The 144,179-nt window shown below is 35.5% G+C and overlaps 3 protein-coding genes and 3 non-coding genes across 6 annotated transcripts in view; 4 read left to right on the top strand and 2 right to left on the bottom strand.

Annotated features, from left to right (window-relative positions):
• The window catches only part of LOC126977958 (peroxisomal leader peptide-processing protease-like), a 50,228-nt gene extending 4,740 nt beyond the window's left edge, over nucleotides 1-45,488 (bottom strand). The window contains exons 1-8 of the mRNA XM_050826667.1: nucleotides 45,265-45,488; nucleotides 21,159-21,513; nucleotides 20,294-20,457; nucleotides 11,880-11,983; nucleotides 9,885-10,012; nucleotides 8,358-8,524; nucleotides 7,059-7,165; nucleotides 1,689-1,857 (exon numbers count right to left, since the gene is read on the bottom strand). Coding sequence (XP_050682624.1) covers nucleotides 1,689-1,857; nucleotides 7,059-7,165; nucleotides 8,358-8,524; nucleotides 9,885-10,012; nucleotides 11,880-11,983; nucleotides 20,294-20,457; nucleotides 21,159-21,508 — 1,189 coding nt within the window. The 5' untranslated portion in view covers nucleotides 21,509-21,513; nucleotides 45,265-45,488. The remainder of the gene's footprint in view (nucleotides 1-1,688; nucleotides 1,858-7,058; nucleotides 7,166-8,357; nucleotides 8,525-9,884; nucleotides 10,013-11,879; nucleotides 11,984-20,293; nucleotides 20,458-21,158; nucleotides 21,514-45,264) is intronic.
• Nucleotides 12,432-17,907, top strand: LOC126978018 (NADH dehydrogenase [ubiquinone] 1 alpha subcomplex subunit 11-like). The gene is made up of 5 exons (XM_050826753.1): nucleotides 12,432-12,573; nucleotides 13,022-13,125; nucleotides 14,158-14,267; nucleotides 15,926-16,132; nucleotides 17,086-17,907. The coding sequence occupies exons 1-5, from the start codon at nucleotides 12,469-12,471 to the stop codon at nucleotides 17,115-17,117; spliced, it is 558 nt and encodes a 185-aa protein (XP_050682710.1). The 5' UTR covers nucleotides 12,432-12,468; the 3' UTR covers nucleotides 17,118-17,907.
• On the top strand, nucleotides 14,774-14,847 carry Trnaa-ggc (transfer RNA alanine (anticodon GGC)). Its single transcript has one exon. It is a non-coding gene; the product is annotated as a tRNA-Ala (tRNA).
• Nucleotides 24,545-24,617, top strand: Trnav-cac (transfer RNA valine (anticodon CAC)). The gene has a single exon. It is a non-coding gene; the product is annotated as a tRNA-Val (tRNA).
• Nucleotides 25,939-26,031, bottom strand: Trnay-gua (transfer RNA tyrosine (anticodon GUA)). Its single transcript has 2 exons — nucleotides 25,995-26,031; nucleotides 25,939-25,974 (listed from the first exon to the last, which is right to left on the bottom strand). It is a non-coding gene; the product is annotated as a tRNA-Tyr (tRNA).
• A 41,823-nt stretch (nucleotides 45,489-87,311) lies between the features above and the next one.
• LOC126978028 (CHH-like protein) lies at nucleotides 87,312-132,674 on the top strand. Its single transcript, XM_050826764.1, has 4 exons — nucleotides 87,312-87,394; nucleotides 127,120-127,239; nucleotides 127,825-127,919; nucleotides 130,119-132,674. The coding sequence occupies exons 2-4, from the start codon at nucleotides 127,120-127,122 to the stop codon at nucleotides 130,225-130,227; spliced, it is 324 nt and encodes a 107-aa protein (XP_050682721.1). The 5' UTR covers nucleotides 87,312-87,394; the 3' UTR covers nucleotides 130,228-132,674.
• Nucleotides 132,675-144,179: the final 11,505 nt, after the last annotated feature.

Here is a 144,179-nt window from a genome sequence, read left to right as displayed (position 1 = left end):
AGAAACTAGGCATCAACTTGATTACCCATAGACGCCTAATACGGAGCGAACACTTTCAAAGAACTATATTTTTCAACTAATAAAATTAATCAATAATAATGAAAAAAAAATGAATAGCATAACACTAAATTATTATCCTTTTTACATTTATAAATAGATTTGATTTATTGTAATCCATATTATTACTGCTACGACAGAACATGTATGCATTCCCTATGAAACACCTTTTGATGGGCTTCAATTTTCCGAATATTTACCATGGTAATTTATATTTTTTTTCCACTATCAGAAAGTAGAGATTTTGACGCACAGAAAAAAGGCAATTTTTTTTAAAAAAGCTGATATTTTCGATTGAAAAATAAGGGTTTCTTTTTCGATATTTGGGTCAAAATGAGGTGAAACATAAATATTTCAATTCTACTAAATTACAGAGTATTTGGGACACAAAAAGGCAAATTTTCACCAAATTTCGTGAAAAAAAATTAGTTTGGAAAAGATAAAAATAAAAAACCAAAACCTTTTTCATTTCATTTTTGTTATATTCTAAATCGTTTCCAATGGGTTTCATCCTACTATTATTTTTTTCACTTTTATAGTTTTCAAAGGCTTCAGCACTGGTCAATAGAGCAGTAATAACTGGAATTCGAAATTTCGAGCGGTTACCAATTTTGCGGTTACCAATTTTGCGGTGCACATTCTTGCGTTCTTTAAGGCGTACATCTATCCACATATGGCGTATTGCCATCATCTTTGGCCTGGTGCTCCTCAGTGTCAGCTCAAATCATATGACGTATCATGTGCCATGTAGGACAAATATTGCTGAAGTGTTTGAGCTCCAGTCCATGAGATTTCTGGCTTCTTGCTCTCATCTGTGTCATACTCTAAGACTCTGACAGCCTACATAACGTTAGTATTTTTGCTGGTTGAATTAGATTGGAGAAGTAGAGCGGGTCGAGTAAGTAAGTAAGATTAAAACGAGGTTGAGCTGAAAAGAGTTTTTATGAGACTGATTTTATTTACAATCTAAGAATATTAATGATTTTTCGTAGAATCGTTATTACTTCCTTTTAAATTAAAGTCCGACATGCTCCTCATAACATAAGCTATCCACCAGAGAAAGTGGCAGCTGTTTTTGAGAATTGCCAGAAAAATGAGATAAAAATTGGACGTAGTTCCTGAAAAACGTTCCAAGCCACAAATATCACATTTTAAGGAGTTCGTGTTTAAAGGTTAATAAATATTAGGTATTCCATACATGTGGGTTGGGCTGCTAAGTCATGATGTCATATAAATACTGACAGTAGGGCTGCCAATTTTTGCCAGTCCGTTTTTAATGTGACCAGTTTTGTATTCTTAACCCAATTTCGACATGATTGTGGTTTGGAACGTTTTTCTGGAATTGACACACACACTTTTTACACAAATCATCTTGCCCCAAGTTAAGCATAGATAGCCTGTGTTATGGGTTACAAGACAATGATATATTTAATACAATATATTTACTTAAACATACATAAATACATTTAAACATCCATGACTCGGAAACAAACATCCATATTCATCATATAAATGCTTGCACCTACCGGGAATCGAACCCGGGACCTCTATCTTAGTAGGTAGGATCGCTAACCACTCGGCTATACAGGAATTACGTCCAATTATGTGAAATGTTTTCCGGAGAATCTCACCTTTCTCAGCGGGGTCATCGGAGAAGTCTGCCGGCAGGAGGTGTGACCAGCACTGCGGGTTGGTGAACAAGAGAGCGAGGTCGTAAGCGATGTCATCCTTGCTCTTGTACCGGACTATCGCGGTCTCCATCCCGCTTTGGCAGTACACCGACACTTTGTTTGAGGCGTGCTTTGAAATTTAAACATAATATTATGCTTCCTAGCTCAGTATATTCTAATCATTGAAATATTATAGTAATGGTATCATGTATAAGTGTGGAAGAATAGTGACGTTTCATCAGCGCTTGCCTTTCCAGGAGGTATACTAATGAGACGCGTAGATAGTAGTAGGTACTTTGTCCAATAATTTCATTTCAGGGCTCGATTTTAGGACCTTTTCTATTCCTTATTTATATAAATGAGTTTCTTGCGCCCATTCTTCTCAGGTCTAAGGCAGTCTCTTTTGAATGGGTGGTAGATTTTGACGTTCAATAAGTGATTTTAAATCTTATTTTGAATAAAAATATTTGAATTTGAATTTGATCTCCCTTATTGCAAAGGATAAATATCAAATTGTGTTGTTTGCTGATGATACATCTCTCATGTTTAAAATACACCGTTGCTTACCAAATTTTGATGTTGTTATCAATGCTTTAACTAAAGTTTTACATTAGTTTGAAGCTAATAACTTGTTACTTAATGGTTATAAAACGAAATGCATTAAATTTACTTTACCAAATGTTAAGCAAGTGTCAATCGATAAACAGCTTAAAAACGAGAAATAAGATATAGTTGATACCGCTGTTTTTCTTGGAAAGTCCAATGGGGCCCTCATATAGAAAACTTATCAAGTAGACTAAGTTCTGCTGCATACGCAGTAAAAAAGATTCGTTCCTTAACAGACATTGAAACTGCAAGATTGGTTTATTTTAGTTACTTTCACAGCATTATGTCATATGGTATATTATTGTACTGTACCTACAATATTTCTACCAGCTGAACGTATTACAATGCCGAATATACAACGCACACCCAACAAAGAGACAAACAAATGTTATGGGTCAGACTCAAGTATATCGGGAAAACAGGATAAGCAAGTTTCTATGGCTAAATGGGTAAATATGAGACAGCCCAAAAAGAAGCGAAGTAAGGAAGATACGGATTCAGACTCGAGTACCGTATCAGCCGATCCGATAAGGTATAAAAGCTGTCATCCAACCGATGCTCTAAGTGAAACTTTAAAAATGATCAAAGATGAAATGAAAAGCATGAACAGCATGCTGGCCTCAATGAAAGAAGAACAAGACACTCGTTTTTTAAGACTACAGTCAGAAATGGCTGACATAAAAAGCCTAATAAGTGAATTTAAAAATACGAACGTCAAAATTGAAAAATCCTTGGAGAACCTGCATTCTAAAACTGAGGAAACTGGAAACTTTCAATGTGCCGAAGTGACAAAAAAATGTGAGAGTAGAATGAAAGATATTATACAAAAAAATATTCACCTCGAGAAATGTAATAACGTGATGGAAGAACGGCTTGGAGCTCTTGAGCAAAAGGAACTAAAACTGAATTTAGAAATAGTGAATTTGAAAAAAATGAGTGATGAAAGTGTAATGCAGCAAACTATAAAAATTGCACAGAATCTGAAACTCGGCACAAGTGACATTGAAAATGCCTGGAGAGTGCGTGGCGAAAAAAACTTACGATCGAAAATAATAATTAGATTTAAAACAACAGCTGGCCGTAGTGAATGGTTAAAATGCCGTAAAACACCAATAACTATGCACACTTTGTACAACAATAATGACAACACACGAATCTATATTAATGAGCATCTGACCTATAATAATAATAATATATGTCATTTATTTCAGGCATTTTAAACCCATTACAGTTAATTGAATAAGATGTACTTAAAAATAAAATTGTATACACCACAGTACTTAATAATTAAATAACTTAAAACTAAGATTGCCCCAAAGGGGGGTTCGTACAAAAAGTAATGTACTGATAATACTATTTCCGGTTAATGTCACGATGCACCGAAAGCCAGTAATGGAGTATAGGATTCTCTGGGTGCTCAGAGCATACACTGAGAATTTCAGATTCGCGAATGCGAGACCAAAAAGCAGCAACTCGTGATCTTATCACTGCGAAATAATCGGGGACTCTGGCGTCGGCAAACATGCCCGACGCACTGCAATATTTGGGCAGTCTCATCAGAATACGGTATGCATTATTATACTGCACTCTGATGCTGCTTCGTGCAGTTTTAGTGCAGTTGACCCAAAGCTGACACGTGTGGAAGCATTGACAATATGCTCTAAATAGTGTCAGCGTCGCCTCAGGACTGCACCGTGCAAACCGGCGTGCGAGCATATTGCATCGAACAGCCAGAGCCCTCCGCTCGCGTTCTATATCTTCGCTATCACACAAATTCTCAGTTAGGATATGCCCCAAGTACCTGAATCGGTCCACTCTATCTATGGATACACCGTCTAAAAAGACCATCGGAATTCTCTCCAGACCTTTCTTAGCCGGAAACACCATCATTTGTGTTTTTTTACATTATATTTTAGGCTTAAAAGCACCATATCGTCAGCGTAGCTGAAGTTATTCACGCACGTTTTCCCTATATGACAGCCAACTCCGGCATTCCTAAGTTTCACAATCAGATCATTGACATAAAGGCTAAAGAGGTCCGGAGAGGTTAGCCCTCCTTGACGCACGCCGCACTCTAATCTAAAGTCATTAGAGATGGCGTCGCCCCATTTTAAATAATTTGTTTGGTTTTCGTACCAGTATCTCAACAGATCTACAGTTTTTTGCGGTACATTCGACCAGGTCAGTTTTGGCCATAGTAATTGGTAGTTTACCAGATCAAAAGCTCGGCTCAGATCTAAGAAGCATGCGTATACAGCGGTGTCCCTAGCTAACTGTCGATTTGAGAGCAAATATAGCAGAATCCGTTGAGAGACCGGGACGAAACCAAACTGCGCATCATCAATCAATAATATTAATAAATGGGCACATGACAATGGAATTATTATTAATATGGAAAAGACAAAATGTATGCCTATATTCTCACCATATAGTCAATATAAAGATATTAAAATTAAAATAATAGGACATAGTTACTCTTGCTTGCATAGTTCCTCACAAATATGTCAATGTAGTCTGTTGGAACAGGTGACGTCGTATAAATATCTAGGGCTCATTGTTGATAAAAATTTCTCATGGAATGCACATGTTAACTCAGTATGTTCGAAACTCCGCACAGTATTTGGTAAAATTTATCACTTAAAGTCATCGGTGAGTAAAAATATTTTGTACACCCTGTATCACTCTTTGGTCGAGGCAACAATTAGTTACGGATTGAGTAGCTATGGACTAACTTTTACTACGAATAAAAATAAAATCAAAACTTTGCAAATAAGAACATTAAAGCTCTTAGTGAACAGAAATACAAAAAACAAACTTAACGGGAACTATGAACGCTTGTTTAAAATATGTAATATTATTCCAATTGATAAAAAACATAACATTGACAAAAACATAATATTGATTTGATAATTTGCGAAACACGAGAATTACTGCCGACAAACTGCTGCGCAGTTTGGCAGAATAATATGTATACATCGCTTTGTTGTATCAGAAATAAATGGTTTAAAAAAAACTGTGAAAACGAGTCGTAGCAGGCAGATGTGCATTTGTTCCCAAATGGTAACTCAGACCTTTTTACCTGCCTACATTCTCGAAATGTACCCACACTCGTCTTAGAAATTACTATAAAAAACAATAATTTAGTAATAAGTTCTATAGAAAGGAAAACAGTGAGGAATGAATGAGCAAAATTGTAAGGACTTAACATTTTTTTTTAAAGAATGTATATACAATAGAAAAAACGATCATAAACATAAATTAAACATTTCGTTTTGACCGGATTCTCATGAGCATTGACGAACCAAGTATGGAGCACTGTAACATCGCTTTAAATGAATGAATTTAAAAAAAATCCTCAAAAGACTATCTACAAGATTGGTCTGAGGTATTTTTTTTGTAAAATGTATAAAAAAAAGTTGTAGAGCAAAAAAGAAATTTATCATAGAAATTTTCACACTTTTTTCCTTATAACTTCTTTAGTTTTAAACTAATTGTAAACTATGTATTTGTGTTCAATTAATAATAAATTTTCGTACAATTTTTATCTAGATTAAATGATAAGCATGGCTCCAACTGTTAATGTTACGGGTATTATGTTGTTTCATGCTCGCTTAAATGTCACTGCTTGTGGCGGCGACATGGGACGTGTCGTCCCCTTCCCTAAAATATGGTTGAGGGAGGCGATGGCTGGCTCATGCGTCATACTCGTAAACGGGCGCTGCTTAGGGTGGCAGGAGGATCCTGTTGCCGGAGACTCGGTTTCATATTCTTAAAAGTTATTGTGTATATATATATGTATGGATATATATATTTATTTATAATCGCTTATAAAATGCTCACAGAATACCTTTATTTATTTACGGTGTGTGTGGATGATGCAGCTACTGTATTCAATAACTTTCGTATTAATTTACATTTACTTTTTTGACTTACTCGTGTAAGACATTGACTATTTGACGTTTGAGTATGTTTGTTGCATCATTTTACATATTATATTGTAATTGAAATGATTTGTAAATGGATGTTAATGTAAATCTTGATATAAAAGAGTGCCAATGAGTTTCTTGCTACTTCTTCTCATTAGCTTCAACCCTCTACGAGGTAGCGGTAGTTCAATAAGATTTTTTTTTACATTCATAAGTGTCATTTCTATGACTAACTGATTTGATATGATTTGATTGACCCACGGGTAAATTTATTTTATTCCAATTAAACATTACATAATTTCTTTCTCGTGTTTCTGTCTTTAAATGCTATCAATCATAAGATACCAACATAATAGCTTTAATGGTAACAGCACTTTTATAATAAATTCCCAACCACTGTTCAAGCAATATCTATAAATAAATTTAATTATTTTATAAAATATGTCTCTGTCGTAAATTCTACTACTCCACAGCTGAATATTTAAGTGATTGGACAGCCTGGGACTAGATTATGATTATTTTGTTGCAATAACAATGACAGTACAATATTGTATATTGTTAAATGAGCGCAAAAAAGAATGCTGGGAGAGTTTCTTCCGCCGCTTCTTCTCTCTCAGAACTCCATTTGTTTCCGAAGCATTGGTAGTAGAATACATTTTGAGAAAATAAATGCCTTTTAATCATATTTAAACAGGTTTTTGACAAAACCTTAAGATATTTAGAAAAACAGGACGTGTAGACTTCACATTCTGAAATTTAATTGTGGTTTCTTGATACAGTAACAGTAATTACAACTTACGTTTTTAACGACGTGTGCACACGTGACCACGTACCCTCCGCCGAGGTAGACGCCTGCACCCCACGCAGAGCCGCACCGCACTAGCATGGTGACACGGTCGATACGATCTGCACACATCAACACAGATATTAATTTAACTCAGGACGGTGGAGTAGACGGAGAAATATAGACGAACTTGAAATTTAAAGACGAAGAGATCTAGAAAAAAAAGAAGGACGATAAGAAGATAACTGTGTTAATGTTGGGTGTCAACAATTTATTGAAGTAGATCCAAATGTTTTGAGTTTTCTTTAGTGTTAATTCTGCTAATATTTGTCTTTAAACAATTCGACACGTGTTTCGCCTCTACACGAAGCGTCCTCAGGAGATGTTGACTCGTCAAACTCTGGCACGAGACAACAACAAACAAACAACAAAAAAGAGTCTGGTCAAAACATTTAGATACAGTATTTTTTAACCTATACGACACTTGTAGCTATGAGTTTACTCTGACCTCAAAGTCCTCTCTCGAAATTGAAAGGCAAGATATAACAAAATACAAAAAACGTGATAATTAAAACAGACATAATTTTGATAAAGAGAAGTGGCAGAAGTTACGAACGCCATTCAACAAAGAGTTGACCCAAACATTCGATTGGCCTTTTCTAACTGCGGTGGGCAACCTAACGCTACAGGGTACCACAGATAGCAATATTCTGAGTGAGAATATTAAAAAGGATATCAATAACAATGTGAGAAATTTATTATTAATTACGTTCCACATCTAACCCTCAAAATTCTGACACGGTGCCAGGCCTTCACGTATCACAGAATCACAGCCTACACCACTTACAAAGATAATCAAAGCCAATCGGCTACGTGCTTCTCTTTACGAGACCGAAAAGGTCGCCAAACGGGGATATCAACCGTTGAACGCAACGGTAAAGGAAATATTCGATTGTTTACTACTAGAATATACGAACATAGCCCTAATCTTTTTAGGGAAAATCAAAATAAGTCAAGTATAGTCTCAAACTTTTACCGTCCATCTTGATGATACCATCACATCGGGACAGATGATTTACGGCCGTTTTCAATAACGCATCTCTAGTTACGGATACATTGCTGTCACCGTTTAATGACAAGATCTTATCTGTATATAGTTATCTCCAATATTAGTTATAGTCCAATGCTATCTGTCGTAAGGTTATTGAAATGTAAGTAAGCGTAAAAGGATAAATTTGTCTACCTCTAGTAAGTTAAACTAAGGATGGATAGGTTATTGAAAACTGTCGTTAAAATCCTTTAATTTCTACTTACCAAGTATAGCAGCGTGCAGCGGCGAGGGTAGTGCGCGCGCAGCGGCCTCAGGGGACACCCGCAACTTGGCAGCCAGCACGGAGCGTAGTGGCGCCGCCAGAGTGAGGCCCACCCACTCGCCGCGACACCAGGACAGGCTGCATACCACCGCACCCACTAGCTGTCTCCTGCCATCACATCACACTATATTACATCATTTTTTATGGGCTAGGGCTATAGACACTGCTATACTATCGGATGTGTTGCATTCTTTGCCCATCTCAGGTTGTGGCTTCATCTATAGGTTCTACTTTACAGTTGATAACCTGCTCAATTGCATATTCTGAGAGTTTAACAAAGCATACAAGATTTTATGACGATATCTCACTCGAACGGTTAGCTCAGTTGGTTATAGCACCGGCACGGAACGCCGGAGGTCGTGGGTTCAAGTCCCGCATCGCTCATAAAATTTTGTTTTTCAAATTTTATTTGTGTATTAATCCTAGAAGTGAGGGTTATCACCTTAAAAACAACAAATTGTTTAGACTTATAAGAGCGACATCTCTAGTCAATTTCCAAACATTGGGGTTGAGCAGGTTATCAACTGTAAAGTAGATCCTGTAGATGAAGCCACAACCTGAGAGTTGAACAAAGCATACAAGATTTTATGACGATACGTCACTCGAACGGTTAGCTCAGTTGTTTAGAGCACCGGCGCGGAACGCTGGAGGTTCGAGTTCCGCATCGTTCATAACATTTTGTTTTCCAAATTTTATTTGTGTATTAATCCTAGAAGTGAGGGTTATCACTTTAAAAACATAACAAATTATCAATAAAAATGCTGGAAAATTCATCTCAGCGTACATTACCCAATCAATCTGAATTGTATTGAAAAGAGGACAGGTTATTGTTAGAGGGTACAACATTCGAAGTATAAGAATTTTCATGAAAGGGTTTATTTGAATAGAATCAAAGTAGTAAGATTGGAGGAATTTGAACTGTACGTAATACGCAAGCATGTGAAGCAAGAAATGTAATAATTCATTTCATCATCAGCCGGAAGATGTTCCAGTGCTGGACAGAGGCCTCCCCCAAAGATCTCGATGACGATGAATCCTGCGCTACCCACATCCATTGTATTCCGTCAATAATTAATAATAATTCATTTATCCCTACAAAACTCACAGGTACGTCTATTGAGAAATTACTTTAGAATTAATGTGGTAAACTGTTAGCTTAAAGATTCTCTCATGAAGCTAAGAAGGCGGAAAACCGAGTAGTGCGTGTATGAGTATGAAGGAATGTATAAACAATATCCAGCCAATGAGGCATTTAGTACATCAGCTGGTGATACTATGGCAGCCTGTTTCCCATACACTTGTAGAGCAATTTCGGAGATACTTTTTCAGCGGTAGATATAAGAACCTAGAGAATGAATAAAAAAAAATTAAGTCATAGAAGCGACAAATGTTTCATAAATACCAATTTACCACATCAAATTAACTTTTAACCCTCAGTCTTATTCTTAGGACAGTAAGGTAAACATACGTTGGTCCCTCTGTGAAGACAGGTCCACCTTCGGAGCCTAGGGCTGTTGCCGCATCAGTGAGGAGCAGCGACGGTCTTTTGCCAACAAGGCCACAAACCGTACCGGTGGTGACGGCATTTAAAAATACCTGGAATATGATCAAAGTTAAGCAATATAATATTATGATATAGGTTATACCAGTGGGAGGCTCCTTTGCACAGGATGCCGGCTAGATTATGGATACCACAACGGCGTCTATTTCTGCCGTGAAGCAGTAAAGTGTAAACATCACTGTGTTTCGTACTGAAGGGCGCCGTAGCTAGTGAAATTACTGGGCAAATGAGACTTAACATCTTATGTCTCAAGGTGACGAGCGCAATTGTAGTGCCGCTCAGAATTTTTGGGTTTTTCAATAATCCTGAGCGGCACTGTATTGTAATGGGTAGAGCGTATCAATTACCATTAGCTGAACGTTCTTCTCGTCTCGTCCCTTATTGTCATAAAAAAAAAGCAACAGTCAGTAAACAAAGAGCAAAATAACAATAAATACGTGGTTTTAATTAATTTATAAGTACCTATATTGTATTGCCTTTATGGATATCTTTTATTTATTTAATCAATATACAAGACATCATTACAGGACAACATAATGCGATCCTTATAAACAGAATAAGTGCTTCCAGAGTGCAGAAGTGTGAATGAACACAAATCCTCCGATCTCCAACAACTCTTCCGGATGCCTGTAGCAATTTGAAATGGCGCCTGATTTCTGGGATGGTCTGGCCTGGTTGGGGTAAGAAGACGAACGGACACGCATAATGGCCCAGTCAACAGGCTAAGCTGGCTGCGTAACAGCCCAGTAAAACTAACTAAGTAATTTGTCCAGTGGCGTAGCGTGCCTTTGCAGGGCCCCGTATAAAAGTTTACCTGGAGGCCCTTGTGAAGGATAAAATGTCTCACAAAAGAAAAAAGTTTTTGCTTAAAATTAAAAGAAATATTTGTTCATCATAACCTGTCAGTTTTTCCAAAATTTGAACAAACAAACCAAATCCTTGCCTTTTTTCGGCAAGCAGCAAAACTTTTTATTCATTTTTGCTTACGCACGTCGGGGGCCTGGTTTTGTACGGTTTTTTAATTGGTACGGCAGATACGGTGGTAGCTACGTCCCTGACATTGTCCTATAAGAGTTTGTCACAAATGAAGGGCTTGTCCCTTTAATTTAATTTGCGGGGATTATGATATGCACTTTTGTATCATAGTTCTTACAGCTCCAGAATCAAACCGTCAACGTTTTTGCGACTCCACTGGTGTTGTTGCAAGAGAAATTGTTAATTTTTGTTGCTTACCGTATTATTTGTCCTCTTTTCCATGAAGATGAAATTAACCTGTAATCTGTATTACGGTACAATATCCTTTGTGTGTAAGTCTGACTTTCACTGTATTGGTAATTTTATGATGCGTTGTGACTCATATCATCATATTGTCCGAGATTAAAATATGAGTCGTTCCATCTGCTCGTATTATACTTAATTCCCATAAAAAATGCACAGAATACATTTTTTTATTCCAACGAAATAATCTTATAACTATATTTACAATACTTTGATTACATTAAATTTAAACAAGGGTTACGGGGAAGTGTACCAATAATTTTCAAGAATTATCAAGCAATTCAGTTGGATAGCTAGGCCATTGACCAAAACAGCTGCCAGCGCTTGGGTTTCCAGTAGCCTTATTGAGGCGCGAAGAAAGTACTTTGTACATTCTCCGCACTTCTTGGCCCCACGGACAAGGTGTCTTGACACTAATCGACACAAAGATGTAATATTTGCGACGTTTGCTGTCTTCGGCAGTCGAAGCAGCAGCCCCAGCACCAAGGGAAGTGACTTGGACATGAGAAGGAGCCAGTGTGTCAACGCTAGTCGCGTCCTCCACCAGCCTGCATCCTTCCACGTCCTCAAGCCACCAAGGCCATTCATTTAGTTGGTCGGTCGGCTCACTCACATAACACTTACCTCACATCCAAAGGGCGTGGAGTGAACGTGGATGTTGGCGCCTCGCTCGGGGGGTGCGCGGACCATGTCGAACAGCTCCGACAGAGGGCGTAGAGTCTTCAGACCTGGAACAAAATATCAGAGATTAACATGGGACGCCTACTCAGGACCATACTGTGTTATTTTCTATATTTTTAGTATACATAGTTAACAATTTACATTACTGCTTAGATCATTTATACAACTAGATAGACTATAACAGATGTGAAAATCGAAAAAAATTGAGTTTTGAAGTAACCTCTATTTTGAGCAATTCACTCATGACTCACATTAACACAAAGTGTCATACAAATAGCAATTGTAAGACGGAGTTTGTCACGCACACTTAAAAGTTCAAAAAGTGATTTTGAATAATATATATATATATATATTTGAATTTGAATTAGGTTTTCTTTCCTATCTTGCTGTATGCCCATATAATATATTTAACACATAATAAGTATATGTGTCAGATACGAAAACTTTTTCATGTAGCCTCGTGAGTTTGACTTAGACATTAACGTCACGTCATAAATATTGCCATTAGGTACTTGAGGAATATGTTTCCGTGATGTCGTGTGATTGTAAAGAGGAACAGAAAAAAGGGAGGGAAGGAATATCACGCACCTATTATGGATACTACGACACGCCTGAAGGGTGTAATATTGACAAAAAGGTACGCGATTCTGATGCTGGATCCATCCCCACGAAAATATGTAGTCGCTTTTATGGAGGGGAAAACTTTAGTCATGTAGAATCATTGATGGAAGTAGAATACACAAATTTAGTCTGGTGTAGATCATGACAAACCAAATCATAAAATCAACCTCCCTCCAAATATATTGAGTTATCAAGTCTTGGATTTCTATTTTTGCCACAAGAATTAGTAATAGAAACTACCACCACGGCGCTTCCAGCAGATGGTTAATTTGATTTCGATAATGATAAAGATTACTTTGACTTGTGAGGTTAGATATACCAGCTGTACGTCGATCAAGCGCCGGATAAGATTTCATAATCCCATATAAAAGACCATTATGAGTTTGTTCTTTTCGCATCGCACGATAGTCTTCTATTCCAGCTGATCTGCTGATTTTATTGATGTTTCAATGATAATGTTTCAGATGATGAGCCTGGCTCGATACGGGGCTGCCATCGGAGCCATCATTTCAACGTACGATGTTCTGATGTACTCTAGAGCTGTCGGTTTTATACCTATGCTTAAACGGTGACAGTTTATTTTTATTAGTTATTTAATAATTTAATGTAATCTGTAAAAAACTTTGTTGATTGCTAGAAATGTCTGAGAAATGTTCTAGCTGTGTTTGGGTTGCCAGGTTGGTTCGTATATTTTTTAGATGGGTGCTGATGGTTCGTGGATATCTTCGCAAGCCTGCTTAAACGGATAAACTTGTATACCTAACTAGCTGACCCAGCAAACGTTGTATTGCCAATTAAAGTAATAAACAAAAAATCAATAATTAAAATTTTTGGAGTATAAAAATAGTTGGACGACCGATTCTCAGACCTACCAAATATTATATCGTACATAAAATTTATCGTACTACAATTATTGTATTCGATTGCCATCTTGCAACCCTATTGCCGATCTGTGGATGGAACAGAATAATATAAAAATCGCGATTGAAAAACCGTGAAAATTTGAAGTTGTATTTATTTTTCAATGCTGAATCGTAATAAAATAAAATAAAAAAATTGTCAAAAAAAAGTATTTAGGGGTGGGGTCAACCTTATCATTTAGGGGTATGAAAAATGATGTTGGTCGATCAGACCTATCCGATATGCACCCATAATTTCATGTAAATCGGCTTAGCCGTTTCGGAGGAGTTTGGTAACAAACACCGCGACACGAAAATTTTATATGTATATTAGATTAAAAAAAAACAAATAACCAAAAACTATTGCTTGCTTAATGATTTTCCAACATTCTGAGGATAAGGCTACATAAAATTATAAAACAAAATAATGGTTACAAAAAATACAAGATAACCGTCTCTATAATATCCTTTTTCCAGTTTAGTTTCTATCCAAACCCGATTGTCGACAGGTTCGTTCTACTGCTTAGCACGTTTATTCACTTTCACGACAATATCATACAGGTAATTTTGTTAATCGGATGTACACTTTTGACGATAACCTCCACACAAACTATAGCTAAATTAGTATAGATAAATTAGAACACCGCTTGGCCATTCAACGCTATGAGGACTGTCAGGGTTATGGTGTGAATTGTTGACAGATACATGTTTCACTCGGGGTCGCTGATGCTGATGGGAGCCACATTCGCTGCAGTGGCGAACGGAGCGCTGCTGTTCAGGAAGAAGGACGACCATCTCAACTATTTCCTAGGTGTGTATTTAAATGAAAGTAGTGAATGTTTTTTTTATATGATAGGGGGCAAACGGGCAAGAGGGGGGATGGGGAGAGGTGAGGCAACCGCCCATGGTCATCCGCAACAAAATTTCTTGCTTTTTTCTTGAAGGTCCCTAAGTCGTATCTGTTCGGGAAGACCGCAGCTGGTAGTTGATTTTATAACGAGGCGGTACTCAAACGGTTAGCTCAGTAGATTAGAGCACCGGCACGGAACGCCGGAGGTCGGGGGTTCGAATCCCGCAGCGTTCATAAAATTTTGCTTTTCAAATTTTATTTGTATATTAGAAGGAAGAAGTGAGGGTTATCACTTTAAAAAAACATAACATATTGTTTATATTGACAAGAGCGACATCTCAAGTCAATTTCCTAATATGCAAATATTGCGTTTGAGCAGGTTATGAACTGTAAAGTAGATCCTGTAAATGAAGCCACAACCTGAGTGTTGAACAAAGCAAACAGAATTTTATAACGAGGCGGTACTCGAACGGTTAGCTCAGTTGGTTAGAGCACCGGCACGGCACGCCGGAGGTCGTGGGATCGAATCCCGCATCGTTCATAAAATTTTGTTTTTCAAAATTTATTTGTGTATTAATCCCTGATACTTGTCCTGAAAACCATAAACATTTCTTTTCAAACTTTCCCTCTTTACGCACATCCGTGATGTGCGCCATCTGGCGATGTGTCAGAAAAAACTCTTAATGGCCGCGTGCGTAACCGCATCGTCGCTTGTGAAAAATATAGAACACTAAGGTCTTAGATCGATCAATCGCCCGGAATATTGTGTACGTACAAGTTATAGTGCCGGATTTACCAGAAATTATATAGGTTCTCCAAAACATTAACCCCCTTATTCATAATGGTCCGCTAACTTAAAACAGCCGCTAAGGAGTGTTTTTTCTCATTCTGACTTAGGTCAATAGAAGAAGACGGAGTGAGAATTAGCAATGCTTTAAGTTAGCAGACTATTATGAATAAGGGGGTTAGTGTACATCTGAATTTTTAAAAGAAGTGTACTCCTGTCTGGTGAGTATTCCTTTCAAAACTTCCAGTTTTGTCGCCACTACATTTATTCTTATTTGAAGCCAACTAGGTTTTGATATTCGTTGTTTCGGTGACTTACTTAGGTAATCCCTACTAATATTATAAACGAGAATGTAAGTTTGTTTGTTACGCTTTCACCACCGAACCGATTTTGATAAAATTTAGTACGGAGATAGACTAGAGCTAGGAAAAGAACATGGCTACCTTTTATTGCAAAAAAATAAATGGAGGGGTTGAAATAGGGGATGGCAGTTTGGTCATTCGTCATTATCGAAGACAAAACAATGAAACTTTGTATTTAGGCACTTGATAAGAAATAATTTAAAAGCATTTGTTCGAGCATTTTTTAAACTTTGACCTACGTGGGGATGAAATAGGAGATTAAAGTTCACAGGGAAATACTATTAAAGACAAGGGATATGCGCTGTGTCATAGAAGAGCTCTGTCAGCAGCGGAAAGAGCAGTTTGTATGTGTATTATTTGAAACCCATCCAAAAAAAAATAAAAATTGCCCAAAGTAATTATTCAACGCCGACGAAGTCGCGGGTAAAATCTAGTCTTCATGTATCAACATTGATTGTATCCTGTGGTAGGTGGGTTCGCGTGTGGGCCCATCATGGCGTATTACTTCGGCACCAACCACATGTACGTGGTGGGGGGTCTGTTCGCCGGAGCCGTCGCGGCCGTCCAGAAGGAGGCCCTGGTACATGGACACCAGCTGGTGCCGCATGTACAAGGTCACATGGGGCTTGTCAACAGCTGGAGAAACGACTTCACCTTGTTAGCGGATCCAAGAGACGGTTAGTCCTAACGCCACAAGAATTACAAAAGCCGGGCTTTTTATGACAAGCATGTCGCATCCGCTATGAAACACCTTGAAGAAACTACTTGAAACTCCACTGAGACGATTAAGTAATACTTATTTACTAAATAATTGTGTTGGTGGTAGATGTGTTTAAGTAATAAATTCCGGCGTACATTGAGAAACAACCAGCACTCAAAATATTGTCTATAGCATGTTACAAAATATATATAATACTTGCTGACTCAGCAAACTTTGCATTGCCATATAAAGTAATTAAAAAAAAGTTCAATAATTAAAATTTATGGAGTAGGTATAAAAAATAGATGACGAACGATTCTTAGACCGACCAAATATATCGTAGGTACATAAAATTTGTCGTACTACAATTTTATTATTGTATTCGATTGTCATCTTGCAACCCTATTGCGGATCTGTGGATGGAACAGAATAATTTTAAAATCGCGATACAAAAATAGATGTTGATCGTAGACAGAACAAAATTTTAAGTTGTTTGTATTTTTTAATGCTGAATCATAATAAAATAAAAATAAAAAAAATGTCTTTGGGGCGGGTCACCCATATCATTTAGAGGTATGAAAAATAGATGTGTGCACCTTTCCGATATGCACACACAATTTCATTCAAATCGGTTATGCCGTTTCGGAGGAGTTTGATAACAAACACTGGGACACGTGAATTTTATATATTAGATAACACTATGAAGGTATACAGACTATAATAAGAGATACGACTTTAATATATATATAAGTTCGGATACAGGGTATGTCCGGATGATTCAAAGTTTAACTTTTTATTTGTTTACTGTCAACGCAGAAGGGCCAGAACAAGATGACATTTCGCGCTGTGTTTAGAAGTTATTTAAATTATCCGGACTTACCCTGTGTCAGAAGTACCCTGTAGCACCTTATAAGTTTTTATTATTTTCAGAAATGCAACACACGTGCGACAAGAAGAATTAACTTTAACAATTAAGAGTGTATTAATGTCACTTTTTTTCTTCTATTTATTCATTCTGTCATAATCTCAATAGAAGGAGATTTCATAACAATACTTTTTATTTAACACGGTAAGCATGTGGCCACCTCATGTAAAGTAATACTAGTGACAACATGAACTGAATCGTACCGCAAACACCTATATAGTATCGTACCTCGAAGATATATCAACATCGCAAACAACACTGCGTCTCATGGGTTCATATGAGTCAGTGGATGTCTTGAACTACACCGGAACCCACAGGCGTGTCACTCGGCACTTTAGAGCGAAATCATTACTACCGGCGATTGGGATCCTCGATGCAGGCTCTCGGTCGGTTCACTAATGGCTATTCCCAATATTCAGTCTATCTCCGGTTGTGGCCTACGTGAGATAAAAAATTGTAACTATCGTTGACTTTTCTGTCCCAATAAACTTATCGAAGGTAACTCATCTTATCCGTACACGCTGTCTATCAATGGGACGACGTATAGCTTACCAGGGATACAAGTTTGTTTGGAAATTGCAACAGTGAACTGGCGATAAGAATGACTTATCGGGTATATTGGGGCAGCTACAGATTATTGACAGCTGATTACTAACAGTAGAAGGTAGTAATTTATCTCTATCTGTAGATAGTATATTGGGAACGGCCGTGAGTAACAATTAGTCGGAAAAAGTCTTCTCGCATAAAGTCTGTATACACTTGTAATAAAATCTCTTTGACTGACCTGTTTGTATCTGCCAGGTTTTGATAATATTAAAAAGGTTACATTTAAAACAAACCAGCAATTTTTATTGAAGAAAGGAACAAAACAACGCAAGCCGCGAAAAAATTACATTGACCCAATGCAGTTTTACTAAGAGTAGCACAAAGTTCGATGCCATCTTTGAAAAAGCAGAGCAAAATCGGCATATCAATGGTTACGAAATAACTGAAGATCTAAGAATTGACCAAAAACAGTTTTGCCCCATTTGAAATACATAAAACAGCTCGATATTCGGGTTTCACACTAGCTCAATGAAATAACCCTAATGTACCGTGCACCCTTTTTCGATTCTTTTTCCCCAATATTCTATCGGAGTAAATCTCTTCTCAAACTTGGAGAAGTGTGAAAAATTGGCGTGGGCCCACACTTCATACACCTCTTCTTGTTCTGAGTGCGTGATTCTGAGAAATAATGGTAATTACTGCGTTGCGATTTAGTGCTACTCGAGTTATTTCGTCTTATCCCTTATTTTTTTTATGGAATAGGAGGACAAACGAGCGTACGGGTCACCTGGTGTTAAGTGATCACCGCCGCCCACATTCTCTTGCAACACCAGAGGAATCACAAGAGCGTTGCCGGCCTTTAAGGAAGGTGTACGCGCTTTTTTTGAAGGTACCCATGTCGTATCGTCCCGGAAATACCGCACAAGGAGGCTCATTCCACAGCTTTGTAGTACGAGGGAGAAAGCTTCATGAAAACCGCACTGTGGAGGACCGCCACACATCCAGATGGTGGGGATGATATCCTAACTTGTGGCGTGTCGTGCGAAGGTGAAATTCGGCGGCAGGAATCAGGTTAAACAGCTCTTCGGAACACTCCCCGTGATAAATGCGGTAGAAGACACACAATGAAGCGACGTCTCTACGCAACGCCAAGTGATCCAGCCGTTTACAGAGCGCTGAGTCCCCGACAATTCGAGCTGCTCTACGTTGCACGCGGTCAAATGGATCGAGCAGATACTGGGGTGCACCAGACCAGAGATGACAGCAATACTCCATGTGTGGCCGGACCTGCGCTTTGTAGAGCGCTAGAATGTGGGCCGGCTTGAAGTATTGCCGTGCTCTATTGATGACACCCAGCTTCTTCGAAGCCAATTTGGCTTTGCCCTCCAGATGGCCACGGAATTGGCAATCGCTCGAGATTTCGAGACCCAGTATTCCGATACTAGGCGCGGTTTTAAGAGAAGTGTTCTCGAAGAGCGGTGATACGACAAATGGGGTTTTTTTAGTGGTAAACGCGCAAACTTGAGTCTTCTGGGGATTAAATTGGACAAGGTTCAATTTACCCCATTCCGCGACCTTCTCGAGAGAGGACTCGATAGAAGACACAAGTTTCTCCCGGCACTGGTCGACGATTTCCCGAGAGAGACCTGCATGGCCCGTGTATACGGCATCACCAGTGCTATGCATGTTGGAGGTGTCCAACATATCATTGATATGCAGAAGAAACAGCGTAGGAGATAGCACACAGCCTTGGGGCACTCCAGCATTCACGGGCTTCGGGTTCGAGCAATATCCGTCGACAACGACCTGTATGCTACGCCCAGTGAGGAAGCTGGAGGTCCACTTGCACAAGCTCTGGGGAAGCCCAAATGATGGAAGTTTTGAGAGGAGCGCCCTGTGCCATATAAGATCAAAGGCCTTCGCTATATCCAGGCTAACTGCCAGGCCTTCCCCCTTGCTTTCAATAGCCGCCGCCCATCTATGTGTTAGGTATACCAGAAGATCACCTGCCGACCGTCCATGGCGAAACCCGTACTGTCGGTCGTTGATCAACTGGTGACCCTCTAGGTATACTAAAAGCTGGCGGCTAATTATGCTCTCCATGATTTTGGAGAACAGGGAGGTGATAGCAATAGGCCTGTAGTTCGCCGGATCCGTCCTGTCCTTATTGTCCTTAGGGACAAGTCCTGTTACTTTATTAACTAGATAGATACGAGCTTAACGTTGGAAGATCTACCAATTATTTTCAGTTCTCAAGTGTGACATGTCTTGTGTCCAAGAATTGTGATTTCTACCATAATATACGGAAAAATCACAATTCTTGGTCACAGAACAAGTCACACTTGAGAACTGAAAATAATTGGTAGATGTATTGCTGGGGATTGTTTAATATCAGGGCGATCGAAACGGTAATGAAATCATCAATTAAACAGCACCCAAATATTTTCATTTAATACGTGTGTTCATTTCACGTGGACGTTTTTAGACCATTATTTTGGCCTAGAGTTTTCATAGATTATAGAAATATCAATGAGCTGATTTGCTGCAAAATATATATGAGGTGATTGGACAAACTACACAAAATACTGTCAATTAAAGATCATATAGGTATTGTTCAATTAGGTCCACTGCATGTTCAGCTCGGTGGTAATGCTACTGTTGTGATACCTGGTGTTTCGCTCTCCAAGTCCACGAGCACGAACACGGAGAGTAGGGCCTTCCCCAGGTTGCTCTGCTTGTCCACATCAACGTCTCGGTAGCCCACAGTCCAGCTGTATAGCACATCGTCTACACACCGCTCCAGCACCGGACACTGCCACACGTGGACTATTCTGGAGAATGCGGCTTGGATCAGTAAGGTCACGTGGGTGGTCTTGATATAGTGACGTCACTGGATAACATACTATAGTGATGACGTAACAATTTTATTGAATAACTAATATAAAAATTCAAATACACGCGTTATGACCATTTAAAAAGTATTTTATTATAATGTGTGAGAAAATTGTAACTGCACATTACAGAAAATATCAACAGCTATCATTACCTAGGAGTACAGTATCTATGTGTATTGAGGTTTAAGGTGAGGTTTAAGTATACATTATACATTATACATCATAAATATAAGATTCGTGAAATTTATTACAATAATTAATGTTGATAAAATAGGTATAGCCCGAGTGAACAGAGAAAATATTGTAAAGAAGTGTTGGTTTTCATTCAGTGTCACTCACACTCATTTGGTAGAGTGTACCTAGTCAGTAGGTACTCACACACGGCTGTAATGTGTGTAAAAATATCAGACCTAAAATAATAACACAACATAATCTCCGATCGGAATGCAGAATATCACTAAATGCATTATCCTTTGAAAACTATGAAATCTAAGAGTTTGTGTAAAAATATTTGTTTATTTGGCTGTCAATGCTCCGACAAGCTGAAAACAAAAGACTTCCATTTAAAAAAAAACAAAAGATATTCTTTTATTTAAGTAAAAGCTAGTCGTCAGTTAAGTACACATGATGGCACGTACCGCCCCGTCAACACTCGGACCTGGTAGCTGCTGTGATCGAAGTCAATATTACTGTCCAAACTCCTTTCTCTGCTGATTTTCTCCACCTCGCGGTATACCGGCTCTACTGTCTGCTTCTTCTCACACGTGACATAGATCTCGGGCAGCTGGTTATAGAACTCCTCGTTGATGATGGCCTTCCCTCTGGCATCCGCTATGACCTTCGCCTGCTTGAGCGGTGAGAGGATGGAGCCATGTGTGAGGACCCAGCGCTTGGAGAATTTGATGCCTGATGCTGCGACGGTCAGGATGTTGGCGAGCTCACCGTCATCCGAGTAGTTGTAAGACACCATCACGCCTTCCACATCCATCGTTCCTGAAATACAGCTCGTGTTAACGCCGAAACAAATAGGACACTAAGAGCGCTTTCGCATTACGTCCGATCCGAATCCGATCCGTATCCGTGAAAACACAGTCCGAAGTAGTCGTTGAACTATTTCTATGAATACGTACTAGATCCGGCTTCCGTCATCCGATTTCTCTCCGTTAACCGTAGAAATAGTTCTACGACTACACCGGACCGTATTTCCACGGTGGTTGCGCCAATTAGCTTCATTGCGTAGAATGAAAGGGCTAATTTGAATCGCGACGTCATTCGCGAAGCGACCGTGAAGAGTGTACGTCGACCCCCGCATCTCAATCCGTGCGTTCGATGCGAACTTTTTATTAAATCTTTTGAGCTCTTCATAATTTATATCAATTTGAAAAGAAGCTGTGTCTGTGGTGTAAATAAAGCGAAGGACGTCCTGGCGGGGCCTGCAGAAGATATATTCCGGTTAGTCATTGGAATTTTTCTGCATTGAGCTAATGGGTATTAAAAGGTGACGAACCCTGCGACCTTTTTTCCATACAGTCCACTCAAAATAATCTTTTAGATTACCCATCGCGACCACACGGGTACGGATCGGTATCGGATCGGACGTAGTGCGAAAGCGCTCTTAGTAATAAAATTACTGACAAATTACATCTAATATGTCTCTATGTGACAAGCCCAACAGCGGTCACGGCAAAGTAGTTTGAGCGTGGTGCCTCGATTAAGTACAACGTCTTCCCTACTAGCATTATGTCTAAACTATTATAATTTACTTAAAAACTTAAGAAGTTCTAACCCCCACTGCTCTACGCACCACCAAAGGTCTTCTACCCCAGTCGCCACCACACCGCCCTCGTCCCACTTTGTCGCCAATTTACCGCAAAGATAATCTATTTATAGATTTAAACAATATGTTTTAAAGTGATAACCCTCACTTCTAGGATTAATACACAAATAAAATTTGAAAAACAAAATTTTATGAACGATGCGGGATTCGAACCCACGACCTCCAGCGTTCCGTGCCGTTTAGATTTACAAGAGCGACATCTCAAGTCAATTTCCTAATATGCAAATATTGGGTTTGAGCAGGTTATCAACTGTAAAGTAGATCCTGTAGATGAAGCCACAACCTTAGAGTTGATTTGTTCAACAGAATTTTATAACGAGGCGGTACTCGAACGGTCGAATTTTTGATTTTCAAAAAACAAAGGAAGTCCTAACAACTTATCATCAATTGAAGGTTTTGATCGTCTCATAACTCCTTTACCTACATAAAAACATGCAGTTACACTGCCGATAAAAGTGCAAACTTTTAAAATGCATATTATACACACAGAAGACCGATGATATTAATATCCTTTGTAGAAATTAATATTACACAGGTTTTTTTTTTATAAATATTCAATGTAACAAGAGTATTATAAAGAGGTTTATTTTTAGAAATATAATCATACAGTGACGTTTTAGGTCTCCTTGAGGTTTCTCGTAATTTCAAGGTTTGCGCCAATTTACAATACATTGCAGGCTTTTATGAAACATTTCCAATAGACCTTCGAATACTTACAGCAATGAAAACGCTCTATTGCGTCTCGTATTATCATTACGCTTCTGTGAATTGAGAATTAGATGGCCATAACCGCACCTCACAAGATGAAATGTAATGAGCACCATTCAGCGGGGCGCCAATAACATTGTAATTTTGCCTGGTATAAATACACCGGCAAATGTGCCAGAGTGAGAGTTTGCTCTGCGCCACCATAAGGGGCTATAACTATTCCGCGGTCCATTTGTTCGAGTACCTAACATTGTGTCGCTTTTGTGCTTGTTTCCTGGCATCGCTACGGTAAGTATTATTTTACAATTGTTTTATAATGATAGCTGTCATTGCTACAGCCTACCCCGTGGAAAATTTCAAATGATTTAATTAGTATGAAATAATAGGTACTTAGCATAGGTCTACTGCAATTTTTTTAATGTACACCTTATCTTTAGCTGATACTGAACTGGTAAGTGTCGCTGCAGTAGGGCCGTTTGTTGTACATAAGCCTTTTTACAACATAATATAGTAGGTACCTATATTTCGATACAAGTGCGGAATATTGTCAAGGCGCGGGGCCTTCGACCTACAAACCCGTGAAAACGATTAGAAATATCATATTATATATTTATATCATAGATCAACAAACAGACGATTAGAAATGACAAAATTTCTGCACGTGCACCGTACGACGATGTATTTGACGATGTTTGCGGAAAAAATGATATTCATCGCAGTCATTATCATTAATAGAAGTTTATTTCCAAACTGTAGGTACCTACCTAGCTACTGATTAAGTAGAAAGAATTTTTTTCTTTAGAGGATAGAAATAGCAGGGTAACGGTTAGTATTTTTATGTTATTTTGATCATTATATGACGTGTCATATATCATATTGTGAATAACCATTTTTTATTAAGACTCAAAATAATTTCAATTTATTTATTAAAACTATAGGTAACTACTTATATATTAGAAAAAAAAAATATTAATCATTAATCATTACTATTGCATTTAATATTTACTCTGTAAAAAGTACTTACTACAAAATTTTATCTAAAAAAACATTATACGGAATAATTTTGATTAAAAACCTCCTTCCTAATTCCATAATTATAAAATAATCGATATTATGTACCCCATATGAATACATTATTATTTCTATATTTTGTTTATCTTCTGGAACTTAAGGAATTCCGGAAACAGGATTATTTCTTTTTATTTATAAGCTCTTTGACCATTGATCGGTAAAAAAATACCTAATATAATACCTCCTTCGTGGCGCATCCAAATAACTCGACATGCTATTAGATAGACGTAGATAGATGAAGTCTTCTCACTGAGTGAGTAAAAGTACTTTTCCTCACTGATTTTACAATAAAGCACTATCTTTCAGCTACACAGGTGAAAAATAATAGTGCTTAGAATGTCTAGGAAAGTTTTAATGCTAACCTCTAATCTACTGTATAAGAACAGAAGTTTCAACATCAAATTTCAAGTTTCCGTAGTGTAGTGGTTATCACGTGTGCTTCACACGCACAAGGCCCCCGGTTCGATCCCGGGCGGAAACAGTACCATTTTTTTACGAATACTGTTTAAATGATTTTTTTACAATATTCCTGTCACTCCATATCTGACACAGTATTAATAAAAAACGTTCAATATTTTTCGTAGAAATACAACCATTTATAAGTTTGACAGAATATGAATCATTCATATTAATTACTATTATTGGTTATTTTATTAGTAATAAACCCTTTAAAAATATTCTGTGAAGTAATGATTTAACATTAAAAATAATAGTTTAAAACAAATAAAAAAACACGCTTTATATAAAATTCAACAAAAAAAAAATAGAAAATAAATTTTAATAAATTTAATTTTAAAATAGTGTTCAAAAAAATATATGGCGTGGGGTGTAGAAGAATTATTATTTTAATAATATCTTTAAAAGCACCCCACGCTTTTTTTTATAATGAAATATATATATTTTTCACTATTATCAATTTAAATTTATTTTCTATCTTTTAGTTGAATTTTTTTAAAGCGTGCTTTTTAGTTTATACTATTATTTATTTTTCATTTAAGTAATGGTTAAATTTTTTAGATTGAATGAAGGGATTTTAATATTTGCGAATAACAAAATTTTAGTTATATTGAAAGATCACTAAATTCAGCTAGCCGGAGATCACCGAACTTATATCGTTCAATATAATAAATAGCTAAGTTTAATCACGCATTAATAATTACTTACTTAAACAGCACCATCTTTTCGTAAATACAAACATTACTTCATTATTACAGAATCATTTGTATACACGTACGTTTCATGATCATTTCATAATTACCTTAAGAGTTTATTAAAATGCTGCTAGATGGCGCGAAATACAAATTCACCGCCATCTATTCGCTTCTAAACGAATTAGATACTATAATTTTGTGGAACTGTTTTGACATGTCGCGTTGGTTCCTTTGTAGTTTAAAATAAATAACTAGATGGCGCTTATTAGTGATTAATTTATTTAAAAATTATATAAATTGGCAAAAATCTTATTTTGCAAATTGAATAATGGAATAATCTTATCAAATTAGTGTATTGTCATCGGTCCTCGATACATCTACAAAGAAAAATCTTCAATGAAATCTGGCCGTTTAAAGTGGGTCAAAATCACGTCTAAAGGAGTCAGTTATACATACAAACAAACATACAAGTGAAGCTAATATAAAGCGTGCAAAAAGAAATCTTAATCGCACGTGCACAAAAAAAATTGCGCGGCAACATTTTATTATCTATAACATTTTTTTTTAAATATAATTTTATAACAAAATAAAAAGCAATTTTATAATATTTTTCATTTCTAAAATACGAAAAAAAAAATTACATAAAAAATTTCCTTCGAGCCGGATTTGAACCAGCGACCTATGGATAACTTTGATATTTGATAACACTACAGTCCACCGCTCTACCAACTGAGCTATCGAAGGTTGTGAAGGCAAGTTCGAAATTATAAATAACGCTATGGTGACTTCGATAATGTTACAAGAACAATAATTGTACATAGATATACTTTAAACTTCATAAAAGCTTTTATTTGTCTTCTTTTTTTTTTATTTTGTGTATTGTTAGCACTAATGACATGATTGTTTCGGATTTTGGAGATGTGAGAGTTACGAAAATCAAGTTATTGCTGAAATTCAGTCAGCACATAATGTGACCAGGACGCTCCTGGTGAAACTGGTAGGCGGTAAGGATACAAGTTTAAATATATATCAATGTTGAGTTGTTATGTCCGTCACCCGTGTCCATATCTTTAAGTTATCGTAGTTGAAATTCGCTTTCAAATAATATTTCGAACCACCTGCTGCCTGGCGGTAAGTGATACACCCGGCGCAACACATTGAAAGAAAGAAAGAAACAACATTTATTTCAACACACACACAAAAAACAAAATGAAGCAACTTAAAAATATACAAATATTAAAACGTGTGGTCTAAAAAGGAGCATTGCAGCGCTCAGATTCTTAAAAATTCTGGCCGACTATTGGTATAGTTATAGCTCATCTAAGTGAATTCAGTTGTAGTGAAACTTTGTAAAAATAAAATTAATATAATTAAATGAATTTAAAGATATTTTAATAATATAAAACTAAATTAACTTTAATCTTTAACCTATTATTGTATAAAATCATATCTTATATTACTATAACTTTTATTATTTTCATACTAAATAAATATATTATTGTCAACGCACAATCAACAACAGCGGACACAATTTTGTAATAACGATGAATGCAAGGAAACATCTGTTTCTAACTGCGAATGCGTACCGGTTTGTGGTTAACATGTATTGAAATTTGAAAGGCATAAGTAGTATGTCTCCCATAGTGATCAACGCAAGACCTATGTTACATTATACAATTTTATATCAAATCTTCTAATCTTAATTTTTTGTGTGTTTAATAGTGTCTAATAGTAATCCTGTCAATTCTTCTGTGTGTGCTTAGTATAATAAATTCTATTTTGAAAGTAAAGTCGTTTAAAATCGTCAAACCGGCTAAACAGTTTTTCACAACTCCCGCGAGAACCGTGGATTTTTCTGGAATAAAATGTATGTCCTTTGTCCTTGTCCAAGCTCTAGTCTATCGCTGTAACAAATTTCATCAAAATCGGTTCTGTAGCTTCGGCGTGAAAGCGTAACGAACAAACTTACATTAATATTTATAGTATTAAGTAGGGATGATTTAGACCGCGTTTAGACGACAGATAGTGACATTGTTGCATCATCCCAGCTTAGAGCCAGTGGTATCTGGTTTATTACAATATATTAATGATCAGCTGTTATCAGACGGCAGTGAACGTCTTGATACAATAAGGTTACCAGTTCATTAGACCACGTGCCCAGAGTACGCCTATACTTAGCAATTAAAATAATCTTTCGGCGATTCATAAAATTATAATTTCAAATCAAAATCAGTTTATCCACGTAGTTCAAAGAAATGACTTTTATGAAAGTCAAAAAAAAAATTTATTTTCTTATTGAATCTACCGCTACTTCGTAAAGGGTTGAGCTAATGAGAAGAAGTAGCAAGAAACTCATTGCCACTCTTTTATATCAAGATTTACATTTAAGTACATCGATTTACAAATAATTTCAAATTACAATATAATATGTAAAATGATGCAACAGACACACTCAAACGTCAAATAGTCAATGTCTTACACGAGTAAGTCGAAAAAGTAATCAATGTAAACTAATACAAAAGTTATTGAGTACAGTAGCTGCATCATCCACATACACCATAAATAAATAAAGGTATTCTGTGAGCATTTTATAAGCGATTATAAATAAATATATATATACACACACACAATAACTTTTAAGAATCTGAAACCGAGTCTCTGGCATCAGGATCAACCTGCCACTACAAGCAGCGCCCGTTCACGAGCATGACGCATGAGCCAGCCATCGCCTCCCTCAACCATATATTAGGGAAGGGGACGACCCGTCCCATGTCGCCGCCACAAGCAGTGACATTTAAGCGAGCAAATTTCATTCAGATGTTCATGTTATAATTAAATAGAGCAGACTTTTGATAAAAAAATTAATTTTTTCTTTACATTTCTTTTTAGATAACAGATTAATTTTTATAGACATAGCGAAAAAAAATTACCAAAATACCCCTAATTTTTATAGTTGTTTTAACCATACTAATTTTATTCAAACTAGATAAAAATTGTACGAATTAATTGTACACGAATACTATTTAGGATGACATAGTTTTGTAACGAAAATTGTATTATGTTTGTAATAAATTAAAAATGCTTTTAATTCTATAACGTTAAAACTATGGCGATCTTCTCCGAGAGGTAACCTAGTTTCGCTCGATTCCTCAAGGTTATCGGCTCGGTCACCAGCCTTAAAGAGTGACAGAAGTCTTAAATATTTTTGTCAAGGGACGAGGCGAGCAGGACGTTCAGCTGATTGTAATTGATACGCCCTGCCCATTACAATGCATGCATTGAAAAGCCTAAAAATTCTGAGTGGCTCTACAACTGCGCTCGTCACCTTGGTACATAAGTGGTCAAGTCTCGTTTTCCCTTTATTCTAGCTACGGCGCCCTTCAGACCGAAACACAGTAATGCTTACACACTACTCCTTCATGGCAGAAATAGCCGCCGATGCAATCCCCATAATCTAGCCGGCATCCTGTGCAAAGGAGCATCCCACTATTTAGTGTTAATATGTTTCATAGAGCTAATGTTCGCGAAGCTACAAATTAAAGAAGGTCAATCGAATGTTCGTTGATGCGATATCAATATTCCTACACGCGTCTCGCGCTAAATATGCGTGAATTAGATAATATATACGTTTAAAATAGGCTAGCTTTATTACTATAGTGTGCGTGACAAGCTACGTCTCACACTCGCGATTTGTAGTTAGTGTACGTGCATAACTCAAAATAGAGGTTAACTGTCAACCTCAATTTTTTTTTCGACGTTTTCACAGCTGTCAAAGTCTATCAAGACATATACATGATCTAAGGTATCAACATTAAACTATACTAGGAACCATATTTTACTTTAACAGGGCCACGTGCTCGAAGTACTTTGGTATTGGGACGAAAGCACGGTGAAAGGTATTAATTACCACGCGATAAAGCCACGCCCATGTAGATCTAATCTATTTTGAATGTTTGCCCTTAAGTTGACATGTGACGTTAATACAAGTGGGCGTAATTCGCAGAAAAGCAGAAAACACGCAAAAATGGTGTATTTAGACAAGTTTTGTGGTGAAAGTATAGCATTTCGAGCTATGAACACTACTTAATCCTGTTACACATATCCATAAGTCTTATTTGTAGGTTGCTAATGCTTGCTGTTGGTTATAGATAACACTGCCGAGCCTTTTTGAACTACCACTTTTCTTTGAAGATAAACAAGATTTTTAGCATGGCATGACGCATTTTTTTGGTACTTCCCTCAGCCCAATTATTCTTATAGCTTGTACTTTTTTGTGTAGGTTCATTTATTCAGATTAGTAGTGAATAACGAGGATTGTAAGCATATAAACTGTTTTCCACGCAAGAATTTTGAAAATATTGACTTTGTTACATAGATGGCGGGCCGGCCGTGAACTCATATCGCTCAAGGTCGCTGGCATTTAGTGTCGCCTTAATTGTTGTTAATTTATGTTGATTGTAACACTGTTAGCAGATCAAGTAGTTTCAATACCGGCCATTTCATTACTTGTTATTTATTTTTATTATTAATTCATTCATTGCATTATTTGCTTTATTGGTTTTTATTTTTCACTCTTAGGACTGATAGATAAAGGAAAAATATATTAACGGCCTTACAAATAAAATTGACATAAAGTTATAACTAAGCATAAACCAAGAATAATATGTAAAATGTTAACAAATACACATTTTGCTTACGAATGGTTTGTACGGATGTATAACGTTTCCCGCGTTTATTTGCGAGGCAGCTTGTCATTCAGAAAACTTCATAATTATCATTGTATTGACAGTGTTGTCAACGATATTGTAAACATTTTGTATTTTATATGTTTATCATCAGTTACAACTTTATACCAAGTTTATTTGTAAGGTCGTATATGTTTAGGCATATAAAACTAGTTTTTACTCGCGACTTCGTCGGATGCAATAATTGCTATGTGCAGCATTTTAATTTTTTAGGATACTTTGCAAATTATTCATACATATACAATCTGCTTTCGCCGCTGCTGGCAGCGCTCTTCTATGATATAGCGGATATCCCTTGTCATTGTAGACAGTCTCTTTAATACAATTTCTCTAGGAACTTTAATATCATATTTTATCCCCATGTAGGATGTTTTGATCAAAGTTTCAAAAGTGCTCGAACAAATGTTTATAAATTAGTACAAAATTGCTTATTATCTCCAATACTACTAAATTCGAAAATGACAAATTCCCATACAAACTTCCATTCTCTATTTCAACCCTTCCACTTATTTTTTCGCAATTAAAGGTAAGCATATGTCCTTTTCCAAGCTCTAGTCTATCTCTATATAAAATTACATCAAAATCGGTTCAGTGACTTAGGCGTGAAAGTGTAACAAACTTACATTCACATTTATAATATTAGGGCAGGTAGTAAGTAAGCCAGTATTACATTATCAGAAATAAATTATTGTCAAGTGACTTCTAAGCTTCATCGTAGTCTCTTCTTCTTTTTAGGCTTTCCCTCTTATAATAATAATAAAATAATTAACCAGTTCACCCCATTAGCCATTTAAAATCATATTTCAAAGTTCGTACGTCGTTCGTAAGTACTTCTTCTCCCAAAATTGCACCTGTAGCCTGTCTTAACTGTCTTGCACCAGTGACCAGACACTCCTTTTCCACGACGTATCCAGCCCATTGCGCCTTGATATAATTTTGACAGCATTCTACGTATTACTGAGTTGAAATTCAAATTCAAATATTTGTATTCAAAATCACTTATTGAACGTCAAAAACTAACCCATTCAAAATAGACTCCCATGAGGACCAAAAATATGGATTACAATGTAACATCGTACAATAACAATTATAATTTAAGAGCCCTAGGGTGTTCGCTTCATTCCCAGTTTGTGGTATTATTAAGAAAATCGTTTATGTTATAGTAACCTTTCCCACACAAACGTTTTTTAACAATTCTTTAAAATTTCGTAACACATTTGTTTTGTACATTTTCTGGGATTGTAAAAGTATATACATACAATATAATCCAGTACCGGTTCTGCAGGCCCTATCACTTCACCGCGTGAATGGTATTTTCTGCCTATTGTAGTGACATGTAATTAGCAACAAACAATATAAAAGTTATTTATGCAACTGTTATGTATTAACACTCATGTGATTCTATTATCACAAGAGGCGATGCCGAAACCCACATTCGTGTTTTAATACCTAATTACCAATAGCATACAAGACTTTATCTACACCCATAATATGAATCCTCTAAAAGATTCTGAAACAGATAGCTTACTGCTAACATTAAAACAGCCAGTCCTTGTAGTAAAACCTAATATCATCCGTTACTGATTATATACAAATAAACTAAGTATTAATGAAATAATTATTTATTTTTGTAGTATCTAATTTAAATTACAGCGTTTAAAATATCTGGCTTTGTGCTGTCAAAACTTGAATCACTCATTTTTTGTAAACAAAACAATTAAAAAATCGAAGAAAAATGGCGGGGATTCGAATACCATTCTTTTTTTACGGCGCGCGACGTTCTGGTAGTGGGGAACGCGCGTAACCCAAAATGTTCTTTTTTTGAAATTCATACGGATCGCATCGAGCAATAAGAATGTGGCTGTCTGTTGAAACTCTTTGCGCATGAAGGGATGATGTAATGGTTATTAGGCCATTGGGTGTTTTAATGTTGGCAATAAGCTAACTGTTTCAGAATCTTTAATAGAGGATTTAAAGCATGGGTATAGATATAAAAATTACTGTATCATGAGCAACCGCTAAAGAGCGTTATCAATTTTGAAAACGGTACAAAATTAAAAAACTGTGACGAGCTAACAAGACCGGATCTTAGTCGGATTAGTCACGCTCAGCTTGTTTGTTCAATTGGTCACTACTTACTGCTAGGGATGTCACGGACAACTTAAATTGAAGTCAAGTTTTTTTTAAATAAGAGGAACAAACGGGTAACTGTTGTATATAAACACTGATCATTACCGTTAAGACTGGAATGCTCTTCAACACCGTACCTTTACTCATTACTTGGCAGCCTACCTCAACCTGACATTGGCTCAGTCGTGGCGACCTTTCCACAAAAGCCACAATATAAAGAATAGAATATAATAGGAGTTTAACCTGATCATTACATTTGGCGAACCTCCGCTCGAGCATGTTGCACCGTCCTGGTCGCCTTTTAAATTATCGGTGAGTATGTGCCCCAGGTATTTAAAGGACCCTACAACTCGTACTGGCGTGTCATCTAAACAAACTTCAGGTACCCTCTCCGGGCCTCTTTTGCATTTAAATATCACTATTTCTGTCTTCTTGGCGTTGTATTTAAGACCATGTGATTCATATTATTTATATCCCCGATATGACATCCGACTCCGGCTCACTCGATGGAACGTGATGAAGCAACCGTCTATGGACATCCACAACACTAGGGCTCTAGAGATGCGTTGCCAGCCTCTAAGTTAGGAGTATGCTGGAAAAAGTGCAGCCGGTAATCGATTCCACAAAGTGGTTGAGTGATTCGGTATAATTTACGGTTGTTGAATACCAGAAGTCAATATCGTATTTTGACGTAATTTTCGGTGGTGGAATTTGCCTGCTGGCAATAACTCGAACAGCTCCTCTGAGCACTCCCTGTGCTGTAAATGCGGTAGAAGATGCAGAGAGAACCCACATCTCGACGCAACGCATGAAACCGATCAGAGATGACATGATGATTCAAATTTCAAACCTCTTCGTTGTATATGTCGTGCGGGCAAATGAACTGTTTGAAAGTAGAAAATATGTATGGGGTCTATAAATAAAGGGTTTTTCTTTTAAGTTCAGAATAAGATTTAACGATTCATAATTTGTTATGTTTTTAAAGTAATAGCCCCCACTTCTGGGATTAATACACAAAGCATACAATATTTTATGATGATACGTCACTCGAACGGTTAGCTCAGTTGGAAGGCTCATCGTTCATAAAATTTTATTTGTGTATCAACGATTCAGCTATGAATTATTAAAACTTTCGTGAGTAACTATTAAATTATTTATTAATACGGCTTTACTCACGTTTTTGGCGATGCCGGTACCGACTAGTTTCGGACCATTCGAAAGTCCTTCATTAGGGTGAGTGTGGTGGGTTCGCAATAACGTCCCACCTCTCCGTTCGTCCGTCACAACTAGTCGGTAGCGACACCGACAAAAACGTGAGTTAAGCCGTAATAATAAATAAAATAAAATAGATTCATCTATGGTTCAGTGATATCTATTTTTAAAAACTCAACTAAGATTTCGCTTGTCATCTTGAGTAATAATTTATGTTATAATAATATATAACATTGACACACTTTTTACACAAATTATCTTGCCCCAAGTTAAGCATATATAGCCTGTGTTAAGGGTTACAAGACAATGATATATTTAATACAATATACTTACTTAAACATACATACGTCTGAGTAAGGTAGTGATTTCAATAGATTTGGCTCCCAAATAAAACATAAATAATTATTGCATATTACTGCACTATTTTCTTTTGTAATAAGTAGAGACCGGATTATATGCAAATGCATATTGCATATGCTTTTGCATATTTAGTACCTTTTCAGCGGTAGTTGCATATTTTAGAAAATAATAATAATTATGCATATTTACGTTCTATCTCGCTCATCGTTCGATGCTTTTCATAGTAAGCCCAAACATTGCACCCAAATTTAAATTCTGCCCAGTAACCTCAGTAGACGTAGAACGCTCCTTTTCCGCTTACAAAAGTTTACTAAGCGATCGTAGACACACTCTGGAACCATTAGAGCTAAAGACTTGAAATTTGGTAGGAAAATTCTTTTCACCGAGTGGAGGTCAGCTTAGAACGGATTTTACGAAATTCCACCCGCAAGAGGTTTTTTTATTATGAACAGAACAACCTCTGTCGGGTCAGCTAGTAGGCTATATTACATTTTCAAAAAATTAGGGATCCCTACTAAAAGTCTAGTAATGTAACCCAAGGTGTAAAAATACGTACGCGAACGACGTCGTGGGGTATCAGCTAGTATCTTTACAATATACTAGCTCACCCAGCAAACGTATTAAAAAATCCATTATTAGTATTTTTGGGGCATAAAAAATAGATGACGACCGATTCTCAGACCTATCAAATATATTTTACAATAATTATTTTATTCGATTGCCATCTTGCAACCCTATTGCGGATCTGTGGATGGAACAGAATAATATAAAAATCGTGATACAAAAATAGTTACTAATCGTAGAGAGGAGAAAATTTTAAGTTGTATGTATTTTTTAATGCTGACTCATAATCAAACAAATTTAAAAAAAATATATATCTAGAGGTGGGTCACCCTTATCATATAGATGGGTGTTGGCCGATTCTCAAACCGACCCGATATGTTCACAAAGTTTCATACAAATCGGTTCAGCCTTTCCAAAGAGTTTGTTGACAAACACCGCGACACGAGAATTTTATACATATACTGGCTGACCCAGCAAACGTTGTATTGCCGATATTAAAATCGCAATAAAAAAGGAACTGTTGATCGTAGATGGGTGAAAATTTAAAGTTGTATGTATTTTTTAATGCTGACTTATAATCAAATTTAAAAAAAAATGTCAAAAAAAATTCGTGTGCGACCACCCTTAACATTTAGGCGGATGAAAAATAGATGTTGTCCGATTCTCAGACCTACCCGATATGTTCACAAAGTTTCATACAAATCGGTTCAGCCGTTTCCAAGGAGTTTGATAACAAACACCGCGACACGAGAATTTTATACATATATATTAGATAGATAATATCTTAAATTTTTTCGTTCACCTGACAACCCTAATGCTCGATAAGTGTCTCGAGTCGGTCATTTCCGCCGCTAGTTCACACAGGAACCAAGGGAATACATGGGAAGGGAACATTATACATACCTACTTAGCATTAACTGTTGTTCAACTGTAACGCATGAAACAACATCTTAAAGTCAAAGTTAAATAGGCTTTACCAAGCGATTTATTTGACTGAATTTACCATATTTCCAAAAAGAAGAGCTCGCGAGAAGAATATACAAGAAACTATAAAGAATTCATCAGTGGGAGGATTCTTTGCACCGGATGCCGGCTAGATTATGAGTACCACAACCTATTTCTGCCGTGAAGCAGTAATGTGTACGCATTGTGTTTCAGTCTGAATAGCGCTGTAGCTAGTGAAATTACTGGACAAATGAGACTTAACATCTTAACACACAGACATCCTGATTGTATAATATTTTTCTTTTGTTACATTTTATTTGTAGACTTCATTTGTGATCCCTAGTTTTTGGTAATGTTAATTTTAATTGATATAGAAGAGCGTGGCCTTCTGGCACAGGTGTTCCTGACTTAATACAAGGTCACATCACTATTATGTTTGCTCTTAATAGTGATTTTCATTATTATAACACTAGAAATAAGGGATTGCTTGTAACTAATTCTAGTAGGCTTCATAAGATACATAAGAGCTTTAAGGGTAAATGTATACACTTCTAAAATTAAGTCCCAGCCACTGTTCAGGCATTATCTATAAATAAATTTAAATGTTTTATAAAAAAAATGGCTCTGTCGTAGATCCTATTACTCCACTGCTGAATATCTAAATGATCGGACAGCCTGGGACTAGATTGTGATTATTTTATAGTGATAGAAATGTATATTAATATTGTATATTTTTATTGAAAAGAGCGCAAAAAAAGGATGCTGGGAGAGTATCTTGCGCCGCTTCTTCTCTCTCAGAGCGCTATTTGTTTCCGAAGCGGTATTAGGTAGTAGTTATTAGAAATGACATCAAAAAGAATTCTAGAGGAATCAATTTTGAGAAAATAAATGCCTTTTACCATTTTTGTTACTGAAATAAATATTTTTCATTTTCATGTCTCTAGGAGACGAGCGCAAAGAAAACTCAACGGCCACTCTTTTAGACCAATGAGTGTTTTCACATTGTACTTGTAGTCTTGTTAAGTCTTATTTCGAAGGCATTGTTCAAGAGCTGAAAGTATTGATAATCAATCTGTGATACAGCTCACGTGTACAATTTTTTTTAATTATACCAGTCCTTTGCGAGCCACCGCCCCCGTACTATTTTATTGTAAAGAATTTTATTTGAAAATTGAAGGGTCGCTGTTTTTCTTTCCCCTCTTATTCTCTAGTCTGTGGTTTGACGTTCAATAACTGTGATTTAAAACCGTATTTTGATTAAGAATTATATAATTTTGAATACTTATTTGTAATTTGAAACTTTGAAAATCCTCATTAGCCCTCTATTATGCTGATATTCAAAAAATTTTTAAGTATCTAGTATATTCAAAGAATATGTAATAGTACAAGTGGTATAGGCGTGGCTCAGTAACCACGTATTATAATCTCTTTCTCTCCAATACCACATCTACATAAATGCTTCAAACACTTTTTCAGTTTGTGATTAAATATAAAACTCTTATTACAAAATTCTTATTATACAAAAACAAATGAAGTTCAACTTCTCTTATTTAACGACTTTTCTTTATATCCATGGTGTAATGAACCTAGTACTTGTTTTATGTTTCTATATTACGTACAAGTATTCCTGTCAGCGGAGGTACTATTAAAGAATAATTATGAAGATAATAATACATATAAATAAATAAATTATAAGTACTTACAATACGGAACAAAACGGCCAAACTAAATTTTGCCATAGTTTCCGGGACGATACAACATGGTACTTTCAAAACAAGCGCGTTAAGGCGCTATAGTCAATGATATTTAAAAGCAATACTATAAGATCATTGGCTATAAGTAACTAACAGTCCTAAAAAGTAAGCTTTTTGAAAATCTACTTAAAATACTTCTACAAATACTACGGTTCCAATTTTTCGACATGTTTATATTCATTTCTTTATCTAAATTATTGCAGTTTCGAAAACACGATTACGAAAAAAAACTCGATAGATTTTTTTTTGAAACAATTGGCTTATTTATATGACTTGTTTTATATCATAGTTTTATACTATGATGGCTATAAACACAAAACTTATTTTATTCGATAGTTTATTAGTATCGGCAACGCTCCTGTGATTCTTTTGGTGTTGCAAGAGAATGTGGGCGGCGGTGATCACTTAACACCAGGTGACACGTACGCTCGTTTGTCCTAAAAGCGTCAATGATTACTCTCGTGCTTTTTTCTATCGATAAAATTGGCTTTGATCGCGTATCGGGGCTTGTAATATTTTGAATAATATAGTTAAGAATAATATACTTAGTAGAAAATCAGACCTTTTGGAAAACCATATAATGAGAAATAAAAAAAACTGTAATTTTTGAAGGCAGACCCTTAACAGCGCGGCTCTACTTTGGCAATATTCATTTAATGTAAGTACATAATCATAATATATATCAAGTCATAACACGCGGGTAGAGCTACTTAAACGTAATTAAATATAAAAAAACTAGTAAATTACTAATAAAAGTAAATTATTTAATTAATAATTGGTAACTTTTACGCAAAAATCTAATGTAAAAACGCTTACAATTACACGCGTTTTAATCCTTTAAAAGTGTTTCATTTAAATGTGTTACACTCGCGTTAATCAAAGAAAATACAAAACTGAAATAATTTAAATTTTCAAATAAAAAAAACTACCTTTAAAAAAACCGAATTCAAAAACTGAAAAGTATCAAATAACTAAAAATTTAATTTAATACACCTCTTATGCAAACCTTTACCTTCAATATTAATAAAATACTATTACTTATATGTGCTACCTATTGATAGGCTTTAAGTTAGTGCCAAGCCCTAAACAAAATAAAACTTAATATTATAAACAGCTTACTTACTGTATTTATTTAGGTTGTCTGGCCAAGCGTTTCTGTCCGCTTGGGTTGTTTTGTTCTAGACGAAGCTATCCCGCTCAAAGTCACGCGTGGCGAGTGTAGGTACCTTTATTACATTTGGCTTGTCACCAACTGGAATGAGCTTCCTTGTGCGGTGTTTCCGGGACGATACGACATGGGTACCTTCAAGAAAAGCGCGTACACCTTCCTTAAAGGCCGGCAACGCTCTTGTGATTCCTCTGGTGTTGCAAGAGAATATGGTTATCACTTACACCAGGTGACCCGTACGCTCGTTTGTCCTCCTATTCCATAAAAAAAAACTTCAAAGTTTCTTCAAACTTCAAATTTCTTGCTTCAAACAAAGTAAATCGGATCATAAATCTCAGAGTAATCGGTGTACATACATAAAAAAAATACCGATCGAATTGATAACCTCCTCCTTTTTGAAGTCGGTTAAAAAGAAAATACATATAATATTAAGGAAACAAATTTGAAATAACCACTAACTGATCGCTCAAGATGGCACGAAGGAGACGGAGATTCTAGATTACTTCTAGGTTGTTCCGAAATGCTATGAAGGATCGTTAGGTACCTACCCTGACCATGAAAACGACTCGGTAATCTGGTAAAAACTGCAATAAAATCGTTCCAATTACCAGGCGGGTGTCGAATTACGGATGGTTTCTTAACAAGGATAACCGCATTAATTTTACAAATACAGTACCTAATAGCCTTTTGTCTTCATTAACCAATCACTCTTAGCTATTTCCTTTACGCATCATACTCACCAGAAACCACGGCTCATACTTACTAATACGCATATTTTTATTTTAAATAGTTTAAATCGCTATTTTAAAAAAAGGATTGTGTGGTTTTATGAAACCACGGTACAAGTGAAACTTTTTTTCACATTATAGACATTTAACTAAAAATAATAAAAGTAGACTAAGTCTCCAACTAATATTTTTATTGAACTCTGTGTCTTAGCCCTGGTTAAAAACATTGAATAAAAGTTTGACTTTAATAAATAACAACATTTACATTAAACACTGACAAAAACAAACAAAATAGCGTGGAGCACTGGCACAAATGAGTAATAGTCTAAACACCACACGATCAGCTGCCGCCCGACCGCCACGCGACATGCAACACACAGACGGAAAAGTTTGAGACGATGTAGGAAAAAGTTTCTCTTTAAAATATTAAACACACAAAAAGCAATAATAATTAAAAAAAAATACGGGTTGCACTCCGGGAGTGCCGAATATTTTGGAATGGTTAGGGAATAATTTGAATCGCACGAATTGCAATTAAAATATTTTCATTTATCGTTACATCGTAAGTACACAAAAATGACAGTAAATATTACATAAAAAAAATTACACTGCAGAACTAGGTATAAAGGTTTGGGGGAGGGCCTTTGTCCAGCAGTGGACGTCTTCCGGCTGATGATAATATTAATGAAAATTACATATTGGGCTAATGCGACTTAACATCTTATGTCTCGATGAGCGCAATTATGTGGCCGCTTAGATCTTTGGGTTCAATCAAGAATCCTGATAGGCACTGCATTGTAATGAGCAGGGCGAATCACTTACCATCAGGCCTTACTCATCTGGTCCTTATTACTCATAAAAAATATATAAATGTATTCGAAAATCTACGAACGTGTCATAATTAAAAACTCCTTTTATAGACTTTATTTTATTTTTTCTTTTAAAACTTTGATTTTAGCCTTTACAGTACCCAACTATGCATGCTTTCCCGTGCTGTGATATCTACCCGCGTCGCATGTAGAAGGCAATCGATCGAATTTGGTCCCAGTTTTTGAAGTTATATAATTATTTAGGCGCGTTATGAAAAAAAAATGAGCGAGAAATGATCTTAATATTTTAAGATGCGCGCGCATTACTGTAACGTAAAAGGAACAGGGTGACGTTGGCTCCTAAATTTTTCTGACGTTTGCGACATTCGATATTTTTTTTTTGGTTTCTTCATCCATTATAAGGGTAGGCAAAGGGTTCAATCCCCTACAGCCGTATTCGTCATTTAATAATTAATAAACCTAGAATTTCACGAGGAATAAATAATTTTAAAGATTTTTGCTTTGTTAGGAGATAGAAGTATTTACTCACGCTTTTTTTTCATGTACTGATAACTGGAAGACAATTGTCTAAGCATTTGCTATCCAACCACACAAACAGTGACTGCGACAATGGCGGGCATGCGATAAGCCCACGACAATTCAATAATGGCCAGTTTGTAATGGGCTACATCCTGCAAACAGCCGCCATGTCCAGTACGCGATCCAAATCTTTCGGTTCTACACGGCTGCACCGACAGACCTTTGCCCTGTCCGCAAAAGAACTTTCATATTTCGAACGAGGAATTCGATTTCCCGCCAAAATTTCTAATTCATGGTAGACTATAAAAATAACATTATGTCTAAATAATTTTATTATAGAAAACCAAAGAATGACGATATAAAAACTTTTTCAAACGTATAACTTTTATTATTCGTTTTGATGGATAACTAATAATTATTATAATCATTATTTAAAGCAACGATTTAACGAAGTTCTGTGCGCTCGCGACATTTTGAAGTGGACAGTGGATGCAGTGTTTGTGATATTCTGTTTTGCACAAAATATGCCTGCAGTTCGACTGGCGAGTGTCAAGAAAAAACAGTTGTTGATGTCAACCGAGGGTCATTGTAACGGTTCAATATTTTTAATGCGATAACAGTATAGGTGAGTGCCTTTAGCGGTGTACTGAACTTGATCTCAATAGCATATTTTGTTATCGCTGTGGAGTTCGTGAAATTAGTTCAACCATATTATAAAGTTAGAAGAAATGTATATTTTTTTTTTATGAAAATAAGGAACTAGACGATCAGTACGTTCAGCTGATGGTAATTGATACGCCCTGCCCATTACAATGCAGTGCCGCTCAGGGTTCCTGAAAAACCCACAAATTCCGAGCGGCACTACAATTGCGCTCATCACCTTGAGACAAGATGTTAAGTCTCATTTGCCCAGTAATTTCACTAGCTACGGGACCCTACAGACCGAAACACAATAATGCTTACACACTACTGTTTCACGGCAGAAATAAAGGCCCCTCCCATTTTTACCATCTTACCTTTTACTATTACCATCTTTTATAGTATTTCAATATGTATGTTTGAAATTAGTTATTGCTTTGGATAAAATATGTATTTATATCTTAAATAATCGTTAAAAATACTAACTTCCAACTACCCTCTTTGTGAGATCTTGAATGTACTAAAAGGGGCATGTCAAAGGTAATAAGAATAATTACCTGTGTCAGCCACTTTATAAAATATGGTCTTTGTTACAAGTTTTCACAATAATACTAAGGTACTTTGATGAACTAGGCCTACCAGTGGGAGGCTCCTTTGCACAGGATACCGGCTAGATTATGGGCACCACAACGGCGCCTATTATTACCGTGAAGCAGTAATGTGTAAACATTACTGTGTTTCGCTCTGAAGGGCGCCGTAGCTAGTGAAATTACTTGGCAAATGAGACTTGAAATCTTATGTCTCAAGGTGACGAGCTAAATTGTAGTGCCGCTCAGAATTTTGGATTATTCAAGAATCCTGAGCGGCACTGCATTGTAATGTGCAAAACGTATCAGTTACCATCAGCTGAACGTCTTGATCGTCTCGTCCCTTATTTTCATTAAAAAAAAGAAGACTTTGTTTAAGCCATCGACACTGTTAACTATTTAATTATAATATAATGTATATACAATCATTAGAAGTTTCATAATAATTATGTTAATTGGTAGATTACTATAGATACGATAGGCCTTCGTAATCTGGTAGTAGCCAGTTCATGCACTTGTGATATAAGAGTATTAATATCATGTAAGTTTAACATTAACTGGTACATACTGGTTCTCTTCATTATTTTGATAATCATTGACCTATTACAACAGTTATGCTTAGATCATTAATACGTCTAGCGGCCGTTTTCAATAAATTCAAATTCAAATATTTTTATTCAACATAGGATTTAAAATCACTTATTGAACGTCAAAAACTACCACCCATTCAAAAGAGACTGCCTCAGACCTGAGAAGAATGGGCGCAAGAAGCTCAGCGGGCTTTTTTTTAATATAAAATATGGATTACAATGTGACATCGTACAATAAACATTTATAATTAAAGAGCCTGAGGGTGTTCGCTTTATTCCCAGTCCGTGGTGTCACTAAGAAAATCGTTTATGCTATAATAACCTTTCCCACACAAACGTTTTTTAACAATTCTTTTAAATTTCGTAACACATTTATTTTGTACATTTTCTGGGATCAAATTGTAGAAGCATAATATACATCGCCCAACAAAAGACTTACTAACTCGACCCAACCGAGTAGTAGGCATAACAAGTTTATGTTTGTTCCTCGTGTTAACATTATGAATGTCACAGTTTCTAGAAAATTCCTCAATGTGCTTATGAACATACAAAACATTATCAAAAATGTATTGAGAAGCAACAGTCAAAATGTTTATTTCTTTAAATTTTTCTCTTAATGATTCTTTAGGACCTAGGTTATAAATCGCGCGAATAGCCCTCTTCTGCAGCACAAAGATCGTATTAATATCGGCCGCACTGCCCCATAACAATATAACAATAACCTATCTATCCTTAGTTTAACTTACTAGACGCAGACAAATCTATCCTTTTACGCTTACTTATATTTCAAAAACCTATTGACAGATAGCATTGGACTATAACTATATTGGACATAACTATGGATAGATAAGATCTTGTCATTAAACGGTGACAGCAATGTATCCGTAAGTTAAACTTAGGATAGCTGGGTTATTGAAAACGGCCGTAGATAGACTATGGTAGTTGTGAAAACGTTGAAAAAAATAGAATTTAGAACTTACCTCTATTTTGAGCATTTCACGCACACTAACACAAAGTGTCATACAAATCGCGAGTGTAAGACATAGCTTGACACGGACACTAAACTAATATTCCTGGCCTGTTTTTATCGGTTGTCTAACAGCAAGAAACTATCTAGAGTCTAGACGTATAAATTATATAAGCAGCAATATTATACCACTGAGTAGGGATGGATACTTATATTATACTAAGTAGGAACTTATAATATGAATTAAATAAAATCAAATCAAAAATAATTTTATTTTATTGATCAATCATACCTATAACACTTTAATTATGGCACTTTTTTATACAGCAAATTCGGAAGGCAGATTTACTCAGAGAAGAATGAGAAAGAAACTCTAAGGTTGCTCTTTTCAAAACAGATTAGGTGTTGTATAAGTTCTTATTTTTAATGCAATTTACAAATTATTTCAATTACAATATATGCAAAGTGACGCAACAAAAATACTAAAACGTCAAAAACGAAAAGGCTTACACGAGTAAGTAAAAAAAAGGTAAATTATTAATTATAAACACGAGTTATTGAGTACAGTAGATGTATCAATCCACACATGCCGTAAATAAATAGAGGAATAATGCGAGCATTTTATTAAATAAAATATACAATTTCTTTAATTTTAAGATAATTAAATAAAGGAAATAAAAAAAAAACATGAACAACCCTCCCGCTAACAAGATCATCCTGCCACCACGAATAGCGCTCTTTTATTTTTAAGAACATAGATAACCATAAAGTTTCCTTACAAGTCTAATTTACAGAGTTGATAAAATATTTAAGAATTTTGAAGTGAATTAACAAGCGAAACCTTAACAATGTAAATTGTCAAATATCAATATCCGACATAAAATCAATAATAGTAACGTTCCTTTCCTACATAGTTAATTGCATAAGTTACGAATTATAAACAATATACCTACCCCAAAACTTGATAATAAACTACTGCACTTTATGTTAATTAAAATATACAATTATGGTTATTTTTTTTGGTACAAAACGTGATTTGAATAGGTTCAGAGAGATCTATGGTAGGTACCTACCTACCTAAGCAAACTACGGATACATCGTAGGTAGGTACCTAGTAGTAGTAAAGAAATATCTAATAATGTTGTAAAACGCGGAAATAACGCGGTAGGTATTTGGTAGGCCGACTATCGTTCGTAGTATTGAATCTTTTTATAGTTAGGAACTAGGTACCTACCTATGACACTCCGTTTATTATGTTTATGTCAATTTCTCCGAGTCATGGATGTTTATATGAATTTATGTATGTTTAAGTAAGTATATTGTATTAAATATATCGTTGTGTTGTAACCCCTTCCCTTCCTCCGGCAGGCTTGGAGGGGATAGGGATTTTGCTGCGCGACCGAACTGAAAAAAATGTGATAGTAAAACCGTAAGAAAAAATCCGTGGAAAAAAGTGCGTGGAATAAAACCGTTAAATGAGACGTGCGCAGGCGCGACAGTCGCATACACAAGCGAGTAGTGTATATATTATCAATATTATTATATTAATATATGATAACGATTATAGCAATATTAGAACGATTTTTTTTGCAATTTGTGTCGATTCTACATTAGCCGAAGGAACTTCGTTCCTACCTGGTGTCCCGCGACACCACATCTTTTTTTTTCATGGGTAGGTATATGAACTATATTTAATGTTTTATATCCAAACTAGGCAATATTTAAGACAAACTTACATTAATAAAATTTATAAAAAAAAAAAATAATCATCTGAAGCACATGAGTATAACTGTTTAGTTACTCATGTGTCTGAAATGGGCAATCCAGCTTACTAACCTAACCGGCGCGATGACCCTACCTACCTAGGTATAGGTACCTATGGGCAAGAAAATCTATGAGTATGTGTCGCAAACTCGCAAGTCGCATCTTCAATACCGCGAAATTATATTTATTTGTTTTTTAATGGTGGTAACCACTTTTTGGGGTCATAATATATTATGGTTGGACAGAAAATAGGTTAACATAGATCACAGCATCAAACTTGCTGCTAACAATATCGAAAATATTACGAAATATAAATTGATTTTTGACCTCTCACCTTTGTCCTATTGTACCGACGGATACTTGGCCAATTTTTGGATAAATTAAATATGTAAATTACTTTATAATGGCCTAGATGTAACCTTGTAATAATATACTGCACTTTTTAAATCATTTTATATATTATCATCGGTCTTACCTTGGAGGTTATGAACTTATGAATAACTCTTTATCAACAACACTCACGAGTTATAAACATAAAACAACACTGTGATATGAACTGACACGTGCACCATTCACTTCATCGAGTACTTATATAAACTAAAATGTATTTTAAATAACAGTTTATTTACGCTTTATCCGCATTATCAACTAACTTAGTTGCAACTTGTGCTAGCAAATAGCAATAAGCAAACCCAACGGGCATTAGCCCACTGCTCGTGGATCAGTCAACAGTCAACAAGCAAACCATTACCAGCTGATAATGTGTTGATTTTGATACCTGACATCTGTGAGCTGTACTTTGTACTACAGCTGAAGTTCAATCACATTCAGAGCTTCTTTCATTATGAACGTTTTAATTAGTTTGTCTATGTATCAATAGATGGCGTGATAATACAAATTATATTTCCAACTAAAGTTCATAATCCTTACAGCTATATATAAAACAAATTTGAGTTGTTTTTTCCTTGTTACGCTATCAAGTCCTCAACCGATCATTATACAATTTTGCATAATCAATGATTTCAAAGCTATCAATATGTAGCATATACAAATAATATAATGTTATTATTATTGAAAGTAAAGGTTTTCATAAGAGGTGTATTATATTACATTTTTAGTTATGTGATACTTTTCAGTTTTTGAATCCAGTTTAAAACATAGTTTTTTTATTTTTTACTTTTTAGTGTCAGTTTATAATAATAATATATCATGAACCTAAATGAAAACTCGTAAAAAAGCCATACACAAAAAACAATTATATCATCCAGATAGACAAAAAATTTCATAGAAAATTTTCATAAAATGAAAACTACGGGGCCAAACTAAAAATAACCTAAAATAAAATAATAAACTAAATTTTTTATGGGACCAAATGGCGAATTTAAGAATTACGTAAATCGGATCATAAATCTGCGTGCATACATAAAAAATACCGATCGAATTGACAACCTCCTCCTTCCTTTGAAGTCGGTTAAAAAGTTTTACCGTACTGATAGACTTTATTGCCCTTATTATTGTGGTTCGGTTTAAAGGGCGCCGTAGCTAAAACTACTGAGCTATCGAGACTTAACATCTCATCTGATGAGGTTCAATCTAGAATCAAGTTAGTATTTTGTGGGGCAAATAATATTAGTTCAGCTAATTTCAAACGAATGTTATTTCATAAGATAAGTATGTTTTTCGGGTTTTTTTGTGACATTTATCTATGTAGAAGGTCAAACGAACGTACGGGTCAGCTGATCTTAAATGATCACCTTCACACCAGAGGAATCGCAGAAGCGAAGCCTTTAAGAAAATATGTGTTAATGTTTACGAGGTTTTTTCTGAAGGCATCTATCAAAGTAAGGTGAAACACTCCCTGATAAAAGTGATACGAGGTATGATCCTTATTTTCGTGATCAGAACGTCCTTCATCCAAATTCTCAGTTACTTAAATCATTAGTAACTTAATAATTATTTTGTGAATTTCCGCCCAAAATATGTTGAGACTCTATTTAAGGAACTCGTTTCTATGACTCAAAAGCCTAATTTTATCACTGTATTGAAGAAAAATATTAATATCTTAGATAATTTATACGTCTAGATAATAATAGATATTTATAATAATAACTAGCTGACCCGACAGACATTGTTCTATATTTACTAATTTGTCAATAATATTTCATAACATTAAGAATTATTTCGTAAAATATGCTCCCTGTTATGTTGTTATAATGAAATTGTTTCACAGCAAAACTGTCGAACTGTGCGTCAATAAATTCTCTCATAGAAAATATGTCCATACAAAATAAATATTGGAAATAAAAATAATTATGGGTCCCAAATCGAAATAAAAACTATCCTATCTCTCATGTTGGACCAAATTGCACTCCATGAAGTAATCCCCATTAAAATTCGTTCATTATTATTTATTTATCCGTTTTAATCAAAATAAATAAAATTAGTTTAGGAGACCATCGCGGACAAACAACGTGTCACGTTATTTATGTATTATACTAGCTGACTCGACAGACGTTGTTCTGTAGATAATAAAAATAAATACTGTTGTATAGGAATTTGCCACTAATATTTCAAAACATCAAACAATATTTCGTAAAAAATGCTCCCTGTTGTTATAATGAAATTGTTTCACAGTGGAACTGTTAAACCGTGCGTCACTAAATTCTCTCATAGAAAATATGTCTATACAAAACAAATATTGAAAATAAAAATAAAAACTGCACTCCATGAAGTAATCCCCATTAAAATCCTTTCATTAGTTTAGGAGTCCATCGCGGACAAACAACGTGTCACGTAATTTATATATATTAAGATTAAATTTATTATAAAAATCTACACAGACTCAAAGTTTTAAAACTATACTTTGGAGATAATATCCAAGTATAGTTTTTTGTTTCGTTTTGATCTGATAACTGGATCTGATAAATCCTAAACAGCTTAATTTTTTTGAAGTTGTATAAAAATTCGTTTTAGGTAGCTATTAAATATTTCCTACCTGAGCTATAAACAAACAGACAGTTTTAAAAATCCTTGTTATTAGCCTGAATAAATAATAATTATTTATATATTTTACTAGCTGACCCGGCAAACGTTGTTTTGCCATATAAATTAATTTTAGAGTTAAACCGTTTCTTGGACATTGCAATATTAATTTATTCTTCTAAAATAAAACAAGTTTTCTATAATAAACGTAGCCTAAGTTACTCCTTATTACATCAGCTACCTGCGAATAAAAATCCTGTCAAAATCGGCCCAGCCATTTCAGAGATTAGCCGGAACAAACAGACAGACAGACAAAAATTGTAAGAAATGTTATTTTGGTTATAGGGTTCGTCAAATTAGCTTTTTACGTTCATATGTGACACAAAAATATAATACACCGAACAAAATAAACTTCACGTCTCAAATATTATTTTGTGAAATGTTTCGTTGCCTGGTCGGCATTAAAATACAGTCCATTTGAATTAATTAGTACTGAAATATTATTATAAAGAATCGACCTATATAAATATATATATTTTATGAAAATATAAGACAAGCAGGACGTTCAGCTGATGGTAATTGATACACCCTGCCCATTACAATGCAGAGCTACCCAGGAATCTTGAAAGACCCAAAAATCCTGAGCGGTACTACAACTGCGTTCGTCACCTTGGGACATAACTTCATAAGTTGTCAAGCCTCATTTGCCCAGTAATTATACAAGCTACGGCGCCCTTCAGACCGAAACACAGTAATGCTTACATATTATTGCTTCACGGTAAAAATAGGTGGTGTGGTACCTAACCTAGCCAGCACCCTGTGCAATGGAGCCTCCCACTGGTAGAAAAAATATATGCTTTGTCATTAGAATACAATAAGTTTTAATATTCTACAAGTTTATCATCTATATTTATACAAGAGATTTCCACGTATATATATGTAGTCACTCATTACGATATCTCTGGAACCATAAGGCGTAGAGACTTGAAATTTGGTAGGAATATTCCTTTCGCCGAGTAGAGATCCCCTCCGCAAGAGTTTTTTTTATAACAGAACAACGTCTGTCGGGTCCGCTAGTTATATTATATTTGACTGTATTGTGATTGTCAATGAATCGCCACACTAGTTGGAGACTGTATCGTAGGATTAAATAAATCTATTATTAATAATAATCCTTTTAACTCGCCAATCTTAATAGCAATTACTATGGCCAATTTAGAAGAGACACTAAAAATATATTGATTTGTTTTTTTCCTGTCTTATTGGAATTGTTATGTTCATTCTTCGCTTACGGCGCCACCATTATTGTAACTTGGTCTATGCGTCATTTCTTCCACTATTAGTATTCAGTGACTATAGGAAGATTTCTATCTATACAGTTATTTACTGTTAAAGTTGAAATTAAAACGCCTCACCAACTTCGTAAAAACTTTAAGGAAAATAGGCAAAGTGGTCTACCTACTCAACACTAATGAAACCTATATCAGTCAAAAGCTTTTTTTTAAGTACTTAATTTCGTTACATAGAATCACTGTAAGTCCTGGTGTTCAAGAGATATCCGTGAATTACAAAAAGCAGTCCCTACCTTATTTTTAAGTGTTTTACGATCGACATTTAAATAACGGTCTTAGTTTAAAGAAGTATACAGAGAGTTTGACTTAAATGAGTTGAATGGTTTTGGCATAGAAGAAGTTAATAATGGGTCTCTTTTGACCTACAATATTATACCTACCTATATATGAGTAAACAGAAATGTAGAAGGAAGAGATGCGTTATTGTACTGTCTAAAGGGGCTAGATACCAGGACGGTTTCGTACCACCAGCTGCTGCAAACCTCAATTTATCTAACAATGTAATTGTTGATGCAAATATTTATTAAAATTGATTAAAAACTAATATAACATAAAGATATACTGGATTTTTTGAACATTTTTTTAAGAACAACTCCCGTGCATTTAAACTTAAACGATAACCGTAATTTGATTATGGATTTAGCTTCTTATTTTTACAGAGGGCGTTACTGTTGGATAGGTAGAGCAACGTTCATAGATTTATGCCCATTCTCCTTTCCTTAATTGGTTTGTAACTGCATTGCCAAACGTGAATGATATAATATGTCTTGCGCCAGATTTAAGGACGCGTTCTCAAAACAGAGAGGTATCGAATCGCACCACTACACTGACACCGCTCAAACACATATACGTACTTAAAGTTAATTGCGGGAATCAAATGAATTTCATACTTTAGCAAGTTTGACTTTTGTTTTTTTAGTAACTGCCTATGTATTTTTGATAATTGGTTGATGTATTCGTTTAGTAGTTAAATATTAGAACTTCAGATGGCAATTCTGTCGCATAACGTCGTGTGCAGTAAACGCAGTTTTATTTAAATCCAAGATGGCTGCCGCGCAAAACTATGATTTCAACAATATGGATATCGTATTCGAGGTTCTCGAGGACGCAGATAAGAAATTTGGGATCATTTTTTAAATACAAATTGGCTGCCGCGCAAAACTATGATTTCAACAATATGGATATCGTATTCGAGGTTCTCAAGGGCGCAGATAAGGAATTTGGGATAATTTTTGAAGTAAAACTTCTTTGCCCGCATGAGTATTTTTAGTTTTGTTAGATTTAGTTTCATTTCATCACAAATTCTACCGAAAAATATCTTATTTTTGTCGGATTCGTAAACGCGTCCTTAAATAGTCGAAATCGCGTTCTTGAAGACACTTAACCGCTCGAGTGGTGTTCTCGAGCTATTCTGTGACGTCACGATGATAAAGCATCGCTGATCGCTCTGCATTGAGTCACATATTAACGGCAGCGACCAGAGTGTGTTTCTTAGAAGTTAGTTTTTTTAACTGGGAGCCGACGTGATGCTAATCACATATGTCTGCCGCCAATCACTAATTATTGTTTTATCGCAAAAGTTTTCCTCCACTTTGTACTGTGTCTGTAAGGCAGATGAATTAACATGTATGATATCATTTTTATTGTTTTCACCCATGGTAATCAAATAGCCTCATCCAGAATAAATTATGATCTACAAAAGAAAAATCTAATCACAGATTTTCACACTTAGGTACGATTCATATTTCTTTTCAAAATTTTCATATGAGTAACTACATAGACGATATGTATATACTCTTTATCTTTATATTTATTTCTTGTGTGCGTGTGTATGTCACTGAACTCCTCCTAGACGGATGGACCGATTTTGATGATATTTTTGTGTGTTCCAGTGAATTTGAGATTGGTGTGTGTCTTCAGGTGGATTCGAGAATAGTTTAGATTCACAATTAAACTACCTCCTAAACGGCTGGACCGATTTTGATGATTTTTTTTGTTTGTTTCAGTGAATTTGAGATTTGTTTAGATTCTCAATTCCGTCCATATAATATAATTCTCCTGCTCATGTGTATGTTAGTGAACTCCTCCTAACGGCTGGACCAATTTTTCAAATTTGAGACGTGTGTACAGGACACCGTCTGTTGGGTCCACTAGTATTATATAATATACAATTAACTGCCAACTAACAAATAAGAGGGTCCGAATCAACATAGTGAATATTTATTAATGCAAATTATACCTTACCGGCCAGGACATAAGGTATCTGTCTGATCTTCTTAAATTGTTAATAACAGTTGCATTTTATGTGCTATTAGTACCTTAGAATATAAGGCTAATACATACTTTTGATACATTTTTCTGCACGTCATTCTGAAACGAATAAGTCATCGCTCATATTTTTAGGAGCATTTACACATTTTTGAACTTGTTGACTAGGTAGCCTAAAAGTAGCTATTAATAGATACTTAAAGTTATCATATGTTTGAAATTTTATTTGCAAGGACATCTCTACAGGCCTCCTCCAACTATTGCCAGTCTTCTCTGGATTGAGCTAGCTGGAACTGGTAGTGACTGCTAAGAGCCGTCTGAATATCTAATTTTACCTTTGAAAACCGTTTGAGCACCTCTCCATGCGGTCACCTTTTTCACCCATATTAGGTCTTGTAGAGTGCCACTTTTCTCACCCATTTCCACTTCAAGGATTGCGCGTATACCAGGGCATTCGTTTATTTCGTGTAGTTTTGATTTGTTTTATGACGTATTTTTTATTTTATTATTGAGAAATGTGAATATGGGCTTAGAATCTCGATAGAGACATTAATATACTTGATCACAGTCTACACATATGAGACGCCCTCTGTAAGGCGGACCTAATAAAACTTCCACAGCTCAACACATAATTTTTCCATCAAGGATTTTCCACACTTATTTATAATGAGCATGTTTACGTGTTTACCAATAGCTCGATCTATTCCTGGAATGATAGAATAATTGTATTCCACTTGTTATTGCATAACTTGGCAATTAATTCGCTACAGAAATAGGGTATCTAATTAGGAAATGTTAAGAATATCAGCTTAACATAGCCCAAACCATTGCGAAACTGAAGTGGCAGTGGGCAGGGTACACAGTTCGACGGACAGATGGCCGTTGGGGCAGTAAGGTCCTCGAATGGCGACCACGTACCGGAAGGCCTAGTGTTAGTAGGCCCCCCACAAGATGGACCGACGATCTGGTCAAGATCGCCGGAATACGTTGGATGAGGGCAGCGCAGAACCGATCGTCGTGGAAATCTTTGGGGAAGGCCTTTGTCCAGCAGTTTATGAATCTGGAAAAAAGTTAATGCGTGTTCTTTATTTAACTACAATATTACATTAAAGTGTTCGAAAGTTTTTTTTAGGTATATTTGGTGATCCTAACTATACAAGTGTACAATTATGATACTATGTATAACATTTCTTTGATATTTGATGATTGTCTTGCTGTCTACCGTAGGCATCCGTCTAACCTCTCTCTCTCGATTGTATAATACTCTGAGCCACAGCAGTTCCGCAGTCAATTTGATGTCGTCATGCCATCTATAAATAGGTCTTCTTAATGCTTAGCCTTCCCTTATATACCGCATATCATATCCTTAGCCCATTTGTCCTTTTCACATCTACAAGCCAATTTCCATTTAAGTTTTCTAACGCTGTAGCCTATATCAGCTATTCCTTCAGCCTGATGTTAAGTATTCTTCATTTTATTTTCCATTTAGTTTCCTGTTTGTTGGTGGTTTCTTGTTGAAAAGTTTCCTGGACTGCCTATTTAGGATACAAAGCCAATAAAAATATTCTGAACCAGACATTTTTGAAGATGGTGAAAATCGCCTTATAAGGCGAAAATACAGGCAAAGCTGCGTATTTATACAGAGAAACTGTGTGGTGCTAAGTGGTGCTTTATTGTCTGGAATTAATTCAATGTAAGCAATGACGTCTAGAACATACTGGCGTGAAGAACTCAAATATCATGGCAAATAATTGGACTGAGTCATAAAGGTGTTTAGATGTACATGACGTGTTTTTGTTACCATATTGTTGCATAATATTTCACGGAACTGAGAAGTATAATGAATTACTTTTAGACACACGTGTATTGTATATGAATTTTCGAAGAATATGTCTGAGAGCGCCGAATCAATAGCATAAAGTTGCACAATAGAAAAGGTTTTAATAGATAGAAATTTATTTATTTATTTAAGGAAAATCCAACAGCGAATACAAATGTACTCAATAAAGATCGATCCAAAATCAGGAGGCCTACTCCTAAAATCGATATTCGATAAATCGTCGCATTAGTCGTGTCGAATCCTACTCTTAGTTACATCGTAATCAACGTCGAAACGATGATTGAACGAACGAAACATAATTCGATAATATCGGTCCTAACCCTACTCTTAGTTGAAAATGTCAGAGACGAATATTCGAATTTCACAAATAATCAAACGTCACTTTTACGATAATCTAAACGACACCTTCTAGGCTGTCGATGCTATTATCGTTTCAAGTTGTATAGATATATTTGCCATACAATATACATACTTAACAAATATTATTGAAATAATTATATGCGAGTTACTATTCAACAGGATTTTTTACTACTAAGTCATTTAAGTAATTTTGTTGATCGTTTATGCGTAGAAATAATGCAAATGGCCGCCTGGGAAATTGGAAGTCGACGAGAAGGGTTGAGTTACTTTTCTCTTACATTTTATTATCCGCAAGTTTTGTATTATTTATTCAATTTTAAATGGTCATATTATATTCATGACATATTTTTTTAACATTTACATTATGTGTAAATGATCCCAAATTGGTGGTGCAGAGTCTGGCATGGTCCTTAGCGCCTAAACTACGTTTTGAATTTTGACACTTAACAGCGACATAGCACAGATAATGTTTAGGTTTGAACATATTTCATTCACACTAACATCGTAAAAAACTGAAAATATTCGTCTATGGTAACGATAAACGATAAGAAATTCGAACATTTGTTAGAGTAGGATAGTTGCGATATATTCGGAGTATTATCGTATCGTTCCGAATGTATCGTTGTCGATTTGCGAGTAGACCTACTGAGCCTGAAGGGAGACACACTGCTTTCGGAATAGGCTAACGGCCGTTCCCAAAATTCAGTCTATCTCTTACTTGAGATAAAAATCATACTTATCGTTGACTTTTCTGTCCCAATAAACTTATAGACGGTAAATCACCTTATCCGTACACGCTGTCTGTCAATGGGACGACGTATAGCTTACCAGCGATAGAAGTTTGTATAGAAATTGCAATTCACGCGTCCCAATATAAGGCTGTAAGAATGACTTATCGGGTATATTGGGACAGCTTCAGATTATTGACAGTTAATTACTGACAGCAGAAGGTAGTAATTTATCTTTATCTGTAGATAGTTTATAGGGAAAGGACGTAAGAGATTAAGGTAAGGTATCTCTCACTCATCATTTGCTTCTCTAATACTGGAGATTAGCCATGATCAGCAAAGAAAACTTAGCTTCATCCATCACTTTATTTGCCTTCTGTTTACCATCTTCAGATGTTATTCAAAGGTCGTATCTCTCATGTCGTAAATCTTGACCCAGTTAGTTTACTTTTCTTAAATCGGTCCGCTGCAATTCCCGTTTTCTGCCCAAGTGCTGGTTGGTGTACCTCACTATACAAAACTTTCTGAGTCCTGATACAATGCATTCTTCGTTAGTACCATTTTACGAAAGCTTCTATAAAAATCTGTGTAGTTTCATTCAAGTCTGGGCATCGCTACTATATACAACAGCTTAATCCAACCAGCAGACATAACGTTAAATTCTGAAATTCCATCCGCATCATGTTAACATTGGTTGCAGGAGAAGTAGGAGGCGGTGATAACTTAACATCAGGTGATAAATGAAAAGCGTGTAAAAATGTGCGGATACGTTCTCGTCAGTAATGTTTACCATTAGGTGAAGGACGGCAACCAAATTCATTTTACTGATAACTATTTTAATGTAAGAATGATTTGACGATTATTCAACAAAACAAATACCTAATTATGTAGTAGTTCTATTTGACTATATATATGGTTTAATTGATTCCGTAAGAACCATATTATTATCTATACATATTACTAATAAAATTGGAGTGTCTGTTTATAATATTGAAATAACAATTTTTTACTACATGTATATGAAAATATATAATGAAATGAATATATACGGTACATACACCAAAATAACACATTTTAACATTTTTATCTGTCTGTCTGTTTGTTCCTGCTAATATCTGAAATGGCTGGACCGATTTTGACGGGACTTTTATTGGCAGGTAGCTGATGTAATAAGGAATAACTTAGGCTACGTTTATTTTAGAAAAAATATTTTATTTTAGAACAATAAAGTAATGGTACAATGCCTAAGAAACGGTCTAACTCTTAAAATTATTTATATAGCAAAATAACGTTTGCCGGGTCAGCTAGTACAATGATATAGCAGTAAATACATTACGAAGTATATGATCAATACAAAGCCGGTAGCAAATAATTTTTTATCGGGTCAAGGTTGAAGGATCCATTGATATAATTTAGGCAGGCCATTTGTGTGATACACAGCTACTATACTATATAATGACCTCATTGTTATCAATCCCGATTTCGCTTCAATTATTAAAATAAAATATGGCCTGTTATTATTACTAATAGGTTTCGAATCTCGCGCCCAATAACAGTTTGTATAGGTGCAGGGATATTTAAATAAAAAATAAATAAAATTCATTTAATTCAGACCATTATAAATACACATATTGTTAGTAGAGTTAAAAACTATGTTAGTAAAATTAAAAATTAGCAAAATTATAAAAACATTTGAACATTAGTTTTGATTTAAATTAATTCATAAATCTGCGTTGTTTTTAGACACCAGGTACATGGGTGTGTATATGAACACAGTGTCTCAGAACAGGACATTCGGCATCATTACCTATAACCATCATATTGTCAGTACTCGCACGAATCCTACGCATCAGTGAGGCTGTCCGTTTGCGGATGATTGATGAAAAGTCATCCACGTGTGCATCCCCAAACATACCTGATGCGCTACAGTACCGCGGGAGCCCGAACAACATCCTTAAAGCATTATTATATTGCGTTCGTCTTGTCTAGTTTGATCTATTTACAACTCTCAAATTTTCGATTATATAGTTAAATTTGGGTTTCACAACTGCAATATTCATAGGAACGCTAATTTAAAAACAAAATTCAGCATGGAATTCACTATTTTTTTAATGTTCGAGGAGGACAAACTATAACCCCCGCCCACAGTCTCCTGCAAATCCTTACATCCAGATGGTGTGAATTTCGTGCAAAGGTGGAATTCGCTGGGACCCGAGCCAACGGCCTTGAGGAATCGAGCAGAGCTAAGTAAGCTCTCTCAAAATCGCCATAGTTTTAATTCGAGATTAGAAGCACTTTTAATTTATTACAAACATAATAAAATTTTCTTTACAAAACTGTGTCATGTTAAATAGTATTGGTGTACAATTAAATTAATTTATCTAGATTGAAAGATTAGCATGGCTCTAACTGTAAAAGGTAGGGGTATTATGGTGTTTTTTTTTTCGCACTGTCTATAAAAAATTGAAATGTAATGAAAAAATGAATGTTCTTCTCATATTCTACAGAATATCTACATATATATACTTAAATATTTTATGTTAAAATATTAGCTTTATATAAACTGTCAAGAAATGGTTTCAACTATGCGCTATTTTGACGATATCTTGGTTTAAGCCTTAAACAGCTCTTCGGAACACTCCCCGTCGTAGATGCGGTAGAAGACTCACAATGAAGCGACGTCTATGAAGATATATTCATTCATAATAATTACTTTTTATTCGCAAATATAAGAAGCTAGACGCATAGCAACACAGAATAGTGTTTTGACACGTGCTGTATAGACTGACACACAATTAATGATAAAATATATAACAGTTACAAAATTTGCGGGATCCATTACGGGACTTGTTACCAATTGTCAAGTGCGTCTCGTATGTCACGAGAGATGTAACTGTTGTATGTTGCAGACAGTGTTACAGTTTTCGACAAAGTTGGGATCAGCCGGCTTAGAAGCGAACTAGGCTTAAGTTTTTACTGAAATTGCTGAATTGTAATAAATGCAATGTATTCGGCTTTTTTTGTTGCCTTAATATTGAGTGGTGTCATTGAAGGAACCTATATAGTTTCACAAGGGAAGATCATATAGTCGGTGATTGTCACCTAATGCAATATCGCTCACCGCCCAAATTCCGTACTACAATGTAAGCTATATAATATATGGTTAATCTTTTATACCGATCGAATTTCATTTTTTTTTTCAGTAAAAATGTTCACCTCTGTCATATTTTACTTTCATTATTTGCTAAAACTTAAGTATTATCTAGCTTTAGTATTATAAAGCTGAAGTTTATGATAAATTCATGAGGAATAGCATAGACTCTCTGGCACTGGACTACACTTCTCAAATAGCGTTTCATATTCATTTTTGTATAAGACTGCTCTCTCATCGTGAGTGATAGTAACAGATATGTAAATACAATTTTTCCTTAGTAAATCTAAAATACGGTTAGGATACCATATACATAACTATTATATTTCTTTACATAAGTTATTTTTTAAATTTATAAATAAGCTTTAACCAGTAGGAGGCTCCTGTGCACAGGATGCCGGCTAGTTTATGGGTACCACAACGGCGCCTATTTCTGCCGTGAAGCAGTAATGTGTATGCATTACTGTGTTTCGGCCTGAAGGACGCCGTAGTAGAAGTAGAAATTACTGGGCAAATAAGACTTAACATCTTATGTCTCAAGGTGACGAGCGCAGTTGTAGTGCCACTCAGAAATTTTTGGGTTTTCAAGATTCCTGAGCGGCTATGCATTGTAATGGGCAGGGCGTATCAATTACCATCAGCTGAACGTCCTGCTCACCTCGTTTCTTATTTTCATTAAAAAACACAAACTTTTAACTTTTATCACTATTCTCTTACTTATTTTTTTATTTTTCTGGGTTAAGTACCCAGTTTGTATTTGAACCTGCCGTGACCAAAATGTATCTGCTAGAAATATTAGCTGTAATACTTATTAAGGTTTTTTAATCAAACATCTAAATCACTCAATGAATTTAAAACAAAATAAATATTGCAATGAATGTCGAGAACGCGTATAAAAAATGTCTCATGTATATTTTGCACTAAATACAAGTTTAACCGTAGCATATTAGGTATTATGTGTAACTACAAGATATATAACGGTTTATCGACTGTGACTTTTAACCTAATAAATCTAATAAGTAGGTTGATTTATAATATCAAAAATTAAATATGATTAGCTCGGCCCCAAAACAGGTTTGCATCAAACAACGAATGATTTGACACAAACGCAAAAAAATTTAACTGGAACAAAAATGATGACTTTTAAACTTCAATATATAAATATATATTCAACAAAAAATATGATGTTCAAAATATTAAATTGGGTCAGGCGTGAGATAAAAACAATAATACAATTGTAAATTAGTAAACTATTTTTTTTAGTTGTATTTAATCAAAACATCGAATTCAATAACAAGTTTAGTAAGCTCAAAAAAAAAAACATTCTGTAGTGTTTCTGATATTTTTCTATTGCCGAACGAACGAGCATACATCATGTTCACAATTATTGTTGCCGGGAGGTCTGTTTGATGTTTTTTTATTATTATTATTTCCTTTGTTTAGTTATCTTAAAGTTAAAGGTATTATATATTATTTTATTTTATGAAATGCTCACATAATGCCTCTATTTATTTACGGTATGTATGGATTGATGCATCCATTGTACTCAATAACTCTTGTGTGTATAAGTATTAATTTTCTTTTTTTTTCTTTTTTGACTTACTCGTATAAGCCTATCAGTTTTTGACATTTGAGTATTTTTGTTGCGTCACTTTGCATATATTGTAATTGAACTGATTTGTAAAACAATGAAAATGTAAGTCTTGATTTAAAAGAGTGACAATGAGTTCCTTGCTACTTCTTCTCATTAGCTCAACCCTTTACGAAGTAGCGGGAAAAAAAGCGGCCACGCTCTTGCAAATCAATAAATTTTAACAGTTACAAAAAATCTTGGGCTTATAATTAAAATCGTATAGAGATGATTTTTTTTTATGAAAATAAGGGACGAGACGAGCAGGACGTTCAGTTGATGGTAACTGTTACGCCCTGCCCATTGCCGCACAATGCAGTGCAGCTCAGGTTTCTTGAAAAACCCAAAAGTTCTGAGTGGTACTACGTTAGTTACCACCAATGTTTTGTTTGACTACAAATGCGCTCATCACTTTGAGACATAAGATGTTGTCTTTTTTTGCCCAGTAATTTCACTAGCTACGGAGCTCTTCAGACCGAAACACAGTAATGTTTACACATTACTGCTTCACTGCATAAATAGGTGCCATTGTGGTGTGATGTGTGCTGATATGAATAATTGATATATAAGTACTATGTTTACTTCGATATGTGTATGCTATAACATGGCTCATCATGCCCACTAAAAGGGCGTTGTTGCGGTAAATGAGACTTAACATCTTATGTCTCAAGGTGACAAGCACAGTTGTAGTGCCACTCAGAATTTTTGGGTTTTTCGAGAATCCTGAGCGGCACTGCATTGTAATGGGTAGAGCATATTAATTACAATCAACTGAACGTCCTGTCCGAATATAATATTTACAATAAAGATTCAAAAGCGCTTAGTATATTAGTAAGCCTTACAGTCTATAAATTCTAAGTTTCATATGACTTTGACTGTGAAGAGCAGCTCAAATCATTGACGATCTAGTGATCTCAGATCGGCTCGACACTTTGGCGTTTCGTAGAGATGTGGATTCTCTCTCCATCTTCTACCGCATTTATCTCGGGTGTGCACTTCATGTTGATAACATGATGCAGTGGAATTTGTATTTGCATTGCATATGTTGAGGAAATACTGTATGTTTATATGCAATAAATAAATGAATAGATATAAATCACTAAATTTGAAATCAATTCCTGAATTTGGTAGCGACTGACAAAAACAGCACTTTAAGGATAATTTTAACAATGTTATTGTGAAGCTATAAAAGCAATTTAGCTTTATCGAGATAAATTGGTAAATATTAATAAAAAACGTAACTAATAGACAGATAGACAGACAAAAAACAGGCGCCAGCATAAAGCACTCGTGGCATTAATAATTTTCTGCAAATAACAAAACATGTCTTTTGAATGTTGAGATTGTTAAAACGAATGATTTCAAGTAAAGTTGTTTATAATAAATAATAATATTCATCGCTGATGCCGCGCCGTGCACGGGTGAATACTCCAGTTAATAAAACTATAAATATGCTGTCAAAAGTATTCATGGACGGAAAAGGATGCCGGCTAGATTATGGGTACCACAACGACGCCTATTTCTGCCGTGAAGCAGGTCCGGTCCGAAGGGCGCCGTAGCTAGTGAAGTTACTGGGCAAACGAGACTTGACTTCTTATGTCTCAAGGGTCACGCTCGTCAGAGCGCAATTGTGGTGGTGCCGCTCAGAATTGTTGGGTTTTTCAATAATCTTGAGCGGCACTGCATTGTAATGGGCAGGGCGTATCAATTACCATCAGCTGAAGCCGCCTCATCCCTTGTTTTCATAAAGAAAAATCAATTTGTACTTTAATATTTGCATTACAAGTCTGAGATTTGCAGGCTTACCTAGCTTGCCTTACAAACATGACCGCAGTACAAACATTTGAATGAAATTTGGATGAATCTCTTGAAATTCTAGAGTAACACATATATGTATCGTCCAAGAGGAAATGCCATACATAAATATATCATACAATGATATTTTAACTTCTCATGTCCGACGCATATTTTATGGAATGGGTGGTAGGTTTGACAGTTCATAAGTAATAAAAACATGCAACATTGACGAAAATATGTAATTTTTGGAGATGGTCGGCTTATGCTTGTATTGAGGCCAACTTCCAGGTCTTAGGTACTTCCAACAGCCATCACCCATCGATGAGTCAGGTACACCAGATGATAACCAGTCAATAAGTCATTAGAGATGATCAACTGGCGGCCGCTTGTAGGCAAGACCTGGTGGCTTATAATGCTCTCCATAATTTAGAAGAACAGGGAAGTTATGACAATGTGCCTGTGGTAAGCCGGTTAAGGTAAACATTTTTTGAGATTGGAACCACAAGGACTTATTCCAAAGAGTCGGGACTGCGGTTCGAACGTAGGTTTTTGCGGATGTCCATGGGCGTTTGCCTCACCACTCCCCATCCTGTGCTGCACAAGTCCCTCAATATCCGGTGCGTTGCAAGAAAACGTAGTAATGTATCGTACCTATATGAAGGCGATAAACGTCCCGCAATGAATAAGCACTTATACCATCTCTATTACCTTGTTATTTACATTGAAATGATTATATCAAAGGAATAAAATGATTGTTACGACTTCATAAAAGATTTACTTATTGTGTGTGTAGTATGTAACTTTCGTGCTGTTTACAAACTAGATATTCAACTATAAAACTTCGCACGTCAAAGATTATAATAATAAACAGAGCCGGCACTAAATTTAATGTGTTGAATTCCTCAATAGGCACCGTTGTGTACGTCAAATAAACTTTATTACTTACTCTATTTTCCGCTAACTTCCGCCCACAGATTGTGCACAGCGGATCATTACGTCAAGCATTCTTTTCATTTTAGGGCTGTCACCCGTAATCAAGTCTGTTGTTGTCTATTTCATAATCATCAGTGCGATAAGCACAGGACAACTGCAGCTCCCACTAAAAATCGTGAGTAAAAAACTCAAGAAATCAGGGTTTCGTTCTCGGCAATGTCCTCCACCAAAATTTTACTAATTTTAACAAAATTTCTGAAACTGAATGGTCTGCAAATATTCTGTGTCAGAATTTTTTAATTAATCCGCGTATTGTAGTCGGATTTGTATACTAGGCCTCTGTTTGTGGCCTATATAATTAAACTGAGTTTAATACTTAATTACTATTTATGACAAGAATATCAAAAAAAGAAAATAATTCTATTCTCTAAATAGGTCTAGAGCTAAAAACTAAGCAAAAAAGAGTCGTTTGTATGGCTATGACCACTGATGTTAAAACTTAATGGCCACAGCGGCCTCCTCACTAATCGCTAGCATTGTAACCACACCACATAGTCATGATGTAGGTACGATTGTACAGCGATAAATATAAATTAAATCGCAAACCTGCCAACCCTACCTCAGAGCTCAAGGCCAAAGCAGAATAAAAAGGAATATATTATTCTGATGCAATTGTGTATATTAAGAAACTTCCGGTCGATTCTCCACTGTTAGGGTTGTGGCAATTCAGAGTTTCAGCCTGATATAATTTTGCTATATTTATCATCTTTCAGTATCATAGGCCTTTTCTTCTCCTTCTTCTTCGGTGTAACACTCTTGTCAGAGTGGTCGTGCCTCGAGGTCGTCACGTGGAGGTTAGTGGCCTGTTTCACAATTGTACGCCACTCGTCGCGAACTGCCGCTCTTCTCGTGCATTCATGCAGAGTACCGTTGACAGCTTGCCTCACTTGGTTCGTCCACCTCATCGAGGATCTGCCTCTTGGTCTAGTGCCTTCGACTTTACCCTGCACTAATAAGCGTACAGTGGAGTCGCTTCCACGTTGCGATACATGCCCGTAGAAAGTGCTAAAGGCCTTTTCAGCGGTGTTGATAAGAGCTATTATGACAAGCGTATGGGACCTCAATAAGGTCTCTTTACACCTGTTTTCCCGTTACAGTAACATTTATTGATTGCCTACGGGGCCAAAGCCAAATTAGCTTTGAAGCATATTGCTCTCATTGCCAGTCTGTTGCAATCCAGTAACAGTTTGAACCATTAAACCGCCTGCAACGCAGAGCTGATCGAATCGCTGAGGACCCAGGGCTGTGAACAAGTAGTTGTACACTTGGTGTTGCGTAGAGACGTCGCTCGCTTCATTGTTATCTTCCACCGCATCTATAACGAGAAATTTTATGAAGAGCTGTTTGACCTGCCGTAGAATAATTCGCACGCGCTACAAATATCCATCCTCACCATACTCATCATTCCTTCACAGTGCGATTTTCGAGGAACTTTCTTCTACGTACAACTAAACTGTGAAATCAGCTTCCCTGTACGGCATTCCAGAACAATTCGACATGAGTGCCTTCAAAAAAGCGCATCCACCTTCCTAATAGGCAACGCAGCGATTCCTCTGTTTTTTTAAGAGAATGTGATCGTTTGACATTACGTGACCCGTAAACAAAATTTTCGTGTTCTTCCATAAATAATACTGATTCAAATACAATTTAAAAGCTTATATTAGCTGCTTTTGATGAAATATAGACAAATGATTTTAAATTAATGGAGATTTAAATGTGCAATAAATTTGTTGTATGGTTATTTAGGAATACGCGAATAGACAATTGTATAGTGCACCATCTAGTCTCTGCTGTTGGAGTTGTTTCTTTGGAAGAAATTTATTCAATAACTTACTAATTATAAATGCAAATATGAATTTGTTCCCGTATAAAGTCGCGGTTGAAAGTATGTATATTATAATTTAAAATAATTGTGAAATTAATTTAGTCTGTCTTAGGAAGCACAAATATTGGAGGAGTTCATAACGTTGTTTTTACTCCCTCAGAGCGGAGTTTTGTATTGAAACAGTATGATTTAAGCAAAGTTCATAATAATTATGAAGGATTCAACTTTGAGAAGAAAACAAATGTCATTAATGACTTCGTTTTATTTTATATCTGTTATTCCTTCATGACTCAGCATAGTTATGCGACCAATATTGATGAAATTTATTGTAGCCACAATCTGAGGCAAGGCAATGAATATGGGATAGATTTAATAAAGATTCTTTTAATCCGTATAAAGTTAAGCTTCACTTCGACATTAATAAATAAAATCCGATAAATTAAGGTAGGTCCATAAATATAACATTACCAGTGACGATACGTTTGTCCCTCGCGTGTCTTCTGCCATTGTTGGCACCTTCTTCTTATACATTTCCAACGATATGTTATGGGGGTTGTTGAGAAATAAAATTTCCAACATCGCCTTTGTGCTTCCATATATATTGATGTAGGTACCTAAATGCTTAGGTAATACAATGGCGAATAAAGGGGCAGTGTACCCGCGGTCGGCTACCTACACGCTGGACTGATCTGAATACAAATGTCACTGCAGATAGTCTCAAGGAGGAGTGCTCTCGCATTCCAACTGAGAGAAGAGACGCAGCAGAAAGAACAACCCCATGGCCATGAACACCCTGGCAAGAAAGAACGTCAAAACGAGAAGACTACAATTTAGTGAAACCTCCCAGTGCTCTTCTTAAGATATTTTCCCAGTGGGAGGCTCCTTTCACAGGATGCCGGTTAGATTGCTGCTATTTCTGCCGTGAAGCAGTTATGTGTCAACATTACTGTGATTCGGTCCGAAGGGAATTCGCCGCAGCTAGTGAAATTACTGGGCAAATGAGACTTAACATCTTATGTCTCAAGGTGACGAGCGCAATTGTGGTGCCGCTCAGAATTTTTGCGGTTTTTCAAGAATCCTGAGTGGCATTGCATTGTAATGGGCAAGGCGTTTCAATTATTATCAACTCAACGTCCTGCTCGTCTTGTCTCTTATTTTCATAAAAAAAACATAGATTGAGTTACAGTTTCGTACTGGATTAAGTATCCGGCTTAGCAACTGGTGTTACAGGGACGGTGCACGATTCTATCTCGTTAGCAGAATTAGCACGGCCCAGTGAGCTGGCATCCTGTGGAATCTGCAATACATGCAGCCATTGTGTCGCACTGTTTGTATTTTTAACACAATGCTGTCGGAGTGTCGGCTCTGTTACCATAACGTTATTGCACGCATTATTGTAAGGGCGTCGACGAACGATCATGAGTGGTGACTATGTGCCAACACTATTAAATACTATGCGGTTTTCAAGGAACTTTCTCCCACGTACAACCAAGCTGAGGAATTGAGCTGCCTTGTTCGGTGTTTCCTGGACGATACGACATATCAGGGTATATTCAAAGCAATGTTTCTGTGATTCCTGTGGTGTTGCAAGAGAATGTGAGCGGCGGTGATCACTTAATATCAGGTGACCCGTACGCTCGTTTGTCCTCCTTTTCGATAAAAAAAATCCGAACCTGTGAGAATGGATGTCCAAAATTCCAGATTTAACATAATACTGTAATTAGTTTGACTTTTAATAGAATTATTGTGGGATTATTTATAAAGATTAGCGATTACAAGCTCTTTTACCTAAAAAAAAGCATATTCATAGAAATCTATACAAGAAGGTAATACAAATACTCCGGATATTGAGGGACTAGTGCAGTATTCTTCAAAATGAATGCAATAAGAATAATTAAGAATGTCATAGCGAAAAATAAACATAATATATTTTACTATAAATAAAACAACAGTTTAGATAAAAAGGCTGAACGATGAAATGCAATATTTTGATTGGTTTACTTGCAGGTTGAGGAAGACATATACATAGACACATGTAAATGCGGCTACATCAATACTAGTACCTTTATATTTAGATTTACATGATACTATTTAAGTCATGATTGTACTTTAAATTGTAGGTATAAGAAAAAGTAGTGTGTAAGTGATCAGCAAATATCAACACGTAAGCCGCGAAACTGGTGGAAATCCGAAGGTGCAAGATCAGGGCGGATTTTATTACTATTTTATACACACTATTGTATTCGAAAATACTTTTTTCCTGATCTATAACAATGTATTATGTAGATATATTTCGTTTGGGTATTATAAAATTAAAACCATGTCGTTAAAAAAGTTGCATGTTAGACTGAGCAGACTCTTTCTAGAAGGCAAGTAAATCATCTCTTGAATTTTATCGTCTTCATAAAATCCTTTATTCCCTCATCAGGGTCGTAACGCTATCTACATAAATTTCCACCACTCCCTGTTTTATGCCAATATCTCCTTTTCATGCCAAACATTCATTCCGAGGCTCTGGCCTTCCATTCTTCGGAACGGCATCATTATGTATTGTGATGAACATTTTCCGGTCACCTAGTGGCTCCACTTATAAAGTAATTATAAGTTAATGACTTATTTTCTAATGAACCTGGTGTTTAGTGAAACTAAAACAGTGTGTAGGAGCCCTAAATATATGCAAACTCGTCCAATGTCGCTCGCTACTTTTCATAGCCTCGGCGTATTAGACACATTCCTACTGTACGTAATCCACTGCGCAGGCATAACTAGTACACCAATTTAATGAGCATATAGAAGCGAACATGAAACTGTAAATGTAATAGAGTCGTAAAGGTCGCGTCTGGGAGCTGCAGACAGCGTGACGGCGCTCGATCTTATCCGATGTATTTTGTCACGAAACTTTCCACTTTTAGTCCAATTTGTTTGTTTTAGTACTGAAGCTACTGAGAAGTTCTTATCGGAGCTGATTGCAATACTATTGAAGACTATGACATAGATAAAAGATAAACATAATATAAAAAACATTAATCAAACTTATTTATTGTTTGAGAATTGTTTGTTCTTAAAGCAATTTTTAAACATTAGAACTGCTTTAATTTTGAAAACTATTGTGAAAAAGAGAACAAAAATAGGCAACACAGCAATATGAAGACCTGAACCCAGATCTGAACCGTTCTAAAGATTATAAAATATGTTCAGTTTTTAAAGACATGACCTGCTCTAAACAACACGCAGATATCGAGTCGCTTAAGATATCTCTTGCACAAGCAGTGACTTAATTTCCTTTGGAAACATTGTGTAAATCCACAGATCCGTGGTCAGACAGATTAAAAGCCTAAATTAAATCCAAAGATAGTTATTTCGAATAGAATTCTCTTTTATTTATTGCTGAGGTTTCAGAAAAACAATAGAACTTCACTCGCACTTCGCATTTATTCGTGTGACAGCAACAAATTTTCCATCTTGTATTTTTTATTAGTCTGAGGTAAAAGTTCTTTTTTTAAATATTCTATTGTCATCGTTTCTTGATCCGCTTATAAGAAAAAGTCAAGTTAAGTAAAGCGTTTAAAATTGTTGTTTTTATAATAAAATATTTTGACAATCTGATATTATAACTATTGTTGTCGATCAGATAGAAATCGAAGTTACTGGTAACAGTAGGCACATACCAATCGCAATTAGCACCAATGAAAGTGTACTACAAAAATAGCCATGTGTTTACATTGTCTGCTCGACCTTACTGTCGTCTCTCGTCACCTATCGTGAGTGTTACATCAGATTTAACGTCAGCTTTTCTGTGTAATGGTTTTATTTTAATACTGCGACTTTACTCGCCTAGATTTCGGCGCATTAATGATTTAAGTTTTGATTTAATTATTAATTAAGAATAAATTTCAATAGCTTCTTCTCTTCTCTAAAATTCAAAATTTTTTTATAAAATGTTTAGTACATTCACTATTAAGTGGTATACAAAAGGAAAAGTGTTGTTTACGCTTATTGTTTGCAAATTCGAATTCAAAATCACTTTATTCATGTAGGTCACGGAAATGACACTTATGAATGTCAAAAAATAAAAAATATTTTTTCTTATTGAATTTACCGCTACTTCGTAAAGGGTTGAGCTAATAAGAAGAAGTAGCAAGAAACTCATTGCCACTCTTTTATATCAAGACTAACATTTTCATTGTTTTACAAATCATTTCAAGTAGGTACAATATATGCAAAATGACGCAAAAAAATTCTCAAATATCAAAAACTGAAAGGCTTACACGAGTAAGTCAAAAAAGAAAAAAAAAGTAAATGAATACTATTAAACACAAGAGTTATTGAGTATAGGAGATGCATTAATCCACACATACCGTAAATAAATAGAGGCATTGTGTAAGCATTTCATAAAATAAAATATATAATAACTTTAACTTTAAGATAGCTAAATAAAGGAAATAATAATAAATAAAAAACACATCAAGCAGACCTCCCGGTAACAAGATGTACAACCACGAGTAGCGCCCGTTCACAAGCATGACGCATGGACCAGCCATCGCCTCCCTGCATTTAACGGACCTATAGATAGTTTCTCTTTATTACACATTTTAGTGATGAGAGACATCTTGCTCAAGGGTTTATGAATATCTAATATATTGTATCCTTTACTTTATTTCTAAACTGTAACTATGTAAACCATAACCCCCTTATTTACAATAGTCTGCTAACTTAAAGCATTGCTAATTCTCACTCTGTCTTCTTCTATTGACCTAAGTCAGAATGAGAAAAAACACTCCTAAGCGGCTGTTTAAAGTTAGTGGACCATTATGAATAAGGGGGTAAATCTACAATTCGAAAACTTTTTTAAATATTAAAACTAAGTAGTGGTAATTTAATTGTGATCTAACTTTCTTGAAGACATTCTTTAATTTTGCTGTTGCGGTTTTTTTGTAGAATAGCCCTACAGGGCCACTATCAACAGGTCGACGTAGTACATCCTGATGGGTTATAATAATAATAATTATAATTATAATAATAATAATAATGACACACTTTTTACACAAATTATCTTGCTCCAAGTTAAGTATATATAGCCTGTGTTATGGGTTACAAGACAATGATATATTTAATACAATATACTTACTTAAACATACATAAATACATTTAAACATCCATGACTCGGAAACAAACATCCATATTCATCATATAAATGCTTGCACCTACCTAAATCTATCCTAATTATCCTAATCTAAATTTGAAATTTTCTGCGTAGGGTCCATTTATTTACATTGGGGCATATCTACTACAAGTAAACTATGGAATGAGCTTCCTCGCACGGTGTTTTTAATAAAATAAGGGACATGACGAGCAGGACCTTCAGCTGATGGTAATTGACACGCCCTTCCCATTTCAATGCATTTAACCAGTAATTTCACTAGTTACACAGTAATGCTTACACATTACTGCTTCAGGGCAAAAATAGGCGCCATTGGGTACCCATAATCTAGCCGGCATCCTGTGTAAAGGAGCCTCCCACTGTTAAACTGATTTGGTAAAGGTATTTCGTCATGGGTATCTTCAAATAAAGTGCGTAAGCGTTTCTAAAAGGCTGGCAACGATCCTGTGATTCCTTCTTGTGACCATCGGTGATCGGGTGACCCTCACGTTCGATTGTCCTCCCCTGTTATTAACAGCTGTTAAACTTACTAAGTAATTGATTGATATTGTTGTAATTGGGTGAGTTATTATTTGACAGGAGACAATTAAGATTTTCCTCAGATAATGAAACATGCTAAAGTAGTTCCACTACTTAAGTCAGGTAGTACCAATGAGTCTACTAACTATTTTAGCCGTGATACAGTATGTGTGTTGTATTTGTGGTCTGAAGGGCGCCGTAGCTAGTGAAATCACTGGGCAAATGAGACTTCACATCTTACGTCTCAAGGTGACAAGCGCAATTGTGGTGCCACCCAGATTTTTGGGTTATTCAAGAATCCTGAGCGGCACTGCGTAATAATGGGCAGAGTGTATCAATTACACCATCACTTGAACGTCCGGCTCGCTCGTCCCTTATTTTCATAAAAAAACTAACTATACCATGGTGACCGTAAACTCCACTGTATTAGAATTAGTTGTATGTTATTGCACTTTTATAAACCTGTGGCCTGTAGTGCTATGCTAGAATACGTTATATTTAATTAAATTCGTCATCATCATCAGCTGGAGGACGTCCACTGCTGGACAAAGGGCTCCCCCAATGATCTCCACGACGATCGGTCCTACGTTGTCCAACGTATTCCTGCGATCTTGATCAGATCGTCAGCCCATCTTTTTGGGGGCCTACCAACGCGTGGTCTCCATTCGAGGACCAACGGCCATCTGTCCGTCAAACTATGTGCCCTGCCCACTACCACTTCGGTTTCACAATCATCTGGGCTATGTCAGTGACTTTGATTCTTTTGCTAGACAAATAAAATTATATAATTAAAATCGGTTTTAAAACTTTCTATTTAAACGTTTATTATTGAGAAACCACATAGTTTAAAGCAAAACCAATAATTTGTTTTTCTTTAACGTCCCGCCTACGCCATTTTATCAAATTATCCAAAGCGAAACGGTTATTAAAAGTATAATAAACCTAATTAAGAAAGACTAAGACTTAATAAGAGTCACTTTTGTGGCTTTCATGAAGGTGACTCACGGGGACTTCCAGTGACGTCACATTGTCGGGGTTAATTGATTTTATAACGATTTTGCAAAAAATATGTTTTGTTTTGTTCTTACTTTTTAGTTGGGCTTTCCCAGTGTTTAGTCCAGTTACATTTATAATGAATGTTACCCAATCTTTTATTAATTTACCTCTTAACTTAATCACCAAGTATAATTTTATAACGTCCAATTATATTAATATAACTCACTGACCCGACAGACGTTGTTCTGTACATAACAGAAAAAAATACTGTTTTTAATGAAGTTGTCAATAATATTTCATAACATCAAGAATTATTTCGTAAAATATGCTCCCTGTTGTTATAATGAAATTATTTTACAGCAGAACTGTCAAACCGTGCGTCAATAAATCTCTTAATAATAATAATAATAATAAATAATAATAATGTTAACACCAGGAACAAACAAACTTATTTTGCCTACTAAGTCGTAGGCTTTTCCAACATGATCCCAGAAAATGCTCAAAATAATACAAAAAGAATTGTTAAAAAACGTTTGTGTTGTAAAGGTTACTATAACATAAATGACTTTCTTGATGATACATTGCTACGACCTCTGACAGTGCTCCGGGTATTGAAACTAGGTCATTTTTTTTCAATTATAATCAATATCATCATTATCTTTGCCGCTCCATTTGGCTTTTTTTATATTTTTGTGTTTGTATGTGTCAGACTTCTCCAAACAATGTTTAAAACTGCCTTATCACCGTATAGACCGGAAGTAGAAGCTAATCCGACATTAATAAGCGGAAAAATAAAAACAGTCCGACGATGAATATTTCCTGACATATTTTAACATTTAAGTATTATTGTTTTGACTTTTTTATAATTACATAAGTTATGATGAGTGAATAACTGTTACACATAGTATTTTCTTTGATTAACGCGAGTGTTATACCTAAATTTAAATAAAACACTTTTAAAGGATTAAAACCCGTGCAATCGTAATTAATTGTTTTAAAAAACGAGATCTGGAAAGGTCTTGCAACGTCCGGTTAACTAAAATATATAATAAAAATGTAACTTTTACACAAAAATCGAATGTAAAAACATCGTAGAGCAGCTCGAATTGTTGGTGTGCTCTGTGAACGGCTGGATCACTTGCCGTTGCGTAGAGATGTCGCTTTATTGTGTGTCTTCTACCGCATTTATCACGGGGCGTGTTCCGAAGAGCTGTTTAACCTGATTCCTGCCGCCGAATTCCACCTTCGCACAACACGCCACAAGTTAGGATATCATCCCCACCATCAGGATGTCTGATGGCGGTCTTCCACAGTGCGGTTTTCAAGGAGCTTTTTTCCACGTACTACAAGGCTGTGGAATGAACTTCCTTGTGCGGTGTTTCCGGGACCATACGACCTTCCTTAAAGGCCGGCAACGCTCCTGTGATTCCTCTGGTGTTGCAAGAGATTGTGGGCGGCGTGGATCACTTAACAACAGGTGAACCGTACGCTCGTTTGTCCTCCTATTCCATAAAAAAAAAACAGTTACAGCTTACACGCGTTTTTGATCCTCTAAAATTGTTTTATTGAAATAGTGAATAATTGAGAGGATTAAATTATCGAAAACGAAACACTGATGTGGGAGTTTTTTAAATGTTGTTTTAGAATTCTAAGCTGATGTTTATCATTTAAACAGACAGACACTGTTATCTTTTTTCTTAATAATTTAATTACAAGTGTACGGCGCTGAACATTTTTTTGTTATGTGAGCGTATAAGATAAATTATATCTTTCTTATTTTAAAGGGCATAAAAAACATATTTTTTTTTCTCAAAATTGATTCGAATACTTTGTGATGTCGATTAAAGCACGCCATTTTAAATATTATGAAGCCTTCTACAATTTAGTTGTAAGTAGTTCCTTATAGCATATAATATGCCTCTCTTACACAGAAACACATAGTGCAGACCCATGGTAAATACCATACCAACATTATTATAGATGTTATATATAAATAGACTTCACTTAATCTATGTATATAGGGTATTATGATCATAGCATATGATATTATGTTGACAGTCTTGGTGTATGTGATAAACTTTACGAGATGAGAGAGACAGGAAGTTAAGTATCGTGGAAGTTTTTTTTCAAGGTTAGCGACCAAACTGCACTTGGAAATCCCCGCTAAGAAACCCCCAAAACCTTCAAAGACTTTTTGCTTTCAGATGATCTTTATAAAAGGTTGCAATAATATATTTCACCTTTTATATTTCTTATAAACAAATACATTCACTGATAGTATTTATGCCATATTTTATAAAATACTTGATGTTTTTAATTTTGATACATATTATCGGTTGTTATTGTATAAAGCAGTTCTTATATTTATTTATACATACTTCAACATAAAAAAGTTATATGATACATGTATTTATTTATTTTTATTTTATTTTAGTACTATATTTGGTTGAAAAACAGAACACTAAAACTATGTAAACAATTGTTACTAACAGAAGACTTTTTCATTCATTCATTCATCATCAGCCGCAAGACTTCCACTGCTGGACAAAGATTTCCACGACGATCGGTCCTGCGCTGCCCTCATCCAACGTATTCCGGCGATCTAGACCAGATGGTCGGTCCATCTTGTGGGTGGCCTACCAACAATGCGCCTTCCGGTACGTGGTCGCCATTCGAGGACTTTTCTGTCCCAACGGCCATCTGTCCATCGAATATTGTGCCCTGCCCACTGCCACTTCAGTTTCGCAATCATTTGGACTATGTCGGTAGCTTTGGTTCTCCTACGGTTCTCCTCATTTTTGATTCGATCTCGCAGGAAAACTGCGAGCAAAGCCCTCTCAATTGCCCCCTGAGCGACCATGAGGTTTCTCATGAAGCACATAGTAAGACTATTTACATGTCCCAAATTTCGACAGTATTTGAGTCCTAGAAGTGAGACACTAACGCGTCCACACGTTGGCAACTTACAATATACTATACTAGCGTATCTAGACGATCTGACAGCCCGCTAACAAGTGACCAATTTTGATTTGTCAATGTGTGCTTTAGCGAGTGATTTAAATATTCAAAATAGTAAGGAGGGACAATGACAACAGGAACAGTACCTACCAATAGATTCATTTTCCTTTTCTATCATGCTGTATCTTCGAGATGTTCTTCTCTCTTGCACTTTTTTTTTTTGAAAATAAGGGACGAGACGAGATGTACGTTCAGCTGATGTTAATTGATACCGCCCTGCCCATTACAATGCAGTGCCACTTAGGGTTCTTGAAAAACCCAACAATTCTGAGAGGCACTACAATTGCGCTCGTCACCTTGAGACATAAGATGTTAAGTCTCATTTGCCCAGTAATTTCATGGCAGAAATAGGCGCCGTTGTGGTACCCATAATCTAACCGGCTGGGTAACCAACTAAACTGGATTTGTTAGTCTATACGCTAGTGGTCGTTAGCCTGGTTTCAATGATTTGTGGACTGTGGGTTGCGGGTGATTTAAGGCGTGAACAAACGGACTTATCAAAGGAGCAAGTGCATTAACCTGGAATATCAAAGGGGATGCAGGTGGTATGCTCGTACGCAGATAAAATCTCAATCTTCTCTTGTCCGGGAACTGTGGGTTTCCTTCATACACTACAATAGGTACCTATATATTAGTCGAACCACTTCTACTATAATCTCATACTATTACTTGTAAATGCGGTGATTTTATCCGAACGATCGAGGATCCACGCTGTCGGTCATGAGTTGATTTGCGGTGCGGTCGGCGAGCGGTGCCGTGCGTTTCACTTGCGTATATCACCCTACCTTCGATCAGTGCGAGTTACATCGATATAAATCGATATATTTATAATAGTGCACTTGAAGGGGGAAACGAGGGAAAATGAGAATGAATACCGAATATTAGTTATAATAATAATAATATCGACACACTTTTTACACAAATTATTGCCCCAAGTTAAGCATATATATCCTGTGTTATGTGTTACAAGACAATGATATATTTAATACAATATACTTACTTAAACATACATAAATTCATATAAACATATATAAATACATTTAAACATCCATGATTCGGAAACAAACATCCACATTCATCATATAAATGCTTGCACCTGCCGGGATTCGAACCCGGGACCTCTAGCTTATTAGGTAGGATCACTAACCACTCGGCTATACAGGTCGTCAGTTATACACTAGTATATTGTAAGTCTATATCATCCAGAGTCCAGACCTATCTAGCCGGCATCCTGTGCGAAGAAACCTCCCACTACTATCTTTAACTAGCAGATGTTAATATTTAATCGAAGCTATAAACTCTATAGTATGTATACCAAAAAATATTCATTACAGTTTCTTTACTTGGTTCGTTATCACCGACTGTAATAATTAGACAAATAACGGTTTCACGTGACCTTCTTGACGTAGCCGAGCAGTCAAATACCTGATTGTGAACAATAATAATTAGTCACATGACAATAGTTATACCTGAGCCTTTGATCGCGTCACTACTCTGCGGCAGTTTTAAATATTATCTTCTACATTCAATGCTTTATATTATAAACTTATCTTTAGAATACAAATGTAATAGTTACCTCACTGATTATAACATGACACAATACGACCAGTGGGAGGCTCCTTTGTACAGGAAGCCGGCTAGATTATGGGTACCACAAAGACGCCTATTTCTGCATTTAAGCAGTAATATGTAAAAATTACTGTGTTTCGGTCTGAAGGGCGCCATAGCTAGTGAAATTACTGGGCAAATGAGACTTAACATCTTATGTCTCAAGGTGACGAGCGAAGTTGTAGTGCCGCTCAGAAATTTTGGGGTTTTTCAAGAATCCTGAGCGGAACTGCATTGTAATATCCTGCTTGTCTCATCCCTTATTAACATAAAAAAATCTTAAGAATACAAATCTTAACTGACACAGATGTATTCTTTGATAAATTGTCGACCTTAAAAAATTGTTTCAAATAGATTTTTTCTTGTTTTGTTAATTTAATGGTTGTTCTAATCTATTTGTATCTTTTTAATATTCTCTATCTCTTTATATATTACATTTAAGTATATTTAATTTTTATGTCGAATATTGCATTTTGTTTAAAAATTATCATGTCGCGCAAATCTTATTTATTAGGTTTAAAAATAAAGGAAACTATAGGTTTTAAATAATGTTAAGTATGAATTGTTAAAAGGAGTTGTATAATCGTTTGTTTCTCAATTAAATAAATAAAAAAAAGTAATGCTTACCTCACTGATTACAACACAAAACAACACGATCAAGAATCATATCATAAAGTCACGGAAGACGTAGTGTTGGTAGCCCTCACAAGATAGACAGACGATCTGGTCAAGATCGCCGGAATACGTTGGATGGGGGCAGCGCAAGACCGATCGTCAAGGCGTTCTTTGGGGGATGCCTATGTCCAGGAGTGGACGTCTTCCGACTGAAATGAATGGATGTCACCTACAAATAATAATGTCTCTTTATTAAAATAATTAACAATCACATGCGCACTCTTACATAATCTTCTGTAAATGCAAAAATGAAGCGACTAAAATTTTGTAAAACCTCAGTTATGAAGCGACTGAGACACTTGTTTCTGTTATCTAATCAACATAAGTTAATTGGACATTTACAAGATAATTTTATAAAGTGGTATTTATATGCTTTGAACGTAAATCAGGTATATTATTTATGCTACAGTACTGAACACTAATACTATCAAAATTAAGCAAAAAATATATAAATAACTCCACTAATATAGCTTCAAATTGTATTTGTAACATTTGCTTTTGTCCCGCTGCAGTATAACTTATTATATTTGTTTAAATCACTTCAAAACCATGTCTTAACGTTAAATATATATATATGTAGAAATTAATGGAATTTTAGGCCTGTGTGTTTTATTATTACATTATTGGAAGCTGAATTTATATAAGACTGTTTAATTGCTAAATAAGCAATTAATGAAAAATAATGATATTATTTTCTCGGTTGTGTTCTTCATTGCTGAAGGTCAGAGTGGACACTCTGGTCAAGGAGTCACGGTTTTAAGTAGATTTCTCCACTTCTTCGCTTTCCTCAGGGTCATTAACAAACCAAAACCTATGGATGATGCGGGATTAAAACCCACGCTTCTCAGGATACGCCTCAGCGGTTTGACCTCTTACCCAACCGTCCAAATGACGCAATAACTATATATGGTATGCCTGTTCAACGGAACGAGTTGCCTCTAACAACTGGGTTACTCTGTAATGGATCAAGGGACACAGCGGTTCGTTGGGGAATGATGCAGAGGATGAACTTTCAAAGCGGTGATTATAACTCAAGTGGCTGGTACATTGCCAACCTTATCGCTGCCCTTCAGCTATATGCGTTGTTGGATACGGTCACAACACCCGATGGATAAATGTCTCAAGGTGTAGAAAATCGAATGAAACTATTCCTGTAGTATGGCCCACACTGACACGTCAACTTATCAGCTTAAACTGACATGACATCCGAACCATAGTGGACACCCTAACGGGTCACACATTGCTAACTAAACACTTTTTCACAATCGGCGTAACAGACAGTCCTAACTACAGAGATTGTGTGGTCGAGGACGAAACGGTTACTGATGTTATCCTGGAATGTATAGGGGTGGCCAACCAACGGGCAAAAACCTTAGTGAATACATGGTGCTCTGAGAAGTCTGCGAACACCCCAGGAGTGTTATGAACTTCTGGAAGGACCTGGGCTGGTTGGACTGACTGGCTAACACCGCACGCAAAATGGACTCAACTGAGTGATTTAATTGTCGAAACAACCTTTAGCGCCTTTACCAATAATGTCTATTAACATCTTGAGTTGTGGCGCCATCAACAGGGTCTAAATCATCATCACTTTAATTTTTTGTACGTTAAAGTTTTAGGTAGCTAAAATACTCTTCGGAAGATGGTTAAGGACCTTTTTACCATTTTTAACACATAACATTAGCGTTATTATGATGAAGCACCGATCTACATCGTGGCAGTCATAAGCGAGTTCTATCTCTGTATTCTAATTTGGAGTAGCTCTTTGCTGCTTTGAAAAGTTTAACGTGTTTTTAGAAGAAGTACTTATCTCTGATATATAAAGGCTAGTAAGCGTTAAGGGTTATTCAAAAAGTAGTATCTTCGTCTAGAGGACATTGTGTAGAGCCCTTAAACACTTTGTTTAGTGCTAGTAATACTTTTGGAATACTTTTTGAATTTCTGATTATCTGATTATTTGGATAACAAACAGCCTGGGGAACAATTCAACTCAAATTTAGTTTTCCTAAAAATAAGTTGTTTAAAAATTATATGCTGACTGTGTAGTATAGTAAATTACGCACCTAGGAAGAAAAGTAGGTCATTCTCACCCGCGAAATATTGACTATGTCCTACTTATCTCACGTGGTGCGTATCCGATTTTTTTCCGCACCTGGATGGAAAGCTCGCTTTTAGTCCTTGGTACGAGAGACAAAAGTCGGCGTTGGAGAATCGGCAACCCGGAAAAAAATATTTTGTATTTTATTATAAATTTATAAACCAATTAATTAAGTTATCTTCATTTACGTTGCCATATAACATTGGTATGTTGTAAGATAGTGTAGCAACAAATTTCTAAATGCATCATTTAAATATATTTTTTTTATTTGAAGTTATATGCTCGATAGGTGCACTTCTCCATACTATGTAGTCGGGCCTACGCCGGACCTGTCAAAAGCGCGCCATTACCAATATCGTCCGACTATTGCATCATGGCTTCTTGCAACTATCACTCCCTACCACCACTACGTCCGAAAATGACGCATTGATGTATCGCTGTTACCTCAGCCGGCCAGACACACAGACAACACCTACACCTTGACATAGTTCTGTTTGTATTATCTTATCTTATTCTAACGTCGACTGCAATCTTATATTTTAGATCGATGCCCCGTGTAACGTGTAATATATGAAAACTAAAAAATATATAAAAACTATCTTACCCGACAGATTATGCTAGAAAGAAAAATTATGCTCCCTGTCGTTATAATGAAATTGTTTCACAGCAGAACTGTCAAACCATGCGTCAATAAATTCTCTCATAGAAAATATGTTTATACAAAACAAATATTGGAAATAAAAATAATCATGGGTTCCAAATCGAAAATAAATAACTATCCTCTCTCGAGTTGGACTAAACTGCACTCCATGAAGTAATCCCCATTAAAATCCGTTCATTAGTTTAGAAGTTCACTCGAAACAAACATCAGGACATTTTTAATTAAAGAACCGTATAAAAGCGAGGTACATCTATTTAATTAAATATTTTTTTTTATAAGTTTTACATTTTTATAATTATAATATGGAGCTTGAATAAGTCAAACCAGTTGTTGAAAATATCTAATTTGCTTAAAATATCTGTATATATATGCCAATGAAAAAATAGGACTTCTCTTCAATTTCATCCTATCAAGAAAAAATATTTAAATGGCTTAAATTTGTATTTTTAAGCACATTTCCCTACTTCTGAATGAAATATCCAAATCACAATATGCCGATTCAAGTACCATAATAATGTTCATAAATTACGACTCAAATAAAATAATAAAAAACGCATCGGTGCATAATCAGAAGAAATATAAATATAAAATAAACCCTTATTAAAAAGTCATTAATAAGCGAAAAAATAAACACGGACTAACGTCACTAACGTGTCTGGCAAATCTGTAACTTGAGATTAAACCTTTTTCAATAACAAAGACCGTAATGGAAAAAATTTATGCAAAAATCAGCAAAACCCAGGTGTTAATGCATAAAAAATAAGAAATGAATTCACCCAACCCACGTCATTCCTCACATTTAGATAGTGAGATTAATTTATAAACCAATTACGGAATAAATATTTATTTATGTGGGAAATTTAACGGAATATTACATAGTAATGACAAGGAAAAATATTCGGTAAAACTGTAATGGCTGCACGAAGATAGGTTGTCAGTTAAGTTATTAATGTTGCTTTATGTATTTTTGATCGATAGATGTTAATATAGATATATTTGCTGTATATAAGAGAAGATAATATATGTTAGCAATCCAATCAGCAGATATTTCCGGCAAGAATACCTGGTCGAGTAAAGCGATGGCTGTCCCATGGTGGAAGATCCTGCCTACTTACTAAATACTTGGAATTTTTTTAAATGATCGCATAATGTAGGTACAAGGTCGCATGTAGGTTAAAAAACTAACACTTTCTGCAATTAAAACAACCAAAAATAATCGTTAAATAGTATATAATCAATATGTTCTAAGGAAAAAAATTAAAACCACTTTCAGGAAGTAGGAAAACTAGATTGCGAGGAAATGAATGTATATCTATGTAAATAATGTCCTATGGAATATTATGCCCTTGCCAGCCCTTTTGCGATTTATCAGATGATTATGTAATAATAAATATTTGAATTGTGTATAAAGACAGTGTGTGCTTAAGACTTCACCTCGAGCCGAGTTTACCCGAATGAGAGTTTCATAGCCGAGCGTGACCGGACTCAACAAAATAAAGTGAAAACCAACTTCCATCATAATTTAACCTAGATTATTATATTAGTTACAATAAGGCACAAGTATCTGGTTTGCCACTTGTCGACGATTTCCCGAAAGAGTCTTGCATGGCCGGTGTATACGACATCTCCAATACATTCATCGGCATACCAATGTATTGTGGAGGCTTTTAATATATCATTGATTCTCAAGATACTGGTGGAATGAATTCATCTGGCGTTGAGATGCAAATTATATATCATACGATGTCATAAGACTTACGGCAATACTTCAGGTTCGGCCACATTATATGGAGTTTTGTTTTTATCTCTGTTCTGGCGCAACCCAGTATCAGCTCGAATCATATGACCGCGTGCAACGCAGAGCTGCTCGAATGATGAGGGGCCAAATGCTTTATGGATGTCTAGATCACTTGGCGTTGCATTTGCATTGCCACAAACTTTGGTATCTTCCCTTCCATCTGGATGTCTGACATTATAGTGCGGTTTTCAACGAACATTCTTACACGCACAACGAAACTAGGAATAGGGCTTCCTTGTGCGGTGTTTCCAGGACGATACGACTTGAGTACATTCACAAAGCCCGTACAGTAACCCGTACGCTGGTTCATCCTCTCCCATAAAAAGTCTAGGGTAGGTTTTTGGAATAACACGGTTTTAATTTACAATTTCGAGATGTTCTTCAATTAGGTAAATGGCAGCATAAAAACTTCGAGCGAGCGACCGGTACCAGTGGAATGGTAAGAGATTCGCCCTGCCCAATACAACGTAGTGCCGCTCAGGATTCTAGAAACATCCTAATTCTGAGCGACATCGCAATTACTGCGCTCGTCACTTTCAGACATAAGATGTTAAGTCTAATAAGACCAGCAATTTCTATTATCTCTAGCTACGGTGCCATTTAAATCGAAATACAAATAGATCTTGCAATTACTGCTTGAAGGCCGAGAAAGGCGATGTTGTATTACAAATACAGCCAGCGCATCCGCAAAGAACCCTTCCGCTGGTAAACTTCTTGAAGAATAGGCTTTTGATCAAACTTTATATTTCATTTCATAACCCATCAAACGACCACTACACTTGTAGTTTTCCAGTTCTAATGCAATATAATGCTCAATTTAATAAAGTCATTTAAAATGCCAATAAACTACAAAAGCAACAATTCCAAAGTTTTTGCCTTACTCATACTGAAAAGACAGATTATTGTATATATGATATCACGAGCTGTATCTCATTATCTATGTCTGATTCAGTAACAAGTTGCTGATAAGGTTTTGTTTAATAAACAAATATTTAGTTCTACGTCTCCTAGTCCAGCTTAGTTTTATATCTCGACTAATTCAGCACAATCTTCATGGCGCCTATCAAAAATGTTAGGCCGAAAAAATATTTTGTGGACTTTGATACTAGCAAAATAGAAGTTACATACAAACCATGTGTTATTAACCTTTATTTTAATGGCTGTTAAAAAGACTTCCTATATCTCTTTGTTCATTACATACAATTTATACTTGCAAATCTTAAAGTAATATGGTTAGCTGCACCTACGAAGAAAGGATTATGTATCACTTAGGCAAAAACACAATTCCTATGCTCGGGTATATTAAGGCCCTTCTCTTTTTCTCGAGCGTACAAATTGCACCCTCGTCAGATATATCTCACTGTCTCCCATTGGTGAACAATATTTTAAATTTATTTATTTACAATTTACGGAACACATTTGTTAATGTTATTTGATCCCTCTGTTCAGCAAAGCCCTACCTCTATTACTTCCAAAGGTTTTTGTCAACTGTTGAATGGGTTCAGAGTAGGTCCCTTCAAAGGCAAAAGCTTCTTTAGCATCCCTCATCCTTCATCCCTCATTCATTTCACACTTTTCGTTACTCTTGCTACATCTTGCAATGTAGTTGTTTGCCTTATATCTTGATTTGATATCTCATCTATAAACCTAATCTTTTAAAAATTAAGTTTGATATTTTACTGTGCTTTTTTTATTTTCATAGTATGTCTTCTATTCAAGACCTATAGTTAGCATGGGGTTGATACAGCTCACGAAATACTATGTTACCAAGATAATAGGTCTACCTTTGTCTTTAATTTTCAGCACAGTTTCACTGATTTTTTTTTATTTCTACATTTTGCCAATTATTTAATGATATTGTATGACCTCTATATTTATTCTGTGCACCATTGTGCATTTGCATCTTGCTTGCAATTAATTATTTTCAGAATGATAGTTTCTTGAGCAATCCCCATTAACTTGGTCTTGTTCATGTTTATTGAAAGCCCTTCCTTTTGTAATTCTGTACCTTTGTTTGAGATTGTTATAGTAAATAACACTTATCATCAGCAAATCTTCAATGTGTTAGTTTTACCATTTATCATTATATCTATATTTTTCTTATCTGGTGTTCTCTCATATCGTATTGGTATGTTAAGTACGTTAGAGTATCTTTCATACATTTATTATATCATAGCTATCTTTTAAAATACTAAACCTTCTAAAGAATATAATAAATTCGAGTGTGAGACTTTTTAGTTCTTTGCATATTTAATAAGTGGGAGGATTCTTAGCACAGGATGCCCAATAGGTTGGTTGGTCACAGAGGCGCATTTTCCTTCCATCACACAGTAATGTACAAACATTATTGTGTTTTGATTTAAAGGTGCCCTTGCTATTGAAATTATTGGGCTAAAGAGATCTAACAACTAATGTCGCAGGGTGGCAAGCGCACTTATTATGATGTCGCTCAAAATTTTGGATTCAATCAAAAATCATGAGCGACACACCAATGTAATGGACAGGGTGTATCACTGTCAGTTTTTCTCATAATATTATTATAACAAAAGACAGCAAGCGTCGCAAATCTTATATCTGTCTCAGTGAGTTATACATTTTTGTGCCGTTTGGTGTTGAGACACTTGGCCCGTGGGCCCCAAAGGGCGTGGACAATTTAAAAAGTACTCTCTTCGCGCCTCAATAAAAGGCTACCTGGAAACCCAAGCGCTGGCAACTATTTCAACGGATCAGCCTAGCTATCCAAGGCGGAAATGCTGCCAGTATTCTTGGTACGCTTTCCCGTAATGAAAGTTTTAATTTTATGTAATCATAGTATTGTAAACACAGTTAGAAGTTAATGTCAAATCAAATGCTCTCAAATATCTTTTAAATTTTCCATCATTACAGGTACCTAATATGAACTTCATTGAAATATCTACAAGTAATAATAAATTCTTGGTACCGCACAGTGCGTCAGATATTATACAAAAAGGTTAGATATAATTATAGTCACTGTGACTGAGTGATTGATTGCAAACTATTTATCCTTGTAATTTGAAATGCGGCCTAATTCAACTCTCTGCAGCTATTACTCGAAATAATAAAACTTGATCAGGTTTCTGCTAACGTGCTTTATTACTGGCAAAGCAATAATAATAATAATAATAAAGCGATGAAAGACAAAGTTATATTGAGGCCAGAAACTAGCAACGAAGAGAATCGAGGATGAGGATATCTGAACAGCACGGGCGTAACAAACTCATCCGGATTCTATTTACATACGCATTAGTAAAATTTTGCCTTATGGCGAGCGCACAAGGATTTTAAACAATTCTTTTGAATTTTACAACACGTCATATCGTTTGCATGTTTTCTGGTATTCTCTTGTAGAACCATATACCTACTTCGCCTAACATTGAGTTTGTAATCTGATTAAGCAGAGTAATAGGCATATTAAGTTTATATTTTTTATGACGTGACGAGATGAGCAAGAAGTGATACGGCCTGCCCATTACAATGCAGCGCCGCTTGGTATTATTGATTGAACACAAAATTCTGAGAGCTGAGATTCTCATGGCACCCCCACTCTCAACTAATCATAGGATTTCAGAATGTTGCTTGCTTGCTGCTTAAATGTCTCCTGAGCTGCAGGAAACATCAGTCTTTCTCGTTTTTAACCGATTTCAAAAAAGGAGGAGATTCTCAATTCGTCGGTATTTTATATCTAATTCTAGTAACGATTATTGATTACGATTAGTAACGATTACGATTTTTGGAGTCGGTGTCAATCAATGTAGGTTTGTAACTACATAGTTATAGGTGAGATGTGCTTGTGTCGCACGTGAGATGTGACGAGGCGAGAGGAGAGAGCGGGGCCGCAGCGGGAGGTCACCGATTCAAAAAATAACAATAATCGTTACTTGAAATTAGACTAATTAATTAGATTGTATAAAAATGCGCAATTATTTTTATAATTTTAGTGCATATTACATGTATTGTTTTCGATTAGTGTTTTTGAAGTCGGTTGTTTTTTGTTAATTTTTTTTATCACTATTTAACATAAAAAAAAATAATTTGAACTATTTTACCTTGATGAGTTATTCCAGCTGATACTGGAATGCCCTACTCGGAGATGAGAGCAATACTCCATGTGTGGCCGGTGGACTTACAGCAGAGATCTGTGGGCGGGAGTGAATTATTACCTCACTTTTGATAACAGGTTTCGCTAGGGCAAATATGCCCTTGTCTCTCAGATGACTGGGGCAGGGTATTCTCGAAATTTTGCTTTTCTGATAGAGGTATTTAGAGAAATATTGCTAAAATATATACTCTACCAAATTGCGCGGCCCCGATTGAGGAGAACATCATCTCTACTAGTGTTGATTGACGCAGGTTTAGCGCGAGACGCGTGTAGGGAATGACATCGCATATACGAACAAACCAGAGAACAAATTTTTTACGTAAACTTCTGTGACTTTTTATATCCATTTAATTAAAAAGTCATTTAACTATTTAATTTTTAATATGAATAGTGAGATTTAAAATACATTTGACTTACCTATTTCAAAATAGTTTATAATTAGTTAATCGATCGATTGGAACAAATTTGTTTTATACGTAATTATTATTATTTAATAACTAAGAAGTAATTACCCCGACTCCTCTGTCCGCACTCACGTAGTGATCGCCAATAAGCGTCCTCCTCCCCCTATCGTAACGGCTCTTCCGCCTGTTTATCGCGGAGATGTTCTTCTTATATAAATTGAATTTGTAACTAAAATTTATAAACGATGCAAGACTCGAACCCGCTACCTCTCGGGTTCCGTCCGAGCGCTCTTTCCAACTGAGCCAACCGTTTGAGTACGCATGGGTCGTAAATTTTGGTAAATCTTGTTCAACTCTCAGTCAAGGTCCTAGTATGCAATTATTACGATTGAGCAGGTTATCGTTACAGGTTAAATGTAAAGTAGAACCTGTTGATGGAGCCACAACCTGAATTGAACAAGATATACCAAAGTTTACGACCCAAGCGAACGGTTGGCTTAGTCGGAAAGAGCGCTCAGACGGAACCCGAGAGGTCGTGGGTTCAAGTCCCGCATCGTTCATAAATTTTGGTTACAAATTTAATTTGTATAATTTATCCCAGAAGTGAGGGTTATCACTTTAAAATAAATTGTTCTTCTTATAATTTCTTTCCTTATTATGACTCTACTATTAATTTAACTAACGGCAACTAAGCACAACTGAAAATATGAACAAGAAAACATTTTCAAAATATCTATAAACCACCGCGGTCTCGTTTCATTTTAAAAGTAAGTAGGTACATTATTTATACAATCTCGTAAGTGTGCAACAAAGATTAAATGTGTAACACATTATTAACAGCTAAAACGCAGTTTAATAAAATGATTTCGCAAAAGACAAGTAAGAACGCTTACGAAATTACCTCCTGCAAAACTGCCTTATGTATGTTAACAAGTAGTACTTAAATTGTAGAGTCACTTGTTACGTATTCCTCAAATACTTAAACATGCTAACTTATTTAACTTTAGTTACGAATTTTATAAAAATTTCGAATAATGATTCGAAATTTTTATTATTTTTATTACTATTTTGCTTAATAAAGCACAAGGGCATTTATTGTCATTCAGAAGTTTGCAATAAATTAGGTTTTGGGTCATCTGATGGTTTTATTACGACCCATAGGGACCAGTTGTTACTGACGCGGACAATTTAGCTTAAGGTCCCAGGTTCGAATACCAGTAGATCCAAATATTTGTATGATAAACACGGATGTTTGTTTCCAAGTCAATATTTCATCATCATCATCATCATCAGCCGGAAGACGTCCACTGCTGGACAAAGGCCTCCCCTAAAGATTTCCACGACGAACGGTCCTGCGCTGCCCTCATCTAACGTATTCCGGCGTTCTTGACCAGATATTCGGTCCATCTTGTCTACCAACACTGCGTCTTCCGGTACGCGGTCGCCATTCGAGGATTTTACTGCTCCAACGGCCATCTGTCATAAAAACAAGAATCGCGACATATTATATCTGACTTATAAAGAAGCTCTATGTATTAAAATGGATATCTGTTTACATGGAGAGCAACGAAAATGACTTACACTTGTTGCACTAATATTAGGTTGCACTTTTATATATGGGAAAGGTTTGACCCCTTGATGGTGTTGGTTTTAACTTTTTATCTACTTCCATGCTTTAAACTCTCTATTAAAAATTCTAAAACATTTAGCTTATTGCCAACATTAAAACACCCAATGTTAAATCATCCCAACGAGCGTTGTAATTAAATTCAGTAGAACATTATATCATCCGTTTTCATAATAACACTCCTTTGGATGATATTATGGTTAGTAGGACTGGCTTTTTTAATGTTAGAAGAAAGCTAGCTGTTTCAGAATCTTTAATAGAGGATTCATATTATAGGTGTAGATAAAGTCTTGTATGCAACTGTTCATAATTAAAACACTCATGTGATACTATTATCACACTCACTATTATTAACCCACATTCGTCTTTCAATACCTTTTATTACACAACCGTTGCATAAATAACTTTTACCTTATTTTTAATTTGAATAAGCTTGACCTAACCTGAAATATTAACACTCTCTACAAAGTTATTTATTAGTTTTTATCCTTCGTCTCTACATGACGAGATCACCACAACGAATACGTTAAAATACTTTCTAATGAAGAAATAATCAACTTGAAAACATAATTTCCTTGTAAAACAATAGTCAACAAAGTAACAGAACAATAATCGATTGTAAATAAATGGAAAACTTAGTACTTCCCATACAGAACTAAAACAAATGTCTGTTGGGTCGTTATATCCCCAGGTAACATAAAACGCAATCTAACAGTTACACGATTAGTTTTAAAGACTGCAAAAAAATCGCAGCCCCCGCGCGGTCGTAAAACTTTTTTTTTTGCCATAAAAAAGTACGACAGGCTTTCAAGCGTGACGTAGAGCGGGCGCGGCGCTGTCCACCAATCAGAACACTTGCCGCCCCGTATATACTAACACGCTCGACCGGTCCACTCAAACTTTGAACGAGCGCAACTCTGTACGGACGTACACCTCGCGAGTGAAACTGTGCGAACGTTCTATTTTGTGTACAACAACCAACTTGGAATCCACCGTGAGTATCCGTGAGTTTTTTTATCTGTAGCATATCTAGTCTGTGGCGCAAAGAGTTTCCCGCCACATTTCATACTGACGTGTTAATTACGATTGTAACTGTTTATTTACCCTAATGATAAGATCATGTTGCAAGGGATCGTATAGATTTTTCGTAATGCAGTATTTGTCCAACGCTGAAGATTAAACTCTATGTATATGACGCCATATGTTTGCATTTTGCTTACACATCTACCGTAAGCATAAAACAATAAGGTGCATGCAAAATGTCACGCACTCAAGACAATCTATTCCCACGTTTTTTCTTTGAACTTATTGCATACTTTTTGATATTACATGTTGAAATACGCCATCTGAACATTTATGTATCTGACTGTTAATCTTTTTTATCTGTGACGTGAAAAACTGGCGCCATTTTTGACATTTGAAGTAGATAATATATAGAAAGACTGCCATCTGACGTTTAAATTACATAATTAAAAAATAAAAAAGTAGGCAAGTATTGCTATCAAAGTATCTTCACTAAAATGTGAATAAACCTGAATTTGTATGAAAAATATTAAAACTTAAATGAAATATTTTGTCTTTATTTATTTTTTTATAAAAAACAGCTTATCAGCAACAGTTGAAAACTGACAATAAGCTTAATATTAAAAAAATATATAAATCAATATTCATCAATTAGTTTTTACCTCAAACCTTTCAATTGTGAAAGCCTTTTACGAGAAATATTTTCTATCTATCTATAATTATCATACCTACATACTAATATAAACATACCTATAATTATGATGTATAGATTCATACCTATTAAACTGGAATTTTACATTTTGTTACCAGATTGAACAAACCTGGCGTCTTGTTAGGAAAATAAATTATAAAACAGTGACAGAGTTCATGAACTTTAACTTGACATAACTTATGGTACTTGCAATTTTTCGTAAGTCGGTTGATGACTCACCGTACCGGTAAACTGATTTGAAAAGGTGAATAATGATATATCATTTTAGTTCAGGGTTCAGACGTGTCCATCGAATGAATGATGGGCTCTGTTAATTAAAAACATATTTTATCTTTATATATGTAACCTCCTTCGATATTTAATATTTTCTTTATAACACGCAACATGGCATATAAGAACATACCTATTATAGTCTATTTATGCATTGTTTGAAAACTCAACTAGAATTAATTATGTAGTTAAAGGAACTCTACCAAAGTAACCAAAGCATTAAGACTTATGTTTCTCTGTCTATCGAAGGTAAATTCTCAGTTTAAACTAACAAGAATTGACGATCCGTTCTTCTAGTGGTTTCTATTTGTCTATCACAACAGCCTAGCGATAATCTTATAAAAACGGAGATAGCCGAAATCCACTATGTTGTAAGCAACTGTTCGCGCAACTCAGCCGAATTATATACATCGTCGCCAATCGCCATACTGTAATTTCTACTATTTCAAACTTATTTAAAATCACTGTACGTTTCATACTTAACCAAATTTCAATATTTACTTAGGCAGTCCCGTCTCTTATTACGTAGTAGTTACATCCTCTTTGTATCACAAATACAATGAGGCAATGCACTAAAGCAGCGGAAACAGGAGAGAAACACTAACAAAAAAAAATATTCATACATACTTACTGAATTTTCTAGAAATTGTAATTACCAGGAACGAATATAATTTTGCCTTATAAATAAAAACTGCTTTCTTCTCGGCTAGGTAAATTACCTCAATCCTTTGTATGCCAAAGAGTAATATAATAGGATCCCAGAAAATGTACATGTATAGAGTAATATAAAAAAATAAAATAAAAATATTTTGCCATGTGATGGTAACTGTTACATAATTGACTCTATAAATGATAATAAACCTTGGAAATGTAGCGACCGCCCCAGGCAATTAAATGAAATAGATTTGAATTATTTAATTGAACTACAATTTTAATATGATTAAAAGAAAAAGTACGACTGAGTTGCTTGCATCCATTTATATTTGTGGGTTTATGTATTTTTTTCGAATAATTCCTCAGTGTTTGTAATTTTTCATAAATAATATTAGACGGGGCAATCACCCAGCACCAATAGACCCTCGAAGTAACGAAGGTAATAACCCATACTTGTTCTTCACTAGTGACTGTTGTAAAAACCCACCCAACACGTCGGTTGATGACAAAAAATAATGCGCTAAAATAAAATAGCCGCTTTATAAAGTCAATCAAATCAAACGTCAACATTATACTAATAGTGACAAATACTTGTCATACGGTTGGCTAACTTGACAATGCTAATGTTATATATCAAGATTCGATCAAGATTAGCGGTAAATTCAAATATATTTTAACATTGAGAATGTCTCACACATGGATCTTTTCAGTCATGACATCACAATTGTCGCTTTATTGTGTATCTTGTAACATATTTATCAGATTCAAATATTTTTTTTCAAAATAGGATTGAAAATCACTTATTGAACGTAAAAAACTACCATCCATTCAAAATAGATCGCCTCAGACCTTTGAAGAACGGGCAACAGCGGGCTGTTTTTGTTTAAAAACATGGATTACAATGTAATATCGTACACCAAACATTTATAATCATGGGGAGTATTCCGAAGAGCTATTTCACCTGATTCCTGCCGCCGAATTCTGTATGTGCGGCGGTCCTCCACATTGCGGTTTTCAAAGAACTTTATTTCACGTACTACAAAGCTGTGGAATGAGCTTCCTTGTGCGGTGTTTTCGGTACGATACGACATGGCTATCTTCAAAAAAAAAGCGCGTACACCTTCCTTAAAAGCCGGCAACGCTCCTGTGATTTCTCTGGTGTTGTAAGAGAATGTGGGTGGCGGTAATCACTTAACACCCAAACGCTCGTTTGTCCTTCTTTTCCATAAAGAATGAATGAATTCAACAAAAAATCTTATCAATATCAAAAAAGAATTGATCTACAATGAACTCACTGGTCGAACGGTAGCTGGTCGCAGGGATCCCTGTTAAACTTATTGTTTAAGAATATATTTGTATATGTATATGTAAATCTAAGATTATTCACCACTAAAAAAACAATTAATTTTTTCCAATCAAAAGTTAGTTTGTAGAGTTGTACCAAAAGTCTTGTACCAGACCACATTCTTATTTAGCAGATATATTATACTGTCACAAATTTAATAAACGCTGTAATTCGGTAAGAATTTGGCACTTACGTCGATAACTTCATAAAGTTTTTGCGTACTTAGCACTTTTTAGTTATACCTTATAGCGCTTTTATTAAATATGCTCTTTTAGAAGTACAGTAGCAAGAAAATTTACGTAAATTAAGAGTAAAATATTAAGTAAGAAAAAGGGATCTTTAAGTTTAGGTGAAACACATAATAACATTTAAATAAAGTAAATTTTATAAATTGAAATAATTAAATAGAATATTGTAAGCAGTTTTTAATCATTTTAACAAAATATCTCGATTTAGTATTTTCTTTGATGAACGTGAGTGTTACACATTTAAATAATACACTTTTTAAAGGATTAAAACTCTTGTAATTGTTTCTTTGTTTTTACATTAGATTTTTGCGTAAAAGTTACATTTTGAATATTATTTTAGTTAACATGATGATTCAAGAACTTTCCAGATCTCGTTTTCAAGAATCAAGGGGACTGAAGGTGAAATGATCTCTCGATTTGATGAAAATTTGATATTTCATGTAAAAGACATCAACGCGGTACTACTTTGAAAATGTTACAATAAAGAAAAATAAAATAAATTATATTATGAGAAGTACTTTACTTTATACTGTTATTTTATTGCAGTATTTTTATTTTATTGTAATAACCGGAACGACATTCACTGAAACTCGATAAGAGTCTTTTTTTTTCATTAGACAAGGAAAGTGCATTAATGTTTTGAAAATGTTCGCTTAGTACGTTTATTAATTTATAATGTGTGTGAATTGATTTACGTACTGTACTCAACAAATCTTGATATATTTTTATAATTTACTTATTTTTTAAATTTTCAATTGTCTAAGCTGAAACGGTTGAATGATGATACGGTAAATAGTGGTTTAAAAAGTGACTATGACTGCCTTTCTGCATTTCTCATTTAAATCATTTTTTTTCTAATTGGTGGTAATTATTAAGATGTATAGCTTTGATCTTAGATTATTTATAATACTCATTACGGCGAGAGTAAATTTAAAATCTTCATGTGTGAAAGTTATACAGATGTGTTAGTGAATTAGTGAAGTGTGTAGTATTTTACTTTTGGTCAATCTCTATGACAAAATATATTTATAAACGGCGTCATATTCACGTATATAATGTTTAATTATGTAACACATATTTTATATAGTGTTCACTCCGTATATAAAATGCAATATATACCCCCTTATTCATAATGGTCCGCTAACTTTAAACAGCCGCTTAGGAGTGTATTTTCTCATTCTGACTTAGGTCAATAGAAGAAGACAGAGTGAGAATTAGCAATGCTTTAAGTTAGCAGACTGGAATGAATAAGGGGGTTAGTATTTTAGTGGATATGTTCTACGTAAATAGCCGGCTCCTTTGCACTCCAGTGCAAAGGAGCCGGCATCCATGCCGGCTAGATTATGGGTACAAAAACGGCGTCTATTTCTGTCGTGAAGCATGTGATATGTAAGCATTATTGTGTCGGTCTGAAGGGAGCTAGTGAAATTACTGGGCAAATGAGACTTAACATCTTATATCTCAAGGTGACGAGCGCAATTGTTGTGTCGTTAAGAATTTTTCGGTTTATCAAGAATCCTGTGCGGCGCTGCATCGTTATGGGCAGGGCGTATCAATTGCCATCAGCTGAACGTCCTGCACGTCTCGTTCCTTACTCTCATAAAAAAATTGAATATGATTTATATCCTAGCGTCATCTACCAGGACTTCATAATATGTAGTATATAGTTCAGCTACGTATGCCAAGATTTATAGAAAGTACCACTTCAGTAACACCATTCCAAGCATACTTAGAATATTAATTTGAAATAAATTACCAGTACGAGATATGATATTTTTCTAGAATGTTCATATGATCATTTCGATGGACTCCCAAATAAATAATTCATAAAGTCTACCAAACATCATCAAATGTAACAATATCCAACAAGTCTGTCACCGGACCGATGCGTTCGCCATTACCGTATATCTCGTATAATACTGTGGACTGTCAAACATTTTTCATTAAAAAATAATATTCTTCGAACACCTGTGCGTAACTCGACACCTCATATTACATTATTGATCGTTTGATTTTATTAATTGCCACCATTATCCTTTATGACCCTGTTTTTACGTCTCCGTTGCCGCTATATATTTTGGAAGTATTTTAAATTAAATAATAAGAAAAATCTATAATCTTTACGTTACTGCAAAGATCTGCATATTATTATATTTTATCTGAGGGAGTTGACGTCATGAATTCATATACGATGAAAAGGAAGGAACTCTAAGATAGTTAACTTCAGACCTAAGGTATCTTAACAGTTTTTTAGATGCCAACTTGGTCTTAGCTGGAGACCACCAATGAACGGCAATCAATATATTCACTTACACTTAATTGTTATTAATAAATTAAGCGTAAGTGAGTCTTACATCTTTGTGTCGTTTGGTGTTGAGACACTTGGCCCGTAAGGCCCAGAGGCGCGGAGAATATACAAAGTACTATCTTCTCGATGTAGCTACCGGAAACCCAAGCGCTGGCAGCTATTTCAGTCAACGGATCAGCCTTGCTATCCAAAGCGGAAACGCTGCCAGTATTCTTGGTACGCTTCCACGTAATGATAGTTTTAATTTAACGTAATAATAGTATTGTAAAAATAATCATAAGATTTGGTTAATGTAAGACTATTTTAACTGAGTTGCATCTCATTTTGCTTCAATATCTATCAAGCTGTGTTGTAAAACGATTCTTCCAAGTGTTGAGAAAATATCGCTAAAGGGGAGAGTGTAGTGTGCTCTTGAAGTATCTAAATTAATTCTACATTTATTTTATCTTTAGGATGATGATAAATTTTTTTTATGAAATTAGTTACTAAGAGCGCTTTCGCACTACGTCCGATCCGAATCCGATCCGTATCCGTTTTATCAAAATAGGCGCAAGACACTATGTCATGTCGTGAAATCGATGCATACATTGTAAAACTTGGCGTTTACACTTGAAATTTTTGATGAAATTTATGTCACGGAAATACTTTCATACCATTACTTTCGTAGTGTAAATTCGGCTTCCAATAAATTGACATTTAATTTACGGCTTAAAATACCTAGCCGGCATCCTGTGCAGAGAAGCCTCCCATTGATGTCAGATGATGGAATATTATTTCCAGTTCTATCGTGGTTGCGGGACACATATTTTCCATAAGTTTTAAGCAGATACGCAATTCCTTATCTATTGATAAAAACTCTTAATCAAGTCCCACCGCATCCGTTAATGCCACATTGTATGTGCAGATGGCGCGCGTCGATACCGTTCGCGGAAATGTCACTCATATCTTGAGGTGATAAAAAATAATTTCGCCTGAGATAATCTGACACATATCTATGTCTCTGCAACATTACCAAATGTGACTGATTGACACATGCTACTTTGTCAATCTTATAAACACAGAGAATGCACTAAGTGATGCCCGCAAAAAAATTACTACTCTCTAAAAAGAGACCACACTATGCTGCCATTATCTAGGAATATAGGAATATATTTAGTATAAATTAGGATATCATCCCCACTATCTGGATTTGCGGCGGTCCTCGTCCACAGTGCGGTTTTCAAGGAGCTTTCTTCCATGTACTACAAAGCTGTGGAATGAGCTTCCTTGTGCGGTGTTTCCGGGACGATACGACATGGGTACCTTCAAAAAAACCGCGTGCACTTTCCTTAAAGGCCGGCAACGCTCCTGTAATTCTTTTGGTGTTGCAAGATAATTTGGGCTGGCTTTCCATAAAAAAAATTTGTAATAAAAGTGGACGATATGATATGTAAAAATACATAATATTTTAGTATTATTGATATATAGTGTACATATGACTAATTTCGACGAAAATTCATTTAATTTATTGAATTTGTTTTCACCTTAGGGTTCTTATAGTTATTAATGTATATTGTCTTGTTAAAATAATTGTTAAAACTCAAGACATCGTTGTACTGACGGATGATAAGGATTGCTCCATGGTGTTCATAATCCATCGTCCATGGCACAACAGAGGAACCGTTGTAGCGATTGACTTTCTGAAGGAAAAATAACAGCAGCTTCATTTTATTTTTTTTTTATTAAAACACGTTTGTGTGGGAGAGGTTACTATAGCATAAACGATTTTCTTCATGATACCACAGACTGGGAATGAAGGGAACACCCTCAGGTCCTTTAATTATAAATGTATATTGTACGATATTACATTTTAATCCATATTTTTATAAAAAAAATAGCCCTTGGGCCCGTTCTTCTTCGGTCTGAGGCAGTCTCATATAGTTGTCGTTATAACTATGGATACCTATCAAGAATCGCCGTCGACTTTAATAAAGACATTTCAATAAAAGAAACAATTACTTAGAATTATTTTCATTACTAAGTGTTTAAAATTCCTGCCAGTAATGCAGGCTGATTGTTTGACCAAAGAGTTTATACGTTTAAAGAGTTTTGTATGGACGCTGCGCGTGTGTGCGCGCTCATAATAGAGTTTGTTTGGGTGTCCGAGTGTAAACGACACCGTTCTTGGAAGTGTCCACTGGTGACACATGACCTATCCCACATGATAATTGTTCTTGTATACTTTATATTCACGTACCAGGAGACGATCGTTAGGCCGGGTTCACATGATACAAACTACGGTGAAAGACAACGAACGATAGGGATAGAGTATGGGTAGCGAGTCGAGAAAAATGTTTTACGGTAGAAATAGGCGTCGTTGTGGTACCCATAACCTAGGCGGCATCCTGTGCAAAGGAGCCTCCCACTGGTAGACACAGCCAATAGGAAAGGAATGCGAATCTATTGTGGCTGTAACCGATTTTGATTGACAAGTCATAAACACTCACTACATGGTTCATCAACACCTACACCTTAAGAGGTAAGGTAGGAGACAAACCGGCGCTGATAATCGTTACTCCTATATCGGTGTTAATGCCGGTCTCGCTGCTAAACCAGTCTTTACTTGAGATTATGAAAATCACCGGTTTATATTGGCCGCAAGTCGCCGCACTCACGCCAGAGAATGGACAATAATTCTTAATGAAATGTCTCACGTCAGTGCATCTATATACTGCGCTCGTGCAGGAACAGTTTGACATTTTTATGTTTGACAGATGACAGCAGATAGTGAGGTGCTGACGCCATTATAAAGTATACTGACACAAAATATAAATCAAAATAGAATTTCGCCTTCCATTCGAATTCCATTTCGTGTTATCAAAAAATATACATGACTTATTTTATATATATCGAATTAATTTACTGTTGAAATTAATAATATTATATGTTGTAGGTTACTAGGGCGCCATAAAACTGATACAGTTAACTTTTATAACGCACGTACATGCGTATCAAAACTCATCTCATCGATATTAATACTCTTGCAAACTCTTAATTATATAATTATAGATAATTAACAAGTTCCATTTCACATTGCTTAGTTACAACATCTGTAGATGTTAGGTGGTGTGTACTTCAATGTTAGCTTGGGTATCCTAGATGTAGTGCCTTTTCTAGAGCTTCTAATCTCGCAACATTTATATATCCATCTCTCTCTTAGCCAAACTTAACCGGGCTGGTGTAGATCTCCTTCAGATTGCGCCATTTATCCCGTTTTCACGCTACCTCCATTCAGTTCATCCTTACAGTTTTCTTTATTTTTCCGGACTCTGTGTCCTACTCACTGTCATTTCAGACTTGCAAATCTTTAGTAGCATCTATGATCTTACTTTTCTCTCTAAGACAGGTGTTTGTATCGTGGTCTATTAATCATTGGATTAAGACATTAGGCATTTGCCTATATTACTAATTTCTAGTTTCCTCTGGACAACTTGTATTTTGTGAATACTTTCCTTTATCAGGACTCATGTTTCTGCTGCATAGTTAATAAATATATTGAGTATTTTCAGTAACATCTTCGAATACCAACTCAATTCTCTAACGCGTACAAAAATCACAATGTGTAAACTGATATCATAACAAGTGTCTTAATTCTAGTACCAATAACTATAAGTCTCTACTTTGGAGAGCGTTAGAATAACTGTTACAAAAAACCCAATTAACATCGAAAAGGCTGTTCTTGTTTGGGGAAATAAAACGTACCTACTAAATGTTACTATACATCGGTGTATTTTTTTTATTTATCAATTATAAATTGTATTATTTTAATTAAGCATGGCAGGCTTACAATTTGATCATACGTATGGATTTATATTCTTGTTTGCTATAACTTACAAAATATATAAGTGTTACCAGTCAGTAAAATATTTTCCAAGCGTCTTTCTTTAAGAATTATTTTGTTTCAAGGCCTTTTGAAGTCTGATTTTATAATAATACTAGCTAACTCAGCATACGTTGTATTTTCGTATAAAAAAAAAGAATTTCAATATTTAAATTTTTTGGGGTTTAAAAATAGATGACGACCGAATCTCAGACTTATCAAATATATGGTACATAAAATTTATCGTACTACAATAAACTTTATATTCGATTGCCATCTTGCAAGCCTATTGCGGATCTGGAACAAAATAAGATAAAAATCGTTATACAAAAATAGGTGTTGATCGAAGATGGGTTAAAATTTGAAGTTTTATGTATTTTTTAAATCTGGATCATAATAAATAAAAAATAAAAAAAATTGTCAAAAAAATATTTAGGGGTATTAAAAATAGATGTTGGCCGATTCTCAGACCTACCCGATATGTACACAAAATTTCATTTAAATCGGTTAAGCCGTTTCGGAGGAGTTTGGTAGCAAACACCAAAAGACGTCACTGCTGGACAAAGGCCTCCCCCAAAGATTTCCACGACGATCGGTCCTGCGCTGCGCTCATCCATCGTATTCCGGCGATCTTGACCAGATTGTCGGTCCATCTTGAGGGGGGCATACCATCACTGCGTCTTCAGGTACGTGGTCGTCATTTGGGGACTTTACTGCCCCAACGGCAATCTGTCCGTCGAACTATGTGCCCTGCTCACTGCCACTTCAATTTCGCAATCATACACATTAGAATTTTATGTATTAGGTAATGAAACTAGTATTATTATTAAATACTTGTCATAGATCATGTTCTTATAAGTCAATCATAGTTACAAATATATAAATATTAATATCTGTTTGAGTGAATGCAATGAATAATATTACAATATTGTATTAATAATATTATGTTTAATATCTGACGCACAAAATGGCGATCGACTGCGAATACAAAATCATAAAACGGAAATGAGAACATTAAATTTATCTTTAGTTGTCTGCCAACTCTCAACGCGATCACCGACTACATTATTATAGAATTAAACCTTTGGCGTTCAAGACGGAATAATAATTTTGGGTAAGTCCATAAAGGCGACAAAATATGTGTTTCTCATTTTAAACTATCATATTACACATTAGTACACAGATTAAAAATTGACAAAAGAAAGATTTTCTTATAGTTCAAAATTATATTTATTTGTGATAAAGTTTTAATTAACCAGAATGTGGAAGTACTTAAAACAGTTGACATAACTAGTGTGCTATTGAAAACTTTTATTATGATATCTATGGTAGGATTATTAAAAATTTCTTATAATTAAATTACGAAACAATATTTTAAAACATATCTCAGTGCTGCTAATTGTCGCGTAGATACATTTCTATTTATAAATATAGATTTTTTTATTTCACCACTGCATTATTTTAGTACTAAATATTGTTTGTGACTTGTCAAAAGCATTTTGTACCTTCGATCACCGTTAAAACACATTAAGATTTAGAACGGGTTACTCATTAGTAGATAGTGTACACGTAATTACGTTGAGATAGTAATTATTGTTTGCATTTGTTATCAGTGCTTGGGTGTAAACAAAGGGCCATACAAATAAATCATTTTATACCGCATAAATTTTTTTCCTCATTTGTTTTTCATAAGTGGATGTATCAGAAATAGCTTATATACTTGATGGAATTAAAAAAAATATGATAATACCGTGTCAAAGGCGTTGATGTAGTTGTTGATAGTAGATGTTTGGAATCAAACAAATTTTTTGTCGTGCCGTGTTCTAAGATTGCCAAGCGTTTAACTAATTATTTTACCTTGAAGTTTGATAAACTGATGGGAGATAGATAATTCTGATTTTAAATATTTATTGATATTATACGATTGATATAAGTACGTGCCTTAGTCTTCAAGAACGCTTGGATAAAATTACATCAACCGCAATATGTACGTAAAGTATGTGGATAGTTATCAAGATTATACCATATGGGGATAAACGGGTAACAAAAACTAGACGCACAAACCCCGTAATGGGGTAAAACGAGCTAATAGGGGCTATTAATAAGCGATAAAAAGTTGTTCGATATGAACGGGCCTTTAGATGCGGCCGTTGCCAAGAAGTCTGCCATGGCTCACGCACACACACGCGGCGTGAAACTCGACACAGAGTCGCACACGAGGGAAAGGGAAATCGGCTTACGCACACACGCGTGGAGCGGCCACTTTGAATTCTATTCGTGTTCAGTGCGTTTTGTATAATATGCATTTATTTATCTGGCTCGGTGAATAACACTGAGTGTATTACTGGCTCTAACTGCAAATTATTAATCTTGGATATAATTTAGCGTTAATCGCTTTGCACAGCCTACGTAAATATGAAGTAAATACTTTATTCAATGTTTCAATAAACATAAAAATTAAAATATTGTACGCTCGTGCGACACTATGGTAATTCTTATGGTGTTACCTTGGCCTTACGTTCTTTTGTCCTTCTTACCCCCTAATAAATTAAATTCGGTTGTTTAAATAACGACATATTGATATTTAAAACAATAAACGTGTTTACAAATATTTTTGTTATACAATTAAGCAATCCTATGTAACTGAATGGATATTCTAAGTTATATCAAATCAATTCAAAATCACTTTATTCATGTAGGTCAAGGAAATAACTCGTATGAATGTCAAAAGTTTTCTTTTCGTTTTATAATTACTATTGTTGAAATATTGTTACTACATTAAAAATTATAGAAAGACTACAGAATACGTTTAATGTACCTATGAGTGATAAAACTCCCAGCGTCACAGTAACTTCGCTTGAGAACCATCAGTCATTAACATGAGGTATCCGTGTGCCCTTGCAATCTTAGAATATTGAATGTCTCCATGCGATGGCCTGAATACGTCATGTATGGGATTACATGCGCCGATTCTTGCACACTCGATATTTTGTCGAATTAAAGCCTTTTTGCATATTAAATGAATTATATAAGTAAAAAAAAATTGATCACAATTATAAGACGAGCCCGTTAGTCGATTTGTACGGCCTCAGGGTCTATCCCCTTCGGAAAAATTAACCTAAGACACTTAATCACTGGGGTCTCCAATTGTAGAGTTCCTCCTAACCATTAAGCTACAATGTTTAACTTTTAAGCTTTTTAATCGGGCATCTTAATCTTAAATTAATACTGAGCCTTTGTCTATTTGGCCTTTTTCGGCTCTAAAGTTTTCTGCACATATTTTCACCATTTTTGTTCTCTGGTCGAGGTTCGAGCTAATTCATCTCTCTTAAGCTCGTTCTCCCATGTTCTGAACTGTCTTCTTCTTCCCCTCTTCTTCTACACTTGATACCACTGCTTTATTGCTTTGCAACAGTTGTCCTTCACTCTTATTGTGTGTCCAATCCATTTTAATTTCTTAACTTTTAATATTATAACCGTTTCTAATTATTTTCTGTCTTTGAAGCAGAAATAGCTTCATATAAAAGAAAGACCTAAATGTTTCCTTATACGAAAACAGCCGCAAAAGCTAACACTAATTCCTAGTTAACCATGCAACTGAAAGCATTAGTTAAAAATATGAGCTATCAAATTAGGGATGCCGCTGACGTTATTGGATATAGAAACTCCTTCCCCTGAGACGTATCGGCTTCAATAATTTCAGACCGTATTGAGTTAAATCTATTTTTACTTGATAGTGTGAGATTAAAATATCTAGAAATAATATTAAAGAGAAACATATTTGCTCAGAAATATTATGAGGATGTGATGATTTGAACAAAACCGTCGAAATTGTAAAAGAGATACTTTAAAGAATAACAGTTAAAGGTTTGTCCTAAATGTTGGCTAAAAATGACTTGGTTTCTTCTCTGATCTGGTGCAAGCCAGTGGGAGGCTCCTTTGCACAGGATGTCGGCTAGATTATGGATACCACAACGGCGCTTATTTCTGCCGTGAAGCAGTAATGTGTAAGCATTATTGTGTTTCGGTCTGAAGGGCGCCGTAGCTAGTGAATTTAATGGGCAAATGAGACTTAACATCTAATATCTCAAGGAGACGAGCGCAATTGTAGTGCCGCTCAGAATTTTTGGGTTTTTCAAGAATGAGCGGCACTGCATTGTAATGGGCAAGGCGTATCAATTACCATCAGCTGAACGTCCTGTTCGTCTCGTCTCTTATTGTCATAAAAAAAGCCAGTATCAGCTTGAACCATATGACAGGGTTGCTTGTTTTATCGGGGATGCAGTGCTCATCCACTTGGAAGGCTTAGCGTCGCCTAGGGAGAGTTCCAAAGGCTGCTGATCTGATTCCTGCCACCATTTTCGAACATCACATGACACTCATACACACATATTTGGATATCATTCTCGCCATCTGGATGTTGTTCCTCCACAGTGCGATTTTCAAGGAACTTTCTGCCACGTACATTCAAACAGTGGAATGAGTGTAATTCCTTTGGTGTTGCACGAGAATGTGGGTGGCGGTAATCACTTAACATTAGATGACCCGAATGCTGGTTTAAAAACCGTAAAGTCACAGATTGCACGTTTCGGCCTCATTGTATGTGAATCTTTGCACTAAACGAAGTTGAAAACACAAAAACACCTTCATAAGAAGCGCAGGCCTTATAATACTATAGATTCGTATGATCCTTTTTTTATTTAGACAGCATAGATAAAATTAGATTGACTGCACAAATTGTTAGAGCTAATGTACCGTAAGCGTACACCACCACCAGGTCAGGGATGTATTAAAAGGGTCCTACTAGCACAAAGAGGCTACCTTTAAATACTTACAAATAATTATGCAGAAATGTCTATTACCTACATTAAGAATGTATCAACTTTCTTCCTGTAATAAAGAGAAATCCTGCAATCAAAGAGCACAGATTTATGAAATAGAATCGACTTGAGTTATCTCGACCAATGGGCTTTACAAAGGATAGAGTCCACGCAGGCAAGACTAATGAACGAGAAAGCGTAATGGATGGATTTGAAATGAGTCCGCTATTAAAATGGCCGACAATGTTTTGAGAACAGGCGAAAGATATTTGTCGAAAATTACTTGGAAGCAACACAGCCTGAATACAATAATTATAATATAATACGTATGGGTTTGATGAAAAAAAAATCTGAGTTTCAGTTCTAAGTATGGCGTACCCCAAAAAACTTTTTTTTTATTCTATGTGAATATCTCAATACCGTTCACAGAATACACCTACTTACCAAGTTTCAACAGTATAGTTCTTATAGTTCGGAAAAAAGTGGTTGTGACATCCTGATGGACAGACAGACAGACATGACCAATCTATAAAGGTTCCGTTTTTTGCCATTTGTCTACGGAACCCTAAAAACACTTTTATGCAATTAAAGATAACAAAGATTTACTTTACGGCTGTGTGTATTGGGGATATGTACATATAATAATGCATTCACTAATAAACCACTTTCTTATCTTAATGTTCTTTTAAGTAAAAACTTTCAAATTCACTCATTTGTGCGAATGTTACTGTGAATTTTAATTTTTCTGCAAGACTTCATCAGTTAAAGCGGTCCAATGTTTGTTTAAAAGAGTTATTTTGGATCTGTTTAGAAATTAAATGTATAAAGTACGTGTTATTTCAAATTAAAAAGACGTTGTGTTCAAATGCTGTAGTATTTAGAAACCAGAATCTTTTGTTGGAAGCTGTCCACGTACCAAGGGTTTTTTCGGTTTTTGAAATCATAATTAAGTTTATTCGACGCTCTTACGGTGTAGGAAAAAGTCGCAACGAAACTTATCCACACCTGAGGAGATATTTAATTCGATTTTTCTTTATGGAACAAACGAGCATTGTCTATGGTTTGTTATCACCGTAGCCCATGCTCTCTAGTAACAAACACATCAGTAGCCCTATTCTCATAACTAAACGAGAATAGGATCGAAGGAACGTTATGTTAAAAAGTTAAATTATGTATTCTTATAACACAAATTGACGGTTCAGTTCCGTTTGTGATGAAGTTACGTTCGATTTCCCTAAATCTCCCTAGATCGTGTGATGCGTATTCTCGTAACAGGATGGAACATCAATAGTTGGGAGATGCGTATTGTGTAAACTTTTTACGTTTGGTTGAGTTACCAGTGAGAGGCTCCCTTGCAGAGGAAGCCGGCTAGATTATGGATACCACAACGGCGCCTAATTCTGCCGTGACGCAGTAATCTGTAAACATTACTGTGATTCGGTCTGAAGGGCGCCGTAGCTAGTAAATTTACTGGGAAAATGAGACATAACATCTTATGTCTCAAGGTGACGAGCGCAATTGTAGTGCCGCTCAGAATTTTTGAGTTTTTCAAGAATCCTGAGTGGCACCGCATTGTAATGTAGGCGTATCAATTACCATCAGCTGAACTTCGGGCGCGTCTCGTCGCTTATTTTCATAAAAAAAAGTTGACAACTTAAAACATCATAAAATAGAGATAACCTATTTAATAGTAGTAGAAATATTTAACAGTTAAGAAAATTTATTGATTTTGGCGTTATTTTGTGGAAATCCATAATTATTCAAATGTTGTAACCCTTCTCGAGTGTTAATTCCGCTAAGAATTGCCTTCAATCAATTCGACACGAGTTTCGCCTCTACACGAGGCATCCGCAGGAGATGTTGATCGCCAAGTTCTGGCATGAGACTGCCTCGTCTAGACTAGTCTTACAAGAAATGACACTCGATAAGACTCACTAAATTTGAATTTAAGATTTTGTAGAACAATGTTGGTATATTTGAGCGGGCTTGTTTTCAAATATCGTTGAAGCGCGGCTCTTATTCAGTTAACGTTCTAGGAAAATTATAGAAGTATACGAATCTAGAGCAAAACGTGGATAGAAACAGAACTTAACATGTACGATTTTGAAATTACGCAAATAGCACCACAGGAGTCACACAGGGTTGCCAAAATAACCAAACGCTCAATATGACCGTTATAATATTTTTTTAAATAAGCACCCAATAGAGGTCGTGTTGCAGAAAATACGCCGTGAATAACTTCTTTAACAAAAACTTGAAAGGCCCTGTAAAACATGTAATAATAAAATTAATACACCGTGATATTGAGAATGCTTCATTTGAATACGTCCAGTTGTTTCTGCGTTAAAATAAACATCCAGATGAAATCCCAACAGACATAAATGTTTATAAAACAAACAATATAAGATATGTACAAGAATAATGTAAATACAAAAATAATTAATTATCGATGCTGGCAATACTTACCTTGCCTTGCGTGTCTGCGGTCGAGTTTAGCCTCAACCTTCGGCCTGAACAACGAACCCGCTGTCTGGAGGCCCAATCATAAACACACAAGCTTATATTTAACCATTCAGACTTATTTTATAAGCATGTGTGAAAACGTTGTTTTATTGCCCATTTAACTGATCAAAGACGGCAAAAAGCGTTTTTGGAGTTGGCAACCGGCAAGTGTGGATTTAGGCTAAATGACATTTACAATGTCGTCATATTATAGTTGTTTAGTATAAACTGGAATTGGAAATTATTAATGATTTTAATAAATAAAATTGATATTGATAATAATAATTATCCAAAGTATCGGTTTTTCTTCCAATATTACCAATTTATAGGAAATTACAAACCTAGTCATTTTACTTTGGCAATTAGGCGGCACCTACCTCCTTATTAACCTAAATAAATATAGCACTAGTGTAAGAGTCAATTTAGTTTAATTTGGTTCCGTTATTTTATTACCAAACTCATATTTTTCCTTGCGCTACAAATACTAAATACATACGGAAAGCAATTCAAGTTCAAATATTTTTATTCAAAATAGGATGTGAAATCACTTATAGTCAAAAACCTACCACCCATTCCAAAATGAATGCCTCAGGCCTGCGAAGAATGGGCGCAACAAACTCAGCGGGCTTTTTTTTTTCATCAAAAATATGTTTTACAGTTAAAGTAACATTTACAAAGTAACAATGTAACATTGAACAATTAAACTTATTATTTAATAGCCTGAGGGCGGTCGCTCCATTCCCAATCTGTGGTATCATTAAGAAAGTCATTTATGTTATAGTAACCTTTATCACACAAACGTTTTTGCTTATTCCAAAGCACAACGACTAACTAGATCCACAGTGCCTTGCTAGAAAACCAATGTGACGTGCATTTTACTAGACTACAATAATAATTATAGATGTCAGTACACAATAAACAAAAATAATTACCGTGTTAAGTATAACGTCATTGCTAAAAGAGTGTTTACATTCATTATATATTTATGGTGAATAATGATTGCATTGCATCGTACCGAAGTACACTTTAAAAAACAAACACGCCTTTACGAAACCATAAATCATTATGTTCCGAATTTAAAAAATAAGGTGATGTAATTTGGCGCCACGATTATGTATTCGCATCTAGTTTTTTCTTCTGGCAGCTGTCAAGATGTAATAAATTATTCGTTTAAATATTATGTTTGTTTTATTTGAATAATATGAACACGAGTGATATTCGTGGTATTTATTTATAATATACAAACGTATTTAAATAAACTAATATAAGAAAGCGGAAAAGATTTTTGTTTTTGGTTTGAATTATTCTGGATTAGCAAAATACATGATAAGGAAGCCCATCATTAAATATATTGTTTTATAAAGTTGGAACAAGAAGCGGTATTAAATTGCTGTATCCTCGATCACTGGTTTAATGATTAGTCAGAATACAGAACAAACTAGAAACTATCAACGAGGCGGTGTAAACTACGCCAGAACGGTGTATCTGCATTATGTTTACGGCAAGTTGCAATTGTTTAAATAGTAACGCCGTTATGTGTCGTTCTCACTTCCAAAAATACTACCAGGCATGCGAAGAAATCGAATGAGATTCATAATATATATATATGATTTATATAAATTACTAGCTGACCCAGCAAACGTTGTATTGCCGATATTAAAATCGCGATACAAAAGTAACTGTTGATCGTAGATGGGTGAAAGTTTGAAGTTGTATGTATTTTTTAATGCTGTCTCATAATCAAACAAATAAAAAAAAATGTAAGAAAAAATAAAAAAAAAAACATTCGTGTGCACCACCCTTAACATTTAGGGGTATGAAAAATAGATGTTGGCCGATTCTCAGACCTACTCAATATGCTCACAAAATTTCATGAGAATCGATCAAGCCGCTTCGGAGGAGTACGGGAACGAACACTGTGAAACGAGAATTTTATATATAAGATAACCATGACTGTGGTAAATTAACTCTGGTAAATTTTACTTAGACTGATGGCGCTTCCTTAGCCGACTCGAGCCGAATTTATCCGAACGAAGATAACATAGTCGAGCGTGACGGCTCAGTCTCATTCAAATACCCACAAAATGAAGCCTTCAACGCACCTAAAGAAATTTTAACTTCAAAATTAAAGGGGGTAGATTCTAACTTACAAATGAATAAATGGACGTTATTAGATATTTTAAGAACACAAAATTGGTCACATTTATTTATCATTCATATTAACAGACTGACAAAAAATGGCAGCCCTACTGTCACTCTTTAAATGACATCGTGACTTAGTAGCCCAACCCATGTGGGTTGGGCTACTATGGAATACACTAATATTTATTAAACTTTAAACTCGAATTCCTTAAAATGTGATGTTTGTGGCTTGGAATGTTTTTCAGGAACAACGTCCAAATAATAATAAATGTCTTAAAAACCTAACAATAAAGTAAATAAAAACAATTGAATTTGAAAGAATTGGACGGAAAAGCATTAACTTCAATCTCGGTTGTTAGTAAAAAGCCTATGTCAAAAGTTTAAGGTACGTGTTATCTCAAGTTAAAAAGAGGTTGTGTTCGATAGTTAGACCTGTTAATAGGATTTTGTGTAGCTGTTAGATTTTGTAACCGGAATCTTTTGTTGGGAACTGGTGGGGATCCCCACACGTTTTTTCGGTATTTGAACTCATATTAACGTTTATTTATTTATTTATTGCTCCAACACCAATACAATTCCTTAATAACTTACATAGATATAACTATTTAGGTGACACCCCAATTATGGGAGAACAATTAACAAACGAACACAAACAGAGCATTACTTACGTTTTAGCAAGTTAATAACAATATAAAAAAAATACTGTGAGAAATACATTAAATTCAACCTAAGGAAAAGAGCTCATCAAATAAATAATTGTTGATACATTAGAGACTAAATTGCAAAATAAGACATATTACACTTATTAGCGAATGCTAGTACATAGCACAGTGTGAGGACATAACAGAGTGCTGTATGTTTCATTTGTAGCTGTGAATGTGATCAGAGAAGATATCAATAGTTTGGTGTCTTATCGACAGCCCACCACCCTTAATATAATACTTATTATCGCCATTGACAGTGCAGTTGTGAACAGCGTTGTAAGTACAAAGGAGAATTATTCGACGCTCTTACGTTGTAGGAAAAAGTATCGACGGAACTTTCCCACACCTGAGGAGATATTCGATTCGATTCAATTCGAAACAAGAAGAGGGCAATTCAGCATGGTATATTGTTTATTATCTTCGTTTATATTAATATAATGAAAACCTAGGTCAAAAGAAAAATAGGTCTATAGGAGAAAAAATCGAAGCAGATATAATAACATAGTTTCAAATTAATTATAAAAAATTAATTATTGGAATCGTGTAAAATCAGAATAAAAGTCGCTTTATTATCGAGAACATTCTTTATGAATGGATACCCACGCGAAACACGAGTCAATGAAATAAAGTTCTCACGGCTTGGCACCGTTGCCAACAAAACTCTGCGAATTAAATTAATTTTATAATGGCGAGTGTTGAGTACGTGCGGACGGGCTCACACTTTTACTTTGCCAGACAGAACTTGTCAAAGAAATGAGATATGAGTCGCCTATTATGAGAAAAATTTAAAGAAACATTTAATCTGTTGCCTCTCAATATATTTTTCATAATGTAATGTGTTATGTACATAGATACATCAGCGATTTTTTTAGAGACTGTGATAATCCTAATGTATAAACATAAACTTGTTATGCTACTACTCGGTTAATTCGCGTTAGTAAGCTTTAACTAAACGATGTATATACTTTTTCATCATGTTCACAGAAAATAAACAAAACAAATGAGCATTCAAAATAATTAATAAAAAACTATTTGAGGTAAAAGTTACTATAATATGGTATTTTAATGATGGTGTGTGTGGATTGATGTTTTTATTTATTTATTCAAATTTATTGGCTTACTTACTAATGTTAAGTGATTGATAATTTGACGTTTAGGCTGCAAATATATTGTTACAAAAATAATTTGTAAAACGATGACGTTGATTTAAAAGAGTTTCAATGAGTTCCTTGCCACTTCTTCTTATTAAAACCCGTCGTTTTCCGAAGTAGTTGTAAATGCTATACCTTTTGACACTCATCATTTCTTTTACTTAATTGAATAAAGTGATTTAGATTTGGTTTGCGTTATGTAAGATCCTGCATAATTTTCTTCGAGTAATCGAAAGGTTAAACCGAATGCTGCTACTGATCTAGCAGGAATTTGTATTAGTGACGTAGAGATATTAATAAAACTTTAAATATTATCTGGACGAACGGAGGTCGTCGACTCGCTACTAAAACGTATTAAGATTCTTAAACATAACATATTATATAACTTTAATTACTTATAATTGAATTAGCTAACGCGATTCAAGAACACGCGCTGTATGTGTCTATGCTTTTGTTTGGCCGCAAACTGCTTTACTGTTTTAGGTGAATGGCTCAATTGTCTCGGCTTCTGTATATGAAAATTTTAAAAAGAGATTCATATATTTTGAAGTGACAACTTCTTTAGCGGCGTTGAGCACTGTTCTATGTTAAACTCGCGTCAGGACACGTGACCTGATCGAAAATTCGTAAGACAGTCGATGTTATAATGTATAGAAGTTTATTTTTCAGAGAGATAAACTTTTTAATGTAAAATAATTGTAATAGTTCTGCAGTGTTAAATTGTTTATGTAATATAAAATTTCATTTATGTGTACGATAGCGCAATAAATGTATATTGTATTTAACCACATAAATGCAAGTACTTTTATTCAGATAAATAAAGCAATTCTTGCGAAATTATTCCCAAAACATTACAAAATGCACAACGTTAATGTTCAAGTTTTCACTTCTGATTTCGGGATTTTATTAAATTAAAAGCTTATGTAATGAACCCCGTTTTTAGCTATTTATACCAGTGGGAGGCTCCTTTGCACAGGATGCCAGCTAGATTATGGGTACCACAACGGCACCTATTTCTGCCGTGAAACAGTAATGTGTAAGCATTATTGTGTATCGGTGTGAAGTTCAAATCACTAGTGAAATTTCTGGGCAAATGAGACTTAGCATCTTATGTCTCAAGGTGACGAATGCAATTGTAGTGCCGCTCAGAATTTTTGGGTTTTTCAAGAATCCTGAGCGGCACTGAATTGTAATGGGTAAGGCGCATCAACTACCATCAACTGAACGTCCTGCTAATCTCGTCCCTTATTGTCATAAAAAAAATATTACTTTAGTCGAATGTATTTATGGGGTCTATTATATTTGAAGTAAAAAATTAATACTAGTCTATGCCATCAACTGTGTTGTTTATCTATGATTTACAAAAAAAATCTTTGCCAAACTTTGGAGCTCCGCAAGAATCTATTAATAGAGCGACCAAACATGATTAATCTAATTATAATAATCTTCTAAGACGTAGTTCAATGATGGAAGCTCTGTGTATTCTCGGAACGCGGCTAAGGTATTATTATAATCTACACAAGTACATAGACAATTTACATCCGCTTCCTGGTTAGTATGCTTTTCCGGTTGTCACATTCATTAATATCTCTGGAAAATCTTGTTCAATTTAGAATTAAAAAAGAAAATTACCATAAATGTAGGCAAAATTGCCATGTATTGTAATTCTGCTCATGTATAGAGATTGGTACAGGAGGCTAGTTTTTGACTGTCTGAAACCTATCCTTCCTGTTGCGTGAATGTGCAGGGAGCGAACAGTTACTGCCAGGTATACGTACAGATACCATATTAAGCGTGTTGAGCAGTAAAAGAGAGAAATTGACGACGCATGGACCGCCATCTTCCATATTTTAGGCATAGATAAGTTACCCATACGCATTACGTTTGAAGTATGGGGAAACTAAAAAAACCTTCGATTTTTTTTGACACGAGGGATGAGACGAGCAGGACATTCAGCTGATGGTAATTGATACGCCCTGCCCATTACAATGCAGTGCCGCTCAGGATTTTTAAAAAACCTAAAAATTTAAGCAGTAATCTGAGCGGCATTACAATTGCGCTCGTCTCCTTGAGACGTAAGATGTTAAGTCTCATTTGCCCAGTAATTTCTCTAGCTACATTACTGCTTCACGGCAGAAATAGGCGCCGTTGTGGTACCCATAATCTAGCGGGCATCCTGTACAAAGGTGCCTCCCACTGGTTTTATAATAAATATTCCGTTATATACTATTAATAATCTTCAAAATCGTGTTTAAAAAGTAATTGCTAGCTCTTACACTATCCACATTTACTTCTATAAATTTATGCAGTACTGTCCTATCCATCAATGTTATGAACTAGATGAACAAACGATGCTTCATCTGATACTGACCGAACACATCAGCCCATACTCTTATAGCGACAAGTGACCCTTGCAATACCAGAGAAATTACAAAATTATTTTAGGTGGGTTTAAGACTTTAACGGCCTTACAAATAAAAATGGCATAGAGTTATAACTAAGCATAAACCAAGAATATGTAAAATGTTTACAAATAGACATTTTGCTTACGAATGATTTGTTCGGACGTATAACATTTCCCGCGTTTATTTGCAAGGCAGCTTGTCATTCGGAAAACTTCAGTATTATCATTGTATTGTCAGTGTTGTCAATGATATTGTAAACATTTTGCATTTTCTTTGTTTATCATCAGTTATAACTTTATACCAAGTTTATATGTAAGGTCGTAAGAGTGTTACAGGACAGGACCAAAACTTTTCAAAATGGCGACAGCTGTATTTCTAAAATAAAACACGCACTTAATTATTTCTTGTGTTAAAACATTATCATAAATCATAATGTTGCCAGCGTCAGAGCGTCGTAAATCAAACGAAATTGTAAAAGATAATTAATAGACTCTCGTTTTCATCACACGTTCCCGCGGATGAAGATTTTATTATTAAACTGAATTATCTTGTTATCCAAGACCCACCTGTACAGTTCATCGGCACTAGACCAGTCCATCTGGTTATGAGCGAACCAACATAAATTACACCTATCAAATGATATTTCATACGATTCTAGACCTTAGCCCGACTGAACTTAGCAGCTCTATAATCTATGGCGTGTGATAATTTATGTTTATGCTTCTTCAGTGTTAGATAATGTCGCCTTTTGTGTTCCGTCCTGAAGAAACTTGTTAACAATTAAGGAATATAAAACTAAAATCAATTAATTACTGATACAAATAACAGGCCTATTTCTTAAACTTTATGTCTGTTACGGTCAGTCATTCAGTCGACCTAACAGCCGATAACGAATGACCAATTTTGATTTGTCAGTCGTTCGTTAGCTAGTTTTTTATTAAAAATACTAAGGATCTAGTTCCAGGCACGGCTGAGTTTTTACGACCTGTCAATCGAAATCAGTTACAGTAACAGCCCATTCAGTCATTTTGTAACAGCTGTTTTTTGTAATAGTGTTGCTGACCTTATTTAAAGCGTCAAATTAACGTACATATGAATCCGAAAGACGAACGAGCGAGAATCGAACCAGTGACTCTGTGGTGAGAGACAACTGTTCTACGTAATGCGCCACAGACCTTCTAACAGTAAAAACCTTTCCAGTCAACAATTGTCCGATATCACATACCAGTGGGAGGCTCCTTTGCACAGGAAGCTGGCTAGATTATGGGTATTACAACGGCGCCTATTTCTACCGTCAAGCAGTAATGTGTAAATATTACTGTGTCGCGGTCTGAAGGATGCCGTAGCTAGTGAAATTACTGGGCAAATGAGACTTAACATCTTATGTCTCAAGGTGACGAGCACAATTGTAGTGCCGCTCAGAATTTTTGGGTTTTTCAAGAATCCTGAGCGGCACTGCATTGTAATGGGTAGGGCGTATCAATTACCATCAGCTGAACGTCCTGCTCATCTCGTCCCTTATTATCATAAAAAAGGGTAACATTACCAGGACTCCCAGTATATCAATTTGATTAATACCTAATAAGTGCCATATTGGTCCCTAAAAATAAATTTTACGATATCTGTACGGAACCTCAGTGCTTAAGTTTAGGTCGCACTTGTTATTCACATCCAGGGTGGGCTGGGGAATAAGACCACACGTATTCAGAGATTAATGCAAGCCTCTTCATTGACAGCCTCGCATTAAGTGCGCGGGAAAAACAAAACGCAAGCTACAACCTACAATTTGATTCTATTTATAACATTTTAATGTTCGCTTGAAGGCAGTCGCCATAGAATGTTGGTTTGATTTAATTGTATTTGATGAACATTTTAGTATCGAAATAGATGTTATTTTTAATATTTTCCGCTTGAAAAATTGCGGATATTCAGAAAGTGAACTTAGGATTCAATTGCGTCCAACCTACTTATAATTACATAATAATTAATATTTATTGTTTCTGACATGTAGACATATATCATCCAATCTTGTTATGTGTAATTTACCTTATACTATTTACTGTATTAAATTAATTTGCATGCTAGTTAAGCCTGGCGCAACATGTGAAAATTATACCATCGTAACATACCATGTTTATACGCAAATAAAGAATTTGATTGATTGATTGATTGATTGATATAATGTTACAGACATATCTGATTATTCTATTTATTGCTAACAAATTAACAATTATGAAGTGATGACAATTATACAAATATTTTTTTTTAAATATCAATTTGCCTTTGTATAAAAAATTATCTTTCCACATCCACAACAGCCTTCCAGTAGCATTTAGCTTTCACTGTTCCTTTAGTGTAAGAATCCAGTGATATAACGTCATTTATAATCTTTTAGGGGCAATTTATGAATTTTCACGGGTCATCATCATCAGCCGCAAGACGTCCTCTGCTGGACAAAGGCCAAAAACAACGATTTCAATTTCAAAAACAAAGATTTCCAAGACGATCGATCCTGCAATGCCTTCATCCATTTTATTCCGGCGATCTTGACCAGATCATCGGTCCATTTTATGGTGGCCTACCAACACTGCGTCTTCCGGTACGTGGTCACCGTTCGAGAACTTTTCTGCCCCACCGGCCATCTGTCCGTCAAACTATGTGCCCTGCCCACTGCCACTTCAGTTTCGCAATTATTTGAGCTATGTAAGTGACTTTGGTTCTCTTACGGATCTCCTCATTTCTGACTCATAGCCTTCCGAGCATAGCCCGCTCCATTGCCCCCTGAGCGACCATGACCATTTTCGGGGATATAACGTATTGACGTGGGGCAAGTTTAAACCCTGAACTGACGGTTGCGTGATTCTCTTCCTTCTCTTACCAGTGGTTGGCACTGTTGATACCAGCAATATGGGTGGGTAACACAGCTATTTTTCTGCCTTGGAGCGGTAGTGGGTACTATTTCGGCGTTCGTTTTCAACTTGTGAAATGATTGAGCTTGTGGGCAGTTACCATCAAGGTAACTACTAGCTTGTCTCGTGACTTTTTCATATAAAATAATTGTAAAAAGCAAAATTTAAGATCAATTTATTATTATGCGAAGCAAATAGTTGCTACAATGTCGCGTGAATACAAGCAAACATTTGCATCAATATGTATGACAATTCGTAACGTAATTGCATACATATTACGCGGGTTGTCTGTTGCAACTTAACACGTTTTATGTGAACGCGCTAGATCTAGAATGTTCCAAGCTTTCCTGACTAACTCGAACGATATTTTCTAACAGCGCGCGACTTTTTTTTATCGCCAACCACTTGTTTGTTTTGTAATATTAATGAGAACACACAATTAACTCATTACTCATTCTTGTTTTAATATAAATTTATGCAATACATCTCGTTTTGTTTATCGTCTAAAATGATTGCATAATACTGAGACCGCTTGTGTTTTGGGAAAAGTATTGATCAATTAAACAATATTTTCAACTTTAAGATATCGTTTAAGTTCCTAATTTTTTTATGACAATAAGGGACGAGACGAGTAGGATCATCTGATAGTAATTGATACGTCCTGCCCATTACAATGTAGTATCGCTCAGGATTCTTGAATATCCCAAAAATTCTGATCGGCACCACAATTGCGCTCATCTCCTTAAGACATAAGTTATTAAGTCTCGTTTGCCCAGTAATTTCACTAGCCACTGCGCCCTACAAACCGAAACACAATAATGCTTACACATTACTGCTTCACGGTAGAAACAGGCGCCGTTGTGGTACCGATAATCTAGCCGGCATCCTGTGCAAAGGAGCCTCCCACTAGTAATATATTACATATTATATTATTAGGTTAATTTTACTTATAATTTTTACAACGAGACGTTTGACAAAATATGGCACGGACGCTAAACAAATTAAATACTATAATAATTAATATAATATCGTTTTATAAATGTAATGTAAATTATTATTATTTATTTATGGGTAAAGGTTGTGTCCACACTCCAACAAACGTGTAATATAATGTAATCCCCGCAAGTTAAGATAGGGACGGCACGCCATGATTGTTGAAGTGAGAACTTCTTTGGGCTCGCTGACCACTTTATTTTGTGGGTATTTAATAAGAATGAGGCATCAGTAGTTAGCTCGAGAATATCAAGTTTTGGTAAAGTAAACTTAATGATTGTAGATCCAAATACTATATTGTATTTCATATTAAGAACCTTGCCTTTTTCATATCTTGTATAGACCAACACTTAAATATTTTATGCTAATTTCAACCTGAATCCTCCACGCTCTTCTCAGCTGAAGTGCATTTACAGGCGGACACAAAAGACCTATTTTCTTTTACGGATACTGACTGAAATACTTTACTGCCGTGCTTGCACCTCATATTAAACAAAACGATACTTTTACACAATAGCTATGCACATCACGAAGGTCCTGCTCGTATACGGCGAATAAATTTAATTTCGCAAGCACCTGCTCGCAATAATTGGTGTAAAATATGTTGCTACGTGCGCGAGCTGCAGTATCTGTCGGCACCATCTTGAGCATCACAAAGAAATTCTTATGTCACTCGAGTATTTTATTGGCTGTTTAACATTCCACGTGGCGGGTTGATGTCTGTTTGGTGCCGTTTGTTGCTCTAGGCATTCGATTTTGCATTCAACTGTTTACATTAACTTTTGAACGAGATGTAAGGTAATGTTCACAATGTTGCACCAAGATTTTCATTCATTTGAGTTCCAATAACCCCTAGCTGGGGCAGAGGGTATTCACAGTGCATCTCCATCGCAATCGCGATCACAGCAACACCGTAGACTACGATCATCATAATCGAATCTTTCGTCTTTCAAAACTAATTAAAACTATGTGTGCTTAAGACTACACAGGATCTATACAAAATAAAACATTGAATTGGCTCAAAACATTGATAAAACATGGAATTAGTGACAAAAAAGCCAAAGATTCTGTGTTCTGTTCCCGGTAGTAGCAAATATTATAGTATATGATGATTATGGATGTTTGTTTCCGAGTCATGAATAATTATATGTTTTATGTATGTTAAAGTAAGTATATCGTGATAAATATATCTTTTTCTTGCACCCATTACATGCAATCCTAGTTTCGGGCAAAAAAACTATTGACTGAATATTGATCTATACTACAACCTCCCTAGTATCTTCTACAACCTTACTGACTATTGTATAAAACAAGGTGCCTAGGTGGCTGGGCTCTGAGGTTGAAATCTCTAGAGCGTACTTAGAGTTCGCTCAGACTTTATTTACGTGAAACTTAGCTGATTGTGATTAAACGCGAACTTGACTTTTACATTGGGCTGTCTTAGTTTAAGCTCCGCATTATTCCAGCTGTTAAATAACTATAAAAACGAAACCAAATATAATGCTAAGCTGACACTCAGCCTGAGACATAGCTAGATAGGTTTGTCGTACTTAAAACCCCAGTGTTGTAAATTTCATCGAAATCTATCCGATTCCGGGATATACCAAGTAAAAATGCAAACATGTAATTGTTATTCATTACAGCTTTTTACAGCAGCGTTATATCATTGGGAGGCTTTATTACACAGATTGCAGCTTCTTCTAAGGAGTAATCTGCAAGCATTATTGTATTCTTGGCGCCGTAGCTAGTGATATTATTGGGCTAATGAGACTTAACATCTTATGACTCTAAAATGACGAGTGCAGTTGCGATGCCGCTTCGTTTTTGAGTTTTTCAAGAAACCCAAATGGCACTGCCTTCTAATGGCATGCGTTCTTACAATCCGAAGTACGACTAAGTATTTTTTTTTAATTCATAACCGGCTTTGAACACAAGTCCTTTAACCATATACGAGTATAATAATAAATATTTCATTAATACAGATTAAATATGTAATGCAGTATTTCCAGTATTCACTTAAGTACCCAATAAGGAAAACTCAGTAAAAGCTGCATAGCATTGCGTAAACGCGTCGCAGACTGCAAGGCGCGCTCCGATGCCAGTCCAGTACATAGGCATGTACCTCGAGCCTCGATACTAGGACAACGGCTCGAGGCGAGGCATTTGGCTTCGATTCAACCACAGACTACACAAACACAATGCTTGTTTGTTTTTAATTATAGATGGGCTTAAAACGGTTTCAGCTGTGTGTAATCATTATAATACGATAAAGGATTAAGTACACTTGTATTTATAATATTATAGTATATCACCGCCGTTGGACCTTGGAAGTTTCTTGATAGTAGGAAATCAGCTCAAATCCCTGCTAATATTATAAATGTGTATGCGTAAGTTTGTTTGTTACGCTTTCACGCCTAAACCACTGAACCAATTTAAATGAAATTTAATACAGATATAGATTAGAGCTTGGAAAAGGACATAGGCTAACTTTAATTGCGAAAAATAAATGGAGAGGTTGAAATAGAGGATGGGAATTCGTCATTTTCGGAGATAAAACCATGAAACTTTGTATTTAGGCACTTGATAAGTAGTAATTTATAAGTGTTTATTCGACCATTTTTTGAAACTTTGCCCTACATGGGGATGAAATAGGAGATTAAAGTGCGCAGGAAAATACTATTAAAGAGACTACCCACGATGGCAAAGGATATCCGTTGTATCATAAAAGAGCGCTGCCAGCAGCAGAAAGAGGAGTTTGTAAGAGTATTGTTTGAAAAGTATCCTAAAAAATGAAAATACTGCCCAACGTAACTATTCCACGCGGACGAAATCGCGAGTAAAAGCTAGTAATCAAATAATTTAAACTAAAGGAAATTGAGATATTTAGTAACTGAGACCGCAACGTGCAGTCTGTAATTTATGACCTTTTGTGAATAATTTGTTATATCTTCAGAATTTATTACTAATAATTATTTCATAGCAACTGTTACCCGTTAACTCGTTAGTCCTCCTCTTCCATATTCATATTCAAATGTTTTTATTCAAAATAGGATTTAAAATTACATGTTGATCTTCAAAAAACTACCACCCATTCGAAATAGTATGCTTCAGACCTGTTAAATACAGGCGCAAAATACTCAGTGGGCCTCTTTTTAAATTTATTAACTATATATGTAGCATTGTACAAAAATATTTCGTTCGGTGTTCCATTCCCAGTCTCAGGGGGCAGGTGTAGACCAAAAGCGTATCTGAGTTAAATACGAATCTAGATTCAACAATCATACTACATCCCTGCATTATCTGGGTACCCCACTACGCCCTTGCAAGACAACGATATTTAATAGAATATTATACATAAATACATATTATAAACTTCCATGATATGGAAACAGGATTTGAACCCGGGACCTCTAGCTCAGAAGGGAGGATCACTAACCACTAAATTATATGGGTCTTAAATAAGAATATAGAGTTCCAAGAAATCTACATTGAGGTAGTCGACATGCATAATTTCCGCTGCAAAGATATTATGTGATCGTACATTATAATGTTTATTTTTTAATAGGGCTAGGATTAAGTTGTTTTCGAGTACAGCCGCAAGTAAGCAATTTTGGTCGTTTAAGTTTTTATAGGAAAGGGTTTAGTTTTGTAGTAATTTAGTGAAAATTAAGAAGCTGAACCAAAATGGGAAAACTATATTTAAAAATGATGAGCCCGTAAAAGTCTACTTCTTCTTCTTAGTCGGACACTCTTTTCAGAGTGGTCGTGGTTGCGCTGACACGGTGGGGTGTTCGGTGGGTCGATATCCTTTTTGAGGGTAGCTCTCCTGGCGATGTGCTTCCATTTCTCTCAGTAAGAGGCGTTGCGAGTACACTGGACCATGGTGGACTCAGTAGCCTTTGTGATGCCGTCTATCCAGCGGGTCGATTGCGTGCTCTCTTGCCTTCCACCTGGCCCTGAACTACCAGTCTCTCCATCGAGTGCTCATTTCTAGAGTCTACTTAAATTTGTTTAAATAGACATACAATATATCATTATGCTTCTAGTATTTTTACAGTGTGATGAGTATCGAAAAAGGTCTGTACTTGTTGACACTAACTCTGTTTGAAAGCAGCTATGGGAAATTCACGAGTAGATATTGCTAAATTTAAATATATATTATTGGTTCTGACAAGTTATCATCATTGGCTTTCACCAATTCTGCGGGTATTTAGGCCTGCCGCAGTATAAACTTTGAGGTCATTAACTATTAGTTAGGTACGATGGTTGGGAACTATGTTCCTGAATTTAATAGTTTGACTACACACTAAGACTTTATTATGTTTTTTCAACACATAAAAATAATTTATTTATATTATTAATATTTTGTTGTGGAATTTATGAAGACATCAATTCTGTATAAGACCGGATCTTTCGCAACACAGCCATCCACAAAGCTTTATAAGTTCTCTATTTTTACACGAGCAAACGATCTCAATATACCAATTTCAATGAATGTCATAATATAATGTAATAATATAAGACAAAAGTCACAATGGTAATTACTCTAGTATAAATATAGTAGATATACATGAAGCATTGCAAATAATACGCAATGAATTAGTTTGGTGACGTCCACAATATCAGAGCAATGCCGTGCTGACCCAAATAAACGCACGTGGCTAATTGGAGCTCATTGGCGGACAGAAGCGGAGGGCCAGAGCGATTTAAACGACCCTGTCTCGTACCATTATGCTCTGTCACGCTGGACTTTCTGACTGTACAGTTCAGTCGAATAAAGAGGACTTCAAAAATAATTTTATACTGTTTGGTAAAACATGCGATTATTCTGCTAGTCCTGAAACCCCGAAGAATTAAATTTTATTGATTCCTGCGAATTTAATTGATTCCTGTCGTTATTTCAAGCCTAAAATCATTTTCATCCCACAACCTTATCTTTTCTCCAAGGAATTGACAAACAGAGCGTTTCTAAGAAACTTTCTCCCCTTCACAGGTAAAGTGTGTCAAACTGATTACATCTTGGGTCGGTATGACACATTCAAAAACAGCGTGTACACCCAGCTTATGGATATAGAGCCATATAGGCATAACTTAATCTCATCCTAATCCTGTTTACCCCAGTACCAGGTAAAAAGGTGGTAAAGGCGCAATAAAATTTGTTCTCAACATAATCGCCGTATGACTTATTCGTCATAGCGTAAATCAATTAAGTCAAAGTGTTAGGTATATTAGATTTGTTTTTTTTTTCTTCTCGGTTGATACGCTTTTGACAGAGCGATCGTGTTTGTGTCTTGTCTCTTGAGAAGAATAGTTGCAGTGTTTTTCCGTTGCCTTCTGCACCAGACTGTTCTGGGGATATTTAAGCTTCAAGGTTGCTAAAGCCAATGTGACAAGAGGACCGCGTTCGCAGACTCGCGTAAATCTGCAGCGCGTGCAGGTGACTATGACGATGAATGAAAATTTATTGAAGTAGGCGTTACTTTGCGGAAATCCATAATTATACAAATGATTTGAGTTTTCTTACGTTACTCTCATCTCTCAGACTCATCTCGTCTCGTGCCAGATTTTGGCGAGACAACACGTCCTGAGGATGCCTCGTGTAGAGGCGAAACACGTGTCGAATTGTTTAAAGACAAATATTAGCGGAATGAACACTAAAGAAAACTCAAATCATTTGTATAAGACGATGAATGTTGGTACATCCTCTCCCTTATACTCATAAGTTTTGTATTTAAAACAGTAAAAGATAGAAGAAGTCATTGGTATTTTTTGAAGATAAATAGTCGTGAATACTTACTATTAAGTGACCGGTGTGAAAATTGTCCTCTTATTACATGAAAAATATTTAGTTTAGGAGTTTTCCATTGAGAGCTCAGAGGTATCATATTATGCCGTAATTGAAATTGACGTTAGTGAACAAGGATCATATCGCACCAGGTCGCTTCGAATGACCGACAGGTCGTTAAGACGTATTTCAATGAATTTGTTTCATCAACGAACAACGTAATCTGCGTTCTCTCGTTAAGTGGCTATGACGTTGGTTGTAATTGGTCTGAAGATTTACCCCGAACTCTTATGACACGGGAGTGTAGATCGTCGGATGGGACAGTGGGGAAATTTTAGTTTTTTCATGAAAATAAGGAACGAGACGAGAAGGACGTTCAGCTGATAGTAATTGATACGTCCTACCCATTACACTGCAGTGCCGATGAGGATTCTTGAAAAACCCAAAAATTTATGAGCGGCTCTAGAATTGCGCTCGTCTCATTTGCCCAGTAATTTCACTAGCTACGGCGCCCTTCAGACCGAAACACAGTAAAGTTTACACATTATTGCTTCACCGTAGAAATATGCGCCGATGTGGTACCCATAATCTAGCCGGCATCCGGTGCAAAGGAGCCTCCTTTTGGTATATCTCAATATCGATATTTCTAGGTTCTTTTAAATGTATGTAATTAGTGAGGCGTTGGTCAAAGCCATTATTTATTGCACAACATTTTAATTTAAGCGATTACGCCTGTCTCTAGCGGCCCTCGTTTAATAATAATATAGATTAGGTGCATCGAGATAATTGGGCCAACGATAATATACTTATTCCGAGAAGCCATTTGTTCTGTAAATAACATATTTAACATAAATCTAAAACATATTTAACCACATCCGTCTCAAAAAGAACTCTATGAAGGTTATATTGTTCCTATTCTTGTATCTAACTTTCAACGAGTTTCAGCATATCAGCAATACATAGTACCATTGTCAATATCAACTAGACAGAGTCTGTTGCTGTTAGACAACCGATAAAAACAGGGCACTAATATTAGTTTAGTCTGCGTGACAAGCTACGTCTTACTCTCGCCATTTGTATGACACTTTATGTTAGTGTGCGTGAATTGCACAAAATAGAGGTTAGTTCTAAAGTGAATTTTTTTCGACGTTTTCACAGCTGTCATAGTCTATCTATGCCTATAAATGATCTTAGATTAACGGCCGTTTTTAATAACGTTTAATGACAAGATCTTATCTATCCATAGTTATGTCCAATATAGTTATATTATTACTTATAGTCCAATGATATCTGTCAATAAGTTATTGAAATGTAAGTAAGCGTAAAAGGATAGATATGTCCGACTCTCGTAAGTCAAACTAATGATAAATAGGTTATTGAAAACGGCCGTAAAGCAGCAAAAAAACAATCGTCTTATTTTATTAATTTGACAACTCGATACGTCTTCGCAATACCTCAAGCGTTGCTTTGTCGGTAACGGGAATAAGTGTTATGTATTTTGTTAAGTTAGTTTAATGGCATCCGCTATTCGATAAAACGAAACTTCCTAGCGAAACCGGTCAGCACACGACGGCTTTAGCCTTAAACGATTGACAGGGCTATTCTGATTGTCAATTTGATATGTTTGTTTATCACAAGTACTTGCCATACAGAATAACAACCAGGAAATTGGTTATAACAAGTATACAAGGCAAATTTAAATATAGTATTCTATACATATATTTATATTAGTTCCAGTAACATATTGTAACGCCTCCAACACTCTTGACCCAACCGCTTAGCCAATCATCCGATACTACATCGTTCATAAATATTGGTACGTTTCCCCAGTTATTTATTAATTCTTAGTCGTAAAGGAATTTACGTAAAATAAAATAATAAAATCACCTGCTTTTGTTGAAGTCTATGCTGTTTTTTTACTTTCCATCTAGAAGTGGGAGGCTCCTTTGCACCGGATGCCGGCTAGATTATGGGTACCACAACGGCGCCTATTTCTACCGTGGTTTGGTCTGAAGGGCGCCGTAGTTAGTTAAATTACTGGGCAAATGACACTTGACAACTTATGTCTCAAGGTGACGAGCGCAGTTGTAGTGGCGCTCAGAATTTTTGGGTTTTTCAATAATTCTGAGCTGCACTGCATTGTAATGGGCAGGGTGTATCAATTACCATCCGCTAAACGTCCTGCCCGTATCATCCCTTATGTTCATAAAGAAAAAAGTTCGCTTGCCTATTTGCTAATATAAAATAAGAAAAGGAATATTCTTAAAAAAATATTTACCTATATACGACTATCACAGCAGCGAATTATTCTGCCATGGTTACACACACAATTACACGATTAAATACTTATGTATAAATGCCTCTCAACATCTGTGTAACTTTTCCAATTTCAGGATACAAATATGTGTTTAAAATGCTGATTAAGTTATCACAATATAAAAAAAAATTAATTGAATTCATTTCTAGTTTATTTTACAATTTGTTAATATCTATTCTAGATGTGAAAATTTTGCTGAAATAGTGGGTTTTTTAATTGTTATTTCTGTTTTAAAGGTTGTCTGTTGGGTTAAGTATATGAGTTAGCCATATTTAAGTATGTATAAGTTTTCAATTTTAATTCTAAGCCTGCTATTATTTATTATTATTATTTGACGACATAGTTATGCCTACTGATCTGCATGTATATCCAGGCAAAATGTTAAAACCATTTAATACAAATTTTTCATGAATATTAACAAAAGTGCGACAAAAGACATCATATAAAAAATATTACAAATTAAAACAACTTTATTTAATTCCACAATAGTTACATAAATTACTGTATAAATAATAATTATATTAATAATTAACCAATAATAACTCTACTACTAATGCAATTTAATCTCCTTCTACCGTGGACCCTCTCAGGGTAAAAGCCTGCTCCAAAGAATTCCATTATTCTCTATCTTTAGCAGTGCTCAATCAGTCTCTTCCTTCTTACTAGATAGATAGATTAGACTGGCTAGATATAATCATGCTAGATACAGGAATAGTACTTTTGCTGCTTCATAGAGTCCACGCGGACGACATCGCGGCCAGTAGCTAGTAATCTATAAAAAGTATCGGGGAATATAAAATGAACTAAATGCGATAATCTGCAGTACTAAGAATGAACGATTAGCAAGAGTCAGCACGATCAAATAAAAACTTTGACATTATTTTCTAAATATTGAAGCCGCTATTTTCTCGAAGCTCTATAAGGCAACCAATTTCCTAGCAGTTACATAGTTAGATAAGTATGTAGGCTCTTATTAAGTGCTTAATTATTCTGGACCGCATTCTTGTGTGCAAAAAGGAGAGTCGTCGTAGGAGCGGTGTGCTCGACGGAACCTTCGCGTGCGCACGTAGTGTCGGCGCCCGCTGGCTCGCTGCCCCGCAGTCTGGCTCGCTTGGGATTTACATATATTCTAAGGCTGCATTTACATTATATTTATTATATGTCAGTCAACTATTTACAGATACCTAGATAGTGTACCAACCCCTTAATGCGCTTGCTTTCATTTGTTTTAATATCATTTCTAGCACGAGATACACTATCTTTTATATAGTGTTTTTGAAGTTATACTTCGTTAGACGCGTTATGAAAAAATGATGAGAGTGAAATTTTAAAATGCGCACGCATCACTGTAACACAAAAGTAACAAGTGGAAGTTGGTCGTTGGTCCCTAAAGTTTTCTGACGTTTGCGTCATTCGTTATTTTTTTTTTGATTTCTTCGTCCATTATTAGAACAGGCAAAGGGTTCAAGCCCATACAGCCGTATTCATTATTTGATAATTAATTGTCAAAGCCATCTTTGCAAGATTTTTACAAATTTTGTTCTTTCTACCAACGTAGAATAGCAGGAGCAATAAATAATTTTAAGGATTTTTGCCTTGTTACGCCAAAGAGTATAACTTCTTGCGTGCATACATAAGTACACACACACTTTATTTTTGCAAGGGGTCAAAGAAAATAAGAGACGAGCCCCTGCCTCTTACAACGCAGTACCGCTCGGAATTGTAGATTGAGGTTAGAGATATCTGAACTTCTATTGACGTTCCTAGAAACATATTCAGTTGCCACGATATCCTGCTTTGATTGGAATGAGAAAATGTTGGGTTACAATTTAGAGTAATAAATGCGAGAGTGTGTTTGTTTGTTTGTTACGCCTTTCACGCGTAAACTGCTCAACACACGTTTTCTGTGATCAGGTATAAAAGGATATAGGATTTTACATATAATGTAATGTCATGTACCACTATATATATATGGCTGAGATGGTTTGGCCATGTCGAGAGAATGAATGAAGAACGATTGACGAAGAAAGTGTATAAGGCCAGTGTGAATGAAGTGTTGGAAGGGGTAGGCGGACGTTTCGAAATCTAATCAGGGACATCTTCAAAAAAGGCCAGTTCAAGAGTAGGAACCCTAAACCAAAGACCATGTATGAAAGGAATAATGAAAGTAGACGAAGCGAAACAAGTATATAAGGATCGTAGCAAGTGGAAAGAAGTGGTCTCTGCCTACCCGTACGGGAAAGAGGCGTGATTATATGTATGTATGTATGTACCACTCATACATTTTATCCCGAAATTGTCAATAGTCCGAAAGAGAACGATATTAATTTAACGGGTACGAAGCCACAGACAGTATAAAATCTAGTATAAAATCATCCACTTAACTCAGGTCTGTACAAGGTCTGTTCAGGAACGAATCTTGGTCTAAGAAAAAACTGAGAAACTCAGGTGCTTTACACGTCTAGATAGAGTCCAGGCCAGAAACAGGCCAGGGTTATTAGTTTAGTGTGCGTGACAAGCTACGTCTTACATTCGCGATTTCTATGACACTTGGTGTCAGTTAATTGCTTAAAAATAGAAAAATAAATAATAATAATAAATCGTTCTAAACTTTATTTTTCGACGTTTTCACAGCTGTCATAGACTATCTAGACGTAAAAATGATCTAAGAATTATACGTATCTTTACAAAACTAATACGTGAAAAGAACCCATTTATTGCCAGCATCATTCATTAATTTCGCAAGGAGTTTCTTATTGCATTTAAATTAAATTGAAGGATTTTCCTCGCCTCTGAATATTATTATTATTAACGTCGCTTTCGAAACTTGTAAACTACTAAATAAGCAAACCTAACATTATGAACAAGATATCCGATTGCACTCTCAATTAATTCAGAGTTAATTGGCAAATGAAACTCGAACAATGCACACCATTTCCTAGTTCCTAGTCGCGATAACGATCTATGTGACGTCACTCATCCAGAACATTCGATCTAATTCTAAATTTAAGTATATTGTCAAAACCAAGGCGGGATTTTTAATCACAAAGCCGATATTTATATCGGCTTCAAATATTTTAATATTTGAAAAAAGCAAGCCAAAAATTCACAAAAATCTGCAATTGAATATAATATTACTTATAGAGTATAAAAATTGATGATCTTGAGATATTTGAACTTTTAATATATATTTTATCGGCTTTAGTGTGTTTCACAGCTTATAGAGAAAAACCCAGTTTTTTTTATGTTTAATAAACTAGCAAATAAGTCTATAAATAATATAATAAGTATAAAATAATATTTGAAATTAAAGAAAAATGACTGTCGTTGTTGTTTTGTACACGAAAAACATATAATAATAATAATTGGAAATACACGCAAACATAATGGAATTACAAATGGCGTCGTCTCTATATTCTGTTCTCGCTTATCAAAAATATAATAAACCATTGTCCTCGATATTCACACCGTTATACATATAAATCATAAAAAAATACGATATTCGTGTTGCAATATAGTAAATAATATTAAGAATAAAATCGTAATCCTGATCGTAGTGTCCATTTGCCGCCATTTTTTATCGGCATGAATATTATCACCTTGATTAAATTAAGAATATTATTCATATCATTTGGTATAGTTTTTAATTATATCCATGCCTAAGTCAAACAGTATTTTCCTCAACCCGATTCAGCAACAGTTGTGTTTGTGCTAACAGCTAAGTAGATCAAGTCGCCATTTTAATAAATTACCTTCTTTAATGTAATCCGTGGTTGAAATGTTGCCAACTACTTAAACTCGGCCTCCCGCGAGGTGCATTTAGTAGTAACTAGTAATTATATGTAATAAAGCTGCAAGTTGCAATGGAGACATTAACTATGCTAATTTCTATCTGGTTTTCGATACGATACCTTTTAAGTTAATGAATGTTTAGAGGAAAACTAGACATTGCTCCACGGGTTTTTTTCTATAACTTTCAAAGGTCTATTTATAACAATTCACTTTTGTGGAGAGAATAGATCTACACACACTTGATAGAAAATTGATAAAGAAAAGGAAAGTCCGAACTGGACCTTCATTTCATGATCAGGTTGAGGAAGGGTATATGAAAAAGGGGCCAAGTCAAAACATTGGAGAGAATGTGTGTAATGTTAAGCAAACTGAGTTTCTTGCGCCGCTTCTTCTCTCTCATTTCTCATTCAATTAGTTTCCGAAGCGGTAGGAGTATCTAGTATATTAGAAATGACATCAAAAAGAATTCCAAAGGGATCAATTTAGGAAAATTATATGCCCTTTTTAAACAGTGACAGATGGAAGTCCGTCTCTCTGGTACATAGTCGTGATTGTATGTAGCTATGTATGAAATATGAAGGACACATTTTCGTTGATTGATTTTATTAATTGATAATCTTCTTCAAGATTTTTCCAGTCAATAACTTTTAGCTAAAATGTGTCTGTAGTTTCACCCACTTACTGCTACTACGTGCACCAAATATGTTTGGTGATAGTACTGCCACGGACTACAAATAAACCTACTTGATAACAATATTGATTGTACCCATGTGGTTTCAGATGCATCTAAGTTCGCTTCAAGTGTGCGCGGCTGTCCTGACGCTCGCGTTGGCTGCAGCTGCACCTCCCACCACTACCCACCACGTGGCACGCCGATCTTTCTTCAACCTTCAGTGCAAAGTGAGTTTTTATATTTCTCATTTCACAACACGACCGTGCGAATCAATGAGTTAAAATCATTACTTTTAGATTGAGACATCATTGAGAGATTCCTTTGCACAGGATGCCGCTTAGATTATGGGTACCACAACGGCGCCTATTTCTGCCGTGAAATTATTGTGTTTCGGTGTGAAGGGCGCCGTAGCTAGTGAAATAACGGGGCAAATGAGACTTTACATCTTATGTCTCAAGGCGACGAGCGGAGTTGGCACTGAATTGTAATGGGCAGGGCGTATCAATTACCATCAGTTGAACGTCCTGCTCGTCTCGTCTCTCATTTTCATAAAAATAAAAAAAATCACAAGATGTAATGTGATTACAGTAAGTTAACAGTACAAGAGTAACACGGCTTACAAAACAAACTTTTCATAAATGGTTTTCAACGAATGATCCGAACGCTAACTGTATCGAGACGAAAAGGTTTCATGCTCAAACTTGTTTTATCTTTGACGATGCACATGCATCATCTGAAACTCTATAGGTGCATAGCAGCAATGTTTGGAAAATAGTTTATAGCAACATCTATTGACTTAAAACCTATTTTAGGGAGTGTACGACGCCGCCATCTTTGCTCGGCTCGACCGTATCTGCGACGATTGCTACAACCTCTTCAGAGAGCCACAGCTGTATACTCTGTGCAGGTAACTGTCAAATGTCATTTTTAAGATTATTATTACCTATTCTGTTTTTGTTATACTTCTAAATTCCTTGTCTGAATACTTTAAGCATTAGCTGTCATTTACAAACTAATTTCGTTCACAAAGAATTATTGACAAATAATAAGTTCATATTGCAATATTCGCGTTCCTTTTTTGAATGCCAAACAAAATAGAAAAAACAATTCAGCAATCAATTGAGGCATGATGATAGATTTAAGATTTCTCTTTTACAATGTTGGTATAAGTAGCTGTAACGCAAATTACTGTTTAAAACTTAGCCGTCCTATTTGAATTATTATACGTGAAAACGCTCTTAAATATCATAGTGGCCAATTATGACGTCACGCCTCAGAAATCAATAATAACGCGTAATATAACAACTAAAAATTCAAGCGACGCGGTATGTATTCAAATTCAAAGTAAAATTAAAATATTTTTATTCAAAATAGGATATTATAATATCACTTATTGAAGGTCAAAAACTACCACCCATTCCAAAAGGTATGGAAGGCCTGAGAAGAACGGGCGCATAAACTCGGCGGGCTATTTTTTAAATAAAAATATGGTTACAATGGAAAATCATTTATTATTGAGCCGTGACGTCATTCACTTTTTACTGTTAACTTTTATTTTATTGAATATCTTTTTGATCTCAATATTTAAAACAAAATTGGGTCGATCATCAAGTATTTTTTCCTAAAAACCATTTTTTCTTTCATTAGTTTATCCTGTCATTATGCCTATTATAATACGACTGTTCATCATGTTGAAGACCGCGCCTATTGTTGGCGAATGCTTAAAGTTTTGTTATGTCTTTGTATAGTCATAATATGTTTTGTGATGTTTTTAAAATATTGAATCTGATCTCTAATATTGAAATACAAAATAGAAGGAACTAGCTGATGCATAATGCGATCGCGCTGATTGGTCTGTTAGATTTTTATACCTACCTTCCTAATTCATAATATTATAATTGCCAAAAATTTTGCTGCTTCTCGTATTACTATTCTTTGTATTGTAATGTTTTCTTAGAATATCCAAAACTAAACTTTTAATATAGCAATAAATTTCATTAATAGAGATCAGTTCTATGTTGTGGCGTTTTTCAGCCTATGTCCTGATATATTGACCAGCTCTTCCCAGGTATTCATTATATTAATACTTTGTTGATTATTGGAACGCAGGAAAGACTGTTTCACGACAGATTACTTCAAGGGCTGCGTGGAAGTCCTACAGGAAACCGACCAGCTTGAGTTATTCAAGACATATATAAAACAGTTACATGGGGCTGATCCAGGGATTTAGGTACACTTTAAATATTACCTTCGAGCTACCTTAATTTCTGGGATTTACGATTTTTTAACCCACTATTGTTTCACATTAATGGTTCATAAAAAAATAAGAAATTGCATGTTAAGGATTTAAATTAAATAGACACAAAAGATCGTGAAACCCAGAAAAATCTTCCTTGGCTTGGGGTATTCTTCTACCACCTTTGAAAACTTACAGAAACATATTTCGCACGCTCTTTTTCAGCCCTCTACAAATATTGTCACTAATCGCATGACTAAGTAGGTTCTTTTACCTATAACTGCATGTATTTGAAGCACTAACGGAGTGGTGGAATGATGAGTTAATATAACATCTGGTAGATTAATTTACATCATAATATTAAGTAATCATAATATTACCGGTGGGAGGATCCTTTGCACAGCATGCCGGCTAGGTGGTACCACAACGGCGCCTGATTCTGCCGCCAAGCAGTACCTAATGTGCAAGCATTATTCTGTTTCGGTTTTTTAGGGTACCGAAGTAAATGAAATCACTGGGCTAATGGACTTACTTAGACATATTATTTCTTAAAGTGACTAGCGCAATTGCGATGTCGCTGCGAAACTTTTTTTAATAATTCTTAGTGGCACTACATTGTAACGGGCAGATCGTCTCACTGACCACCAGGTGAATTGGCTCCTCTCGTCACTTTTTCTAATTATAAAAATATGTCTCACACAAATCTAAATTTTTACCTAACTATTCTATTCTAAGCCTTTTGTATTTTATTGTATGCGTCTATAGGTTGTATAAACTATACTATTGCTTCTCTCTTATCTTTTTCTTATTTTTGACTACTTAGCGTGACTAATTTTGATTGAGTAATTTGAACGACTCTTTAATTTTCAGGTCGCAATGCTTTACGTCGCCCTACTTTAAGGGTTGTATGGAGTCTTTGTGCCTCATGGACGAGGAGGAGGAGCTAGATCAACTGATCGACTACATCGGAAAACGCTAATGCATTAATCAGACAACATAAACTTCGCGCCAAATTTTGACAACCGCCACAATAATTTGAAAGATAAAACGGTCACAGATAAACTATACATTACGCTGTTACCACACCTTGCTAATTCAATTTACCGAATGCCTGTTAATGGACAAAATGCTTATAAATCTTTAAAATGTTATTTAATGTGCATTATTACACAATATCCACAATTAACTTAAGCAGAATCGAAGTGTCAAGTTCCTCCAGGTTGACGTCTGCTTTCTATCCTCAACGTATTCTAGTCTTTAACGCGACATAAAAACAATTATGTTTGCAGCTAAATGTAATATTAATATTATTTGTATAAGTTAATGTGTATACAATTTTAAGAACATTTATTTTGTGTTTAGTGTAAGCTTTGCGAGCTACGGAAGTGTAAAGTACATTAGAGATGAGTTTTATTAAAATAAGAATATCGCGTCACCTATACAAACTGTAGGCAGTCATCCGTTTGATGCTGGTCATCCGATTTGCCTTGTCTATTCTCGACTGAAATTTCTTACTTGATTTTCACTGAAACACATTCCACAGAGTATTTTTAAAATTATTTGATGCTTTTTATTACATTTCTAAATGAAAAAATTGCCTAAATTTGTGCTAAAATAGTAATTCATATTTTTTGTAAGCCTACATTGTTAAATTTAATTACTTAGCTTCAATTAATTATTTAATATCAGTGTCTTCTTAGTTTTTGTAAATATTATGTATTTTAATAGGTTTATATACTCTCACAGTTTCATTTAATTTTATGAATTAGTTTTAATTTTATCATTACAGTTAGTATTTATTTAATGTTTACCAATGTCAATTTATCATTTTAAAAGTTATCTCCATTGAAATCTAGTTTTAATTTTAAAATGATAGTTTAATATAATGCCTTATATACTCACAATTACTGAACACAATATTTTAATCAAAAGCGCGGGTTCTATGTGCCAGCATGTGGATGCAAAAACGTATATAGATACATTGTCTATGGCATTACAAATTAATATCTATAAATTTGAAAAACATTGTTTATTAATTCATTTTTAGAACACTGTTAAATTCCAAATTTGTATAGTAGCCAAAGAAATTTTCAGTACCTACTGTCTTTTTAATATCTATTCATAGCCCGTATGGATATGATTTGAAATGGTATAATATGTTAGTTATGAGATTATATTTCTTTAAAAAAATTAATTTTCAATGTAATCAGTCCCTCCATTACTTAAAAAAGTTATTAATCCACCTCTCTAATTTAATTCAAAGTCAATTTAATTTTACTATCAAAACTCATCATGATGATAAACGAATTTTTTCACGTCTTCGTTAAAAAGCCGTCTTACAGAGCAAGTCCTGTAAAATGGATAAAATAAAAATAACAAGAAACAATATCATAAATTCACTAATCAACTAGTTTGATTCTATAAAGCCCCCGTATGTTGGTACAGGGATGTAAACTTGTTACATTAATGAGTGCGTGACGTCAGCACGCAGCTGTGGTCTGGCGCTTTTGATTGATATCCTCGTGACCTGACGTAAATAAAATGGTGGACTTTCCCCATCTCAACACGCGAGTATTAAACACCCCGTTCTATGGTGCCTTTTGTAGGAACTTATATATGACTGCCTACATCATGAAAGAATTTCTACTAAAATACGGTTCAACTATGATTTGGCCAGTCTCTGGTTTGTTATATTTTCAACATTCTCTTATTACCCCCAAGTATTACTTTATTACCTTTCCGCTAACATCTTCAGCTTAACTCACTTCTTAAATAAATTAAATCCGTTACTAATTTATTATATTAAACGATAAGTTTCTTTTATGCCATACCTACGCCATTTTTTAATTTACAAATTGTCAAATCCATTGAATTATCAATTTAATAATGCTACAGTTTATATTATATTTCTATAATTATAATTTTAATACACGGAGACAAAAATTTAATACACCGTATTAAGTTAATATAGCATAGAGAGAGTATTTACATACTTCCGACCTATTTATTTGTTATCGCGACTTATTTATTTTGTAACTGTATTTCTAAGATACCAGTGTTATGTAAATCAATATTTCTCAAATTTAATTCCTTTAAGTTGCGGTTTTTTACTTACACGACTGTCGGAACAGCTGATATTCTCTGTTTTTGAATCTCAACTATTTAGGTTCTAGCGTATCCATTTAAAGTTATCTTGTTCAAAAATAATTGAAGGTTAAGAGGAATGGTGCCAATATTATCCGCAAGGTTATATTTAGATGTAACGAATTTAGCTAATTGTATGAATATTGAACAATTTATATTACTTATTATGGAAACATTTAAAATATATTGAACTAGTAAATTATTATATAAATTTGTATAAATTTTATATGAAGCAGCTATGAAACGCTACGGGTGCGATGAAATATATACTATATTACTATATTTTGGTATTTTTATTACATAACCTATAAATCAGTCCACTAGATACCTGATATAACATTTTATAATTCATACAGATACGGAAGAAACTTCTTACTTCAATAATTGCCGGATTCTCTCTCTCTCTCTCTCAGTGTCTGAAATCTCGAGCGATTACCGATTCCACGGTCATCTGGAGGGCAAAGCCAAATTGACTAAGCACGGCGATTCTTCAAGCCGGCCCACATTCTAGCACTCTACAAAGCACATATCCGGCTACATATGGAGTATAGTTGTCATCTCTGGTCTGGCGCACCCCAATATCAGCTCAAACCATTTGACAGCGTGCAACGAAGAGCTCTGGAATTGTCGGAGACCCAGTGCTCTTTGAACAGCTCGATCACCTGGCGTTGCGTAGATACGTCCCATCCTTGTGTGTTATTCCGAAGTGCTATTTCACCTTCGCATGACACGCCACAAATTAGAATATCATCCCCACCATCTGGACATGTGGCGTTCCTCCACAGTGCGGTTTTCAAGGAACTTTCTTCCACATACTACAAAGCTATGATGGAAATGAGTTTCCCTGGGCATTGTTTCAGGGACGATACGACATGGTACCTTAAAAAAAAGCCCGTACACCTTTCTTAAAGGCCAACGCCCCTGTGATTCCTTTGGTGTAGCAAGATAATGTGGGCGGCGGTGATGACTTAACACCAGGTGAGCCGTACGCTCGTGTGTCCTCCTTTTCCATAAAATAAATTCTGAGGTAGAGCAGCATAATCTCTCCAGAATAGTGGCAATAATGTTATTATGATCTGAACAGTAAATAATGCGAACGCATCACAAGTCTATCCATGGCAGATCATACCGCAATACGACCCTTTGAAAAACTTAATGTTAGTACACTGTACAGAACTCGTAGGCAGGACTGGTGTATGCCCGCCACAGAAATAAGACCGGGACAGGTAAAATGGGCGATTAAATCGTTCCAACCCTATAAAGCATTGCAGTGGGGGATTGCATTGTTCCAGCTCTACTGCAGAAATAATTTGACATTCTCCTACCTATTTCGGATCTACAGGGTAAGTGGACGCAATCCAGAAGAGTGAACTAAAGTGAAAGTACTGTCTATTCCCAAGGCTGGCTCAAATCTAAAAGTTATGGAGAAGGTGATAGACAGATACATCAGATATAATAATATAAATCTAGTGAAACTGCTCCATTAATAATTCAAATTTTTTTTTAAAGGATATTATGATATCACTTGTTGAACGTCAAAAACCACCACCTATTCGAAATTGTATGCCAGATCCTGAGAAGAACGAGCGCAACAATATCAGTGGGCTTCTTTTTTTCTAAAAAATTTTTTATAATCAAATGTATAATTTAAACCAATAAATGGCCAACCCTACTACAGTCAGATGGATTGAGACGATGTTCTCAAGTAGGGACAGTAAATTGATGCTACACAGAGTCTCTTGATATTATGACCACCAAAGGATGTCCACAAGGAGGCGTGATTTCGCCTCTACTATGGACCGTGGACATCGATGCATTTCTCTCTAAGATGGATGAACTCTTTAATGTCACTGAAGGTTACGCTGATGATCTAGAAAAAGAAAAATATTGTTTACTTCAAACGCATAGTACACGTAAATACAAATGACTCAAAAGAATTTATTTTGTGACAAGTAATTAATTATTTTGTGACAAACAATAAACAAAAAAAAACTGGAACAGTATTACTATGCGTTACAAAAAAATTTCATCTCAACATATTTGTTAGTATGTAAACCACTACTGGTGTTCCGTTGGGCCATTTGATGACGTCGGAATAAAGATATTTTATAAAGTACGACTTAATTTAGCTAGTAAACTAATAAAGTAAACTAAAATAAATAACTACCTCATAAAAAACTCAAAGGTATCTGAAAACTACCAGCTCAATTGGATATTTGAAAAATCAATCAGGAATCCAATTCATACCTCCGGAACAAAGTTATAAAAATAATTGGAATACCTAAGAGGAATAGTTGGAAAAAACAGTAAGTAACATTACTAATTTGTGGCCACACGGCAGAACTGAAAATTTCATCAGGGAAAAGATTATAAATAACACAAAATAAAACTTATTATAAAGTAAAACATACCTAACTAACTGATCTTTACACTGAGATGATAGTGGTAAAAATTGTTTCGACTGGTCTGACTCAAGCCGAAGCTATACGAGCCAGCGTACCTATAAATACAATACTTACAAAATAAAGTGCCCAGCTCGCCAAACGAAGATTTATCATGCGCAGTGTGAGGTGATCGCTGTCGTATCATGCATTATGAGTAACTGAATCGTACCTACTGAATTTACTCGTGAATTTAATCGAGATTGTATCCGTGTTTGACAGATAAAATCAACCGCTTGTCTTATGAATTTGAGCGTTCTAAACTTTTAAGTTTTAATTATTTAATTTAATTAATCACGATTTTAATCATCTCACGAGTCAAGCACTCATTCCGTCACTTGTTGTCAGCGAAATATTTTAAGTAAACAGACGACATGAAGTGTGTGTTAAAAGGTTTATTTATCCAACTATACACACTTGTATGTTTTCTGGAATAAGATTTGACTTCCGAGTACCGGGCTGCAACATAGACTGCAGTTCTGTGTTACCCAAGCCAGCAGTCCAGGTATAACGACCGACGGCGAAAGAAAGCTACTGAAGGCGAGGTTTTCCCAACACTTTAGGTAAAAATTGCGCGAACGTTAGATTCGATAGGACGCATGGACACGGGCGTCGGGCATGGCTGAGAACGAACCGAGCGATGCGGGTCAACGACCGCCGACCCAGAAAGACCGCGTAATATTTTTTAAAACTTACAGTTGTGCTAGAGTACGGAATTACTGTGATAATATTTTTGATGCATTTTTGAAGTAAATCTTTTTTATCGACGTATGAGAGAAATGTTATATTACGCGCAAAATTATGATTTCAACATTATGGATATCGTGTCCGAGTTTCTCGAGGGTGCAAAGAACGATTTTGGGATCATTTTTGTAATCCAAGATGGCCACCGCTCAAAATTCGTCCTCGACACCCTCGAGAACCTCGGATACGGTATCCATATTGCTGAAATCATAATTTTGTGCGGCGGCCATCTTGGATTTCAAAAAAGGTCACAAAATCGTTATCTGCACCCTCGAGCACCTCGGACACGATATCCATATTGCTGAAATCATTATTTTGTGCGGCGGCCACCTTGGATTTCAAAAATGACCACAAAATCGTTCTCTGCACCCTCGAGAACCTCGGACACGATATCCATATTGCTGAAATCATAATTTTGTGCGGCGGCCATCTTGGATTTCAAAAATGATCACAAAATCGTTCTCTGCACCCTCGAGAACCTCGGACGCGATATCCATATTGCTGAAATCATAATTTTGTGCGGCGGCCATCTTGGATTTCAAAAATGATCCCAAAATCGTTCTCTGCACCCTCGAGAACCTCGGACACGATATCCATATTGCTGAAATCATAATTTTGAGCGGCGGCCATCTTTGAATTCAAAAATGATCACAGAATCGTTCTCTGCACCCACGAGAACCTCGGTCACGATAACCATATTGCTGATATCATAATTTTGTGCGGCGGCCATCTTGGATTTCAAAAATGATCCCAAAATCGTTCTCTGCACCCTCGAGAACCTCGGACACGATATCCATATTGCTGAAATCATAATTTTGTGCGGCGGCCATCTTGGATTTCAAAAATGATCCCAAAATCGTTCTCTGCACCCTCGAGAACCTCGGACACGATATCCATATTGCTGAAATCATAATTTTGTGCGGCGGCCATCTTGGATTTCAAAAATGATCCCAAAATCGTTCTCTGCACCCTCGAGAACCTCGGACACGATATCCATATTGCTGAAATCATAATTTTTTGCGGCGGCCATCTTGGATTTCAAAAATGATCACAAAATCGTTATCTGCACTTTCGAGAACCTCGGACACGATATCCATATTGCTGAAATCATAATTTTGTGCGGCGGTCATCTTGGATTTATCTAACTTCCCTAAAGTACATATATACAAAAATCCCGCGTGGCATAATATTCAAAATAATATTACGTAAATTTTATTTTAGTACTTTCCGACTTACATTTACCTATATATTTCAACAAATACGCTGTCGCATCATCATTATTTTTTTACTATGATTCCCGCTTTGTACTTGTTTGCTAAAATCTTACGTAATGTGAGCCCGAGAGACACGAACACAGCACCTTCCTTGACAGTGGTCACGGGCGTACTGCTGGCTTGAGCGAGCATGCAACCAAGGCGTCGCGTTTTGTTTATTACGAAAAAAATTAATATAAAATAATTAACAAAGCGTATTGATAAATCCCACAGTGATAACTTATAAATACTAATAAACTATCGAATAAAATAAGTTTTGTGTTTATAGCTATCATAGTTTTATGATAATATAAACAATTCAAATAAAAAAGACTATTTTTCAAAAAATAAATCTATCGAGATTTTTTTAGTAATCGTGTTTTCGAAACAGCGATAATTTAGATAAAGAAATGAAGATAAACATGTCAAAAAATTGGAACCGTAGTATTTGTAGAAGTATTTTAAGTAGATTTTTAAAAATGTTACTTTTTAGGACTATAGCGCCTGAAGAAACATGAAAGAGACGGATAGAAAGGTCGAGAATTCTATCGTATAGACCATACAATCAAAGTCAAACTATAGCGAGAAAGTTTAATTACTACATAAATATTTATATTTAACACCAATAACGTTCTATACATATGGACATATCATTCGCAGTCTGACAGTGGAACGGCAAAAGTATGCTTAAAGACAATGTAAGCACACTTTTCTATTTAGTCGTGTGTCAATTGTGTGTCAATCAACAAGCCTTAGTGTGCTATAAAAAGTGCTTAAATAACTCATTAACGACTCAAAAAAAAGATGGTGTGACTTATCATCGGTAAGGTTATTTTATTTATACAACGTGAATCAAAAAGGGTATACTATGCTTTGAACCCGACATTCCTTAGGTCATCTCTAATTACTATGTGAAGTCAGAAATGAATTAGCGTTATATTTGAGTACAATATTTAAAGTTCACGGTTTTCGCAAAACCTATGCATCCCGCAACCCTTATCAGCTGTTTTTCTGAACTCTCTTTGACCTAAAACAGATGAATAACGTAGATGTGACATAATATCAGATAATAGTAAAATGTCTACTGCTCATTGCACCTGTGAGGAAAATTATAATCTCATTTTGCCATGCAGACGAAGTTATTTTGTATGTGCATTTTCTTTAGCTGACATTGAAAATCATTCTAAATTTGTATTTACTTTAATTACCAATAAAGATTGGTAATTCTTATCCAATTATGAAACTCTGTAATGCATATTTTTAGGTTAAAAAGTTCGGCCTATCGGCATTTTTACTCTTTGAATTGTGTGAATGTGAATATCATGATTCAAATATTTACTGCTCTGTGATTGGAGAATGTTTATGTGTTTGTAAAATCAAAGGGATTGCCGATTGTAAAGGAACCTACACACCGGACCATTCAAGATATTTTTGTTGTGTTGGTGGTTAAATGAGTTCACATTTGATAAGTTTTTACCTAAGCACTTTAATGTAGGATTATTTGAATGATTGATGTCTCAAGGTGACGAGCGCAATTGTAGTTCCGCACGCGTTTTTGGGTTTTTCTTAACTCTTGATCGGCACTGCATTGTAATGGGCAGGGCGTATAAATTACCATTCGCTGAATGTCCAGCACGTCTTGTCCCTTCTTAACAAAAAAAAATGTATTATCCAATAAAGATAATTCTAATAGGCTTCTATTAAGAAATTGTTCTTCACGGATAACTTTAGTCAAAAATGGATGTCTTTGACCATTCTCGTATTAATAATAGATAGGTAGGTATTTCATTCCCGGGCTGGGCATTTGCAAAGCATTGGGGTTTTAGTAAGAAATTTCTGAGTAGCAGACCAGAGGTTAGAAATGTGGAGGCTTGCCCCTATTATGTGGGTAAATATGAACCTTGTCCAATTTAACTCCCAGAAGACTCAAGTTGGCGCGTATACCACTAATAAAACCCCATTTGTCGTATCACCGCTCTTTGACAACACTTCCTTTACATCCTCGCCTAGTATCGGAATACTGGGTCTCGAAATCTTGAGTGATTGTCAATTTCGAGGCCACTTGGAGAGCAAAGCCAAATAGGCTGTCATCTCTGGTCTGGCGCACCCCAGTATAAGCTCGATCCATTTGAGCGCGCGCAACGCAGAGCAGCTCGAATTGTCGGGGACCCAGTGCTCTGTGAACGGCTGGATCACTTGGCGTTGCGTAGAGATATTTTAGCCTCATTGTGTGCCTTCTACCGCATTTATCATGGGGAGTGTTCCGAAGAGCTGTTTCAACTGATTCCTGCCGCCGAATTCGGTCCTCCACAGTGCGGTTTTCAATGAGCTTTCTTATGAATGAACGTCCTTGTGCGGTGTTTCCGGGATGGTACGACATGGGTTCCTTCAATAAAAGCGCATACACCTTCCTTAAAGACCGGCAACGCTCCTGTGATTCCTCTGGTGTTGCAAGAGAATGTGAGCGGCGGTGATCACTTAACACCAGGTGACCCGTACGTTCGTTTGTCTTCCCTTTCCATAAAAAATACAAGCCACGTGTTATTTCGGCGAGTGTGCATACTCCTTAATCATAATACCAAATTCAATGGACATATTATTTAATAATTTTTATACTTTAGTTGTGTGCCGACATTCATGTATGTGGGATCTATCGTCGCGTTGGACTTTTGGATTGCAGTATTTTCGTATGATAATCATGGCAGATTATGGGAACAATGAATATTACGACATGATATTGTGTGTTGGTGCGGTGACAAATAACAATCTGGTCGCAGCTCGCGAATTGTACCACCGTTGGTACCGGAATAGTAGTTCGGCGGGCCGAATTATGTATTGAAAGGTAAGGAAGGAACACTGAACTCTTCCTTTAGTGGTGTTGCTGCAAAACCTATGTACCTCCTTATAACTATATCATGTGTGATGTACCCGGGCTGTTTTGAATGTACTAGTGATGAAATAACTAGGTATCTACTTAGGTACCTAACTACCTAAAACATAATCAACATGACGTGATGTGGTGTTTTCTGTGTATTTATTATGAAACTCAAGGAGTGTTAAAAAGCTGCACAGCAAGATTGGTATGTACTATTATTATCGAATACCTAATGTTTAAGTCCGTAGGTAGGTTACCTAATTTTGTTTACAAACAACGGCTCCGCCCATATTAAATGGCGGTCTCTTTAAAAGTTAGGGTTGTCTGAGAAAAGAAATTGAAAAATTATATTTTTATTTTGTAGGGGCTTTTTTCATTCTTATTTATTCAAATTTAAACATCACAATACTATTGCATATGACTTATATAACGTAGCATTGAAGGGATGTTACACCCTTTTTGATTCACGTTGTATAAGATTGAAATGCAAAAAGCTTAAGTAATTTAATAAAAGGAATATTTTTTCATTTAATATGGTTTTAATTATTGACAAGTCCCCAGACAAGACCCGCTTGTCAGAAAGAGACAGATAAAAGAACACAGTCAGAAATGAAAACAATAGAGTCGCTCTTTTTAACCGACTTAAAAAAGGTGGAGGTTCTCAATTCGTCGGTATGTTTTTTTTTATCTTTATTACCTCAGAACTTTCGACTGAGTGAACCTATTTTGATAATTACTTTTTATTTGAAAGCTGGTGCTTCCATGTTCTATGTTACTAGAATTAGATATATTAATTAGAATGTATAAAAGTACGAAACTGAAACAGAAATAGTGTTTACATTGCTGCCTATTGACCAATAATATTTTAAACAACTGGAGTAAACGCAGAAATGTATAGACATAGCAGTCGAAGGTTATGATGGTGTCATTTATGGCATGTGCCATATTTCGGCTTTGATTTTGTATGAGGTATATTGTCTATATGACGTATAGAACGTCATTGTTTAACACATAAAAATTTATTTCAGAGTATAAAATTGAAGCGAAATTGACATTTTTTAAAAGCTCGACTATATTGTCCAACACGATCTCGATATATCTATAGATTATAAATTACTAGATAGATAGCTTAGGTTTTTTTTAGCTTCTCATCTTTGAATACGAATAAAAATGTGTGTATCACCATTATTCAACAAAATCTTTATTGAATAAATGAAATGGCCACATCTACTATACATTTCTAAATACCATGACAATAATATCATACAAGTTTGGCTGAATGCGCATAAAGCGCAATGCATAATCAAAAAAAGTTGACAACTAGTAACAAGTGACAGCCAGAGTAAATAATATTGTTTGTGACTTTTGGAAAAGCGCGGGAACTCTTGAGTGCTTAGGGCGGTCTTTTAAACTATAAAATTAAATATTTCTATTATATTGTATATAATCCTCATATTTTTGAAAAGTATCTAAGTATTTGTATATGTTTATCATTTAATTTTAGTATTAGTAAAAGTCTATATATTTAGTGATTTAGGTTTGTGCTAAGAGATGTCGAAAAGGCGGAATAAAACGAAGCCGGAACGAGATAAAGGTGAGCCTATTCTAGATTCCACCTCTGAAAGTAGCGAATACTCAGATTCGCGTACAGTTTTGGAAGACCACGAGGACTTTTATTTGCCATTTAGGGTGGCCGACTATTGTCGCCGATATCCGGAAGACGCAGGTGCCGGTCATGAATTTATAGTCTTCATAGAGAGTGTCACAGTGAACAGCCACTTGGTAGTCGTGACATGCTAACTCTTAGTAGCTACTTATCGCGCTTCATTAAAGGCATTAAATATCTTAAGAAACTCAACAAATATAAGATAGGGAGTAGTGTTTGAACGACCCAATTTGGCTAATACATTCCTAGACAACACGACATTTTTAAGGGAACAAAATATTAAGGCGTCCATCCCAGCTGGTGCCACTGAATTGTCTGGAGTGATTTCCTCCGTACCCATTGATATGTCCAACAAAAAAATTTTCAAGTCTTTGTCAAGTACAAAAAAAATTATTTCTGTTCGGCGTATAATGAAAAAAAAAAACAAATCCGATTGTGGTTTTATATTACAACCTACACAGGCAGTCATTATTACCTTTGCGTCATCTACTTCACTCCCAGATTACGTTCACTTAAAGATGTGGCGTCTACCAGTGCGACCTTATGTGCCGCCAGTTAAGCAGTGTTTCCGATGCCTTAGGTTTGACCACTTGGCTAAATTCTGTAAGAATGCTCAGCGTTGCTCAATCTGCACTGAAAATCATTCATATAAAGAATGTACTATACCTATTGACAAAGCAGTATGTGTGCACTGTAAAGGTAACCATCTTGCAGTATCAGGTCAATGCCCTATAAAACAAAAAAAGATATTGGATAGTAAAAATAAAAGTAAAACACCATTATCAGATTTATTTAAACATCCAACAAACTTTCCATCACTCAATAAGACAGAGAACACACAAGACGTCATTAATTTAATTTTATCCAATCCAGCAGCAATGAACCTAATCACAGAATCAATAATCAAAATCATTACACTAAATAAAACACAGAATCAAAGCATTAGCTCACACGCAATTAGTTCAGCTATTAAAGATACCATAGAAATTAAAAATAAAATGTCACATTCAACTGTCACAAACTTAACATAGTATAGTGGAATGCTCAGTCTGTTGAGTAACAGACTTGAGCTTCAAAACCTTCTTTATGAGCAGGACATACACATAGCACTTATATCAGAAACTTGGCTTAAACCAAATATACAGTTTTCTATCAGAGGTTATACAATACTAAGAAATGATTGTGGTAATGATCACAATGGTGTAGCAATTTTTGTTAGAAATGACATTTATTTTCAAAAGTTAGAAACATTTTCTGATAACTCCTTGCAAAATGTAGCAATCAAAATTAAATACAAACAAAAATACATCTCAATTGTTAGCTTTTATAGTCCTGGCAACAGTGTACCTAACTTTGACAAATCTAAATTTAATAGACTGTTGCATAGTATTCCAAAACCACTAATAATTGCTGGTGATTTTAATGCTCACCATACCATTTGGGGTTGTAATAGAACCAATTCTAGAGGTAGAGACATCATGGATGTAATGGACGATAATGACTTAATGCTCTTAAATAATGATCAACCAACTACAGTGGGTACTAATTCTTGGAGACCAAATGGACTAGATCTAACAATAGTATCTTCTTCATTATTCCTGTGCTGTGAATGGCAAGTTCATCAGGACTCTTTGGGCAGCTATCACTTGCCTACAATCACAAAATTTTCCATGGTAGTGTCGAAAACTAAATCTTCAATTCCATCCAACATTCCTCCACACAGTAATCTGAAAATAGTAAATTGGGACCAATATGAGAAATTAGTATATGACTTGCTAAAACAATTTGATATAAATAATTGTAATCTACAGAAGTCTTACAATAACTTCTGTTCCATAATTCTTAGAGAAAAGAATTATGGAACAGGTAGAAAATTCAGTACCTAAAACCAACTACCACTGTAACAATATTACTAATCTACCTAAAAGAAAGCGACAACTTCCCTGGTGGAATGGGCAATGTACTAAAGTAGTAGAAGATTGTAAACAGGCTTATCTGTTATTCAAATCAAATTGCAATATCCAAAACTACATTCATTTTAAGCAAGCTCAAGCAAAGAAAAAATGTATATTAAGACTTGAACATCGTAAATCCTGGACAGTTTTTTGCTCCACCATAAATAGGTTAACACCAATGAAACAGATTTGGACAAAAATGAGGAAATTTAAGAACTTATATTCTAATAATAATTGTTTCTCTAGCAATAATTGGATATCCAACTTTTTACACAAATATACTCCAGATACAGTACAAAATTTGACAATTATCCACAACAATCATCCTTTAAATAGCACCAACTCTTTTATGATTGTCCCTTTTACTATTGAAGAATTAAAAGCTGGTCTATCATCAAGAAAGGACTCTGCATGTGGTTTGGATTGGCTCTCCTATAAAATGTTGAAACTCCTAAACTCTTCTAACATAAATAAGTTTCTAAAAATATTAAATCTCCTATGGAAGAACTCCACTATTCCTGAAGAATGGAAAACAGACTGTCTAATTCCAATTTTAAAGCATGGGAAAGATTCTAGTTCAGCTGATTCATATCGTCCTATCACACTAAGCTCGTGTGTTGGTAAAATTTCTGAACAATTAATAAAACAGAGATTAATATTTTATATTGAAAGTAACAACCTCTTACCTAATAATCAATTTGGATTTTGATGTGGTTGTTCTGCTTGTGAGAGTCTACGGCATTTATGTCTTGACATCCATAGTGCCCAGATTGACAATAAGATAGTGGCTGGTGTTTTTTTGGATGTTGTAGGAGCATTTAATAATGTTGATTTAGAACAATTATCATCCATT

Source organism: Leptidea sinapis, chromosome 46 (genome assembly GCF_905404315.1).
Source record: "Leptidea sinapis chromosome 46, ilLepSina1.1, whole genome shotgun sequence".
In the NCBI taxonomy this organism is placed as follows: domain Eukaryota; kingdom Metazoa; phylum Arthropoda; class Insecta; order Lepidoptera; family Pieridae; genus Leptidea; species Leptidea sinapis.
The sequence above is the reverse complement of the archived record's forward strand: the minus strand, read 5'-3'. Positions and strand labels throughout refer to the sequence as shown.

Bases quoted from the DNA above. Each gene is read 5' to 3' on its own strand.
- LOC126978028 (XM_050826764.1), top strand. From the start codon at position 127,120: ATGCATCTAAGTTCGCTTCAAGTGTGCGCGGCTGTCCTGACGCTCGCG. The intron at 127,240-127,824 runs GTGAGTTTTTAT...AACCTATTTTAG, and splicing joins TCTTCAACCTTCAGTGCAAA to GGAGTGTACGACGCCGCCAT. The intron at 127,920-130,118 runs GTAACTGTCAAA...TTTAATTTTCAG, and splicing joins CAGCTGTATACTCTGTGCAG to GTCGCAATGCTTTACGTCGC.
- LOC126978018 (XM_050826753.1), top strand. From the start codon at position 12,469: ATGTCGTGTGATTGTAAAGAGGAACAGAAAAAAGGGAGGGAAGGAATA. The intron at 12,574-13,021 runs GTACGCGATTCT...ATAATGTTTCAG, and splicing joins GGTGTAATATTGACAAAAAG to ATGATGAGCCTGGCTCGATA. The intron at 16,133-17,085 runs GTTAGTCCTAAC...TATTATTTTCAG, and splicing joins GTTAGCGGATCCAAGAGACG to AAATGCAACACACGTGCGAC.